Here is a 115,771-nt window from a genome sequence, read left to right as displayed (position 1 = left end):
TGGAGGTGAGAGCAGGAAGAGCATCAAAGGCACAAAAAGATTCAGAGAGAAAAGATTCAGCTGGTGCTCACCTGCCCCCCCCCCCCCCCCCATTGCAGGCTCCAGTGAGGACTGACTGGCCCTGCATTTTCCCTTTTGGACGTTGCTTATGCAGTTGGACCCCTAGAAGGCCTTTCCATCCCCTTTATTCTTGCTCCCCAATCTCTGCTCATGGAATTTCTAACCATTCTTGAGGGCTTAAATACCAGATTGAGTCTTCCTAGATCCCCCAGATGTGTCTCAAATCCCTACTCCTTAATGTCACATCATTGTCTATGGTGCCTGTGCATTTTATTTCTCTCTGGAGCACCAGTGACTAGCAGAATGCCTGACATACAGTGTACAGAATAAAAGAGCGACAGAATGAGAGGTCGGCCACCACTCTATCCCTATGGCCCTTCCCGCCCTGCAGAGCCCAGGAAACCTTTCCTGCCAGGATGCTGCAGGGTGGACTCCGTCTCGGCAGAGGGCATCGCAGACCCCTCACCAGCCCCGGAAGCTGGGCTGCCTGCCATGGGAAGACTACACTTCCCAGCGATCCCAGGGAAAAGTGAAAACCCTTTGGCTTTGACAGCAGCCGCCACAAGTCTTTCCGCCTCCCCAGCCTGCCTGGGAGCTGGGAGCTGGATTATGGTGGCCTGACCAGCAAACGCAGCCGCAGGAGCCCGGAGCCCCAGCCCCTGCCCCCTGCCGATTTGCCGGGAGGATCGGGACACCGGCTGACCTGCCATGCCTGCCCCTCCCAGCCCTGGGGAGGCTCTGAGTCGGCCTCTTCCAGAACGCTGCTGAGGCTGGTCGCTAGCGGCCAGATGTAGCCCGGCTTCGGATTCCTCTCTTCACCTTCTCTCTCTGCGGATTTCTCCTGCCTGCTACCCACAGCCAGAACAGGGGCTGGCCGAGGGGCCTGCAGGCTCTGGAGCCCTGATGCCTCGCAGCTCACTCCCCTGAGAAGCTACCACCAGCACCAGAGTTGGGGGCAGGCAACAGGACGGACGTGGGCCAGAGGGCTTAAAGGCCGGGGCCCACCATGGCCCAAGCACTGCCCTGGCTCCTGCTGTGGATGGGCTCCGGCATGCTGCCTGCCCACTGCACCCAGCCTGGCATCCGACTGCCCCTGCGAAGCGGGCTTGGGGGGGCCCTCCTGGGGCTGCGACTACCCCGGGAGACCGACGAGGAGCAGGAGGAGCCCAGCCGGAGAGGCAGCTTTGTGGAGATGGTGGACAACCTGAGGGGCAAGTCTGGCCAGGGCTACTATGTGGAGATGACCGTGGGCAGCCCCCCACAGACGGTAAGGTCACCAGGCCAGCACTACCCTCCTCGGTGCATGAGCAGGGGGGAGACCTGCTGGGGATGCAGTATGCAGGCCCTTGCTACTGTGGGCTAGATGGGGTGGGTGTGGGAAGAGAGGACTTCCCCACAAACCTTTCCCCTGGGATCATATTGGTGACAGTCAATATGATCCGTTTTCCCTCCTCCCTTCCCCTTTAAATCTTCCCAAAACCTTCCACCCCGCCCCCAGCCTCCCTCCCCTCCTCTCACTCCCACTTTCACAGTTACCCCTCCGTAAGAACTTGGGGCAAAAGAGATACTTCACTGGGGGAGCCCAACCTGGGGAAGGGTCCAAGCCATGGGGCTCTGTGAACAGGTGTCAGCCCTAGGCAAACCTGCGTCTCCCAAAGCCCTCCACACCATCTCGGTCACTCAACCCTCACTCCGTTGATGATCCAGAAATCTGGTATCTGACCATCATTCCCAGCACCTTGAGGGATCCCCCCCAAGCTGGATCAACCCCTTTCCCCACTGTCTGGGCTCCACAGGGACAGCCCAGCCTGGTTTCCCCACAACTCCTGAGCTCTACTCTAGCCAGAAGCCCAGAACAGACTCCTGGCCCCTCCAGGTGCCTCCTCCCCTCCCCCTTGCATTCTGCATGCCGGCCCCTCCCCCACACCATGCTTCCCGCGCTCTGGCCGGGGGGGACTGCCTGGAGGAAAGGAAACCATGAGGGCTAAGGAGACTCCTTCCATGAACTGATAGGTGCTGCTGAGAAGGGGCATATGGCAGCTAAGGAGAAAACAGTACCACTCTCCCCATCCTTCCTAACAGTCCTCCAAGGGACCTCCAAGCTGGCTGGTGGAGTGCACTCTTTGGGCCTCTGGATGGGTGGGAGCATGGGCAAGAGCAGCCTTGGGTGGCTGTGCTGACCTCTGCGTATTTCCTCCTCTGTGGGTGAGCCTGGCACGGTGGCAGGACAGTTCTGTAAGTGTTCGTGTATGTCACCTTGAATCTGAGTCTGCACTTCTGGGAGTCCTCCGCACACCCCCCCAACCATGCCAATGCATATTTGTCTGGGAGGCCTGTCCTTGGGAGGGTCTATGAAGGTGGGAGTGTGTTTATGTGGAGAGGGAACAGTCACACCCAACTTCTCCTTAAGCTATTACACTGGGTCTGGGAGAAACTCAAACCTCCCAACTACCTGACTGAAGCAATCCTGAGATTTGTCGGGCTCAGGCCTCTGTCTGGCTGACCCATGACTCTGCTCTCCCTCCCACTTACTCTTCCTCTTCCTGGTGCACTATAACCTCCCCTGAAACAGTCAGAACTGTGTGTGAGACAGTGTGGCTCCAACCTCCAGCAGCCTATGCCAGCAGAATGCCACATAACCTCAGGGAGCAGGGGGTGTGGATACCTGGGACTTAATGGTTTCTGCTGATGATGTGCACTGCAAGCTGAGCACAGACCCTGTGACAAGGACGAAGAGCAGGGCTGTGGCACCAACAAGGGCTTTGGGGTCAGACAGACCAGGAAGTTTGGCTCTACAGACCGGTTTTTCTTTTTCCCAGCTGTGTGGCATTGGGCAAATTATATAACCTCTCTGAAGCAATTTTCCTGCCTTTAAGATGGGTGAAATGAGGTCTACTTTGGAGGCTAATGGTGAGGAATGAGACTATGTAGGTGAAAAACGTCTGGACACATAATGGGCCTCCAATACATATAAAGTCGCTTTCTCCCAATTTATCTGGCCATTGCTGCCTCTTCTGTGCTATGCAACTGACCACAAAAAATTGGATGCCAGGTCCTCTGTATTCGACACATGTAGAACTAGGGGCCAATTACTGTACTTCTCCAGACCCCTGAGAACTATGTGTACACCCCCCCAGTCCAAAAATTGCAGAGAAACTGCTCAGTAAATGTTAGTCCCTTCCTAGGAGAAGGGGAAAGTGGGTTTAAAATCATTATGACCCAAAGAACCAGAGAACCAGTACCAGGGAGGCCATGTTTATAGTGACCCTGCCAATGGCCCCACAGCTTCCCACCCAAGTGGGCACCAGCCACTCTCAGCTCTGGTGACTTTCTCTCCTGATCATTCTGCAAGAAAGGCCCTCTCTCCCTTCCTGGTAGGGCTGTTGTCAGCACCAAGTGAGAACATAGATAGTAGAGTCCTCTGAATGAATAAAAGTGAAATTTGGGGAGCACTTTATGTGCCAGGCTATCAAATCCTGGCTTTTGGGGGGTGATCCACAAAGAGACAGAAGTAGGTTTTCTGCCCACAAAGACTTAGAAGTGGAAGTATAAGTACTAGTACAAGATAATCCATAGTGGTGGTATCAAAGGGAAGTCTCCAGACCCTTGTCATCAGAGCCTCTTAGACTTGTCAATTCTCTGGCCCTCTCCCAGATCTACTGAGTCAAAATCTCATGAGCTAAGTCCCAGGTTTAAGAAGCACTGATGAGTGAGTGCTATAAAGGAGAAGGTAAAATCAGGGAAGACCTCCAGGAGGAGATGTGCTGTGAGAATGGTACTGAAGGGTGGCTGAGAGGGGAAGCCTACTCCCAGTGGGTGAAATGGCATCTGTCTCACAAAACTGTAATTGCACTTCTTATATGGATGTCCACTCCTTCCCACCCTCTCCCCCTCAGGCTTGGAGAGGCCAGAAAATGAGTTATGTGTGTTGTTGGACTTAAACAGTCTGTTCTGGAGATACCCTAACCATTTCACATTACAGGTTTGGATAAAGGGTCAAATTTCCCAGAGCCATACCTGCCAAACTATAAGGTTTGGACTTTGGCTTGTAGGAATAAGGAGGAAATTTAATTTATTTGTGCAGTGGCAAGACATAAAGAATGCCATCTTTTAGGAAGAGACATCTGAGATTTAGAAAGAAAGGAGCTGAGAGAGACAGGCAGCAGAGGCTGTCACAACAGCCCAAGTGTGAGGCACTATGACAAGGATGGCATGAGGCTGTGATGAGATGGAAAAGGAAGAGGAAAAACAGGATGCAAGGAATAAGGTGACAAGGCAGACAGACAGGACTTGGTGACACTGGTGTGAAGGGTGAAGAAGAACACATCGAAGATGGTTTTGAGATTCTGATTCTGACTTGGGCTGAACTGGGGGCTAACAGGACCATTTGTGGGTATAGGAAAGTTGGGGGGATGGCTTCGTAGTACAATATACAGGCATAAATGTATATTTATCATTGTAGTTTACATATAGCTTGAAAATACATTCTGCATAAATTACTTTGTTCTTTATAGTCATTCTTGCCATACTAAGGTCTTATCGCTTGCAGCTTCTACCAGAACAAATGGGCACTGAAGGTTTAACAACTGGCCAGGTGGCAAGCCAGGAAGCTTAGGGCCCTGTGTCCCTGCTGTGTCTCCTCCACTCCACCTATGCATATCTGGGGGAGAAGAAGAGAGAGTTTATTGTGAATGTCTCTCTTCCATTTTCCCATGGCACCTTTCATATCTCCTCAATACACTTACTGGAACATATAACTTTTTGTGCGTGTTTCTCTCATAAAACTTCAAGCTCTTAAGAACATTATTTTTTAAAATAATATTTTTGTATGTTATTATTTCTCTTTCTATCTAATATCTCTGACAGAGCCAGATTCAGAACATGCACCTAAAAGTATTGAATAAATAAACTGTGAGACTACGTAATGGAACTGTTGCTGGGCAATTGTAAGTGCGGAACTGGAGCTCGTAGAGAAAATATTTCTATTCTTTTCCCTTAAATAAAAGGATGTCACCTCATTATAGTGGTGTAAGCATCACTGTTCAGACACAGGATAAATTCAATTGTTAAGATCGAAATGTGGTGATAGTCAGTTCAATTTAACAAATACTTCATGACCACCTACTATGTGCAGCAGAGAAAAATAACATCATGATCTTAGCCCATATTAGAGAGTACACAATTTGGTGTGAGACAGACACAGCCACACCTAAATAGCCTACAAGACCATGTGTGTTTGGCACAAAGAGAACAGTGAGTCTTGGAAGTGCAGAGAAAGAAATGACTACTTCTGACAGGGTGTTGGGACAGGCTTGTGGAAAAGGTACCATTGAATATGACCTAGAAAGATGAAAAAACTTAGCTACATGGAGAGTGGTGGGGAGAAACATACCTGGAGAGAGGCAGGTGCTATGCTTAGAAGCAGAAAGTTATGGTAGGGATGCTGAGAGCTGAGTGGAGTTTGGGTTTTATTCTGGTGACATGAGAATCCTCGCAAGTGTAATAGTAGAAGTGTAATAATAGAAGAATAGTCTAGTGTAATTTGGGTTCTAGGAAAACAATTTCAGTGTGGAGAATAACTTGGGAAGTCTAGAGCCTAAGACAAGGATCTACGTTAGAATACAAGGGCCTGAAAGAGGCAGGCGGCACTGAGGAGAGAAAGGAGCAGAGATGCCCAAGCACTATCTTCACTTGTGGTTCAACCAGGTGTTCTCTGCCCCCGTGAGGAAGAGGAGACAGGTTCCCCTCCTTTGAACCTCTCTTTGTTCGTGTCAGGAAACAAAGCGAAAGGAGCACATTTTAAAAGCACACTATATACAGTTCACCAAGTTCCATGTTGATTATTCTACCTTATACAAGGGATAGGTATCAGCATGCCCATTTGGGGAAATGAGGAAACTGAGACACAGAGAGATTTAGTGGTGTGCGCAAAGTTTCTCAGATAAAGAACAGAGTTCGGATTCAAGTCCAGGTCTTTGGGGTTCTTTCCAGTGCTCCACAGTCTGAGACATGCTGGTTGACTTTTGAGATGCCAGTGGACCAGTCCTGTGGATATATGTAGCAGTCAGCTCTGAAGGAGGGATCTAGATACCAGGAGAGAAGTTAGGGCTGGACAAGTCAACTGGTGGGTATGGAAGCCCCATTAGCAAACAGACTTGCTCTTTGAGAGAATGTAGAGCAAAGAGGAAGGGCCTCCCTGGTGGCCTAGGGGTATAGTCTCAGCACTATCACCACTACAGCCTGAGTTTGATCTCCAGCCAGGGAGCTGACCCACATATAATGCGGCAGATCTCTCCTGTCTTGCCCACTGCTCCTACCCTAGCAGTGTATTTCAGTAAATCCACTTGCTCTGCTCCCCTGTCACTGTCTCTGGTGAATCTTCTCTCTGCCCCCCCACCCCACACCTCTAGCCTACACCCCAGTCCTTCTATGCAAAAATAAAATCTTTCCAAAAAAAAGAGAAAAAAACAATTAGGGGAAGTATTTTGTGTGTAGATGAGGATCGAGGGAATAAGAGAAAATGATCAAAGAAGTAAATAACTATAAGGGTTCAGAGTCTCAAAAGCCAAGGACCAAGTGCTTTCAAACTATGATGTGGGTCATCCTGTAAAGGAACTTCTACACTGAGGGAAAGTGTTAGGAGAGAGTTAAGCAGACAAGACCCTGGTCCTTCCACCTTTTCCATCACCAAGTCCTCTCAGCTCCACCTGCTCCCACATCTCCTGGCCCTCCCAGAATAGCTCAGCTTTTATTGTTTCCATACAGTGAAATTCAGGGTCTTTAAGAGTTCTGGCATCAAAAATATTGAGGGTGGAATCAAAGAACCACCCTCCTAATTAGGAAAGCTGTGTGAGAAAGGTCCGGGTTCTATATGTTGCCTTCCCAGTCCTAAGGCCACAGCTGCCTGGATTGGGGTTGGGCTTCAGATTGTACCTCAGCCTTTCCTAGAACCCTCATACTGTCATCTCATCCTCCTCTGCCTCCCGGGTCAGTAAAGACAGAGTTCAGCTGGGGGTGGGGGTGGGGAGCTGGTGAGAAAGAGGGTGCCCTCTCATTAAAGTTCTCTTAGGGAAGCCCCTATACCTGACAACTATCTTCACTGTGTTCTGGGAGCCAACTCTCTCCTGGGGTCTGAGCAGTGGAGAGTTCTGGGAAGCAGCCAGACCGTCTTCCTGGTCCTAGAGCTGCACTGAGCTTCCCTGGCAGCATGGACCCAGATGGCTGGGAGTGCTCACTGTTGCCCGTCTGCCACTTCCGTGTGCTGTGTATGGCCAGTGGTTCCTGAGAGGGGGAGGTATATCCTCGGAGAACAAAGAATTAATAGTCCTAGGGGCTGACATGGAGAAGGCACGAGGCCTACCTCTGTTTCCTTAGAGTCTGAGAAAGCCACAGAGCAAACTGGCTTAGCCCCTCCCTGCCTCTCCCACACCAGCCTCTCCTCTTTGAACAGATCTCCTGAACTGTTACCCTGTACCCACTGCCACACGCTGTAGCCCCACCATATCCGGGCAGGATGTCTCCCTGATGGGCCTCTAGGCTCAGTGAACACCACCAGTGAGTCTTTCCCAATAGCTGAGGAGTTTTTCCCAAGTAGTACAGGGAGTGAACCCTGGCATCTCCCAATGACCCTAGCAAACAAGCTGTGTGTGAGCATCACCCAGCTGCCATGGGCATTTTCAACTGAGGACAGACCAGGAGAGGACTGAAGCCACTGTCACCTGTGGGTGGGACAAAGTTAGCCAACAGAAAGGACTCACTGTCTGACAATGAAAAACAGGTAGCTAACAGTGACTGGGTTACGTCCAATAGGTTCCAGGGAGGCTGATGCTGGAGAGATGCCTCTAGAGCCACCACAGGGAAGGCAAAGACAGGATATACTTGGTTTTTTTCCTCTTTGGTACACTGGGTTCCTGCATAAGATTTGAAAAGGGTTCTGTGTGAATACCAGTCTTAGATTTGTTCTTTAAGAACAGACATACGAAATTTTGAGCATTCACACCCATCTCACTTCAATAGGAAGCACTGATAAGTATTCACTGGGCTGGGTTTGAGACTGGGGGGACATGAAGCGCCCGGTCTAAAAGGGGAAGGGTGCGTGAGATAAAGTTTGGAGTGGCCCAATTCCCTTGGGATTAAAATTAAAACAACAGCCCAAGATGGAGTAAGTGGCACCAGGGAGCCTGCCTGCTCCCAGGTATTGAGTACCAGCTTCAGCCTGGAGAGTGGAGTGGAAGGCAGAGGACATGCCCAGGGAAAAGGAGGCCATTTTCATTGAGTCAGCTTTTTTGGTGAAGGTGGGAGAGGTGTGGACAGGCCCCAGTCACTGCATCAGTGTGAGGCAGGCTTGGTACACTCTGTTGGCCTCAGCACCTGCCTGCTGATGATTTTAGGCTCCTCATGTCCTTCTTTACCCCATTCTCTCAGCCTTGGGTAAGCTCAGGTCTGGAAATGTAGGGAAGCTTCTGAAGCTGACTCAGAAGGCTCTGGGACCAAGGAGCCCTGAAGCACTACAACTGTTCTATAGACCAAAGGACCCTGTGGGGTATTTGGTCAATGATGCATGGGGCTGGTAGGCGCCATTGTCACTGTTACCATGTACAACGGCCATGAAAATCGCACCTTCAAGGACCCTCAGACTGAGGAGGAATAGCAAGAGTCTGTAGGGTCACAGAGAACCACAGGAGATGAGGCAAATATTGTCACCTTTTTTTTTTAACAATCACATACCAACTCAGAACTAGATGCAAATTAGATAGTAAAAATACAAACATACTCCGTACACTTATGGACCTCAGTGGGACAAACATTAAATAAGTGATTAAAAGCTTGATGAATGGCATACAAAGCAGCACAGGTGTCATGAGCACCTGCAAGAAGAGGAATTAATCTTGGCTGGGGGTCTCAGGGCAAGACTTTTCAGATGTTTTAACTGTGATTTAAAAGTTGAATAGAAGTTACACAGAAGGAAGAGAATATTTCAGGTAGAGAAAACAGTATATACATAGGTGTAGAGGTGAGAGACTTCACAGAAGCATGGCGAGGAAGAATAGCAACTAGACATTCACTGGCATTGACCAAGGGTTGATTCAATACCGTGAGAGTCAAGGATCCAAGGACTTAATTCAGATAGGTTTGTCATTCGTCTGATGCTATGTAACAAGCTGCTCCAAAACACAGTGGCTGAAAATGAGCCTTTTTGTTTTCTAGGATTCTGTTGGTTGGGTGTGTTCTTCTACAAGCCTTATCTGGACTCACTGTGTGGTTGCAGTTTAAGGGTCAGCTGGAGCGGGGAATAAGCTGAGCCTCAGAGCAGCATTGCATGAGGGCAACCCCCAATGCACTAGCAGTTATCAAGCCTCTGGTTTGCTTAAGTCATATTAGCCAACACAAGTCATATGGCCAACCCCGTGTCAATATCAGAAAGGATCACACAGGGCTTGAAAAAGGTGGGGGCGAATTTACTAGTGTATCAATCTACCAAATACTTCCCCTCCAAAGGAGAAAAGAAAGTCAAGTAGATAAAAGACTAGACTTGGGGTTATTCAGAACCAATGGCTTCTTGTCCTCACTGAGTGGTTTATTATGTAAGATGAATCGCTTACTTACTCTAGGTCTCAGTTTCCTCTTCTGTGAAATGGAAGAAAGGTTTCTACATCGGTGGCTTAATTAAAAGGCATGTTGTACAAGAATATAAGTGCTTTTTGCCCACCAACTCTGAGGCCCACACAGAAACAGACTTCCCCTTTAGTAGGAAGGGTTTGAGGTAAGCCCCCTTCAGGAGACTTGCAAAAGGTTGTAGTAGCTGCCAAGAAAGGTTCTTGCCTTTTATAACGGGAGCTCTTTCAGAATTGGAATGAGCCTCCATCTCTCCAGGCTGATGGATGGATGACCACTGAAGGTTCTTTTCTTCCTGAAGAATCAGAGCTATCTCTGTCTGCTAGTGACAGTTGGGGCAAGACAGGTGGGCTTTAGGAACAAAGAACTTATCCTAAACTCACCAGTTCCATACCAACCTCATTACCTGCTATAAAATGGAAGCTGAAAGCTCTGGTGGAGCTGTCTGCAGAGTGGAACTGGAAGGTGTGGCTTTTCCCTGTGGGGCTTGTTAGCACTTCCCATGAAGCTGCCATCCCTCCAAGGCCACCAGGGGCACATTTGTTTGTTAAGTGATTGGCGCTGACCGAGCCCTGACCCTAGGTTGCCATCCCCTGAGCATCTAAAGGCAATGGCTACAGATACTCCTGAGTCAGCCTGCCACCTGAGAGATGGGGAGGAGGTAAGATGGCGCCAGGTGCCCAGGCTGCCTGAAGACAGAGCCATGCAGTGTCACCCCAGCGGGCCTGGTGAAGGAAAGGCAGGTCTGAGATAGAGCCACCCCACTATCCTGAAAATACCCACAGTTTGGGAGCCACTGCAGAGTCCTTCCCCCCTTCCCTTTCTCTAGCCATTATTAATGAATTAAAGAAATAATTATTACCAGACACTGTGATACCCACTGGGAACACAATAGGGATTTTAAAAAATTATATACACAGGGACGTAAGATTCAACGTGAGATAAGAGAGTGGCAAGTTCTATGGAAGAATTTTTTTTGGTGGGGAGCAGGGATACAATTTTCACATTTTATTCAGCTTACATTGAAGTTTTACAATTAAATTCTGAGCGTAAGTGTATGTTAACCTTATGTCCAGATAACTGAAATGTAGAGACAAAAGAGCAGATAGCTTAAAGGGTAAGGTGTGATATATTAGGTATTATATAGAGAGTATATTAAGCAAATCTAGAAGCTAGGTGGTGATGAAATTCTCTCTCTATATTCTGACATATTTAGTATTATAAGTAAACTCTATAGGGACAGGAGGACATGCAAAACTTCAGGTTGCAATTGGAGAAAAAACCTTTTCAGGACTGAACTGACAGATCCTTGTGGGAGCATTTTAATAAGAGAATATGACCCGGTCTTTCTCCCCTGGGAAGTCCCTTTTGAGCTCAGACTGAAGACTGATAGGGGGTGAGTAGACAAAAATGCAGGTGTTGAGGAGGACTGTCTAGGCAGAGTCACCAATGCAACAGCTTTTGGGGGAGGGACAGGGCTGATCTGAGGACTATAGATGAGGCAGCATGGTTGCTAGGGAGAGGTCTTGAGGGAGAATGGGTTAAGCTAAGCTGGGCGGACCATGAAGGGCCCTTGTCAATCTTAAAGTTTAAGTTTTTATTTTTTACATTGTATAAGGACATGTTTATTAGGAAAAGAAGAAAGAAAAAGAAAGGCACCTGCATAGTTACAGGTAGGCAGGAGAGCTAAGTTTTTATTTTAATAGCAAAGGGAAACTACTGACATTGGAGGGTAACATGGTCAACTTTGCACTCAGAACAGATTACTCTAGACACAGTGTAAAACAGGGTGGGGAGCTCAGAGGTGGATGTGCCAAGACCAGTTGAGAAGCTACTGGGATATTCCAGGATGACATGAGGATAGCTTTGCCTAGGGGTGGGGAAGCAGATGACAAGGAAAGACTAAATCCAAGAGACTTTTAAGAAGGCAAATTGACAGGACTTGATGCCTGGGTTAGAGATGTGAAAAAGAGGAAAGTGCTAGGATGTCTCTGAGTGCTTATGGAACAGATGGATGGCGACACCACTCATTAATATAGGGAACACTGGGGAGAGACAGATGGACAAGACCGTGTGAGATCCACTTTGGACACCCTGATTTGAGATATCACTAAGGCAGCTTGATATGTGCTTCTGGAGCCCCGTGGGGAGAAGGCTGGGCCTACACGCTTAGGAGTCAATGGGATAGAAGTGATGGTGACAGCCACTCTGTGGGTGAGATCTAATGAGAGAGGAGGGGGGCCAAAGGCCAAGCCTTGCAAAGTGAGCCTGCAAAGTAGACAGATAGGGTCTCCTTGGTGGCACAAGGGGTTAAGCACCGCACCATGAAGCAATCCGCAGCCTCTGCAGCATGAGTTCAATCCCCGGCCATCCAGGGAGCTACCCACATGGAGCAGCAGACCTCTCCTGACTCACCCGCTGCTCCTCTCAGTAGCGTATTTCAGTCAATCTGCCTGTTCTATTCCCCACTCTGTCTCTGGTGAATCCTCTCACCCCCCTCATCTCTGGCCTGTACCCCAGCTCTTGTATGCATAAATAAATAAATCTTAAAAAAAAAAAAAAAAGTGGACAGATAGGACCAGAGGTAAGATAGGGTGTCAGGGAAGGGTGTTTCAGGAGGGAGAAGTGTTGACTGCTCCAGAGAAATCAAGTAAGATGAGGACTAATGTGAAAAGTGTCAGTGTATTTGGCAACATGAAATCATTGGTAACAGTAGTAAGAGCTGTTTTATAGTGGAGGGAGGGATAGAAATGAAACTCGGTTTTAGAATGGGTTGAGGGATGAGTGGGAGGTGAAGAAATGAAGACAGCTTGGCTGAGAACCTTGGTTGTGAAGTAGAGAGTGGGTGGCTGGAGGCAGATGTGAGATTAAGATATTTTTTAATGAAGAGACTCAAGAATTTGTAAATACCAGTAGCAAGAATCCAGATTTGTGGGTGGGGGTATGATGGTTGAATTTACCTGAGGAAAGGGGATCATAAATAAGGTAGAGCAGGCCATTAGCTATTAGCTATTCTGATGAATGAAAATTAAGATAGGTTATAGAACCAAGTTATTTTAAAAGATGAAAACAAATGATACATTACAGCATACACATTCTCAAAGGGATAACATTTATCTACAGGTAGAGAAAGATGCAAAAAAAAAAAAAAAATAGGGTCAGTGTACCTAGGAGGGGAGGAAGGAATTGGCTCTCAAGGTGCGGTGGAGTCCACGCCTGACTTGGAGGGACAGCTGACAGGAAGGACTGGCCGGTACAGCCACAGTTGAAATGGCTGGTGGTGGGAGAGGAGCGTGGTCCCACTTGAGAGCTCCCATTTGGTGAAAAAAGAGTTGAGGGCATCTGCTTAGAAGGTTGGGCTGCGTGCACCCCATTCCCACTTTTTTCCCGCTCATGGGCTGCCCTCCACTATCCTGTTTCATAATGAGTACCTGGCTCAGTTTATGACGCCCCCGGCTCCGGTTCTTTCAGGGAACTAGAAGGGGAGAAAGGCCAAACTGATGGCAGTGGTGGGGGGCAAACAGTGAAAGGCAGGAGCAGAAATCACTCCTCCCAGAAACAAGGTCACAGGCAGAGGGCAAACATACAGACATTTGCTCAGAGGGAATCTTAACTACTTATTTTGGTTCCACTCTTTTTCTGTGGTGGGGCAGGGTGGGGAAAGAGAGAGCAGTGGTGGCCAGAATTCCTGGTAGGGGAGTAGAGTGAGGGAGAAGGGAGTGGAGACGTCAAGCTACTTGGACTTTGACCCCCTTTGAGGTAGAAGGGGTAGCCACTTCCTCAAGTGATGAGGGACTGGAATCTGAGGCCTGCAGGCTGGGGAGGGAGTGGCTTGCAGCTGAGGGGCGTGGGGAGACTGGCAGGGGCCTGTTATAGGTGGGCCTGGAGATTCCAGATAAAGCCCCATTTCAGTGTAAAAGTGGTCACGTTTTTCTACAGCAGCCACGCACGCACATCCCTGGTAGTCCTGTGCCAAGCTCTGGCAACCTGTGGTGTGGAGGAAACTCTTCCTTGGGGTCCAGTGATGACGGGGATCCCTGTAAATAAGAAGCCAGGCTGGGGCTGGGAGCAGAGTCCTGGTGCAAGGGGGAGGGTAGGAGGAAGCAGCCTTTTTAATCATTAACCTGGTTGATTGAAACCTGAACTGCTGTGCTCTGGCTCTATTGATTCACTGAAAGCTCAGCATCTGGAGCTGGTGGCTTCTCAGAGACCCTGGAGAGGACCAGGGAAGTAGAGGGAAATAGGAGCCAGGCCAAGAGTTAGGGCTGGGAAGGAGGGCAGAGGCAGGGTCAGAGGGCTGGGGCAGCAGTGGGTAGGCCAGGAGACCAAAGTGGGCCTGGGGCAGGTGCAGTCACAGGGTACTACTAAGCAGAAAGGGCCCCAGGCGGGAAAGAATCTAGCAGAAAGCAGGAAACTGAAGCCCAGAGAAGCAGTGACTGCCGAAGATGATGAGGTCAGAGCCTGCACCAAATCCTGAACCAGCTGACTTCACTGCACTGAAAGAGGCTCTAGAAATGAAGGGTCCTGAGGTCAGGGAGAAGCTGAGGTGGTGGATGTGGTTTTTGCTCACAGATTATCATGAGACGGGGCCTTTCATCATTTAACCTGTGAGGTTATAATCAGCATCCAAAACATGGTGCTGAACTAAGGGAGGGAGGGTCAGCATCAGAAGGGGGATGAAGGACAAGAAGAGATGCTAGAAAGAACGGCATAGCAAGGAGCACCAAGAAGATGCCTGCCCACATTCACTAAGCCAAAGGCCAAGAGCCCAGGACATCATACTGGGCTCCTGGCTCCCCACTATTTCTGGCAGGATTCACAGGCCTGTGTCACCTCTGAGGCAGAAGGGGACCCCTGCTTAGGGAGCCACATTCTGGCAGGCAGGGTCAGAAACATGTGGGCCCCATAGGCTGTCGTGGTCCTCACAGTTCCCCTTGCCAGTGCCAGCTCCAAGAATAGCTCTTCTCTGAGCTGGAGGGGAATGAGCCAGCTGCCTGCTGGGTGATATGCAGCCTAGGAGAAACAGCAGAGGAGGGGAAGGGGCAAGAGCTGAGGTGGAATCAAATAGAAACACAAGTAAGGGCAATCAGATGGTAGAGAGAAATAGGAATGAGCGCACACAGACACACACGCACACACATTCACACACACTCAGATAATGTGGCTGATGGCACAAGAAAACACTGAGATTCTACAGAGAAGACAGCAGACACAGGCTGCTAAGCCTAGTATGGGCTTGCAATAGGACCCCATGCTCTATCTGTGGTCACCGTACTAGCAGGTGTCAGCCTGTCCAATCCTATATCATGGAACCCTAATCCTGGATACTGCAGGCGATGTGGCCGGTGGGGTGAAGGACAATGAGGGTGGGGAGTCCAGAGTCTCCAGGGGATAACGTCTCTCTCCCTTTTCTCTTAACAGCTTAACATCCTGGTGGATACAGGCAGCAGTAATTTTGCAGTGGGGGCTGCGCCCCACCCTTTCCTGCATCGCTACTACCAGCGGCAGCTGTGAGTCCCTTCCCCGAGCACACGGGGCCTAGACGGGCGAGGGGAGGGCTGCAGGAGGACTAGCGCTTCAGATCCTTTCTTCCTGCTGGGGACGGGAAGGGCAAAGCAGGTGACAGTGACAGGAGAGGTGAGTGGAGAGGGGGTCTGAGGAGGTACACTCCGGGGAAAGGTAAGTGGAGGGGAGTGGGCAGAGCTTCAGTGCTGAGCCAGGGCAGCTTCCCGTGGGAGGGAAAGAAGGAAGAGGAACGACACCAAAACTCTGAGCAATCTCGGGGTCTCATTCCCTGAGCGGAGAGGCAAGGGGCATTCATCCCACACCCTCTCAGTGATTCTGCTTTCTGACCACAGCAAGTCTCGGTGAGCAGGCAGCAAGGGCAGCTCCCTGCACGGTGTTCTCACCCAGGGGCTACTGCTGGTGGTTTTGCATAGTTCAAGGAAGTGAAGGAAGAGCCTTATATGAACCCACTACCTGCACCAGTGTCTGGGTTTGAAAGCTAAAATGTCTCCACCCTGTGCCACTCTGGGTTGCAGCAGCTGGATTTCGCTAACTGGTGGAAGGGAGGTTATTTAAGGGAGAAGCAGCAGTGAGGGATAACCTGGGAGCCTCTCAGCATGAAATCAGGCAATGGTGAGAGGGCATCTCATGTCCAAGGCATCTCCATGTGAGAAAACACAAGTAGAGGTTTAAATCCCATTCTTAGACTTGCAGGCATGTGGAAAGCCACCTCCACCCCTCCCATGTTCTTAGTCCTCTTCCTTTCAACTTTCCTATCAGAAGAAAGCAGTCAGGGGGTAAGCTATGGTCAGGGGCAGAGAAAGAGTTTTCATTCCAGGTCCTTGTCCTGGTTCCACCTCTGCCCCCATCTCACAAGCCCTGGTTGGTTCCTGATTAAATACAGGTGGAGTGTGGTGTGTTGATGAGAGTGTTTCACACCATGTGTACCTACCTGCTCTGCTGAGATGCTTGTGCAACTCCCTCTCTGGAAGAACTTGCTGTGGACGTGCCACATTCACTCCGCCTGGCACTTTCATACTGCTCAGACGGTACCACCAGGTACCAAGGCAGCAAAAGTCAATGGTTTCCTTTCTCTGGGAGCTTGATAGAGCCAGGGGGAGGAAGAGATGCCCGCTAGCTGTCCTGTCGGCAGCGGCAGCAGCAGAAACAGGCACAATGCACAAAGCCTAGGCTTGTTCTTTGTAGGGCCTGAGTGAAGATCTAGGAATATGAGCTATGGAGACAGGAGAGCAAACCCCAGCAACGGCTCCCCTTCTCTGTTTGCAAGATCACTTTATATTCTGTTTTGGGTCTAGGGATTTTCTGTCCAGTAACCTGAAAGCCTCTCTTGTAGGATACCCCTGAAATAAGGTCAGGCACTTTTGAGTAGATTTGATGTAGCCCTACACTAGTTGCTGTGGTTGTGCAAACACATCTCTCTTCCTCCTTCCACAGGTCCAGCACCTACCGGGACCTGCGAAAGGGCGTGTATGTGCCCTACACCCAGGGCAAGTGGGAGGGGGAGCTGGGCACCGACCTGGTGAGCATCCCCCATGGTCCCAATGTCACCGTGCGTGCCAACATCGCTGCCATCACTGAATCAGACAAGTTCTTCATCAATGGCTCCAACTGGGAGGGCATCCTGGGGTTGGCCTATGCTGAGATCGCCAGGGTGAGAACAAAGCGTAGCCCCCGAGGTGATATGTGCACACTGCACACTGCATGCTACACAGAGACAAAGCTGGGAGAAAGGGGGGAGGGAAATAAGGGGAAGAAACAAATCAGCTTAAAGCATTATTTAACAGGGGGGCAGGGCTGCAGTCTGAATTTCATCTCTATAGAGAACAGAAATACAGACACTGTTAGAGGTACGGGAATAGGCTGTGGTTTCTATTTACTTTCATGAGAATAAGAGGGGGCCTCATAAATCTGAGTAAGATAGTTGCATGGTGATCAAAGATCTTATAGAGCTCTGGATCCATCAGAACTTTCCTACTTATTGCCAAAGCCACTTGTTAACCTCTCTCCATCAACTCTCTGTACCTTAAGATGGTTTTTCCCAAGGACTATCCCCCAAATTTTTGCTTTTGCCTTCCACTTTAGGCAAGAAGCTGGCCTCCTTCCATTTGGGCCCTCCGTGTGAGTTTTTTTCTCTTTGTCTCTGCCACAGCCTGATGACTCCTTGGAGCCTTTCTTTGACTCCTTGGTAAAGCAGACCCACGTTCCCAACCTCTTCTCCCTGCAGCTCTGTGGTGCTGGCTTTCCCTTCAACCAGTCAGAAGCACTGGCCTCAGTTGGAGGGAGCATGGTGAGTAAGTCCAAGGAGGGGCAATCCTAACATTGATAGAGAGAAGGGAGCCACCTACCTCACCCCCTTAAGCTTATACCATAGTCTTGGGCTCCATATTTAGGATCAAAAGAAAACATCTTCATATTCCCCAACCCCACTTTTTCCATCCTTTTCTTCCTTGCATTGTCCCAGAAAGGACTCCAGGTATCTATGATAAACTTGGAAAGAATCAATGATTAGGAAAATATTCAAAGAAATGAAAATAAGCCCTATCAAATTTAGATTATTTAGTCTGATGATCAGAAGGCCAAGATGTAAGGAGCTTAAAAGTCTATTTATTGATTAATCCGGACAACTGGTGACTGATTCTCCATCACCAAAAAGTGGAGAAAATAAAACTTATGAAACAAATAATCACTCATCCAACATTTATTGTGCCAGTTTAGGTTTAAGTAACTTTATATCACGGGGTGTGACTCTGAAACAAATAATTAAAAATCCCGGAAACTCTCTTCTCCTGAACACATTTCAAAAACTAAATCACTTTGGGGCATCATTTGATGAGAAGCAGAAAGATGAGAAAGGCGCTCTGTAGGGGGCCTTGCCACCCTCAGAAGTTAGCACTGCTTGCTCTTTCTGTGCCCGGACACTGGTACCTGCCTTTTTCTCCCTAGATCATTGGGGGCATCGACCACTCGCTGTACACAGGCAGTCTCTGGTACACACCCATCCGGCGGGAGTGGTATTATGAGGTGATCATTGTGCGGGTGGAGATCAACGGACAGGATCTGAAAATGGACTGCAAGGAGGTAACAGATCAAGGAAGAAGGGGGGATGGCTGGTCTGCGGTAGTGACAAAGTGAGGTCAGCCCCTGGGGTATGAGGTTAGGTGAAGGCAGAGACGTAGGACCTGAGGATAGGGGCCAGAGGCTGGCGAGCACTTTCACAGAGACATGACTTAATGCAATGAAAAAAGCACATCTGGACCCTCGCTGCCTCACTTTATGGCCTTGAGCAAGTGGTTTGTAGGGGGATATGAGAAAGTACAAGAGTCTAGCTTGGAATCAGAAAGACCTGGGCCTCTGCTTCTGCCATTTACTATTATGTGTCCTTGGGCAATTTACTTTTTAGCGTTTCAGTTTCCTCAACTGCAAAACAGAGGTAAAGGTAGTTTTTCCAAAGATTATGGTGAAAACAAAGAAAATGAATAAAATGTTTCTCCCAGTGCCTAACACACAGCAATATGCAATAAATGGCAGCTAAGCCATTATTACTAAGGTAGGTCTTCCTACCTACCTAGATTCTGCATGTATTATTATGTTAAATTAGAATCAAGTACTATGAAAAGTTAAAAGCCTTACACAAGATATTTTTAAGATTCAATCCTTGCACGCCCAAGATAATACAAACTTTTACTGAGTGTTCTCTATGTGCTAGACACCATTCTAAGCACTTCAAACATATTAGCTAATCCTTATAGTAACTCTCTGAGGTAGGTAGTGTTGTTATCCTCATTTTAAAGATGAAGAAACTGAGGCACAGTGGTTAAATAACTTGCCCAAGGAAAACCCCTAAGAAATGGCAAATCCAGAATGTCAGTTCAGGCAGGACCCCAAGCAGTCAGACTCACTCCTCCAATTCTGGTCAAGCCCTGGCATCAAAAATGGTTTTTGACAATTTTAACTGTCTCTTCTCCCTCTTAGTACAACTATGACAAGAGCATTGTGGACAGTGGTACCACCAACCTGCGTCTGCCCAAGAAAGTGTTTGAAGCTGCTGTCAAATCCATCAAGGCAGCCTCCTCGGTCAGTGGGACTAAGGACAGGGGTACAGGAGACAACAGAAGGTCCGAGGAAGTCTCTGAAGTCACATTCCTCAACAAGCACCAAGCGATCTACCCTCAGATCTTTCTGCTCAGATCCCTTAAAAACTGTATCACACAATTCCCCTGCTATAAATTTCTGGCCTCTGTTGTCCGCACTCTTCCTCTATCCCTCGGGTTGCACTTCACCTTTTCCCAGTTTGGATATTCCTCAGAAAAGCAAATAGAGGGTCCAGTAAATGTCTTCTGAAAATGGGAGAGGTGGGGTGATGAAAGAGATTGTTTTCTCATTGTGATCCCTTTCTTCCCAACACAGACGGAGAAGTTTCCAGACGGTTTCTGGCTCGGGGAGCAGCTGGTATGCTGGCAAGCAGGCACCACCCCTTGGAACATTTTCCCAGTCATCTCCCTCTACCTAATGGGTGAAGTCACCAATCAGTCCTTCCGCATCACCATCCTTCCACAGGTATAACTCTAACCTGAGTTGGTGGGATGCCAGGAAGGGAACAAAGTCCATATGGGGAGACAGTGAGCAGGCAAGCCTTTCTAGAAGTTGGAAGACAAAACAGATGAGTGTCCAGTGGTAAAAAGCTCTTAGAAAACCCACTCCTCAGAGCTCAGGATGGCAAAGGGAAGAGTGGTCTAAAAGCATAGAAGGCAGCAATGGGTAAAGGATGGAGTGAGGGAGACATGCTCTCACTCTTCGATTGCTTATCCTTAGCAATACCTTCGGCCAGTGGAAGATGTGGCCACATCCCAAGATGACTGTTACAAATTCGCCATCTCACAGTCCTCCACGGGCACTGTTATGGGAGCTGTTATCATGGAGGGCTTCTACGTGGTCTTTGATCGGGCCCGAAAACGAATTGGCTTTGCCGTCAGCGCTTGCCATGGTGAGAGTACCAGAAATGAGGGTGTGGGGTCAGTCCATGTTCTCCCTGTCCAGCAGTTACCGAGTGGAGGGGGGGGGGTGTCAGTCTGGGGAGTAGTAACAGTTGCCTCAACTCAGTCAACATATTGTGCAAAGCTGGGATCAGCACTTGTGCTTTTTTTGTATTGTCTGAGATGGTGACCCCTGTCTGGACTGCAACCTCTGTTGGAGATCCAGGGCAGCAAGAGCTGCCTTGGCACCTGTGGGAGCTCTATATTCAAGAGCAGGCAGCCAGCTGAGTTTATAGTGACCCTGTCAGCTTCCCTTTGGTTAGGCTGAATGCTACTTCAGAATGGTGACAGGGTCTTGCAGCTGGATTTCAGCAGTAGCAGGTGAGTTTACTTGGGTTTATGGGGCTGGTTTTTTGGTTAACTCAGAGTGACAGGTATCATTTCTGCTGGACAGGTAGACAGGAAAGAGTTGTTGCTCCCAAATAGCCTGGGAGGAGAGCCATGCCTCCATCTAGCAATGGCTAACTGTCCTGCTCCCAGATATCTCCAAGCAAGGAGACTACAGGCTCCACAGGGGCCAATTTCAAGGACTCACTATCAGGAAGTTCTTTCTGTGGTTTAATCCAAACTGCTAGATGACAATGAGAGTTGCCCATTCACATTTGCCCTTTCCCTAGTACACGATGAATTCAGGACGGCAGCAGTGGAAGGTCCTTTTGTCACTCCGGACATGGAAGACTGTGGCTACAACATTCCCCAGACAGATGAATCCACCCTCATGACCATTGCCTATGTCATGGCTGCCATCTGCGCTCTCTTCATGCTGCCACTCTGCCTCATGGTGTGTCAGTGGCGCTGCCTCCGCTGCCTCCGCCATCAACACGATGACTTTGCTGATGACATCTCCCTGCTGAAGTGAGGAGGAACACAGGCAGAAGATCGAGATTCCCCAGACCACATCTGGGTGGTTCACTTTCACTTTGGTCACAAGTAGGAGACACAGGTGGCACCTGTGACCAAAGCACCTCAAGACCCTCACTCACCTGCCAAATGCCTCTGTCTTGACAGAAATGAAGGAAAGCTGGCAAGGTGGGTTGCAGGGATTGCGCCTGTAGCAAACAGTAGAGGGAAGAAAGCAGCACTCTGGTGGCGGGAATACTCTTAGTCAGTTCAAACTTGAGTTTGGAAATTCTGCTGCTTGAAACTTCAGCCCTGAACCTTTGCCCTCCATTCCTTTAGATTCTCCATCCCAAAGTATTCTTCTTTCCTGAGTTCCAGAAGCAGTGGCATCACACCCAGTGTCTGTCTCTGTAACATGCTGGCAGAGGAAGGGGCCAATCTTGTTTCTCTGCTGGCCAAAGTCAGTGGGAGCAGAGGCACAGTTTGCTATTTGCTTTAGAGATAGGGGCTGTACAAACGAGCCTAACATTGGTGCAAAGACTGCCTCTTGAACTGAATAACAAATGATTGGATTGAATATTTGTATAAATGGGGGTGACGGGAAGAGGAGAAGGGGAGGAGGACAGAGACAGGGAACCCCTGGATGAAAGCTAGAAGGGCAGAAAAATGACCACTCGCCAGTCCCAGATTTAGATGGCATCTCCAAGACAGAATCCCATCTCAGAAGACGGGTATTGCTTCCCAATGCTTTCTTTTCTGTGGTGGGCAGCCTAACCAAAATGAGATGGAAAGAAGGGATTATCTAACCAAAAAGGTTTTTTTAGCTCTCTTAAATTGAAAAGTACCCACTAAGAAATTCCATTTAACAGATGAATTTCTACCTTATTAATTCCACTTATTTGTACCCAAGCCGTTCACTCCACATATGACAGGTAGCACTGAAATGCCCCAACCCTCTGAAAGCCCCAGGAGCCCTATGGGAAAGCAAATAAAGCGGGGCTGGGCTTTGTCTTCCTGGTTTGTGTTCACCTCTTCCCCAAGTTCCCACTCCTCTAGAGCTTTGTAGCTGAGGTGCTAAGAGGAATAGTCAGAAGACCTCTCCTACCTAATTCCTGAAAGCAGAATCCTGAAGATTCATTCAGCAGGTACAGGAGTCAGCACCCTATACCTCTACCTGGATTTCTTCCTGTCCGGCTTAAGAACTAATAAGATCTCTGCCTAATACTGAGCAGTGTCATTGCCTTCTCATCCTCCTTATTGTTCCCTCCATTTACTGGGCTAAGACACCCCACAGGGGCACTAGAGTATTATATCAAGAGTGTCGGAAGCACAGGGCTATATGGCTCTAGCATCATCGTCTTCAGTATCAGGGCTGCCCGGAGAAAGGATAGCAGCTTCAGGCCTTCTTTGTTTCTTTCACCACTAGAGCTGCTCACCGGAGGCCGTCCTTTCTCGCTATCCTGTTCTCCCCACTCCTAAAAGTACTTGGGTACCCAGGCTGGTTCTTGGGCTAGATAGTGGGGGCCAAGGTTATTTCCTCCCTATCGGTTCCAGCAGTCAACTCTGACACCAGTGTTAGTAGGAAGAGCTGAATTTTCCTAGTATACCCACCGGATCCTATTCCTATCTGGTCAACACACTGCTTCCAGGCACGGGGCCTGCGGAGTGTCGAACCACCTGATGAGGGAGAGGGAAACACAAGGAGGGCCTCTGGAGATCCTGGCCTCAGCCAGCTGCCCACAAGCCATAAACCAATAAACAAGAATTTTGAGTCACAGTTTTTAATCTGGGTTCTCTTCATTCCCACTGCACTCGGTGCTGCTTTGGCTGACTGGGAACACCCCCTAAACCACAGACTGACAGGAAGAATGGAGACTGTTCACTTCCAGCTCGGAACTGACTGTGTAAATAAACTTCCAGAATTGCTACCGTGAAATGAAAATGCCACATTCTGCTTTATAATTTTACTCATTAGGGAAAACTGGCTTTTCCTAGCTCTTTCCAGAGCATAAAATTTGACCCTTTCATTAGAACATCCCATTGTCTTATTTTTCAAAGAGAAAACTTGTAATTATTTTTCCTTTTACAGTTATTTACTTTCTTTCTGCCCTGAAACTATGAACTCTAAATATAAAAAAGAAAATCTTGACAACAGATTCTTGCTTGTAAAAATATGTATCATATATCTCTATTTTTAAATTCTACTTCATAAAATTGACTGTCCCATCTCTGCTCACTGCATGCAGAGCCTTTCCCATTGGCCTGCCTGGCTTTTACTTACATGGCAGTGGACAAAGTTGGAAAAGGGAGAACAAGGGTGGCCAAAACTGAAGTGTTACTTTGTGACTGATGCTGAACAAGAAAAAGAGCAAAGAGAGGCCCCTGCTCCCATGAACATCTCTTCTAAACACTTGTCCTTCTGCTGTAGTTGGCTTTCCCCCGCTTCTCCTAGGAAGCAGTGAAGCCCCCTTACTTCATCCTCCCTCTCTCTACTCCTTTAGTTGCAAAGATTTTGTGGGGGAGGAGGGAGAACCCAGAATACACTTTATACCCATTTCTAATTTCTAAGTTTTCAGGGGACACTGAAAAATTACTGCAAGTAGCCCAAAGGCTGTTGCAAAATTCAGGGGAGAGAAAATCTTAAGATTAAAGGATAAAAAAATGAATACCCCACCCCAAGGAAAAGAACAAAGGAACTGGTCTTCCACTTTGCCATATTTCCTGTTCAAGACAGCTACCAAACTGGAGATTTTATTTCATTAACCAAAGAAAGCAGACCACGTGACCTCTACAGAAGGGAGGACTCCAGCCATTTCAATTGCCCACCAAGATGCCAAGGAGGGCCAGGAAGTCCAGCTCCTATAACTTACGCTAGTCAATAACCCGCACAAGTGAGGCAAGAGAAGAGAAAAGAATACATCCTGAGCTGGTAGGCAAGGATGAAAAGACAAAGAAGGAAAATAGTAACAAAACAAAACAAACTGGATCTGAAAGGAAAAGTCTTTCCTATCCTGGTAAGTACTGCAGTATTGCTAATACCGGTAAGCATTTTGGGAATGCTCCCAGGTCGGGAAAAGTTCAATTATTAGTAATATGAGTTGTCCTTCCCCTGAAGCTAATTTTTTTTTTTAATTAACACTTAGTTTTCACTTGTTTGATTCCAAAGGAGAAGGGAGTTGAAGCCATTTGCTGCAGGAGTTAGGTAGAATAGAATAGATGCAAAACACTAAAAGAATCACAGCTTTCCCGGATATAAACCCAAAAGCCTGAAGTGCTCAAGACGCCGAGGTGGAAAATTATCCAACCTCCAGACAGCTATCTATATAAAACAAAATGACTTACAAACTTGAACTCCAACCTCCCCGCTTCCTATCACTATGGTCTCCATTTTTCCCAGGACAGGATACATGTCCCCCAGTTTTCTTGTTTCAAACATTAAAACCCAACATCCCAAGGTCATTCTGAAAGTAACTTTGCACAGACATCTCTTCACCCCAGTGCCTGCCTGGAGCTCACCCAAGGTCACCAAACAACTTGGTTGTGAACCAACTGCCTTAACCTTCAGGGGGGAGGGGGGTTAGCTAGACTAGGAGACTAGACGTAAAGAAGAGGTGAGGATTTCACAGGGTGGTCTGTCACAGCTTGATCAGAAGCCAAGTCAGTGATGGCAAGGGATGGCTTGGCCCAGGAAAGACCTCAGGTTGTGCTAGGTTCTAAAGAGATGACTATCCAGGATGTAGAGTAGACAGAAGTTTGTGGGGGGTGTGAGGGAAGTGGGACCTGGTTATGTTGTTATTCTTGGACTGAATTTTGCCGATGTAAAACAGAATATTCTGTAAACCTAATGTCTATGTACAAACAATGAGTGTTAACACAGTAAAATATTCAATGAAAGTCAAACTGTTAGGGCTACATTTTTTCCCCTCAATCAACCTTATTTTATCCATTTGGAGCACAGTGGCTAAAACAACACTGAGGCTTCTGGAAGCTTTCAGTAAGCAAGGCATCTGGTTTGACAGCAGGTGAGCACCAGGGTTCAAATCTGCATACATGAGCCTTAAGAAAATGGACTAGAGGCTGAGCCAAATCAAAGCATGATGGCTTAAGAGCAACAGCAGCTTCCTAGATGGTTTTTATATTGTATTTAAAAACAGCCCGAGGCAAGAATATCATAACTTCAAGGGCAAACTAAACATCTTACCTACAATCTGTATCCCCCAAAGGAATTGCAAGATGAGGGGGACAGACCATTTCTGCATTATATACATACTTTCATTTACCAACATTTGAATACAGACTTTCTATACACACATTACCTATATAATAGAAATGTACATGGCATGAGTATATGTCACTGTATAAATATAAAGTTTTAGAAATCTTGAACCCGCGCTTCCTGTTCACATCAGTTTCTCCTCTTCCTCCCCAGTCAGGTCCGTCATTTAAGAGTTGGACAAAAAGGACAAGCGTCATTTGTGTTGGTCTGGGCCCAGAATTTGATACACTAGAAAGAAAGAAAGATACATCTCAGGGTTAGCTGGAATGCTGGAGGGGAGAGAGTGTCACGAAGCATTCAATAGGTTTAAGTGTAGACTAAGTCAGGATAGCTCTTACCATGGGCGATTAGAAAGGTTATTTCATTGGCTCTTCAGAGCAGGTAAACCTGTTCCTTTGTATAGGCAACATTAACAACTGGCTAATCAAGACTGTGATGCTTTCTGTTGAGTATCCAGTGCAGCTTGAGTTTCCATTTTTGAATACCCATCACCCTCAAATCTCATTTAGGATTTTCCCTCACCAAGAATTTACATGTAAATTCAGTTCTTACCTCTTGGAAGAACAAAATGAACATAACAAAGACTAAAGAAGAAACCATGCCTGCTGCTAAGTCTTAACTCTGCCTGGTAACATAATAAGACAAATAGGAGTAACCTGGCAGTTGGTGAAAATAATTTCTAATAGGCAGATCTTTAAGCTGTTTTGTTAATGGAGTTACTTATCTCATATTCAGGTTCCCTATTCTCATCTAAGCAAAGTCTCTTGATAATGCTGTATTTGAAACAACGGATATATACATCTTATGGTTTATTTTCCAAGAAAGTGACCTATCAGTGTTCTAGTATGTAATGTGTATGTTGCGCCCTACAGGAAATGAGATAAAAGGAAGCTGGGAGATCTCAGCTGCCAGTATTCTGAATTCTGCTGATGTTTTAGCCACAATTTACAGAAGGCCTTCCTTGTTTAGATTTTAATGATGAGCTTCAACACAGTAAAGCAGCTCAACAAAATTAAATTATCTCAGCTGTAAGAAAAGAGAGTAGAAAATTAGGAAGCTATGTAGCACCAACCTCCTTGTGTAACACATGGGTACATGTCATTGGATGGAGCTCACTGGGTTGGACAAGTTTCTGGCACATTAGACACAGCTTACAGGTGGCTGGAGCCTGCAGAGCAAAGGAAGAAAAGTCAAATGAGTAAGGAACCTGTGTCCCCTTGCTTTTCATGCCCATGATTGCATCCACTCATTCCATGTAGCAAAAAGATTTTACACCAAAAGAAATAAAGTTCAAATATAGATCCTTGCCAAAAGTACTTGCATTTTCCCATTTAGGGCTGTCAAGAACCCAGCTGATGAGATGAAAGTTTCTTCCTGCACCACTTATCAACCCACTCCCTCCTCACCCCCCAGACTCAACGAACATGCCAGTTTTCAAAGAAAAGAAGTCTTACATGTGAAGACCGTCCAGGATATGAAACTTGGGCAGAAGGCAAGAACATTGGAGTGTTGATTTGGGCCAATGGAGCAGGGAACAAGGCCCGGATCCGACCAAGTGGCTGTAGGCAGAAAGACTGTCAGAATAAGGGAAGAGCCAGCATAACAGAATATGTAATACAACGAAATCAATTGTTTCCCAGTCCAGCAAAGGAAAAAAGAGAATAGGCACCTAGACACCCATGACTGCAATGCTGCTTCCCAGCCCGAATTCTTCTGAAATCTGCCTTTCCCGACATCTCAGCAGGTCTAAGCACCTCCCCCCATACTAAACTCCCCCCACACCTTTTTTTACCTGAGTACTTGCTGCCATCCGCTCATGTTCTGCCAATCGTGCAGCTACCAACTGGATCAGCTCCTCCATGGTTAGGCCTGCCATGGTGGTTCGTGCTGTCTTGATTTGCTGAAGAATATTGGTCATTTGTGCCCTAAGAAAGAAAAATGTTGAGAAAGACTCTGTGCTATACTCATGGGGAATATCCATGGAACCACCCATTTTTAACCCGTATACATTTCAAATGAATATTTTTTTAAATGGATCTTAAAAAATACTTACTTATTGCATTGTGGGAACCGTGTCAGCAGCTTCTCCAGGATCTTCTCCAGTTTGTCTACTGGTTGGGGCCGGGGAGTTTCAGTAGAAGCCTTAACACCGCCCAAGCCTGGGGGAGGCGGGATGGAGGCGGCAGGGGGCACGTGTGGACCATGGGGGCCAACAAGGGAACCCAAGCCAGGGCTATTTCTCCCATGGGTGCCAGGAAGGGGTGGGGAAGGTTGGTTGGGCTGGGAAAGGGAAGGGTTCAGGATTGGGAAAGACAAGGAACGGGGATCTGCACTGGGCATAACCATGGGCATTGTGACCTGCCCAATGGAGAAGGGCATCCGAGGAGCCAGAGAGGGGCTGGGCTGAAACACCTGAAGCATGAAGTCTGTCTGCAGAAGAGAAGAGATGGTGGGCACGAGAAAGGAAGAAAAATCTAAGTTTAGGAAATTGGAGCAGGAATCAATGAGCAACTCTTGCACCAAGTATCCAATATCATTATATAAAGAAGTGAAAGACTCTAGGCTCTTGCCACCACCACAGAAAGGAGTCTCCCCAAAGGTGCCACCTACCTCTGATGGGGGTGGAGGCAAAGTGGGAGTAGGGATTTGAGGAAGACTGCTCAACTTGGCTCCATTCCTTACTAGCTGAATATGACTATTAAATTGGTCCTGAAAAACAGTGAAAGGAAAGGAATACTATTTACTGCTAAGTTGAATGAGCCGCTCTATAAAGGGAGCACCATCTAGTATCAGGAAACAAGGGAAATAGAAGGACAGGCCCTAAGTGGAAATGTAATAAATTCCTCCTGTCACCACAACTGTTTAAGCACAGATCAACTCTGACTCAATGATTGCCTAGTACCACACTTACCCGAACATTCTTTTTCATTATCCGAACTCCGTTCAGTCTTGTCTCCCACTCCTGTTTTGAACGAACAGTCTCTAGCGTTGGGGGAGTTGACCTTTTAAGAAATGAACAGTAATTGATAGAATTAAAGAAAGCCTAATTTCTAACTCTCTGAGGTAGGATAACAGTGGTTGGCTAATGGGTCTGGAAAGAAGAGTTGAGAGCAGGTTCAGAAGGCCAAGGTTCTAAGCTTTGCCTCATTTTAATTCCACCATTTTTTAAGTCAAATACTGGAGAAAAAGGACCAATCACAGAGAGAGAGCGCGTTCTTGCCTGCCGGAAAATGCCATAGGAGTCCTCCAGATACATGGTAGAAAAAGGTAAAAAACAAATCTCCTAAGATATTTGTTATGCTTTGATACATAAAAGATACTGTTTATACAAATAAGTAGAAAACAATAAACTGTAAAGGGGAAGAGTTAGAGTGAGGAAGTTTAGAATTCAGGAAGAGAAATCACTGAACAATTACTACTGCACAGAGATGGCCCTGAAATTTCTGTGAAGATAAAGTGCCAGACTAGCTAGCCTAGAGTTTCAAAAACCTAAACTAAAACAAACAAAAACCCCACAAAACTGCAAGACCATAAAAAATCTAGAATGGAAATGTACTTACTTAAGGTAAGTAAGGTGCAGTTCTGCCTCTTTTTCTGCTTCTTCTAATTTCAATACCAGCAATTCTTTCCGACTCTCTAGTGATAAGATCTAAAGAAACCACATACATATGCAAATACTTTATTAATTTTACACACATGGAGTTACCCACAGATAAATGTTCTATGGCTATTTGGTATATTTGTATGGCTTAGCTGTATATGAAACCAAAAGTATGTATCATTTGGAAGCCCTAAATCAAGGCCTTCAACATATCAGCTCTTCTCACCTCTGCCTTCCAGGCCCGCTCTGTCTCTTCCATAATGTTCCTATTAATTTCACCATCCTGATTCTTGAGTCTATCCAGTTCCATTTCCCACACTTCTCTGTAAGATAAGAAACCAAGAACAAATCTAAGCGGAGAAAGGAGTTTGCTAAGGGACACCAAGACAAAAGTAAAGCCCAAAATTGGCCTGCCAGTGTGTAATGGGACGTCATAGTCTAAGTGTTCACTTTAGATAGAGACATAATGTTGAAAATCATCAGTAATTACATAAAGACCAATATTTTAAAAATAAAAATATTTACATCTCCACTTGTTAAAATAAAGTCACCTAGAACAGGAACCAAAACCTACTAAAGGCAAAATGTTCTTTCTGTGTTGAAGGACAGTTCAGAATCATTACAGTATTCCATTTATTTCCCAACTTGTCTTTTAGTATGGGTATTGAAGAATGCAGGATCAAACATGGAAGTCCATTTAATACTTATCTCTAAAGTAGCTGTCACCAATTCACTACTAAGCACATAGTTTATGGGTTTACAGATTTTCACATTTCCTCAGCTGTAGTAAACAATCTTCAAAAGGAAAAAGTATTCTCTTCACACCTCAGGACTTCTCATTCTCATCAGTTTTCTCCATTCTTATGCCCCACCCTGGTCCTATCCTTAGACTGTAATATACACACACTCAAGATTGGGGTGACCAATTGTCCCAGCTTGCCCGGTACTAGGGGATTCCCCAGGATGTGGGCCAGTCACCTACCTAAGGATTAAAGATGTCAATAAAGGAACAGAACCAGCAAAAGAATTTTCTTGTATTACACTTGATAATAGCAAGTTACCTGGCTGAAAGCAGCATGATTAACCCCAGATCAGTGAGCAGAAGAGTATGAAAGTATTTAAATTCTTTTCACTAGATTTAAAAAAAAAGATTTATTTATTTATGCATATAAGAACTGGGGTGTAGACCACAGATGCAAGGGGTGAGAGGTTTCACCAGAGAGTGGGGAGCAGAACAGGCAGACTGAATGGAATACACTGCTGACGGGAGCAGCATACAAGAGAGATCTGCTGCGCCATGTGGGCTAGCTCCCTGGCCAGGTGGGGATCGAACTTGGTGCTGCAGTGGCAGGCGACAGCTTGATAGCACTGTGTCTTTAATCCCTGCATCACTGGGGAGGCCCTCTTTTCATTCGATTTTTAAAAGCAAAAATAAGAAGAAAAGGTTGGGAAGAGGCCTCTCCGGTGGCACGGGAGTTAAAGTCTTAGTGCTATCAAGCTATTGCCAGCCACTGTGGCATGAGTCTGATCCCCAGCCAGGGAACTAACACACATGGTGCAGCAGCCCTCTCTTGTCTCACCTGCTGCTCCCCTCAGCAGTGTATTTCAGTAGATCTGCCTGTTCTGCCCTCCCTCCTTGTCTCTGGTGAATCCTCTCAACCCTCGCACTTCTGGCCTACACTCTAGTTCTTGTATGCATAAATAAATCTTTAAAAAAAAGGTTGGGAAGATTTGTATCTTAAAATAAATGTTCCCACTTTTCTTCAGTGAAAGAAACATTATTGTTTTCTCTCAGTAACTTTACACATATCTGAAAGGGAATGATTCACTTAACAGGGCCTTCTTTCATTTGATCCATTTATCCATACATTGCTGTTCTCTAGTTCACAAAGTATAGGTGTGTATGCATGTGACACACACATTCGGTGATTCACTAACATTAGTGTTCTCTATTGACAAGGTCTATTTGAGTAACAGAAATGATGAGATGAGCAGGAAGAGCACAAGGGACTATGGTGATGGTGCACAGGTAAATTGGTAGTGGAAATTCTATGGGGACTACACCTGAGAAAAGAAAGCAAACACTGTAAAAAAAAAAAAATGAACAATGATAAATGTAAAATGTGAAATAAATGTAAATGCAATAAAGTAAAATGTAAAAAATATATAAATAATTTTAAAAAATGATGAGGTAGGCATTTCTTCATTAATCTGTATGTGTTGTCTTCCCAAATTAATTTCCTCCCAGAGGAAGAAGTCTCAAGTAGCTTTTAGACAAAAGTTTTATAGGTAACTGTGTTTTCCTGCTACAACACTGAAAGTGTGTAGAGAGAATTACTGAGTCCCTAAATTAGCTATTGCAAAACAGCTAATTTAAAAAGGAGTCAGAATCCTCTTACCATGAGAATATACTGGATAGCCGTATGGGCTTAATTAATAATCCGTTTAGCCAATGAAGTCAATTTTGACACTGGAATAATTATGAGAAAACATAACAGCTGTCTTCTGTTATCAATGTTATTCCTGAAGACTGTGTATGCTCACTATCTCTAACTTTCTGAAATATAGTTGTCAACTATAGATACACTCTTTTTTTTTTTTTAAAGATTTATTTATACAAGCACTGGGTACAGTCAGAAGCACGGAGGGTAAGAGAATTCACCAGAGCCAGAGGGGGGAGCAAAGCAGGCAGAAGGACCGAAGTACACTGCTGAGGGGAGCAGCGGGCGGCAGGAGAGGTCTGTGCACCATGCAGGACCCTCCTGCAGTGGCCGGGGAGCAGCCGGGGATCGAACCGGTGCCTCATAGGCTGCGGGCAGCTTCGCAACCCAGCGCTCAACCGCTGAGCCACCGGGGAGGCCCTATAGATATACTCTTATACTAGAAAAAGTCTCTCTCCATGCCCATAGGGGACAGTCTATACATTTTCACACAAAGAAATCTTTTCATTTGAGCATTTAATCATATTTATCTCACTGGCATATAACAAAACTCATGGAACTACTTGCAACCACAACAAAAATGGATAAGGAATTCTTAATCATAAAAATGCTAGGCCTTATCATATGCTAATTAACCTGTAACATATATATCATATTTCACTTCATTAAAGAGTAATAGCTGCAATCCATGCTGGAGGAAAAAAGTCAGTTCTCCATAGTAAATGGTCAAAAAAAAAAAATCCTTGACAAACTAGAAAACACTCAATATATTTTAACATTTTCAAATGCTTGGTTTAGTGTCTTTCAAGTCCCATACTTCCGCTGTTTTGCAATAGCTAATTTAGGGACTCAATAATTCAAATTAATAAATCCTATCAGATTGTATCAGTCTGATTTGTTGTAGGTCCCAATATGCTTGCTTAATTTAACATTTTAATTTTGTTTTTGATTATGTAAATATAAATCATAAAAAGTTTAGGAGAAATAAACCAAAAAGTGTTAAATATACAGATGCTAGTTCTTCTACTTAGTGTTTATATTGACCCTAGACAAGTTACTTAATTTTTCTAGGCTTCAGTTTCTTCACTTGAAAAGTGAGTAGGACCCACATCATGGAGCTGATGGGAAAGTTTACCAAGAAAATACACATATGGAATTTAATATAGTACCTAGACCAGAGGAGGCATCCAAAATTTTTAAGTGTTTCTTAAATTTGATTTCCTATAGTTGCACTACTCAAAAAGAATCAGTATTAACTTCTAGACTTTTAAAATAAATGTGTGTATATTTATGAATGTATAAGTAACACCCAAACCCACTATATATGCTTTTGAACAAAAACTGGTTTTCTCCTTACTTTTTCAATGTAATGTATTTTCCAGATCATTAAGTAGTCTTCAAAAGGGTGACTTTTATTTATTTATTTTTAAGAGCTTATTAGCCTTATTCAACTATTCATGAATCAAGCAGTATCCATTTTAGCAGTCAGAAAAGAGATGTACAAAATGAAAGATCCTTGATGAGATGCACTAAGTAGGAATAAGGGAGTCAAACTAAGCAAAATACTGGTTATTTACAGTCACTTTCCTTTCGCGGATGGCAGCTTTTATTAAGACAATTACCTAACTAGTGCTGAACCCTGATTCCAGATGGTTTAAGAAGCCATTTCTGGGAGAGCTGAAACTCTATAAGTTGTCTCCGTTTGGTGCTAATGACCTTAGCATAAGGAACTCCATTTGGGGCCTGTTTCTTGTTTTTAACAATAATATAAATCATATTTGAAACCATCACAAAATTTATAAAGAAAAAATTCATAATCTTACGTCACCCCTTCAAATTCATGTTTAAACGTTAGAAAAAAATATTAATAGTTTGCTGTAAAATGTGATTTAAAAATAACTATCCATTGTACATATATGCCATTATTTAAGTTTCTCTGAAATTATTTTCAATTTCATGATTACAAATCACACTACAATGAGCATCCGTGCATATGTACAAAACATAAGTTGATGATAAAAGTAATGTATATTTGAGAGGAAGCTACTTACAGTAGTTAAGAGAACAGCCTCTGGAGCCAAGCTAAGCTCTGATTTCAAATCCAGACTCTTACTCTACGTAACCTTTGGCAAGTTACTTAACCTTTCTGCGCCTTGTTTTCCTAAAGTAAAATGGGGATAATAAAAGAAGCTACCTCACAGAGCCATTATGCACATTAAATGAGTTATTATCAGTAACACTTAGAATACTCTGGTATATACCAAGAACTTAATAATAAAGTTAGTTATCATATAGATGTTAGAACATTTTCTCTCACAGAAACTAAAATATATGAATACACTTTTTCACCACAAGTGGTGGTGGAAATCAGGTGATATTTAACGGAGAGAAGCAGATGCTACGTGTCTTGTGAAATACACTCAACAGTAAAAAACAAACTAAAAGTTATGCTATAGAGTTTTCAGTCAACATATCTTCCTTTTAGAATATATTATATTCTAGGCTGGGCAAAAGAAAATAAACCAAACAAGCCAAAAACTATTGCATGAATTTATAGGAGCTTTCTGTCCTGAATTTGGGGTTGGTTATAAAATCTTTTTTCCCTGAACTGAAGAAAATACAAACCAATGTAGACTGAATGAGATCAGACATAAACAGAAAAAATTTACCCTCGGACAAACTGCAAACTTATTATGAGTCTAGAATTCTTCTTTGACTCAATTCAATTCAACAAAATCTGTGGGCTAGGCACCCTGCAGATATAAAGATATCTAGTTCCTACACAAGAAGCTCTAGTAGTTTACCAGGTGAACAAAATGTACAAAGAAATTCTGGGCAGATCAAATAACATGTGCACCAAGTTAAGGAAGTGGTCTGGGTAGGAGAGCAGGCAATGGATGTAAAAGTCAAAAAAAGTCTAACACTTGATAGTGTTGTCAGATGAGAGTACCACAGCATAGAAAAAAAAACTCGAGGCATGGAAGAAGTAATCTAAAACAGCAGTTTACAAAACACAGTCCACTGTCCCCAAATACCTTTGAGGGCCTGCACTATGAGGCAAAAATGAATTTCATATTAACACTAAAATTATTTGCCAAAATCCACTCTCATTCTTTCATGAATCTACAATGGACTTTTCCTAAGGCTACATGACATGTGATAATATCATCACTCTGATGGCTAATGGAATACAACAAGTCTTGACTCAGTGTCATCCATAAGTTCTTGGAAATTGCAGCTTTAAGTAAAATGAACTATATTGAAATCAGGTCCTCAAGTAATGTCATTTTGTTCAAAGTCAACTAGGATTTTTTTTTTTCCTGTCAACATTGTAATGAGACCTTATTCTGGGATCTCCTAAATATGCTTTAGTATTCTTATGCTTTCTAGCATTTTCTCAGGTAGGGTATGGGTTATGCTCTTAATGACCTTCCCTCTTGGCACTTGTCCTGTGCACTTGCTAGCTACCTTTACTTATCCTAGTGATAATTTCTATAAACCCATTATTGTCCCATAAACTATTACTGCAAAATTTCAATCTAGGTAAAAACAGGTACTTTTGTTATTTAGTTTTGCAATAAAACTTTTTAAGTTTTTCTCAATTTTTAAGATAAATCTAAAATTAGTTTTTGGGGTTTTTTTTTATGATTCAGAAAGATATGGGGTTTATTTGGAATAAAAACATACTAGAAAAAATATTTCTCTGATTTCTCTGACTCCAAATTCCCAAACCACCACCAATTTTATATGGATTTGCTATGCAGGAGAAAATCAAAGGTAAGGCATTAAGAGTATCACAGATGCTTGCTGGTAGAGCACAGTGACTAATCAAATTTGACATTAAATTATCCAAGAAATTTTATTATCCACTTTGTATATATCTGTCTCCTATAGATGAGCATCATTTTAATCTGATATGGTATGCACAGTGCAGAATTGTATTTTGTATTTATAATTTAAGAAACTATATTTAAAAATTAAGACTTATATTTATATGACTGATTATAAGGAAAATTAGAAACCAAACAGATGGTTATTTATATATTTAAAAAAAACTGTTATTCTGGGAAGGATTTAAAGTTACAAGCCCTTTCCATCTCCTTTGAAAAGCAGGAACATAGAATTACTTTAAGAATAATTCTATTTTTTCCCAATTGCACTCCAGATTATGTCAAAAGAAAAACATTCAGAAATCTTAAGACTTTTACCTCCTCAAATTTTAGATGGATTGTTTTTCAGAATTTTTCTAATCTACATTATATGAACTCTTTTAGCTGATAAAGCATCCTTCTCAAGAGTTGAGTAATACAGATCGTATTTTAGTATGTACCACACTGAACAGAAAAGGAATAATTAATTTTCATATACCATACACCATATTTATGATATCCATATACCATACAAATATGCATTAAAACACCGGCAGTATTGTAGATTCCATGTTATAATTAAGTCCAAGAACACAAATTTCTGCCTCTTCAGTGAAAGGTGCATTCTTCAGTTGTAACAACATCCTCAATGAGTTTTCAGTTTATCTTTATCTTGTTCCTTTTGACTGCAAAGTGCAAAAGATTCCTGAACAAATTGCCTGCACATTGGGCACTGCTGAAAATACTTAACACAGGCATCACACAAGCACGTGTGTCTACATGGCAAGAGTACCCAGTTCACAGTTTCATTTTGGCAAACAACACAGTCCTTGGTGTTCTCCTCAGGAGGCTCTACCTCACTTTCAGATAGTCCAGCTTTTTCTAACAAACTCTGGTCTATGTTTCTTTCTTCTTGTGAGGAATTGTTGGAGGGAGTGGAATTATTATTTGCAGACAGGAAAAGTTGCTTAAGGTCATGAAATTGACCTTGAGCCAGGAGTAAATATTGATATAATATTCTGCAGGAAAGTTTGTAAGTCTTATCAGGAATATGAATTACTGACACCATGGAAATAATATCAAATTTCTTGGTCATCCTCATCTGCTAAGGTCAACAGAGCTACCTACCAATGGATAGCGTGATCTGGGCACTGTACCAAAGTCTTCAATTTTAGTATCTCTTGGTAAGTGGCAATATATTTCTTCTTTGCTGTCCTTTTTAATAAAATACTGTTCTTGATAGAGATATTAGCTATATAGCGCATCTTCCAATGCTTGTGGAGTGCTTATTTGGAAGCAATAAAAGTGCTTCTGTAGAGCTTCATATAATTTTTGAACACTGCATCCCCAGTAGGATGTCAGGAAGCTATCTTCAAGGCAATCTGTTGTCAAAGTTATGCCAGTTGTAAGTGAAGCTGAAGATGGATTAGTGATCTCTAAGCAGAAAGGATTCTTGACTTGTCTCATTTGCTTTTTGAAAACTCTTGTATTGAACTAGATCTCGTCTGAATTTCTCAGAATTACTGGAACATCCCAACCAAATCATCCCAAGACCAGGCCAGTGGTCAGGACAAAGCAAGTAAAGATCATTGCGATGCAGAAAAGCGGCAAATACTCATAGAGCGTTACTAGAAACACTGCATCCATCAGGGACTCCCAGGCTGAGCTGGGATCAGCAGCCCAGCTCAACCTAAGCCTTAAAATAATTTTTTTTTCTATAAAAATTTTCTTATAATTTTCTCTTATACTTAAGAATGAATTATTGGCTGAAAAAAGGGGGAGATTAGAAGACTCATTTTCTCAACCCAAAGCTGCAATGTATATATATCTAAAGGTACTAAAAAAGATGCAACTGACCTAGAGCTATCTGACCTAGAGCTAAATTATTCATGGAAATAATTTAATCCAAAGAAACTGGGTAAAACTGTAAACAAGAAATCAAAGTATGACAAGAGCCACTTTCTCTTGACTTTATAGATGTTAATAATTTAACTGTCTCTTAAGCAGAGAGTATTTTCTAATTATATTGTGACAGTTAAAATCAGTGTGAAATTCTGAGACAACCATTTGGAATTTTTTAAAAAAGGAAGTGAATATTTTAAATGGAGATGTAATAAATTCTTAAAACTTGTTAAAGCCTTTCAAACTAGAAAGGTGAAAGGCAGGGTAAGTTACTATACTACATTAACTTGAGAAACAACCTCATACAGCTGACATAGCCACATGCCCACCGGATGAAAAGTGTGTAAAATAAATCATGACAGTGCAAATTTCTAATCATATAGTAATTTATCAAGTTAAATATGCTGCAAATCTGAAGACTCAGTTAAGATCTCATCTGTGGAATGATGACTTTACAAATAGATGAATATGTAGAAATGGCTAAACCAGCTATTTTGTATATATTCACCTCTGACACCAACTAAACATCAAAGATGATGCAAAGTGAAATGTTAGCAAAAAAACAAGAAACATTCATATAATCCAAGTTGAATCCCATGGTTTATTGCATAACAACTGTGTTGACATTTATACTGTGCTTATAGCATGAAAACTATAATGGGCAAAAATAATGGCACCAAATCTTAAGATCGTTAAACACGTATATTTTTAATATTCTTTTTGATGAAATGCACATGCCAAAGTACAATGGCTGTCTAAAGGAAAAGCACCTGTGAGAGTGTTTGAGTTGTGAACTGAACTAGTCTCCTTTTGCATGTAACATTTTTACTTAAAGAATAACTAAGAAACTATGGTTATTTGAACTTAAGTATTTAGCAAACACATTCTTAGAATGAATGAGTACTATTATATTAAAAAAAAAAGACATGATTTATTGCCAACATAAGACTCAAGCTTTCAAGCAAAAATTAGAATTGAAAATATTTATTGGCCACTGGGAAATTAAAGGCTTCCCATTATTGTAACACTATTTTAATGAGATCAATAGTGATGTGAACAAATAATACTTTTAAATATTATATAATAAAACATCAACATTTGGAAGATTCACATAACTCTAAAGTTGTAGTTTCCAAATTATTAATGCATTGTGTCACCAAATCAACTGTGGGAACCATTTGGAACCCCTGAGTTGGTCTAGAGATTTTTTTTTATTTAAATATTTTATTTTATATAATTCTTCCATCTTTTTTCATCTTTGCACAATGTATGCATTTTCATTTTGGTTATATTCCCCATACAATTGCATCCCCTTATTTTGACTCTAGTCCTTTCTTTCCCCACCCCCCAACCCCCCTCTCCGCTGGTCTAGAGATTATTTTAAGCTTCAGACATTTAGACTCAACAGATGAGGGGAAAAGCCTGCTCAGAGTTTCCCTTAACTACAGCAGCAACTTCTGGGAATAAAGGACATCACAAATTCCTTTGCAGGGCAAATATACTCCCAGAAGAGAGAATTCAATTAAAACCTAACCTAAATCCTTTCTCCAGGAGAGTTTTATGGGCTTGAAAGAGAAAAAAAAAGTCATTCAAACCTATACAGATATTTTCACAAACTTTTAATCTCCTTTTTGTTCTCCTGAAAACCCATTTATTTTTAAGAGCCCCATAAGTGCACTTTCTCCTTCCTTCTAAGAAGTCATTTGCTTTTTCCTAAGTATTTTTCTCCCCCTCTCCTCTACCTATTTAGATAGAAGTCCAAATTTTAACCACTCCTTTGAGTTACTCATCATTGAATTTGTCCACATAAAAGCACATTATAAATGTAAACTTTGTTTTCCCCTCCAGTTAATCTTACTTTTGTCAGTTTAATTCATAGTTGTAAGACACTGAAACTAATATGGGAAGCAAATATTGTTTAAAAATGAACAATGATGTAAAAAAATTTTTAAAAGTTCATATGGGGCCTCCCCGGTGGCACAGCGGTTGAGCGCTGGGTTGCGAAGCTGCCCGCAGCCTCTGCAGCGCTGGTTTGATCCCCGACTGCCAGGCGAGGGTCCCACATGGCACACAGATCTCTCCTGCCGCCTGCTGCTCCCCTCAGCAGTGTACTTCATCGGTCTCCCTGTTCTGCTCTCCACTCTGGCTCTGGTGAATTCTCTCACCCTCCTGCGCTTCTGACTGTACCCAGTGCTTATATAAATAAATTAATTAATTTTAAAAAATAAATATTAAAAAAAAAGATCCATTCATGGTGGTGAATATTTGAGGAGGTATGAACCAATCATACAAAATATTGTAAATCACATTATTTCAATAAAAATTTAAAAATCCATTCAAAGTGAAAGATAAGCCCATGGATTTTATTTTACTATTTTTTTAAAGATTTATTTTATATGTGCAAGCAAAGACTGGGGTGTAGGCCAGAGGTGTGGGGGTGACAGGATTCACCAGAGACAGAGTAGGGAGCAGAACAGGTAGATCTACTGAAATACACGGCTTAGGGGAGCAGCAGGTAAGACAAGAGAGGTCTGCTGTGCCATGTGGATTAGCTCCCTGGCTGGTGATCAAACTCATGCAGCTGTGGCTGGCAATAGCTGATAGTGCTGAGACTTTAACCCCTGTGCCACCAGAAAGGCCTATGCCAAAGGATTTTAATGTAACAATTCACTGAAGTGATTTCAAAACCATATTGCAACTAACGTTGAAGAAACTATCATTTGTGAAATTTTAGAGATTTATTAAAAAATATCCACAATTATCTAAAAGGGCTATTAAAATACCCCTTAATTTTTCCAACTACATATTTATATATGTAGTTTTCGGATTTTCCTCACATGTTAATCAAAACAACATACTGCAATAGATTAAATAGAGAAGTAGACAAAATTATGTTTCTTTCATTAAAGAGACTTACAAAAATGTAGAGGGTATCATTTTTCTAATTGATTTTTGCTTTGGATTAGGCAAAGATTTCTTGGGACCCAAAATACTTATAAAGAACACAAGAAAAAATACAAACTGGACTTCATCAAAATTTAAACTTTTGCATTTCAAAAGATACTGTTAGAAAATGCAACAGCAAGTTACAGACTGGGAGAAAATATCTGTAAAACATTTATCTGATAAAATAACTTCCACTGAAAATATTCAATAAGAAAACAACATCCCTTTTAAAAATGGATGAAATATTCAAAGAGCTATGTCACCAGAAAAGATGCTCAACATTACTAGTCATTAAGGAAATGCAATTGAAAACCACCATATTAAAACCATTCTATTAAGTGTTCAGGTATTACTAAACACTTACTAAATTGGCTAAATCTACAAAGACTGATAATACAGAGTATTGGTGAAGATATGGAGTCATATTACTCAGTAATTAAGAGAAATAAGCTATTGACACAACATGAATCAATCATAAAAAGCTTACCCTACATAAGGAAAAGACCTAAAAGGCTATACATTGAGTGACTCTGTGTACATTAAGTTCTGGAAAAGGCAAATGTTGAGTGAGAGAAAACAGACAAGTAGTTGCCAGTGGCTAAGGTGGAAAAGGGAATGGACTCCAGAGTCATGAAGGTACTTCCTGGAGTAATAGGAATATTTTATGATTATGTTGGTGATCAAACAATCATATACGTGTGACAAAACACATCACTTAAAATGGGTGAATTTTATCATACACAGTCATCCCTTGGTCTCTATGGGGGATTGGTTTCAGGACACAACTCCCCATTCCCCTATTGATACCAATATCCTAGGATGCTCAAGTCTCTTATATATGTGTATAGGGGCCTCCCTAGTGGTGCAAGGGGTCAAGTCGCAGCACTTGAAGTAATCCACAGCCATTGCAGCCCAAGTTTGATCCCTGGGGAGGGAGGTGACCCACATGGAGCAGCACAGCTGTCCTGTCTCGCCCGCAGCTCCCCTCAGCAGTATATTTCATCAGTCTGCCTGTTCTGTTCTCCGCTCTGTCTCAGGTGAATCCTCTCACCCTCCTGCGAATCTGGCCTGTACCCTGGTTCTTGTATAAATAAATAAATAAATCTTTTTAAAAATTAAAAATCAAAAAAATTTTAAAAAATGTGTAGTACCTATATAACCTATACATTTCTTCCCATATACTTTATTTTTTTTAAAAGATTTATTTATTTTATTTATACAAGCACTGCATACAGTCAGAAGCGTGGGAGGGTGAGAGAATTTACCAGAGCCAGAGCGGGGAACAGAACAGGCAGACTGACAAAATACCTTGCTAAGGGGAGCAGCGGGCACAGCAGGAGAGGTCTGTGCACCATGTGAGACCCTCGCCGGTGGCTGGGGATCGAACCGGCACTGCAGAGGCTGCAGGCAGCTTCACAGCCCAGCGCTCAACCACTGCACCAACAGGGGAGGCCCTCCTCCCATATACTTTAAATCACCTTTAGATTATACCATAGATTATACCATAATGCAATGTAAACATTATATAAATAGTTGTTACACTGTACTATATAGGGACTAATGACAAGAAAAAAAGTCTTATATGTTCACTATAGATACAACCATTGTAAGTCTAACTACATAGTACATATTTTTTCACAGTGATTAGTTGAACATGCAGATACACAACCATGGACATAAAGGACTGACTATGTAAAGTATACCTCCATAAGAGTTAGCATAAGAAAAGAATTTACAACTTGCACCCCCAAAGCCATAAACCTGCTCTAGTTTCATTATTCTCCATCTCTACCATTCCAAATATCTCTATCCTTACTCTTCTCTTTATAACAGTCCACAAATCTCATTATTCCTGCCTCAGAATACCTCTCATTTCGGTTCCTTTGCCACATAAATCATGCCCTCATTTTATCTTGCTGAAACTATGTCTTACTGACATCAGTTTAGGTTGTAAATTCCATCTAACTGACCCTTTAGCCCAACTTAATGCAGTCAGCATTATCCTTCTAAATGTTAAAATTCTACTTCCACTAAGGGCAGAGTGACTCCTAACAGATCAAAAACTATAAATTGTAAACACAATGTTAAAAAAAAGAGTGCCTGTTTGAACACTAGAGAACAAACAAGCACCAGACATAAACTGAAAAACCGACAATTGGCAAAAGTGAATATTACTGTTGTTTCCTGTTTTTTTTTATGGTTATTAATCTAATGGCAAACGCCAGCCAGCTCTGTGCTGATGGCTAAAACCTAGAGAGAAACATTGCAGCCTTACTAGTCTAAAATCTAAAGGACAAAATTGGGAGCTACCATAACAGCTGGAAAATGAGAAGGAAATCCCCAAAGGGAAAGTGTCACTGATGGGGAACTCCAAACTGCATATAAATCTGCCTAAATCCTTGGATGATCCATGAACCATTTGTGCACAGAAACAACTCTAAGGAGTCCAGCTACAGTTAAATGAAATGAACACAGATGACAGAAGCCACCACCAAACAAGAGAATGATTTTTAAGGCCACCCAGGAAAACTGCCTGATAAAGCAATTAAAAAAAAAAATCAAGGGGCCTCCCTGGTGGTGCAAGGGGTTAAGCAACGCACAATGAAGCAATCCGCAGCCTCTGCAGCATGAGTTTGATTCCTGGCTGGCCAGGGAGAAACCCACATGGCGAGGAAGACCTCTCCTATCTCACCCGCTGCTCCCCTTAGCAGTGTATTTCAGTCAGTCTGCCTGTTCTGTTCCCCACTGTCTCTGGTGAATCTTTTCACTCCCCGCATCTCTGGTCTGTACCCCAACTCTTGTATGCATAAATAAATAAATCTTTAAAAAAATCAAGACTTTTTGGAGGAATATAACATATAATCTACAATGTATTAATCACAATACTCAGGATTAAGCCCCAAATTACCAACTATGAAGAACATGTTCCATATTGAAGAGGAAGGATTAGCAAACTACAGACTGTGGTTCAAGTTCAGGCAGCCACCTAGTTCTATAAATAAAGTTTTTAAGGAACAAAACCACAATCATTTTGTTTACATAATGTCTATGGCTGCTTCCATTCTACAACAACAGAGTTGAGTTGCTGTGACAGAGACTGTATAATTTGCAGGCCTAAAATATTTACTAGTTGTCAGTCAATCCCTTCCCCCTCCACCCTGAGCCACTGGCAACCACTAATTTGTTTTCTCTCACTATAATTTTGGCTTTTCTAGAATTTCATGTAGATAAAAACATGAAATTTTCTACAATGGTTTAACAGCTGAATGGAAATGATACAAGAAAGAGTGAGTGAATTTGAAGATATGTCAATGAAATTATCCAATATAAAGAAGAGTTTAAAAGGTTGGAAAGGGTGAACAGTCTCCAATAAGCTATAGGAAATTATCAAAAAAGTTAAACAGGTGAAAATAGAGTCCCAGAGGAAGAAAAATCTTTTTGAAAATTAAGTTAGAAAATTTCACATTATTGGTGAAAGACATAACTACAGATTAAGAAGCTCAAGAAACCCTAAATAGGGTTTCTTCAAAACCACAGTTGAGTAAATCAAAGTCAAACTGCTGAAAAGCAAAGATAGAGAAAATCTGGAAAGAAGCCATAGGAAAAAAAAATTACACGCTATAAAGCATGAAACAACAATGTCAACTATCACCAATTTCTTATCAGAAACAACAGGAGTCAGTTTATGTTAGTACAACATCTTCATCTGTGTAAACAAATTGTGAAATATTCATATAATGGACTACTACTCATGATCATGAAGGAATGAATTTCTATATCTATTAAAGAAATTTAATCAGTAAGTAATAATAGCCCAAAATAGAACTCAGAGGTCCAAAATGGGTATGATACAAGACACAATTTCTTTGGTAAATTCTACCAAACATTTTTTTTTTTTTTTTTTTTATTTATTTATTTTTTTTTTAAATATTAAATTTTATTTTTATATTCCCCATACAATTGCAAACGCCCCATTCTGACCCCAATCCTTCCCCTCCCGCCCCCCACCCCCCAAAAAGTGTCTCTGGTTCATAGTTTTTTGTTGATTTTGATTTTCACTTTCTTATATTCATTTTCCTACCAAACATTTAAGGAAGAAATTATACCAACTCTCTTTAAATACTTTCAGAAGACAGAAGCAGAACAGAAACAGGCTAATTCAGTACATGAGTCCAATGTTACCCTAATACCTTAACCAGATAAAGAAAATAGAAGAGGCCTCCCTGGTGGTGCAAGAGGTTAAGACGCAACCTATGAAGCAATCCGCAGCCTCTGTAGCACGAGTTTGATCCCGGCCAGGGAGCAACCTACATGGCGCAACAGACCTCTCCTGACTCGCCCCCTGCTCTCCTCAGCAGTGTATTTCAGTAGATCTGCCTGTTCTGCTCCCCACGCTGTCTCTGGTGAATCCTCTCACCCTCCCCATCTCTGGCCTGCACCCAGCTCTTGTATGCATACAAATAAAATAAATCTTAAAAAAAAATATATAGAAGAAAACTACAGACCACTATTATGAAGAGATACAAAAATCCTCACAAAATATTAGTAAATCAAATCCAAATAATTAGAAAAAGATTTACATAATGACCAAGTGAGATTATCCTAGAAATGCTAGGCTAGTTCAGTACTCAAGAAATTAATTAATATAATCCAGGACATCAAGACACTAAAAAGAAAAATCACACAATCATATTAATAGAAGCAGAAAAGGCACTTGACAAAATCCAACATCCATTCATGATAAAAACTTTCAGATAACTAGAAATGGATCAGAACTTTCTCAACTTGATAAAAATCAACTGCAAAAAAGCGCTTAAGGCATCATATTGAATGGTAAAAACCTCAAAGCTTTCACAGCAGGTTTAAGACAAGGAGGTCCCTTCTCACCATTCCTTTTTAACATCATACTGGAAGTCCTTGTTAACGCAGTAAGGCAAAGAAAGGAAATATAAGGTATAAAGATTGGAAAGGAAGATATACCACTGTCTGTTTGCAGATGACATGGTTATATATGTAGAAAATAGGAAAAACAGAGAAAAAGAGTCCTTAAGTAGTAAGAAATTATAGCTAGGATGAAGGATACAAGGCTAAAATATAAAAGTCTACTGCTTTCCTTTTTGTAATTTTTGAAATTAAAAACAAAATACTATTTGCATTAGCACTCAAAAAACGAAACCTGTAGCTACAAATCTAACAAAATATGTACAAGATCTTTATGAGAAAACTTCACAACTCTGCTGAACAAAGAACAACTAAATGAATAGGTATTTCCTGCTCATGGACAGGAAGACTCAATACAGTCAAGATGTCAGTTCTTCCCAACATGATCTACACATTCAATGCAATCCCAATTCCAGCAAGTTAATTTACAGATATTAACAACTAATGATCCTAAAGTTTATATGAAAGGCAAAGGACCCAGAACAGCCATCACAATACTGAGGAAAAAAATTGGAGTATTAATGCTACCTGAGTTCAAGACTTACTGTAGAGCTACAGTAATCAAGACAGTGTGGCACTGACAAACAGATCAATAAGAATGGAACAGAGGCCAGAAACAGACCTACATAAATATAGCTAGCTGAATTCTGACAAAGTAGTGAAGGCAATAAAATGGAGCAGAGTCTCTTCAACAAATGGTGCTGGAACAATTGAATATACACATTAAAAAAAAAAATCTAAATACAGAGCTTCTATTTTTCACAAAAAACTAGCTCAAAATGGATCACAGACCTAAATACAAAATGCAAAAAATCCTAGAAGATAACAGGCAAAAACTTAGTTGAACCTGGGTATGGTTATGCCCAAAGACATGATTTATGAAAGTGATTACTGAAAGTCAGACTTCATTAAAATTAAAAATGTCTGCTCTTTGAAAGGCAGTATCAACAGAATTAAAAGACAAGCAAACCACATAGTGGGATAAAATATTTGTAAAAGACATCTGAGGGAGAACTGTCATCCAAAATATATAAAGAATTCTTAAAACTCAACAGTAACAACCTGATTAATAATGGGTCAAAGACTTTAAAAGACACACCTCACCAAAGAAGATATTATGGCATATGAAAATACGGTCTACATCATTTGTCATAAGGAAAATTCAAATTAAGACAACAATGAGCTACCACTACATACCTATTAGTACAGCCGAAATCCAGAACACTGGTAACACCAAAGGTTGGTGATAATAACTGGTACATTGCTGGTGGGAATGCAAAGCAGTACAGCCACTTTGGAAGATAGTTTGGTGGTATCTTACAAAACTACACATACTCTTACCGTGCAGTTCAACAACTACACTCTTTGGCATTTATTCGAAGGAATTTAAAACTTAGGTCCACACAACACCAAGACATGGATGTTTATAGCAGTTTTACTCATAATTGCCAAAACTTGGAAGTAGCCAATATGTCCTTCAGTAGATAAATGGATTAAAAAAACTGTGGTACATCTAAACCATAGGGTATTTATTTAGCACTAAAAAGAAATGAGCTATCAAGTCATGAAAAGATATGGAAAGAGCCTCCCGGGTGGCAGAAAGGGTTAAACACAGCACTTATGGAACAATCTGCAGCCTCTGCAGCACGAGTTGGATCCCCAGCCAGCCAGGGAGGACCACATATGGTGCAGCAGACTCTCCTGTCTCACCCGCTGCTCCCCTCAGCAATGTATTTCAGTCAGCCTGCCTGTTCTGTTCCCCACTCTGTCTCTGGTGAATCCTCTAACCAACCCCCCCCCCACCTCTGGCCTGTACCCCAGCTCTTGTATGCATAAATAAATAAATCTTAAAAAAAAAAAAGATATGGAGAAAACTCAAATGTATATTTCTCTTTTTTTAAAGATTTATTTATTTATACACACAAAAACTGGGGTACAGGCCAGAGGTGGGGGGGTGGAAAGGATTCACCAGAGACAGAGTGGGGAGCAGAACAGGCAGACAGACTGAAATACACTGCTGAGGGAAGCAGCGGGTGAGACAGGAGAGGCCTGCTGCGCCATGTGGGTCACCTCCTTGGCCTGGGATTGAACTCGTGCTGCAGTAGCTGTGGACGGCTTCATAGTGCTGACGCTTAACCCCTTGCGCGAGTCACAGTTCTTGCACTTTTTTTTCACATTTAAGTTAACTTTCTCTCTGAACCATCTGAAAGTTACAGACATCATAACACTTCTAAAATATATCTCAAACACAAAAATAACCTTCTACCTATCACACAATATCATAATCACACCCAAAATATTTAACAGTAATACAGTATGACCTTCCAATTATTCTAAAACATTCTTTATAATTTAATTCAGGATCATACACTGTATTGGGTGGTCATGTTCTCCTCTGAGATCCCTCTCTAATTCCCCCTACCCGATCTGGGTTATATGCCTCTTCTATGTTGTTTCATATCAAAACTATCAATGTATCATTATGGTATTTTGTACTTATCTTTTTAATTATCTATTTCCCTATTAAATATAAGTTCCTTAAGGAAGTTTTGTTCTCCAGGCTCATATTGTCTGGCTCAAAGTAGGTAATAAATGTTGGCTGAATGAATGAATGAAAGAGCTATGAACATGAAATATGATCATTAAAGACTGGACTATGTCCCCACAAAATTTCATATGTTGAAGCCCTAACCTGCAATGTCACTACATGTGGCAATAAGGCCCTTAAAGTTTAAGGTCATAAGGACAGGGCTTTACTTCAATAGGACTGGTGTCCTTACAGGAAGAGGAGACACACCGTGAGTGCACACTCACAGAGGATAGGCCATGTGAAGACACAGCAAGAAGGCAGCCAAGAGAGGCCTATTAGAAACTGAACCCACCACGGTCTGGATCTTAGACATTCCCTAGAGCTGTGAGAAAATGAATATCTGTTGTACAAGTCACCCAGTCTGTGGTGCACTACTATGGCTAACTGAACATACTGATGCAATGCCCAACATCTTTGTGCCCACGGTTCCTATGGATGATGAAAGGTGAAACAAAAACAAAATACAAAAAAAAACAAAAAATACACACAGAAAACATCTTTTCCCCTGCTTCTGGAAAAAATGAAACCTATGTCTAAGAGAAAGTCAGAAAGCCTACTTCTGACACTCACGACAAACCAAAAGAAAAAACAAATTGAGTCTTTAAGACTAAGCAGCAAAATGTTAGTATCAATCACCATTTGTATATCCAATCAAATGGTAAGGAAAATAGAATTAAGAGTGTAAAGAGCACACATCAAAAAGAAATCTTTCATGGAGCTTAGAATAAAATTCCAGACTCACTTTCCCAATGTCTGCTCATCTGCTCTTTAAGATATCTGCTGCCAAGATGCTTACATGTACACATCTATGCTTCATCTTCCCCACATAGACGCTGAAGATAATGGCAGAGGACATGCTGCTGGGAGGTGGTGGGAGCCATTTTGACGGCTAACAATACCTGGTAGAGTATTTTACTCCCAGTGGACTCTATAGTTACTAGAGTATTGTAGTCAATTGACACACCTTCTAATCATTATCAATAGATTCTCAACAGAACAACTGATGAGAACAACTGTCTCAAACATTCTTTCACGAGTTGACCTTTCAGCCCTCAGAAAATGATTCAGCAAATGAATTTGCTACTTTTTCTTTAGCTCTCTGAAACATTTGCAAGCCAAGATTTTCTTGATAAATAAAAATGCATTTTAGAATTTAAATAAAATCATCCAAACAGCACACATTGAGAAACTTGGAAAACTTAAAAATCTGACCAGATTCTATGCCTTTCATGCTTTTGCTGCAGTACCCAGAGAGAAAGAGATTCACTGAATATTTCTTCTAAAGAGCTTATATCATTAGTATTTAGAATTTGCTCTTGGTGCTAAATAACAGAAATATAGTGAAAGTATTCTTATAATCCATACTTAACAAAAATTCAGTTAAAAGCAAACAAGAGAGGTGCTTGATGCATATCAAAATCTTGATCACACTTGAGACTCAACAATAAGTTTCTAGGGCCTCCCCGGTGGCGCAGCGGTAGAGCGCTGGGTTGCGAACCTGCCCGCGGCCTCTGCGGCGCCGGTTCAATCCCGGCTGCTCCCCGGCCACCGGAGGAGGGTCCCACATGGCGCGCAGACTCTCCTGTCGCCCGCGCTGCTCCCTCAGCAGTGTACTTCGGTCCTTCTGCCTGCTCTGCTCCCCGCTCTGGCTTGGTGAATTCTCTCACCCTCCCGCGCTTCTGACTGTACTCAGTGCATGTATAAACAAAACAAACAAACAAGCAAACAAATAATAAAGAAAAACATGCCTTCTATTAAAAAAAAAAAAAAAAAAATAAGTTTCTATTATTTCAAGGTAGTAATGAATCTCTGAATTTTTTTTTAAATTAAATCTCACAATGGATGGTGAAAAAACTAAAATCATTAAAGGATATTTATTTGTGCACTTGGTTTTCAAATGAAAATTAGATCTAAAGAAATCATAAACACAGTTAAGGCGGCTGGCCCTTTTGCACAAACATACATATACACAGGTGGTTTTATTTTTAATAGAATCATTTACCTTCTGCCCTTCTCACAAAGCTTCTCGATTTCGGCTTTCAAATCTTGCTCCTTCTGCAAAAACTCCTTCTTTTCTTTCTCTATCTTCTTCTTTGTTTCTTCTCTCTTTATTGTTACATCCTGGATAGCCTTTAATATTTCCTGAATCCCACACAATTACAATCACACACACAAAAAAAGGAAATTAATTAGTTCTTGTGGTCCAAAGGTTATTTTCCACTATCACAAATTAACATATTGACTTGAGTAAATTAAATTGAATTGAAGGAATCTGGTTGATGAGTAGCTCCAGAAATCAGTATTTAGATACAAGGGAGAAAGTTACAATAAAGCAGATTTTAATTCAATAGGACAAAGAAGTCCTAACAATCACAATGTTCAGAAATGGACCCAACGGCCTTGGGAAGCAAGAAGCTCTCCATTACTGTGTTCCACAGGAAGGACACCTGTCGAGAATGCTGAGAAAGGCATTCTTGCACAGGGTGGGAGTTTCTGCTTCCAACAAATATGGTCTTGTTTTGTTTTGCTATGGTACTAATTTATTATTGGTGAGGTTATTTTTTGCTCTACTTTTTACCTCTCACATATATTTGATATATAAATACATATACATATATTTATACTATGAAGTAAAATAATAAAAAATGATAAAGTTAAGTCAACCCCAATTCACACTATCGCCACCCATCAAGGAATCAATGTGTTAACTGTTTTGTACCATCTTTCGCCAACCTCAAACAATATAAATTCACACATGTATTTCTTTGGTTTTTCTAAATGAGATCATTTTAGACACATTATTCTGCATTCTGTTTTTTTCACGTGACATCAACATACTGTCAGCAAATACAGCTCTTACTCAAAAATAGCTGCATAACATGATATATTATGAATATAAACAATTTATCCAACTATTCTCTATTAAAAGTCCATCAAGTTGATTCCAGTTTTTTTGTAACTATAAACAATATTACAATAAACACTCTTTATTTCTACACTTTCATACAAAAACTTTTATTTCTGTACAAGACACTTATGAATAAGATTGTTAGGTCATGACATACATATATTTTACATTTTAACTGACAATTCCTAATAACTTTGCCCAAAGTGATGTAATAGTTCATAACCCTACCAATCTATGAAAAGAGCTCATTTGTCCTCACTCTTGACAACTTATTTCACGTTTGTCAGACTCATAGAGGAGGAAGAGCAACTAATAATTTTAATGAGCTTTCCCCTCAATCCCATTCTTTACTGTTTTTACTGCCTGGCTCCTCCAACAAGAATGAGCATTCAGTGACAGCAGAGACTATGTTTTATTTGCCACTAAATCTTCAGAGTGCAGACAGAAACTCAAAAAAATATTTGCTGAATGAATGAATACTATGAGGCTGACTTCTTTTCATATATATATTTCCCATTTGCTTTTCCTCTTCTGTGAATTACTATTTTCAATTGTTGTTGATAAAATAATAGTCCCTTCCCCCTAAATTTATCCATTATCTTAACCCCTGGAACCTTCCCATGGAAAAAGGTACTTTGCAGATGCGATGAAAGTAAAGACCTAGAGATGGGGAGATAATCTAGGATTTTCTGAGTGGGTCAAATCCAATTCAATCACACAACACAGGTCTTTAAAAGTGGAGACCCGGGGCCTCCCTGGTGGTGCAAGGGGTTAAACACCGCACTATGAAGCAAGCTGCAGCCTCTGCAGCATGAGTTCGATCCCCGGCCTCGATCCCTGGCCTTCCAGGGAGCAACCCACATGACGCAGAAGACCTCTCCTGACTCACCCACTGCTCCCCTCAGCAGTGTATTTCAGTCAGTCTGCCTGTTCTGTTCCCCACTCTGTCTCTGGTGGATCCTCTCACCACCACCACACCACCCGCATCTCTGACCTGTATGTACCCCAGCTCTTGTATGCATAAATATATAAATCTTTAAAAAACAAAATAAAAAAAGTGGAGACCCTGTAGGGTAAAGAAAATGTCAGGCTTTTCTGCCCTTCCGCCATCAGGATAGATGATGGATCCTTGTCCTGAATGCATGCCTGATGGCGGGCACCTGGAATAGGGTGTGGGCATAGGTAGATGGGATTCAGCTGAGCTAAGACTGTGCTTTTTAAGGGTGGCGTCATGGGGACACCAGGAGCAGCAGTAGAAGCCGAAAGAGAAGCTGAAAGAGAAGCCGAGAAGCAGCAGAACGAACGCTAGAGAGTCCAGATACAGTGAAGACTTGCTGGGGGCTGGGAGGCCTCCCAGCCCCCCAGCCAGCACCCCTGCCTGCCATATGCCTGGTGAACCCCAATAAAAAACCTGCAAAACCACTGAGGACTCTGACTCCTCCTTTACCCGGTCTGCATGGGATCAGAGAACCTGCACTGTGGCCATTCCTGCCTTTACAGACCCTTTCCCAGTTATGCTTAGAGAAGGACAACATTAGAGAAGAATAACCAGAGATGCAATGTTGCTGACTCTGAAAATGGAGAAGGGGGCCACAAGGCAAGCGCTTAGAAGCTGGAAATGCAGATACACATTTTCTTTCCAAAAGTCCCAGAAAGGAATGCAACTCTGCCAATACCCTGATTTTAGACATTCATGTTGAACTTCTGACCTACAGAACTGTAAGATAGTAAATTTGTGTTAAGTCGCTAAATCCACAGTAACTTGTTAAGGTAGCAACAGAAAACTATCACCTTTCCTGGGTTTTCTCCAGTCTGTTTGCTTTTGACATGAATTTGTAGGAATCTCAGTATGGCATGGCTGTTCAATCCTTCGTCAAATGTGCTACAAATACTCTCTCTCGGTTAACACTTTTGACACTTTTGTGTTATTTGCCATATCAAAAGTTAAATCATGTGCCATATCAAAAATTGCTAAAAATGACCTCTTGCAACTTGAGGTTTTATAAATATTCTTCTAACTTAAAATTTATTTGTAGTTTTTATATGTAGGTTTTTAATCTACCTGAAGTGTGCTATAAAATATAATGTTGAGATAAATCTCATTAACCAGGTAGTTAATTAAGTCAACAAAATATAATCATTTTTCTCTCTGAACTAAAATAGAAGTGAGGGCTTTGAAAAGATGCCCTCAAAGGTTATTTTTATCCTTAAAATACTATGATAACCATTAAAAAGAGTAAAACTACTTTTTTTGTTTCTACTTCTGTTATTTTTAAAACATATATGTTTGGTCCTCACAGCTCCCAAAATCTTGGCATTTCCTAAGCACTGAGCTTGGTAAAGGTGTTTCGTGTTAAGCTAATGTACCTTTGGAAAAACAACACAAATAGAAGGCTCCTGGCTCCCAGGAGAGAGGCTGGGATTTAAACTCGATTGCCAATGGGCAATTATTTAATCAGTTATATCTGTATAAAGAAGCCTCCAGGGCCTCCCCGGTGGCGCAGCGGTTGAGCGCTGGGTTGAGAAGCTGCCCACAGCCTCTGCAGAGCCGGTTCCATGCCGGGCTGCTCCCCGGCCACCGGAGGAGGGTCCCACATGGTGCGCAGACCTCTCCTGCCACCCGCTGCTCCCCTCAGCAGTGTACTTCAGTCCTTCTGCCTGCTCTGCTCCCCGCTCTGGCTCAGTGAATTCTCTCACCCTCCCGCGCTTCTGACTGTACTCAGTGATTGTATAAATAAATAAATAAATCTAAAAAAAAAAAGTCTCCATAAAAGCCCCCAAAAGGAAGGCTTTCAGAGCGCTTCCAGATAGGTGAATATGGGAGATCTGAGGGGTGTGGCAAGCCTGGAGAGGGCACTGGAGCTCTGCTCCCTTTCCCCATAACTTGCCCTATGCACCTCTACCACCTGGCTAGCATTATCTGAGTTATATCCCTCGTAATAAATCTAGAGAGTAAACAGGTTGCCTAAGTTCTATGAGCGGCTGTAGTAAAAATAGCTGAACTTGAGGAGGGGTCCCGGGAACCTCTGATATCCAGCCAGTTGGTCAGAAGCACACATATTAACCTGGGCTTGCACTGGCAACTGAAGTCAAAGGAGAGGAGGTTGTGGGGACATCTGATTTGTACTCTTGGTCATATGCAAAGGCAACAGCTTGGGCTTGTGGCTGGCATCTGAGTAAAAGGCGGTTCTTGGGAGACTGAGTACTTAATCCATGAAATCAGCTATCTCTGGGCATATAGCGCCAGAATTGAGCTGAATTAAGTTGAATCCCCAGACACCCTGCTGGGTGTCTAAGAATTGCTTGTTGGTGTGTGAAAGCCTTCATACATCCACTTTGGAAACTGGGTCCAGGAACACTATACATTTTCTATTAATTTGGAAACAAAATTAAAGTGTGATTACAGATTACAGCTTGACTTATTGACTATTTTAATATAAGCAGAGCACCTGGTGATTCTTCATTTCTTCCTCTCTCTCCTTGCTGAAGTTGCTTTAATTGCACTTGGAGCTGATTCTCCACTTGCCTCTGCTTGTCCAGGACCTCCTGGTAACGCTCTTTCAACAAGGTTCTCTCTGTCATCATTTTATCCTATTGATAACAAAAGAAAAGTTTTAATTCATCAATTTAATTACAAGAAATATTCACAAGTGTCTGTTCAAGGTCTTGTGCATAGCTCTATGACTGCAAGGTATAAGATTGTAGCTACTAAAAAAAAAAAAAAAAAAAAAAGATTGTAGCTACTAGCCAAAAGTGGCTATGTAAATTTAAATTAATTAAAATAAGAAAATTTTAAAATCTGACCTCTCAGCCACCTCGTTACATTGCAAGTGCTCGTAGCCACATGTGGCTACGAGCCACACCAGTGGCTACCATACTAGATAACACAGATAACATTTCAATCATTACAGAAAATTCTACTGTACAATACTGCCCAAAGGCAGGAGTTGATAACATTCAGCCTATGGGCCAAATCCAGTTATCAGCTGTTTTTATAAATAAAAGTTCTATAGGAACACAGCCACATCCAATGATTTACACAGGCTGTTTTCACATTACAGTGAGACAGTGGAGTGGTTACTTAGAGCCACAAGGCCTAAGATATTTACTATCTGACCCTTTACAGAAAAAAATGCCAATCTCCACTCTAGAGAATGAGAGGACAGAGGCATTTTATTATCCATCCAAGAGAAAAAGAAAAGAATGGGCAAAAATAAAGAACAGATCACCTACTCACAATGCGTCCAGAAGCTGGAATTCTTAGCTGGTCATTAGTGAAACCTGCCAAATCCACTAAGAAGGTCTGGGAATTTGGTATTCAGATTTTGAACAATTTGGCAAGTTCTTATACAAAGTAGGAAGTAGAAAGCTTTTTTTTTTAAAAGAACTTTATTTTTTATTTTTTTAAAGATTTGTTTAGTGATGCCAGAAGTGTGGGGGGGCAAGAGGATTCATCAGAGACAGAGTGGGGAACAGAACAGGCAAATGTACTGAAATACACTGCTGAGGGAGCAGCGGGCGAGTCAGGAGAGGTCTGTACGCCATATGGGTCACCCTCCTGGCCAGGGATCAAACTCGTGCTGCAGTGGCTGTGGATAGCTTCATAAGTTGCATCTTAACCCCTTGCGCCACTAGGGAGGCCCCCAGAAGTAGAAAGCTTTTGAGGACTTAACAAGTTAAATTTGGCCTCCTCCATATCAGTAAATCAAGAAAAGCAATGGCTACCTTTCAAAAGGATACTAGCATGTTGAAGATCAATTCAAAACACATCTGATGTGTGGTACATATACACCATGGAATATTACTCAGCATTCAAAAAAGATAAACACATGCAATTTGCAGCAACATGGATGGCGCTGGAAGGGATCATGCTCAGCGAAATAAGCCAGAAAGAAAAAGAAAAATACCGGATGGTCTCACTCATAGCAGGAATCTAGAAAACTTAAATAAGGGACCAGGAAAATGAATAACTATAAGAAAGTGAAAATCAAAATCAACAAACAACTATGAACCAGAGACACTCTATGGGGGTGGGGGGGTGGGGAAAGGAGGGATTGGGGTCAAAATAAGGAGGTTGTAATTGTATGGGGAATATAAAAATAAAATTTAAATTAAAAAAATAAAAAATAAATAAAACACATCTGATGTAAAGCAGCCAGGAAAATTTACACAGAGAGCATTAAACTAAGTTTGTTCATTAAAAGATAACTATTTTCAAAGCAAACAAAGGTTTGAGAAATAAATGGGGAATATTTATCACATTATGATTGAAAAAAAAAAAAAGCTCTCAAGAAGGACCTTTAGTTTTAGGATATCCAGTGTCAGTTCATGTACTGCAATATGACTAAGGTTCCCTAAATCAACTCCTGAGCACAACATTTTACAGGGATTCTGAACCTGGGGTCTACCAATGGGTCTCAGGGATCTCTGAAGTTTTTTTTTTTTAATTTTATTTATTTATGTATACAGGAGCTGTGGTGCAGGTCAGAGGTGCAGGGGGTGAGAGGATCCACCAGAGACTGAGTGGAAGCAAAACAGGTGGATCCACTGAAACACACTGCTGAGGGGAGCAGCGGGCAAGACAGGAAAGGTCTGCTGAGCCCTGTGGGTCAGCTCCCAGGCTGGGAATCAAACTCTGCTGCAGTGGCTGCGGATAGCTTCATAGGTTGTCTTAACCCTTGCGCCACCAGGGAGACCCACCTTTTGAAGTTTCTTAAATTGGTATGTGTGCAAATATTTTTGAGAATCAGTTTCAAAAGATTCTGAAAGAGGACCTTAACTCAAGAAAAGTTAGATCGCTATGAACCAATAGATGAAATTAGATTAGCAGATTCTTTCTTTGTAACCACAGCTTGTCTTTACTTCCCTATGGAACCTTCTCTGTGATACATCTTTAGAAAAACATAGGATGGGTGGAGAAAAAATCCAGTCTCATAGAGAGCATCTCCAGATACATTCTAGCAGTACCAAGATGAATTTAAAGATACACAGTAAGTCGCTTTATTCAAGTGATCCCATCTTAACAAGTCAAAGAGTTGTTACACATTGTTACCTTGTTTCTTCAGAGGCTAACTGGTCCAGAGAGTCAGGAGTCATAGTTTCAAATGTGGGCAGTGGGAAATTACAGTACATTCACAAGAACCATGACAATTAAAACAGGAACCAAGTTTCATATATTGCCACCAAGTTTAACACCTGGCTAGCTCACTGCTTTCTTTTAAGAATTATTTATTTATTTATTTATTTTATTTAAGATTTATTTATTTTTTCATACAAGCACTGGATACAGTCAGAAGCGCGGGAGGGTGAGAGAATTCACCTGAGCCAGCGCGGCAGAGTGACGAAGTACACTGCTGAGGGGCGCAGAGGGTGGCAGGAGAGGTTTGCGCACCATGTGGGACCCTCACCAGGCGGCCTGGGATCTAATCGGTGCTGCTGAGGCTGTGCGCAGCTTTTCAGTCCAGCGCTGAACTGCTGTGCCACCAGGGGAGGCCCAAGCTCACTGCTTTTTAAAAGCAAGTGGGCCACATGCCCCTCAAAAGAATACAGCCAAACAAAAAATCCAACCTGGGCTGTTTTTGACCCACTGGATTACCACTGGAGCTTCCTCTAACTTTTTAGTTGGTCCCTTCAACTAGAAAAATGTCATCTTAACCTCACCTTACAACTGTGGGAACAAAATAAAAACTCCGTGTAAAATGCTTAGAGTAAGTGCCCAAGAAAAGTGACCTCGCCTTCTGTCCTTGGAGAGTCAACAAGCCTGGTTTTCACCCAGCACAGGTCTCTCGTCTCTCCACAGGTCTCTCGTCTCTAGGATCATCTTACCTGTCTATCAGTTCTACCTGTCCTGAATTTCATTGGCTTCATCTGGTCAATGTGTCCAATGACTTACTTCTTTTGACTGTAAGTTGCACCATTTACCTACTTTCTAATCTGGCTGCTACAGGCTTTTCCCACCCACTCAATTAGTGTATCTTACCCTAAACACCTCTTCCTGATCCTGGAGTAGCTTTCCAGCACGCCCATCCTTCCTCTAGAGCAATATATATTTCAGTATCCACACGCTTAAAGGCTGGAAGTTTTTGCCACAAAATGCCAGGAATAGTTTCAGGAGACCATTTTAATAAAAACAAATGTGATGTTCTTCATATAAGTTTTAAAAGTCAATTACATAGGAATAAAATAGATAGTTGAATAACACATGAGGTCAATTGTATTGTGAATTGATTATAATGCATCTGTATTATAATAAGTGCTCAGGATCACATTTTGAAAGAAATATTGATAAAATGGCACATGTCTAGGTGAAAAAGTAACCAGGATAATGAAAGGGTTGAAAATGATAAGGGTTGAAGGGTTCAAGAAAAGTAGTAAAACACCTGTGGCTTTTTTACCTGGAAAAGGTTCTGACTTAAGGGGGGAACAGGAAGTATCATTTAAAAACTTGAAGTAGGGCCTCCCCGGTGGCGCAGCGGTTGAGCGCTGGTTGCGAAGCTGCCCGCGGCCTCTGCGGCGCCGGTTCGATCCCCGGCTGCTCCCGGCCACCGGAGGAGGTCCCAATGGCGTGCAGACTTCTCCTGCCGCCCGCTGCTCCCTCAGCAGTGTACTTCGGTCCTTCTGCCTGCTCTGCTCCCCGCTCTGGCTCTGGTGAATTCTCTCACCCTCCCGCGCTTCTGACTGTACCCAGTGCATGTATAAACAAACAAACAAACCAGCAACAAATAAATAAAGCATGCCTCTATAAAAAAAAAAAAAAAAAAAAAAAATAAAAACTTGAAGTAGATGTAGGGCTCACAAAAGTATTTGGATTTACACTCCATAGCTCAAAAGAAAACTAAAGTTTTTGAGGTTCTGTTCTTTTTTAAAAAAAAAATTTATTTATTTATGCATATGAGAACTGGGGCACAGGCCAGAGGCGCGTGGGCAGGAGGTGTGTGTGTGAAAGAATTCACCAGAGACAGAGTGGGGAACAGAACAGGCGAATCTACTGAAATAAACTGCGGAGGGGAGCCTTGGACAACTCAGGTCTGCTGTGCCATGTGGGTCAGCTCTCTGGCCAGCCAGAGATCGAACTCATGCAGTGCTGCAGTGGCTGTAGATAGCTTCATAGTGCTGTGACTTAACCCCTTGTACCACCAAGGAGGCCAAGATTCTGTTCTTAACTCCGAATAAGCTCTAACAATAAACTATCTGTGAATAAATGTCTCATGTTTACAAGTGATCAAACAGAAGTTAGCTGACCACCAGCCACAAATTTTATAGAGATGCCGGTGTCTTTTCAGCTGAGATGATGTCACTGTAGACCTTCTGCAATAATGGTTCTATGTATCAACGAGCATAAGTACTTACCAGATTCTTTTCAATATCTTGATCTGTGTTTACCTCTGAATCAGCCGTCTTAAAGTCAGTCTATAAAGAAAGAAACAATAACATTCAGAATTGCTCACAGACATTTTAAAAGGTAGACTTACTCTAATACTTTCACCTAGAAATCTGCCACAAGTAACTAGGAAGCTAACTTTTGACTCTCTCCCTTATCAGCTTCATAGTCATGGTGATTCTGGCAAATGACCGGCACCCATACTGCACTAAGCATTTACCCCACAAGATAACCTGAACAAGACCCAACACTGACAGTCTTGAGTCCAAGATAAGAATTTTGCCCCCTACAACCTATTGTGCGCATCCTTGCTCCCACAACAAAGCACATTCGTTGCTAGAAGGCAGGATACACTGTACTTCTTAAGATGTAGGTCAGAGACTTAACAAGTATTACTCCTGCAAGAACACAGATGGGAAGGATGAATACGAATGACCTACACACATCAATTACTCAGCGAAAGAGAGTACATGTAAATCATAAAGTAAGGCATATAGCTCCTAGTCCCTGCATTTAGACAGGGACTACTCCCTGCGTTTAGGCTCCTGGCTTTATTATTTATTGAACCCAAGAATGAAGTCATTGCATAGCGCGGTATGAAAAGTGTATGAGAGTTGCCAGTGAAAAATAGAGACTGAGTAATTCTCCACCAAGTGTGGAGAAATCTCGCACACCCTCGAAATAAATAAATAAAAAGCCCCAATTCCATTTTAGTAGTAGAAACTTGATACTTGACCTGTACGGTGTTCTGAGAAAGCTTCAGGGAAGAGCTATCCTGATCATCATCCTGATCCACTCTGACTCCTTCAACCCCATTTGCTGGAGGTACTACAGGTCGGAAATCCAAGCCTGTGTCCCTGCTACCTTCCTTTAGGATGGAGGCTTGTGGGGATTTCTCTTCAGAACAATTCCCGGAGGCCAGCTGCTTTGTGTGGCAACCTGCCTTAAGAGTGACTGGATGGAGGCTCTCCCGCAGGCGCGTGTCCCCCTCCTCTCCTGCTTTGTTGGCCACGTCCTTCAAATCAGACTGAGACCCACCGCCAGAAAGACCAAGGGCTGTGGCTATCAAGTTTTCTCCTAAAACGCCCGGTGCGTTGCTGAAGTGTCACCTGCTGATGAACCAGGATTCTGCTCTGGGTGTTCCAAATGGGCATTTCTGTTATTCTCCTTGGTTATCGTTTGGCTACTTACACTCGACAGAGGAGAGTTCTTGTGCTTCTGTGCAGGGTCTTTGGGGCTATCAAAAACATAAAATAAAAAGTTTCTCTCTTCACCCAATCTTAAAGTGTATGAAATGTATGACTTAACACTTTAAACTTAACCACTAGAAAAACAGAAAAACGCTAGACTATAAAAGCCCTCCAAATTAGCAAAATGAAAAGGAACTGTGTGGTGATTAAGAACCAGAGTACTGGGTCTCCAGAACTTTATAGTAAATGACAAAATACAAATGTTTCTAAAGAGCAAAAGTACTTTTGAGGGCCAATTTGAAAAAATGAGAATGAAACAGCCTAATGTTAGAATATTTAATTTAATTACACATATTAACTTAGTTACACATATTTCAACAAGTAAAAAACTACTTTAGACATTTTGTTTTTAATTCTTTCACATTTTACAAAATCTTTCTTCATTGAAACTCATTATATAAATCTTTGACCAAAACCACTTTTTAAATACAGCAAGTTTTCCAGAGCGTAACACCTTCACTTCAGTTGTCTAAAGTACAAACAGTTTGAATCCAAAATTAAAACTGTCAGTAGAACTTTTATCCCAGACAACAAATGTAACATGTATAACATTGGGATAGTTACATATATATATATTTTTTTTTTTTTTGCCATTAACTTACTGCTTTCTAAAGAAATATTTAAAACCTATTTGCATCAACATCCAATCTTTACATCTATAAATCTTTCACCAGGAATAATGACTAAATCTATGTTAATTTTTTTTGCCCTTTAAACTAACTCTGTCAAGTAATACCCTTACGTAATGCCCCAAATTAGCACTGACTGGGCTTCAGACCAATGTGTCTTTTCCCCTCAACTGTACTTGTTCGAAATAAAACAATTAAGAGAGCATCCTGTGACAAGAGTATTACTGATTCCTTGCTGGGGTTAAATGAGGTGGAAGGGGTATTTAATTATAAATTTGGACATACACAGTGCTTCGGTGGGAATCCTGAGTACCTTTTACTAGTGGTTTAACTCTGGGCACTTAATTCGCTTCACTTGTAAAAGAGAGGTAATATTACCCACATAATAGGATTGCTGTGAAGACTGTGTAAGATAATGCAATGAAGTAGACTGTAATGGTATAAACACTCGAAAAAACTCACTGCCATTATTACTACTAGTTGTATATGGCTGATTCTATTTATAAAATGAAGACCCAAGTTTATAGTTAGACTAACTTTAACATTTTCCCCATTACCCATTCACTAACCAACCTCCCTTCAATTAAACAAATATTTAGTAAGTACTGTGAAGTCTGACAAGCCAGTTTAAACCCTGATTCTAAGATAGCTTGGCAACCATGGGCAAGTTACTAACCTCTCTGTGTCTCAGTTTCCTCACCTGTAAATGGGAATGATAATATTAGCACCTAACTCCGTGGACTGTTGTAATGGTTAAATGTATGAATATATACAAAGCTGTTAGTACAACATTATGTATTGTATTAAGGCGTAGATACTCTAGAAAAAGAGTTGAAGTAGAATATATAATCTCAATTTAGTACAGCATTGTATATAACAATGTGTTCACCACTGTAAAATGCAGGTTTGGACAATTATAATTCCTACCCTCAAGAGTTTAGGTAGAAAGTATCCAGTAAATCATAATATCAAAGATATATTTATTTATCTGTGGATATAGATATATAAATACACAAACGTGTGTAGATGCATCTATATACATATATCTATATAATATAGTACAATACATATACACACAAACACACAGAGGTATGATACATAAACATGTAATTAAATGAACATAAGTCCATGTAGGATAGCGTGGGGAAATATTTGCATTTTGGGATGTCTGACCTCCTGTTTTCTCATCTATTTATCCAACAAACATTCAGCATGCCTGCTAAGTGTCAGGGCTGTTTTGGATGCCAGAAATACAACTACAGATCAGATGGTCCCTACCTTTAAAGCTTTATCTAGTGCAGTGCCACTAGAGCCCCAAACAGGAAGGACCAGCTACCCTTCCATTAACCCATCTCGAAAGCCCTTTACCCACATGAAATATACCCAATCAAGAATTCACACATTACCTTAGACCATCTGGGAGACTGTCATCTGATTTGGAAGCACATAAACTAGAAGTGGATTCCGGAGGATTGGGGGCATTAGCCACAACACCAGCTACCTCAGATGCTGCCATCATGCTCTGTACATTCAGAAAGAAATTGCAGGTTACAGGTTTCAAATTTTTTTAACAAATGTATCTTGCCCCCCTCAGCATGTCCTTACAACAGAGTTGTTGCAGGAAAGAAACAGAGAAAAAGTTGGGCTCCAGAAGAAAATACTTGAGCATCCTTTAGAAGGGTATTAGTAAGAGGCATTGCATGCAATAGGTCCCAGTACATGAAATCCTAGGAGTCACCACAAATAGATAAACATGCAGAAGTAGGTACAAAAGTTTTGGTGTCCACTTTTGGCAGAAATGCAGTCATTTAAAACAGACTATAGTCTGTAAGAGTCTTCCAAATGGTTAACAGACCTAGTCTACTATAAAGCTTGTATGGTGGGGCATATCAGTAATATGTTGTTTCATGTTACATTAAAAGCAATCTCTCCATTAATTTAAGTCAAGTTTTTTGGAGGTGTTTGCATGTGAGAAAAAGCAATACTCTATTGAACCATCCCAGTTATCTTTTCCTCCATCACAGGGTTCCCCACAAATGGGAAAAGTTTGATAAACCACCAAGTGAGGTAAGTAGACTTTTCAGAGTCACTACAGGGGCGCAAGAGTATGAAAATAAGCTGAAAAACAGGGTAACTCAAGGAAGGGAAGCAAGACAATACTTTTCTTAGATCAAAGAATCATCCTTTATATTGCAGGAAAAATTCAAGGCCCTCTATGGTGCAGAGATAAAGGGGGCAAAGGATAGTTTGGGCAGTGGTGGGGCAGTAACAGTGAATTCACTTTAAATTCATTTTTATTTTAACAGCATCACAGTTCAACCCCAGAACCTTGAAGCACACATAGCACAGGCATAGAGACCAGGCTATGTCAACACTCCAGTCACAGGCCAAAGACCCTCTGTGCCTCAGTTTCCCCTACTACACAAAGCTGGTGAGAAAACGGGCCCCCAATCGTCATTCCTGCTGCCTCAGGTGCACACTTCCTGGCCCAAATGAGCCCCGGCTCGGGGGTCCTGGCGCCCAGTAAAGGACACCCAGGGTGCGAGTCACGCAACTCCGCGGCTGCACTGCCCAAGGTGGAGCAGGACAGGTACATCTGGCCGGAGGCTGCAGTGTGGGGTGCAGAGTGGGCTACACCCCGGGATCCCCGCGCCGCAGGCCGGCGGCGACCACCAGCCAGGTGCCCAGAGCGACGGGTCCTCGGGGGAGCAGGGGCGACAGTGGCCAAGGGGACAATGGGGGGAAGCAGCGCGGGGTGTCCGCGGCCACCCTCCACAGGGGGTGTCTCCACGGACCGCTTCCTGGGCCGGAGCCCTGCACCCGCCGCCCCCGCCCCGCCCGCGGACAGCCCCGGGGCCACCCCTAGCCGGGACCCCCGCCCCGTCCTCGCAGCACCCTCCACGCCCCAACCTCACCCCCTCCCCCGCCCTCGCCCCCGCCCCTCGCGCCGCAGCCCCCTCCCCGCGCGCCGCCCCGCACACACCTCCCGCGCCGCGCCCCCGGGAGGGAAGTGGGGGGAGGGACGGGACGCACCTGAGCGGGAGGAGCGGGGGGAGGGGGCGGCCGGGCCTCGGGGGGAGGGGTCGAGCGCCTGCCCGCGCGCGACACCTCCCACTTCCGGCGGCGCGAGCGGAGGGGCGGGGCTCGGCCGGGAGAGGAGAGGCCGCGGGTGGCGCCGCGCCGCCCCCGACGGCGCCCTCTGGCGGCGAGAGCCGGCATCGTCGCGCGGGCGCCGGCGCGGCCGCGGCCCCCTGAGATACACGTGGGCTCTCCGGGGCGCCCGGAGGAACCGCGACGCGAGCGCGAGAAGGAGGAAAGCCCGAGGGAAGGAAGGAAGGAGCCCCCGGGAGGGGAGCACGGACTGTCGGGGCCGTGGCTGGCCGCGGGCAAGGAGGAGCGAGGGGGTTTTAAAGATCGTAACCGAGAGGCCCCTTTCAGAGGACGCCATGCAGGAGGAGACGGTCCCGGCGGGGAGGACCCCTCTGGAAGATGCCGAGCACGCGGGGCCGCGGGGCCGCGGGGGAGCCCGCCGCCGCCGCACGCCCTCTCCGGCCGGGAGCCCCGGGAGGCGGCCCCCTGGCGCCGCGGCTGCGGGCCGGGCGGCCCGGCCGAGGGCGCGCGCTGATTGGCTGCGCCGCCGGGCGGAAGTGACGCGCCTGTCACCGGCTCCTGGGGCTCCCGGGAAGCCGCGAGTTTCCGCAGGGGGGCGGCGGCAGCAGCTGCGGCCCGGCTGGTGAGTTGGGAAGTCGGCGGGGACGGGGCTTTGGAAGTCGGGTGGCCTGAAACGGGGGGAGCCGGTGTCTGAGGATGAGGAAGCTGCACAGAGGGCGCCTCCAGCCCGGGCCCGGGGAGCCCAGGGACCCGAGCACCGGTTCTGAGAGTCCGGGGCGGTGTGGGTCCCTGCAGGGAGAGGGGCGCGTTGCATGCGGCTGTTTGACCCGAGAGGGGGAAATCGAGGACACCGACCCTGTAGGCAGCCTGGGTTGTAGGAACAGGGTGCAGAGGCTGCGAGGGGGACAGGCTCTTTGGGAGCAGAATCTCCAGAGCCTGGACTGCCCATCTGATTCCTCCTTCCTTGGCACCTAAAAATGCCTGCCAGTTGGGATGAGATGGAAATCTGCTCTCTGAGGGCATTTGAAGTTCCTGTCCCCAATCCTGGGAGGTTGGGGTGGGAGTCTGGTGCTGTTCTTGCCAGGGGGGGAAGGAGGAAGCGGTGATCTGGTTTCACTCCTCTTCTGGAAATCCCTGGGTTCTACTGAGAGGGAAGAAGCCTGCTTAGGTGCTTCACTATCTGGCAATCTTACAAGATTTTGTTTTAGTTAGAAAGGTGTGCAGACTGGCAAAGATCGAGGGTCAGAGTGGGACCATTGAGGATGCTGGAGGGTAGGAGGAATTTGAGAGAGAATATGCCTGGGAATATGCCTGAGAACCTAAGAGAAAAAGAAAGGAGGAGGTGTGGAATGCATTTTAGAAGGAAATGTTAGACGGAGTAAAGTTCCCTTCTTCCTTTCCAAAGAGACGTGGGTCAAATACCCATTTTCTGTAATGTTTTGAGTCAAATCCAATTGGATATGTGTGGGGGGATTACTTTAGAAGCAGGTGCCCCTGGAGGAACCCAGCCACCAATGAACATGCAGTATATACATGTTCTGCCTCCCGTTCACCTGTCCCTGTGCCCATGGCTGCCTGCTATTTCTAACATGGCACTTCTGTCAAATCATGGGTGGCAGTCCCAAATTTGGAATCTGATTCCTCATGTGCAAGCCACCCAGATGAGCCAATGCTAAGGCACCCTCTGCTGCTGAAGTCAGTCATTTCTTCCCTTCCACTGGCCCTCGTGTCCTTGAGACTTGTTCCCTTTCTCTTGCGTTCTGGGACTTTCCCTGTTTCCCCTGTCTTCTGTCTGCTCTTGCTTCCCCCTGCAGCCTGCAGCTATACACAAACCAGAAGTTAGCTCCCACTGGACTTCTCTTTTCTCAAGAGAAGTCTTGGGTCACAGTTGAAGCCCCTTCCAGGTGTCTCAGAGGAAAAGAAAGGAGCGTGGTATCAGTGTCAGGACAAGTAGGGTTTCTGGGTTTTGTCCTGATTTGACCTTTCTGTGCCAGTCTGTGATCTATTTGAGGTCCTTGGAAATGATACTTGATCGTTGGCTACTGTCTTTGGTCCCAGGCCCTGGGGTTCATGGTTAGCCTTGGCTTGTTCCGCTGGGCTTAGGAGGACACCATTTCTTCTCTCCTCGGAGCCCACAGGTCTGCCGTCAGTGCTCAGAGTCAACCCTGCTGACAGTGCAAGTGATGCCTTTTCTCCACTGGCACAAAATGAGTGTGAGGTGGTTAGCCAGACCAGGAGCTCAACCTCACGGCGAGTCCAGGTGGGAATGGGGTCCCCACAGGGGGAGAGAGCCCTAAGGACCCCTGAACTGAGAAGTCAACTTGGAAAGATTTGTGTACCCTCTCAACTAAGGGATGGATGGTTTCTCCTATAGAACAGTCGTAATTCTGCCAGTAGTTTGCGGGAGTGATGAAACTTTAAAGCTTTTCAGTAGAAATGGCCAGAAAGAGCAGCCTGGTACCTTAGCCACTGGACATTCTATTGAGAGGGGGAATGGCCCAGCACGCTGTGGAGCTGTCCACTGGGGTTAGTGCTGGTCCACACTGTCTAGGGGCTTATCCTTGTCAGTCAGTGATAAAAGTGAATTAAAAGAGAGGCTCAAATGTTTAATAATTAAAAGGAATGGTTTGGGTTTTCCAGGTGCAATACACCCATGGCTCAGTAGCCTCTGATTCCCACAGTTTGCAGCTCTTTTATCTCTGATGTCTTTTTTCCTTTTGTCTGCAGCCTGCTGCTCTGATGCCGAGGGGGAGGCAAAAAGTGCCACACTCGGATGCCCCCCTGGGCCTGCCCATCTGCCTCTGGCTGGAGTTCTTACTGGTTCCCTGGGTCATGGGCTTGGCAGGGACTGGTGGGCCTGGGGACCAAGGGCCAGGGGGGCTAAGCTGGGCTGTACATCTGGACAGCCCAGAAAGCGAGGGGCAGGAAGAGACTCTGGAGCAGCAAGCAGATGCCTTGGCCCAGGCAGTAGGGCTGGTGAACTCCGGACGCATTGGGGAGCTCCAGGGACACTACCTCTTCATCCAGCCTGCTGGGCATAGGAAGGACCAGCAGGTGGAGGCCATCCGGAAGCAGGCAGAGGCTGTGTTTACCCGGCACGAAGCTGTGCGCTGGCACTCGGAGCAGAGGCTGCTGAAGCGGACCAAGCGCAGCCTCCACTTTAACGACCCTAAGTACCCGCAACAGTGGCACCTGGTGAGTCCAGGCTGCAATCTGAGCTTCAGAGGGAGACGTTTGGGATATCCTGTTCTTAGTGGGCTTTTCACTGTTTCATCTTCAGTGACCCCTATCTGTGCACAAGGAGATATTTCTATGGGTTCCAGCTTCCCAGTGCTCACTTCTAGAGAGCCAGGGGGCTGCAGTGTTTAGGACGTGGATGCCTGGACTCCAGTCCAGCTCTGCTGCTTATACTACCACGTGCCCTTGGGCAACCTGCTTGACCACTCTGTGCCTCAGTTTTCCTATCTGTAAGATGAGACTCTAATAGTACCTACCTTGTAGAGTTATGGTTAGGAAAAATGAGTTAATATGTCTGAAGTACTTAGAACAGTGCCCAGTGTATGATAAACTCTTTGTTATGTTAACTATATTAAAAAGCAAAATTCACAATTTAAATAGCTGATTGACTAGATGAAATGGGCAGCATCCTCATCTACCTATTGCAAGGACTTCCATAAAATGGAGAGTATTTAGGGACAGAGAGTGAGACAAGGTATTAACAAAAGAAAAGATAATTTCAGGGAAGGGGGTTACTTTATGCACATGACCTCACTGGTGCTGATTAAAAAATTCTAGATTGATGGGTTTAGAATGACACTTTTAGAAGAGGTTGAAATTGCCATGGAAGTTAAGGTGGGAGCTCCAGGATGAAGTTCTCCATTTTGGAACCTTTTTGCTGTTTGCTCTCCATTTTGGAATTGTTTTCTCTATTTATAAATGTTATTACAAAACATTAATGCAGGTCCTCCCTGGCTCTGCAGGGGGTTAAGTCTCAGCACTGTGAAGCTACGAATAGCCACTGCAGCACAAATTCAAGCCCTGGCCAGGGAGCTAACCCACATGTCACAGCAGACCTCTCCTGTCTCCCCATCTATTTCCTCAATGGTGTATTTCAGTGGATCCCCCTATTCTGCTCCCCACTCCGTCTCTGGTGAATCCTCCCACCCCCCAGCCACACCACCTTGTATGCATAAATAAATAAATCTTTTAAAAAAAGGACCATTAATACAGCATGCATATATAGATACATATATATATGTATATATATATATACACACATACACACACACACATTATACATGGCACAGCAATTATCCATCCCTTTGCCCTAGTCACCATGATCCATTATCAACATGAATGATACCAAACCTTCCTAGAGACATAGGCAGGGACAAGACTCACTTGTGCCCCCTGACTCTGTCCTCACCTGCACTTCTTGGTCTACAACCGCAGTCTGGCTCTTCAACAGTGGCCAAGAGGGAGAGGGCTGCCAGCTCTAACCTTGTCTCTCTGGAGGTTGTGCCTTGTATCTCTGGATTCCCAGGCTTGACAACAGTTCCTCACCCTGTCTCTCCTGCAGAATAACAGACGGAGTCCTGGCAGGGACATCAACGTGACAGGTGTATGGGAGCGCAATGTTACTGGACGAGGTGTGACTGTGGTGGTGGTGGATGACGGTGTGGAGCACACCATCCAGGACATCGCCCCCAACTATGTGAGTGGCCCTGGACTGACCCTCCTACCCCCATATCTTACCTCCTTTTTTGGTATGGCCTTAGGCTTGATCCCTTGGGGTCTATTGGGTCAATCCCCGTCTGGAGGTCATTGGGTCAATCCCCGGGCACCTGGAAGGTACCCAGCCTGTCATCCTTTTCCCCTAGTCAGCATTCCAGGCTGGCAGTTCAAGTACAGGGAGTGGCCCCCATCTGGCAAGAGAGAGGATCTTCCTGGTTCCAGGCCTACTTTCTGGTTCCAGCCTTTGCTCTCTGCCCTCAGGAGTATGAAGTGATTCCTGTAGGCAACTCCCCTCCCCCCACAGGTTTTAGTACTTTCCTCTTTTCAAAGCCTGGCCTTTAAGTAGCCCTAAATCTATCCCCAGTTTTTCAAGCCGTGGAGCAATTTCCATGTCTAAAATGGACAAGAAAGAAGTTGCTGGGAGCTGAGGCACTTCTGAGCTTTGCCCATAGCGCCACCCCCACCCCCACCCCGCCGGTCATATCTAGTAGCCCATACAGGGAGAGGTAGATCTGCCACCCTGGCCAGAGACCTAAATGTCCAGTTCCCGCTCTCCTGGACCCTAAGACCTGAACCCTTTGAACCATGAGTGACCATGTGGTGCCTTCCCCAATGTTTCAGTGCCCTGAGGGCAGCTATGACCTCAACTCGAATGACCCGGACCCTATGCCCCACCCGGACGTGGAGAATGGCAATCACCACGGGACACGCTGCGCGGGAGAGATCGCTGCTGTGCCCAACAACAGCTTCTGTGCTGTGGGAGTGGCGTTCGGGAGCCGCATCGCAGGTGCCCTACCATCTGTCCCTCTCCCCCCACCCCTGACCTCTCAGGCAGCTCAGCGCCCAGAGTAGCTTCCGGTCAGTATCTATAGTGCAAGTTACATCGTCGACGGTTCCCAGTGTAGTGGTTTGCAAACATGTTTTTATCAACAGTGCCCACCATATAAAACAGATGAAAGTAGAGATGCTCTCAGTGTGGAGTGAGTGACCCAACTTGTAATGACGACGCCTTTTACATTTCTGTTATGCTTGTGTTTTCATCAAGCATCGAGTGCCTTCCCATCTGCCCTTCCACCAGTCCCCATTATGTCAGTGGTGGTGCCTCCCCCGGCTCCTAGCACTCCAGCTCCCAGGCCTTCTGATGGTCTGACAGTTGCCATCTGTTCTCCATCCTTTCAAGACTCCTAAGCAGCCCTGCCCCTGCCCTAGGTTTGTTTTATTGTTCCTTTGCTTATCGGCCTGGTGAAGGGCATGAATAGGGACATTCTCCCCATGATTCTCTGTAAGTCCTTAGAGCCTTTATGCTGAATAGATTGGCTGTAATTCCTCTTACCCTCCAGCAGAGGGCAGTCGCCCTCTCTATGAGGCTAGAGAGGGAGCCAGAAACTTTCAGGGCCTAAGTCCCTTCTGCAAGCCCCCTTTGTCCTTATGTGGTCATCAGGATGGGACCCTCTCTGTTTTGGAGGACAAAATTGGGCATCTACGGTACTAGTAGTGATAATGAGTACCTTTTGTTGACACCTTCTGTGGGTCAAGCACTGTGCAGGTGTTCTAGAGATGCAGATAAGAAGGACCTTGGCTTCCTACATTCTAGCCTATGCCTCTTCCCACCAGACCCTGTGAGCCTGAGAGTCAGATATTTAGCACATTTCTAGATAGGTATGTCCACGTGGTATATAAATTCAAAGGGTGCAAGAAAACTTAGAGAGAAAAATGAGTCCTCATGAGGCTCCCCACCACCCAGTTCCCCATCTGGGGGACCAGCATTATTTAGGAGCTGGTATGACTTTACTGTCTAGGTATCCGGGTGCTGGACGGACCCCTCACCGACAGCATGGAGGCTGTGGCCTTCAATAAGCACTATCAGATCAATGACATCTACAGCTGCAGGTGAGTAGACCCCGGGTAAGGGGGAGGGACAGAGGTGGGAGAATCTGGGCTGAATCTTCCACTGAAGGAACAGAAAAATGGGCTCATTCGGGCACATCCAGGCAGGGCACTCCTCACTAGGGTGAGGCCCCGGGGCATTGCCCTCATTTCTCCTGACCCCCAGTCACTGGGTGCTCAGCCTTAAGATCAGGTCACCCAGTAATCAGTTTGCCTTGTGAGGAGTCTCCATCCTGCCCTCTGCTTATTTGTTTAATAAACTCATAAGGCCTCTGGGAGAAAGGAGGCTTTCCTCTCTAACCATAGCTAAGTTGAACACTCAGTGCCAACCCCTGCATCCTACACATGTAAATACACCTATGGCTTCAGGCTATCATGTGATGGCAGAGGTGGGGGTGGGTATAAGGAGAAACTGCCCTCATGGCATTGATGGTACCTGTTCTTCCCCTTATCTATACTCCCCCAAATCCATAATATTGTTATGCATGGTGTTTGCTTTTTCTTAGAGAAAGAATAGAGAACTCAGCCTAAGACCCAAGACCCCACACAGATCGAGTACTTATGGGAGCTCGTGGGTCCTCTGCCATCAGCCTAGTATCAGATCCCTAGATTAGGAGAGAGATGGCCCCCACCCCTCTCTACCACCTTGTCTGGTCTCCTGCTCCCTGGGACCTGAGAAAGGATCTGAGGGGCGAGTTAAAGTAGTCCTAGCCTGGAAATATTTCCGAGGAAGAGGCGCCTTAGCCCACAGTTCTGTTTTCCACTTCGGGGTGAGGTCTGGACCTTGGGACCCTCTATCCTTCAATCATGGGACCCTCTGGGGTAGAGTAAGAGCCAAGGCAGAGAGGTGGCCAGCTGAGACCAGGAGGCTGGGCGGGGAGGAGAGCAGCACGGGGATAACAGGCAGCCACATCCTGGCTCCAGCTCTTCCATCTGGGTCTTTCTCAACAGCTGGGGACCAGATGATGATGGAAAGACAGTGGATGGCCCCCATCAGCTTGGAAAGGTAACTGAAGACTTAATTTCGTTCTATAAGAACTACTACAAATTGATCCCTCTGACTCCCCACCCCTATTGGCAGTGCCAGCCCTATGCCAGCTCACCCCGCCGGCTCACCTGGAGGTGGTGACTTGTAGGGGATGAAATGGAACAATACTTTGAGATTGTTTTCCTTTGATTTTCATGTTCAGCTTCCCATTCTTAGCCCCCGCCAGTGTGATAAGCAGAGCACAGCTTTCAAGCAGTCTCTCAGCTAACAGCTTCTTTCCTTCTTGTGTCCATATTTAAATCTCTTCTGTCCATGCCCAGTGCCCTTTGAGTTTTTTACCCTTTTCCTTCTGGAGGGGAAGAGAGGACAATTGATGTAGAAGGTAGAGGTCTTTCTAGGAGTTTCAGCTGATCCCCAGATGTTTTTCTCCTCAGGCTGCCTTGCAACATGGGGTAATCGCCGGCCGCCAGGGCTTTGGAAGCATCTTCGTGGTCGCCAGTGGCAACGGAGGCCAGCACAACGACAACTGCAACTATGACGGCTACGCCAACTCCATCTACACCGTCACCATAGGTAGCGCCTGCTGGTTCTGTGTGTGTGCCTTAGTGGTGAGGGGACTGGGTGTCTGGGGTGCCCCATCTTCCATGTGTCTCTCTGCACATGTGAGCACATGTGTTTCTTCAGGAGGGATGAGCTCCGCTCTCCAGAGATTACAGGGCTTCCTCAGATCCCAGCATGCCATGGGAATTCACCCCAACCTCTGGACATTGCCCACCCCACCTCTACCTCCACCACCACTGCTTAGGCCTCTGCCCAGCCTCTCTTCCCATGGGCCGCTTGTCTCCTGCTCGAAGCCTTCCTGATCCCCGCCTCCCCTAGGGCTGGGACCTGTGCTCCAGTCCACAACATTTGCCAGCCAGTTGCACATATTAGCAACCCACCTTCCTCCCGGAGATGAGATCAGGACCAGCCTCCTCCATCTGGCCCCCATGGTCGCAGAGCGTGACTTACTAACTCTTACATGTGGAGAACGATGACTGTGTGAAGAGCACATGAGTAGGTGTGGCAGGGGAGACGATGCTCAGGCCATCCCCTCATCTCGGCTCCCCTTTCCCCTGCTCCGTCCCCAGGTGCTGTGGATGAGGAGGGGCGGATGCCTTTCTATGCAGAGGAGTGCGCCTCCATGCTGGCGGTCACCTTCAGTGGGGGGGACAAGATGCTCCGGAGCATTGTAAGTGCTGCCCAAGCCCCTCCCGGCCTTTCCCCACAGGACTTCTCTCGGGCATCACAACTGGGTTTCTGTTTGTACCCTGTCTCCTGTCCTGCCCGTCAGCCTCCTCTTCCCTAACTGAGCTGGACCGCGTAAGGTCTGCCCCTGCTGGAAGACCAGAACTGGGGACACCAATTAAATTTGTGTCCATAGTTTTTGCCTTAAAATTTTTAGCTTGCCCATATTCTCATTGTTATAGGAACTACTAAGCATCCCATCGATTAAATGACTTCTTTGAAACTGTCTTCCTTTGGTAGAACTTGAGCTTTGGCTACGTTTTGGCTTTAAAAAAGTCATCCCTCCATTGCTCTTCAGCCCTTGTGTAAACCCCTTGAGTTCTGGTCATACTGCTCCTCAGAAGTGAAGCAGGTGTGTGCTTTTATGGGGTGGGTAAGGAAAGGAGTCAGGAAAATGTCTGCCTGAGAGACACCTCTTTCCTTGGAGCTGGAATTGGAGCCATAGCTGACCAGATTGGAGCGAGGGAGTGAGCTTTTCTAGCTCTGGGAGTCTATCAAAGAATTTAGGGTCGAGTGCCTGCACCCACTGGCTTAGCTCCATCCCGGCAGGTTCAAGCCAGGACTGTGGACCATCATCATCATCCCTCAGAGAACCGCCTGCTGCTCGTGACCAGTAATGTGGGGACAAGAGGCTCCAGATTGGGGGGGTGGTGAGCCAGGTGATGTCAGAGTTCACATTTCTCCAGTGGCCCTGATGGGTCCAAGAGGGCTCTAGAGTCATTGGCAATTAGGCTTCTTGTCTTCCTGTGGGGTCAGATTCATTTTCCAAAACTGAAATTTTGTTTTGCCAATAACTGACTTCTTGTCAACGCAGTGTTCCAAGGCTCTGTGCCAGCTAACCCCAACCTAACCCTGCACCCCAGGGAGAAGAAAAAGAGGGACTGGACTAAAGGAAAAAGGCAAGAGAGGCTTTGCTCAGCAGGCTGGGGTATGGCACAGAAGGTACCCCACCCCAGGTCAGGTTGTTGAGGAGGAAGAGTAGGAACGTACTATGCTCTCCAGGCCCAGGCAGAACTCAGCAGGAACCCGCTCCCCTCACCCAGCCCAGCCCTGGGAAGGCTCCTCAGCATAATCGTCAAGGTTGCCCTGTGGTGCTGGCTTTTCTCCTCACTCCACTCCTTAACGCCGCCCCACCTTCCATCTGAAGTGTAAGTGGCCCAGAAAGAGTTTGCTTAGCCAAGGTCCCATTTTTGGGATGCCCTTGCCTTGGAAGCCCCTTGGACAGGCAGCTCAGTGGATCAGACTTCCTGTGGGCAGGGCATGCTGGTGATACTGCCCACCCCTTGGCGACCTGGGGCAGCTCCCTGTCTTAGCAGTGGCTGCCCGGGGCTCCTGCCTCCCCAGGCAAGTTCACAGGCCTCCCAGCTGAGTACTAGACTGTCCCTGTGAGGCTGTTTCCTTAACAGGAAGAAAGCAATCTGCTCCCTGGCACAGGCCAGGCTGCCCTCTCATTGAGGCTACAACCCCCTTTCTTCTGGGAGTGCAGAGTGTCCGAGTGACAGTTATATCAGCTGCTATAACAGCTGGGAGAGCTGGGAGGGAGGCTGTGAGAACAATGAAGAAAGGCAGTTCTTGGCAGAAATTAGCACCTTGGTGTCCGACCCAGACAGAAGCGAGGAAAAAACAATTCTGTGATCTTAACATTGGCACCATGTGCTAAGGATCCAAAAAGTCACATCGGAGAGAAGATTTAGGCAGGGCCCTCAGCTAATGTGGCTCCAGAGGATGCCAGACAGACTCTATCCCCCCTACTAGGTGACTCTCACCTCCCGCCTCAGAACCACAGGTAGAAAAGGGGGACTTTTGGAAACCACACTGAGGTGATGGCCCAGAACAAGGAGGCAGTTTGTCCTGCTGATGCCAAAGGCCAGGCCAGGCAGGCAGTGTAGACACTGAGCCGGTGGCAAGCCATGGGTTGGACAAGCAGCTGGTTCCCCTTTCCTGGGAACACACTCCCTTTGTTCTCACTGATGTCTCTCCAGCCCCTGGCGCCGAGCTGCCAAGTTGGACTTCCTTGAATGGTGCCGTCACTGTTGTCCCAGTTCCAGCCAGGGGCCCGGAGCTCCTGACCACTGCCTCTGGGTGCGGGGGCTGGAAGGTTGGAGCGGGGCCTGGGGTGGAGGACTGGGGAATGGTTATCGGAGGATCAGAGTCGGGATCCTGTCCTCTGCAGTCAGGCCTCTCACCATCTCCTTCCCCCATTGCCAGACCCTCATAAGTAACTCTTTAATGGTTATTATTCTGTTGTCAGCACTCCAGGGACTGTCTTGTGAAGCCTAGAAGGATTCAGGATCCCCTCTGTCCTGACCTGTCTGTGGACCTCCCTCTGGTCAAAGATTCAACTCTCACAGGAAGGCCCACCTGAGAACCTGGGTCTGAGGCTGCTCCCCTCCCCCCACTCCACAGTATCCAACCCTGCCCTCCATTCCACCTCCCAGGTGACCACTGACTGGGACCTTCAGAAGGGCACAGGCTGCACTGAGGGCCACACGGGGACCTCAGCAGCTGCCCCCCTGGCGGCTGGCATGATAGCCCTCATGCTGCAGGTGCGGCCCTGCCTCACATGGCGTGACGTCCAGAACATCATTGTCTTCACGGCCACCCAGGTGAGGAGGACTCTGGCTGGGCCCTTCACTCTGGAGCCCATGATCCCCTCTGTTCCCGCTCTAGAAGCAAGCTGTTCTAGTGGTGACATCATGGGGCTTTGCCCTTTTGTCCCAGCTTCCCTTGGGGAGCCCATTCCTACTGCCCTTCGTGGGAGTCTGGGCTGGATTGGGCTGGGTGAGCAGGAAAAAACAGCAAGGGTGTTGGGATGACAGTGGAAAGGCAAGAAGCTAGCCAGGACTTCTGTCCTTTCAGTATGAGGATCGCCGCGCAGACTGGGTCACCAACGAGGCCGGCTTCAGCCACAGCCACCAGCATGGATTCGGCCTGCTCAACGCTTGGAGACTCGTGAATGCCGCCAAGGTGACCGGCACTGGCAGGGCAGCGAGTCCTGTAGGGAGAAACCAAGGGAGGGAACTAAATCCCTAAAACATTGCCTGGCACCTCGCCAGTGCTTAATAAGTGGTCACTCGTTCATTACAGTTATTTAACCGTTTCATTAATTTTACCCTTATCCGGGCTGAATGAAGACACAGGCTCAACGCTATAATTGAAGTTGCCAGGCTATTTGTAGAGAGTACACAGGGCCCGAGTATAACTTGGGACTCTCTGGGAAGGGCTGGGGCGAGGGGGGAGGGTTCAGGTCCTGGTTCCCATCATGCCACCCGGATATAGCCATTTCCTGTGGTTCCTCAATCTGGTGCCCAGGGAGCATTCCAGGTTGTCAGCTGGAGCCCCTGGAGTGAAAGAAGGTGATGAGGAGGAGAGAGAAAAATAAAAACGAGCTCTGGGCCCTAAAGATCATAGTAGTGAGGGAGTGTGTGTGACATCAGTTATGTTTATTCACTCACACACACCCCACCCCCGCCTCGTCCTTTACTAGGTCTGGACATCTGTCCCTTACTTGGCTTCCTATGTCAGCCCTGTGTTAAAAGAGAACAAGGCTATTCCGCTGTCCCCCCGTTCCCTGGAGGTCCTGTGGAATGGTAAGTAGTCAGCAAAAGGGGGTTAATCTTGGGCCTGAGGTTTGGGGCGGGGTGATGGGGAAGTTAGACTCATCCTCCTGCCGGGTTCTACCCCTTCCTTAGGAGCTGAGCGCCAGCCAAACCTGTGGAGTTTTCTTTGACCATTTTAGGACATGTTGCTGCTTCTGAGTTGGCTGGCCCCCTGGCTGCTTAAACAAGACCTTTCTCCTGAGTTACTAGTAGTGGAAAAGGCTGCTGAGCAACCGATTAGGAAGGCTGGCGGGAGTAGTAGAACTGGGACTTGGGGCGACGAGGCAAGAGTTGAAAGAAGTTCCTTTCATTTCCATGCTAAGAACTTGCCAGACAGTCCCTTCAGCCCAGTGGCCTTTGGGTGAAGTAAAGGAGATGGGCTTGTCTGATACAGAGTCACTGGGGGCCTTTTGGGGATGGGAGCCAGACAGGAAGGTAGAGGTTTCCCCAGACAGCGGTCACATGTCCTCTGCCCCCGCCTCCATCATGCCCAGGGGACTGGCCTTATCTGGAGGTCTGTAAGTTGGAGACATGGTTTCCTGTTGTGTGCGGAGGTTGAACCCCATCCCAGAGTGATGGCAGCTGGCTCGGGGTACTGGCGCCAGAGGAGCCCGTCTGCAGTTCACACAGCTCCCCTGGAGAGTTCGCCCACCTCCAGCTCCTTGGAGACTTTTTTTTCCCTTGTGAGATTCTGACAAAGTTACTGACTTTTTGTGTGTGTGTGAAGCATGTCATGCTTTGACCCAAGTTGGAAATCCTTGTCACTTTTCCCATCCTCCTAGGAAGTGATCAAACCAGAGCAGTGATGAGAGGAATGGCCAGAGGGGAGCTCAGAGGGAGGGGCAGTGGCAGCATCCCTGGGGTGGAGGTTCCCCAGAGGAGTTCTGTCCTCTCTCTCTCCCCCTGGCCAGCTCTGGCCCAGCTTCCCTCTACATGGAAGAACATCCACAGGCCCAGTTCATGGATTTTCCGTAAAAGGAATGCTATCTCGGAAAGGGCACGAAACATCAGCCGAGGCCGAGAAGTGCAGGAACCTTCCCAGGAATGCAGTTCCATCGGAACCCCGGGCTCTGTGCTCACACGTCTTGGAGACAGTGTGCCTTTTAGTGCTTACCCCCCAAGCCAGGCCTGACTCAGTCACATCCCTCAGATGAGAGGATTAACTTAGAAGAGAGTTAGGAGACTTTCCAGCATTGTCATCCTCTGCTTCCCACTAACCAGGGAGTGCTCCCCTTACCCCCCATGTCTGACAGGCTTCCCCAGGGATAGAGCATGTGACAACTAACTGCGCAGTTTGTCACTGGGAAAACGAGAAAGAAGGACAGGTGTCATGGGCAGCAGAGATTGGGAGGTGGGATAGTGGAGACAGACGCATGATGAGAAGGGAGGCAGAGATATCAGACGTTTTGCAAATGGGGCTTATCATCAGTTTGGAGGCAGCAAGCAGAATTGCTGCTAATTTCTGTCCATTTACCCTCAAGCAGGCAGAACAGAAGGCACAAGCTGGTGGGCATGCTGGGAGGTTGAAGGAAGTGGCCAGTTATAATAGAGTTGAATAAGGAAGGTCCAGACAGTCAAGAAACCTCTTCCCCGGAGACAAACTAGTCTTTTTCCACCCAGGCCTGGGTGTCCGAGAACTGGCAAGTGAACTTTTGTGTAAGGTTGAGGGAGTTGCACATCTCTGAAATAGAAGAGGGGGTGAAATACCCTAAGATTCCAGAGCAGTGGGGGCTAATAGAACTTCCTATAATGATGAAAAATGTTTACTGTCTGTGCTGCTCCATTCACTGTGGTATGAGGCTGTTGAACATTTAAAATGGGGCTGGTGTGACTGAGGAGCTAAGTTATTATAACTGAGTATAAATTGCCGCATGTGACTGACGGCTGTCACACTGGGCTCCAGAGAAAGACAGGTGTTTGGTTTGGTTATTGGTTTTTGTCATGACAGGTTTTCATTTCTCCCCTTTGGCAGGAAGGGGGTTATGGCAGGGAAGGTTCCTTGAGATCTGTCTCTGGGTCTGAAGTCTCTACCAGAGGATAGGAAGGAGAGTGGGGTTGGAGGGGAGAGTCTGAAACACACGAGAGTCTGTGGTGTTCACCAAAGATTCCCAAACATCTCCAGCACTGAGCACTGTTGGATATTCCACCAACATATTACATTTGACCTGTATAAAATTTCAGATTTCATTATCGCTTCTCAAAAACCATCTTGCTTTCCAAGGTTCTCCCATTTCTATCAATGTCATTACCAACCCCTAGGCCCCAAACTTGAAACTGGAATTTTCAATCCCTCTCTGTCCTTTGCTTCTCCTTACTTCCTCCCTTCTCCTTTCCCCTCTAGTTAGTTTCCCACTTGTTCCCTGAAATGTCTCTTGATTTCTTCAGGAGGCAGGAGAGGAGCCGAGGAAGGGGACAGTGAGGCCACGGGGTGACATGTGCAAAGTCAACAAGCTCTCAGGGAGCCGTAGTTCACGCAGGGTGGCGGGAGCACAAGGAAGACCTACAGAGCAGGCCGCAGGCCAGATAGAACTCTGTGTGCCCCGTCAGGAGCCTGTACTTTAGCTTGACCTCTGGGGAGCATTTCAGAGAAATTCTTACCCACTGATGCTGGCAGTGAGGGGAAAAGAGAACACAAGAGATTCCGAAGGCTTCATCCTTTAGAGAGACATACTGAAACCTACTGATAACTGATACGCTTGGGGATTCTGATACGCTTGGGGATTCTGTCCAAGGAATCTGGGAAGGGGAAGAAATGGGGAGCATAAAAGGAACAAGATGGGCCATTTAGTGGTAACTATTGAATTTAGGTGTTAAGAATATTTTCTTGCTATTGGTTTTTTTTTTTTTAAGATTTATTTATTTATGCATATAAGAACTGGGATACAGGCCAGAGGTGGGGGGGGGGGGAAAGGATTCACCAGAGACAGAGTGGGGAACAGAACAGGCAGACTGACTAAAATACACTGCTGAGGGGAACAGCAGGCGAGTCAGGAGAGGTCTGTTGCACCATGTGGGTAGCTCCCTGGCTGGGAATCGAATTCATGCTGCAGTGGCTGCAGATAGCTTCATAGGTTGTGCCTTAATCCCTTGCACCACCAGGTAGGCCCCTGTTCTTGCTGTTTTTATACGTGTCTGAAATTTTCTGTAATAAAAATATGTACATGTAGATTCTGTACTATAGGTACACTTATTATATATAAAGTGCTATGAATATATACTCATGAGATAGATAGATAGATAGATAGATAGATAGATAGATAGATAGATAGATAGATAGATAGATAGATAGGCAGGCAGACATAAAGATTTCCAGATTTTTGCCTTGGGCAGGTGATTAGATGGTGACTCAATCAAATGAAATTATGAACCAGGAGGAAGAACAAATTTGGTGAAGGGCTCCAGACTATGAAGAACTGAGGAGGAGCATTTTGGCCATATTATGTCACAGGCTTCTGTGAAATAGCTAAAAGTTTTAACTAGAAAGCAGCTGAATAAATAATTTATAATGGTTTGGGAGTCATCAGTATACAAATGGAAGGAATGGGTCTGGATAAGAATGAGAGCACCAGGGCTGGTGAGGAAACAGGATAAAAGTGGATGCAGAACAGAGCCTGATTTTGAGGGAGTGGATAGAGGAACGGAATCTCTAGAGAAAAATGAGAAGAGAGGGCCAGAGAGGTAGGAGAAAATTCAGGAGGTTGGTATCAGGAATCTAGGACAGTTTTGATGAGAGAGGGCAGGTAGACAAGGACTGAAGGGCATCCCAAGGTTTATCAAAGAGGCCGCTGGTGACCTTGAGAAGAATTGCTTCAGTGTACTCACAGGGGCCAAAGCTAGATTGCAGTTGCTTGAATAATTAATAGGGACAGAAAAGATTTCTGGTTAAAGATGACAAATTGAACACAGGCTTTTATCTCTGCTTTCTCTCTAAACATCATCAAAGTAAGAATAAAAATGGTCTAAGCACCAGAACAAAGAGAAGGAGAGAAGGGACCACAGCAAATGAGAGATTTCATCACATTTTTGCAAGAGTGAGCAGGGCTAGGAGAATTGCTTACCAAATACCTGCAAGGGAAATGCTAAGAAATAAGCCCATTCAAAGTACAGAATCCCACATGGCTCAAGAGTTGGAGGCCTCAGAAGACAGAGAGGAGGTATGAGACTGGTCCCTTCCTTATGCTGCTGGGAGTTGGAATTTTATTCTCCAGAAACAGGGCATGTAGTGTGGTGGGGAGACCATTCCCTAGCAAGCCAGCTGCTCAGATACCCAGGCACTGGCAGCCAGGAGGTAGGAAGACTCCTCTGGAGAAGTAGAACAACTCCTCATCAAAAGACTGAGAGATACTGATGTGTAGGGCTGCGCAAGGAAACAGTCAGGTCTGGGTGCAATTAAACTTTAGGGAAGCCCACCAGTTGTAAAGCCCCACCCATGTTAGAGCTTCCTTCAGGCTTCTGAAGATACTAGGGACCACCTGCCATTTGAAAAAAATCCTCCAAATACCTTCTGAAGAAAATTACTTTTAATTGATCAAACCCAGCCTAATTAATATTCATATAGAAAGGTAGAATTAGGTTGTGGAGAGAGGGGAAGGAAAAGGCCAGTAATAGGTAAAGGAAGGTTCCAATGGAATGGGACAGAAAGTTCCAGAAACAGACTCTCCAGGGGCCAGATGTCATTGAGAGAGCCCTGACTTGTTTGATCATTAGAAAAAATAGCATTTGGGCCTCACTGATGGTACAAGGGGGTAAATCTCAGCACTATGAAGCTATCAGCAGCCACTTCAGCAGCATAAGTTCGATCCCTGGCCAGGGAGATGATCCACATGGCACAGCAGACCTCTCCTATCTCCCTGCTTCCCCCTCAGCAGTGTGTTTCAGTTGATCTGCCTGTTCTGTTCCCCACTCTGTCTCTAGCGAATCCTCTCACCCCCCACCCCTCCACCTCTGTCCTATACCCCAGTTCTTGGATGCATAAATAAAATGTATCTTTTTTTAAAAAAAGAAAAAATAGCATTTACAGAGGTGATGTGGTTCTTTTTGTGCAATTTGGGAAGACTTTGATGATGGAGACGTGAATTTAAAGGGTGGGAAACAGCAGTTTGTTCAGGGAATGAAATACAGTCACTGTACATTACTTGACCAAATTCCACAGAACTTATGAGGTCATTGTAAAGTAAACAAAATATTGCTTATTATTTAGAAACATGGAGGTAGATGCCAGAGAAAACAACTAAAAGCAAAGTGCATCTAGGAGTGGGTTACACAGGTGGTGGAAATAGAATAAAGAATTGTTCTTTTACATGATAAGCACTGAGAACCAATTTGCTTTGCAAACCATGTGCTCTATACTGTTTTGATCAGGAAAAAAAAAATGTTGTGAATGGGAAGCTAAGGAGAGAAGTTAACAGTAAAGAAAAAAATAATATCTAGTACTTATATAGTCTTAATGTTTGCAAAACACTGCGAAACATTTTATTACAATGTATAATAGTATATGATACTTTATTATATTATGATATACATAGTATTATAAGATGTCATAATACATTAACTAAGTCCTCCTGGCAACCCTATGAAGTTTAGGTGCTGTTGCTGTAATCCCTATTGTATAGTTATGGAAACTAGTCGAGTTCTCACAGTTAGTAAATGGCAGAGCTGGGGTTTGAACTCAGACTGAATGGCTCCAGGACCCCACGTGCTCTTAACACTGGTAGGCCAAAGGAAGTGAAGAGTTGACACTGGCTTTGTTTGTTTTTGCTTTTCATTGGTAGTAGGAAAGAAGAGCTAGGCAGGAAGATGGATACTTGGGCTGACCCACTGTTGTTAGACTCCTGCCAGATAGTTACTGTGAAAGGCAAGGAAAACAAAGGGGGCTTGCGAGTGTAAACAGGAGAGCGCCAGAGAGCCAAGCTGTCAGGGACAGAGAGGAGCTTAACTGGCTGAAGAAAATGAAGGGGCCAAGAAGGGAGTGGGGCAAGTAAAAGGACACAGGTTGTTTTCAGAAAAACTAGGGCATTGTCTTTGAAGAGTTGACCCATGGAATTAAAATGTGCACATTCAGGGCCTCCCTGGTGGTGCAAGGGGTTAATACGCAATCTATGAAGCAATCTGCAGCCTCTGCAGCATGAGTTCAATCCCCAGCTGGCCAGGGAGCAACCCACATGGTGCAGCAGACCTCTCCTGTCTCTCCCGCTGCTCCCCTCAGCAGTGTATTTCAGTCAGTCTGCATGTTCTGCTCCCCACTGTCTCTGGGTGAATCCTCTCACCACCACCCCCACACCTCTGGCCTATACCCCAGCTCTTGTATGTATAAATTAACTAATTAATTAATTAAGTGTTTTCAGGCCTTCCTATCCAGGCCCCCTGCCCTCTACTTTCAGCGCCTCTCTGAGCTTCATCTGTAGAATGAAGTCACTTGCCTGTTAGAATGAATTCTCGGAAGAAAGGGTGCTTTGGAAAGTATTTCTCATTGCAACCTCATTTCTTAATATTCCCTAACTGAGTCTCCTACTTTAGTAGCTTGGGTTTTTTTTTTTTTTTTTTTTTTTTTTTTTTTTTTTTTTATGGAAATGCATTGCTTTTATTTTTTATTTATTTTTTATTTATTTTTTTTTTTTTAATAGAGGCATGTTTTATTTATTTATTTATTTGTTTGTTCATTTGTTTTGTTTATACATGCACTGGGCACAGTCAGAAGCGCGGGAGGGTGAGAGAATTCACCAGAGCCAGAGCGGGGAGCAGAACAGGCAGAAGGACCGAAGTACACTGCTGAGGGGAGCAGCGGGTGGCAGGAGAGGTCTGCGCACCATGTGGGACCCTCCTCCGGTGGCCGGGGAGCAGCCGGGAATCGAACCGGCGCCGCAGAGGCTGCGGGCAGCTTCGCAACCCAGCGCTCTACCGCTGCGCCACCGGGGAGGCCCAGTAGCTTGGGTTTTAAACCTTATTTTGAAATAATTGTCAATTCATAAGAGGTGGCAAAGAAATGTTCAGGGAAGTCCTGCACACCCGTCTCCTGATGTTAATGTGTTAAACAATTACAGTACCATATCAAGTCACAAAAATGACAATGGTACAATCCAGAGAGATTATTCGGATTCGCCACACTAGACTGTGTGTGTGTGTGTGTGTGTGCGCGCGCACATACACATGCACGCTTATGCAAGCACTATTGCGATCTCACCACCTGTGTGGCCCTGCGTAACCACCACAACAAAGGTCCAGAGGTGTACCCCAAAAGGCTCCATGCCCCCCTTTCTGGTCATTCCCATCTCCTCTGCCTCTCCCTAACACTGGCAATTACTAATCTTTGTTCTCGATCTCTACTGGTCTTTTATTCATGAATATTACATAAATGTTATCCTGCCCCTTATATTCTTTTGATATTGACAGGTTTGTTCAGTAGTTTTCTTGAAATTTATTGGCTTTAGTCATTGTTTTAAAATTTCCATTTACCTTCAGTGTGAAACTTATTCATTTCCATCCCTGCCTTTGGACATGGCATTTCCCCTTCTAGAATTCCCCATCACCCCACTCTATCACTCCGTATCATTTTCTTCTTCGGAGCCTATCACGACTGTGCCTAAACCCACCTGACTCATCTCTGCCTAGTAGCACTTATTATACCTCATTCTCTCGTTTTCTACCTGCAGGTAGAAGGCAAAGGCCCTGTCCAACTTACCTTTGCATCGCAGCCTCTAGGCAGGGCCTGAAATGTCGGAGGTGCTCAGTCACTTCTTTGGGGGATTAATGAGTGATTCAAGTTGTTATTTTGGTTCATATATGTGTCTCGGATACATATTATCTTCTCAACTAGCAGGCATTGCTCCCTGCAGTTCCAGATCTATCCTGGATTGGAAACTCCTTGAAAGCAGCAGTTATATTCGACTTACTAGTGTCCCCTGGGGCCCAGAGAAAGTTGCTGTTGTCCCGGCAACTGTGTGTCTTTGTGTATGTGGGATGAAGTGAGGGCACAGTGTTTATGCGGCTGGTTTCCCAGCTGCCCAGCCTGACTTCCCACAGTCAGCAGGACGGACCTGGAGATGTCGGGGCTGAAGACCCTGGAACATGTGGCAGTGACGGTTTCCATCACCCATCCACGGCGCGGCAGCTTGGAATTGAAGCTCTTCTGCCCCAGTGGCATGATGTCCCTTATCGGCGCCCCCCGCAGCATGGACTCGTACGTATACCTGCCTGTACCTTCTGAGCTCCCTTGCAGCCAGGGCCGTTTGCAGGGAAAGAGTCGATACTGTTGTCCTAAGCTGCTGCGGCGCTGGCTGCCCTGGGCAGCTGGAAGCCCTTTAGTATGTGCTTTGTTCAAGTGCCTACTCAGCACTGCACTTTGCCCCACCTTCGTTAACACTCCTTAAAGCCAGGCAGAGTAGACTTTGTAACCTCCATTTACGTATGAAGAAGCATCACTGAGCTAGTCAGTGCCTGAGAAATTAAGAATGAACCTGCATCTATAGGACTCCCAAGCCTGTGCTTTCTCCACATTGGCTTTTGTCACCACACCACAGCAGCAGCAGCCCTTGGGGGCACCCTCCCAAGTAGATGAGGCTCAGACAACTGCTCCTTTTTCATGACTATTACAGTAAGAAAGGAAACTTCTGGGTAAAGCCTTCAAATCCTTGCTTCCTGCTTTATCCTTCTTGTCCCTAGGGATCCCAGCGGTTTCCATGACTGGACCTTCTCCACCGTGCGATGCTGGGGGGAGAGAGCGAAAGGCACTTATAGACTCGTGATCAGGGATGTAGGTAAGTGCGCCTGCCCTTCCGTCAGGGCCCTGCCTGTTGTCACCTGGCCCCTCTGGATCACAGGGTCCCCACGGAAATTGTCCCACGCGGCATGTGGAACACACAGGGCTGCTACTGGCCAAGAAGGTCGGTGCCAGGACCCATACCCCAAGCCAAACATGGCGTCAATGTCTAACAGTGTCATATATCCTGCCTCTTGTGTTCCGTGGAGAAGTGACTGATCCATTTTTCCTCAGGATAGCAACACACAATTCCTTGTTGAAACCACATTTCAAGTCCTTTCACATATAATCATCCTTCGGCCAGCCCTGGTAGGCAGGTAAGGGCAGGACTAATTTTCACCATTTCTTTGGAAAAACTGAGACCCACCCAGAGGTTTGATGTAATTTGCATCAGGTCACACAGTATTCAGTGAGGAGACTGGAAATGGAACCCAACCCTCCCAACTTCCTGTCAAGTTAGGTATTCACTGGTCTGGTGGCTTCCAAAACCTTTCTAGGGTGACACCCTGCGCAGGTTCCAAAACCTTTCTGTAATTTAGTAGAAAGACATCTTTTTTCTCCCAAATATGAGAGAGATAAAGGGAAAACTTCTCTACTTTGGAGTACCGCCTTTCAGCCTCCCCTCTCCATCCCTCCGGGCACCCCATGAGGCACATCTGCAGAAACCTGTGGTCTGTGGGGTGCAGACCTTGTGGTTGAGTCCCTTGGGTGGCAGGCAGCAGTGCCTCTGCTGTTGGCATGGCTCATGGATGGCCCCACTTGCTGCCCTAGGGGATGAGACGAGCCAGGCTGGCATCCTCCAGCAATGGCAGCTGAAGCTCTATGGCTCTGTGTGGAGTCCCGTGGACATCCGAGACAGACAAAGGTAAGATGGCCGCATGTGTAAAGAAGGAAGACAACTCACAGTCGGGGCCTGGGGGTGGCGGCATGAGAGGCCACTTTGGGAGGCCACTTTAGGAGGCCTCCCAACTCCAGACTCAAGCCCACAGTGCGCCCTCTCCTTTTTGCTGTGGTGCTTCCCTCCCTTCAGTTGCAAAGGGGCGGGCAGGTGGGAAAAAAGCCAAGTTCAGCAGAGCTTCCTGGACTTCTCCACAGGCTGTTGGAAAGTGCCATGAGCGGAAAGTACCTGCATGATGGCTTCACCCTGCCTTGCCCTCCTGGGCTGAAGATCCCAGAAGAAGATGGTTACACCATCACCCCTAACACCCTTAAGGTACTAGGGCCAAGACTCAAGCCACAGGAAGGCAGGAGTGGGGGGGTATGGTCCTTGGTGGGATTGTCCAGGTGACTTGGGGAAGCAGGGTTGGGAACAGGTGGGTGTTTCTTGCGAACACTTAGAAGGCATTCCCGGGGCCAGACTGGGGTAGGGAGTGGCCTGGGGTGGGAGAAGCAGTCCTAGAAGGGGAGCCTGAGCACGTTGTCCTGGGCTGAACAGACGGCAGGCTTTGGAAACGTCCCTAACAGAGCTGTTTGACTTTTCCCAGACCCTGGTGCTAGTAGGCTGTTTTACCATCTTCTGGACGGTTTACTACATGCTGGAAGTGTACCTGAGCCAGAGGAGTGTGGCCTCCCTCTCAGTTTGTAGGAGTGGATCCTGCCACTGGTCCCAACGAAGCCGGAAAGCCAGGGAAGAAGGCACAGAACTGGAATCAGTGCCACTCTGTGACAGCAAGGATCCAGATGGAGTGGAGACAGAGAGTGAGAGCCCCTGCCCCACCACCAGTCTCCTTGCCCCAGATCTGCTGGGTCGTGGGGACTGGAGCCTGTCCCAGAGTAGAAGTGCCCTGAACTGCCCTCGCCAGCAGCTGGCCCCAGACCTGTTGCAGGGGAAGGAGGAACAGATTTGCTGACCTAGGGCCTGAGAAACTGGTAATGGACAGGCCATTCCTTCCCCAAACCGGGGAAGCTTGGGAAGCTGCTCTGAACTCCCAGAAGCTCTGGGGAGAAGTCAGTCCTGAGGCTTACATCTGGAATCCAGAGGCTAACGAGCACCCTCTGACTACACTCAGGGAGGGTGTGGACCCTCTTCAGACATGAGTTGCAGAGGAAGGAGGCCATTGTCAGAAGACAGTATGCCGGCAGCCACAGGATCTTCCCCCCACCAGCAGTTCTTGGTGGGAAGACCTCAGACAGGAGTTTGGCCATCCTCTGGATGTGGAAGTGCCATCTCCGTTTCTCCTGGGCAGGCCAGTGGTGTGGGTCATAGGGCCTTCACCCAGGCTTGGAGAGAAGGCCCCTGACATAGCCAGAGGAGCATCTCAGCAGGGCATTACATTGCTAGGTCACTTGCCAAGAGGGCTTACAGGCGGAGGCAGAGAAGAGCCCCGCATGTGCTTCTCTTAATGACCCAGAATCAGCAGACTTCCTCTCACCTACCTGCCTGTGCCTTGGACCTGGGACATACTGGTCTGGCACTCAGCCCACGGCCTAGCACATATGCCCTGAAGGCAGCTGCCTCTGTCGTCCCTGATCAGAAGCCAGCCTTGAACACAGCCCTGACTCCTTCACCATCACCCCCACCCTTCATCCTGACGGATCGGTACGATGCTCCTGGCAAAGGCGATGGGCTGGCTCCCCGGGACCTGTGCTACTTCATTAGGGGAGTCTGCGGCAGGTGTCAGCTGCTGCCACCCCAGCCCTGAGACCACCCTGTCTTCCTCAGCAAAGTGCTCAGGGAAATGGCCTCGCCCACTGGAGCCAGCTGTCTGCCTGAAGGGCTGTGATGCCTTCTCCCACTTGGGGCCTCCTCCCGCTGCTGAGCTACTTGGTTGATTTGGTTGTTTTTTAATGCTTAAGATTTGGTTTTCACAGCAACATTTTGTTGAATTTTTTCTGCACAGCTTTTCCAAAATAAAACCTTCCACACAATCCGGTTTCCTTTTCTCTGCTTCCCCAAAGTGAATGAGAGTGCCAAGGGGTTTCTCTTTCCTGCCAGCCCTCTTCTTCCACTGCTGGGTTCCTCTGAAAATCTGCCCCCACCCGCCTCTGCCCCAGAATCCTGGAATGGGAGGGGTCTTGTGGAGGACAGCAACCAGGAGCACCCATACACCTAGATGCCTGCCTGTTCTTGCTGCTGGAACCATTACAGAAGTGCTCAGGGTAAATCAAACGCTGCCAGCCAGGCCTGAGAAAAAAACTGATGTCTATATTTTTTTCCTTTCTGAATTTCAACCCCCAAAATATTCCAGCAAAAAAAGAGGGGGAGGTGGGGCTGGGTCTCCTTCAATGGACATTTGCTTCCAGAGACAATGGACTTGCCCCACACCAGGCTGCCCCCAGCCCCCGTGCCCCCTGCTCAGCCCACAGTGGGGAGACAGCAGAGGTGGGGGGTAGCTGGGTGGAGTGGGGGGGAATGGCACTCTGGGATAAGAAGTTGGGCTGAGGGGTGGGGGAAGCTGTCCAAGAGCAGTCACCTTTGCTCAGTGACGGGGCTGGAGGCTTGGCTGGGCTGAAGGAACTGTGCAGTGTGGGTGAGCGGGCAGGGAGGCGGCAATGGTTGAGGCCAGGGAGCTGGGGAGTGCTGTGGCTCGGGCAGGGCCCCCTCTAACTGATGATCTGCCGAGGTCGTCCGTAGCCTGTCATGCCGGCCTGGGAGGCCCCTCTATTGCTGCCCATCTGTAGGCCAATAACGTGCTTCCCCTCCTGCAGTTGGCTCTCTGTGAATTCCCTCTTATGCTCCTGGGCTTTCCTAGAAGAGGAGAACCAGGATAAAGACCATGTTTTCCAGTGATTTCTTCTATTACTTCCCGGCCCCACCCCATTCCCTTCTTGTCTCACGTCTCTTACTTCCTTCACCTAGCTTGCCCCGCAGGCGAGGGAGGCTGGTTGAGCACAGGCAGGTAGAAAGGGAAGCATCAAGAAGTATTAGAAACCCATCTTCCCCACCCATCCTGGACCTTCTCTTCCTACTTTCTGGGCTCTCTGCTTCCCCAAATTATGGGCCCTCGCTGGTTAGACCAGGCCACCTCCCTCAGGCAGACACCCAAGCTTAAGGTTCAGGGGCTCCCTGGTGGCCACGTACTTCATAAACCAGTTGGGATCTCCACGGTAGTGCCCATCATTCTTGGTCACTGCCAGGCTGCCCAGAGCCATCAGGGTCCTCTGCACTGCAGCCATATCTTTGCCTATGAGAAGAAAGAGAGAAAAGGGGAGCGAACCTCAGGACTCTAACAGGAGGCCAAGGCAGGACCTGCCCTCACCTCCCAGAAAAATGGCCAACCCAGGGGGGCAAAGCTTGTTCCAGATTTCACAGAGGCTTCAGTGGATGCTACAGTATGCCCTTGAGAGTGGGTATGACATTCCCTCGGCAGAGCCCATTCCTGCTATACCTCAGCCTCCCGTCCTCCACCTGCTTCCTCCACCCCTTTCCTCTATACCTTCAAAGAGGTCAACTGTCTGGAACATGTCAGTCTTGGTGACCCCATAGTCCTCAGCTGCCTTCAGGAACTGAGCCACCTGCTCCATCTGCTTGAAGACCATGGAGGGTGGGTTCTCAGGCACCTTCACCGGCTTGGAACCGTCAGGATACAGGCTGTTCACCAACTTGCTCAGAATCTGCCGGACACAGAACACAGCTTGGCACTTGCCCACAGTACCCGCTGCAGCTCTGCAGCGACTCAAGCAGATTGGCACAGCCCCTGGCCCTCCCCAGGGTACCACTCACCACGCCATTCTTCAGCCAGACCTGGAAGCCCAGGCGCCCACGGTCTGGACGACCCACATCTGGGCCACACTGCACTATGATCCACTCCACCAGCCGCTCCTCCAGCTCCTCGTCATACTTCTTCTCAATTTTGGATTGCACTTCGCGGCTCATGCCATAGGAAGGACCTTTGTTGGCCATGTCGGGGGAGAGCTAAAGCAGCACAGGCCAGAAGGAACAGGGTCAGAGGATCAGAGAACCGCTGTCTCACCAGCTGGTCTCGCTGTCCAGGGGCACCTGACATTCCAAACTGTATCCCCCTCTGCCTCCACTGCTGGGTTCCTCTGAAAATCTGCCCCCCACCCGCCTCCACCCCAGAATCCTGGAATGGGAGGGGTCTTGTGGAGGACAGCAACCAGGAGCACCCATACACCTAGATGCCTGCCTGTTCTTGCTGCTGGAACCATTACAGAAGTGCTCAGGGTAAATCAAACGCTGCCAGCCAGTCCTGAGAAAAAAATTGATGTCTATATTTTTTTCCTTTCTGAATTTCAACCCCCAAAATATTCCAGCAAAAAAAGAGGGGGAGGTGGGGCTGGGTCTCCTTCAATGGCACTGCCCCCTGGGCCAGTCTCATCCCCTTAGTCCAAGGAGTGAGCCTCTCTGTACTTGGAGACCAGATCTTTGACAGCCTAGGGCAGATGTCGGCAAACGCATTTTGTACATGATGAGACAGTAAGTATTTTGGACTTTGCAGGCCATGTTGTCCTTGCTGTAGTAGCAGGAAAGCAGCCTTAGATGATACATCAACAAAATGAGTGTGGCTTTGTGCCAATAAAGGTTTATTTACAAAACAAGCAACAAGCTGCATTTAGTGCTGGGCCAGTTCAACAATCCCTGGTCTAGAGCATTTTTTCCTTTGCCAAGATTGTCCACTGAGGCACTGGAACGACCTTCCAGAAGAGGCCACATTATCCTCCAAAATAAAGCTAGCAGGTGTCTTTGTCCTGGGAGGTGTGGGGTGGTTTCCCAGTTGTGCCTCAAGTTACAGAATTACTTCCCACTTTGCCTTCTCCCCCAACAATTTTATCCTCTCACCCAGAAACTAGAACTCCAAAACACTAGTTCTTTGCCAAGTCAACTCAGCCTCTGGCCTGCAGCTAAAGAAGCTTAAATGTACCCACGCTGACAAGTTCTAGGAAGCCCCCAAGAGTTTTCATTCCAGTAGCTGTATTTCCTCAGGGGAGCCATATGAGAGAGAGCAAACTGGTAACCCCTGGACTTTCCCTCATGCCCTCAGGCTTTCCCCGCTGTAGTTGCTTGAGTAACGAAGAAGCCAGAGTCCTCCAGGGACAGCCCAGAGCCAAGAATCTGCCAGCTAGGGCATGGGAAGCCCCGCCCAGTCCAGACCAGCAGCCTGGAGCTGGCAGTACTATGAGAACCTGCTAATGAGGATGAGGGCCAGAAGTGAATGTGGCTGGTCAAGAGAACTGACCTGGTCACTAGGGACACTCCAGGGTGGTAGACCTTCTGCCCAGAGTTCTACCCTGAAGAGCCCTTGGAAATAGGTATCAAATGAGGTCAAACTCATCCCCTGGCCTTAGAGAGGTCAGAGGTGTGGAGGGAGAGAATGGTCTGGAGAGGGAGGTAGTTGGCATGTTCCCCCAACTCCCTGTCTGGTCAGAGCTGAGGGCCTCTCCCCCTCTGCCCTCGGAGGGAAGCAGGTTCCCATGGCATCACAGGGTCCCAGGTCAGTCACCCAGCTCCACTTGCCTTGCCCTTCCTTTCCCCATGCTGACTTTTTTTGAGCCAAGTCCCCATCCGCATGGTGAGGACAATGTTCTCCACCTCAGAGTCTGTGAACATTCCATGAGACAATGCTTGTGACGTCCTAGCAAACTGAGGCTCCCCTTAGCTGAGCTCCTCAAAATGGCAGTCCTTTGCCCCCCCAGCACAGTCACCTGGGAGCCCCAAGTGTGAGTGAAAAACACTAAGTGATATTCCACACCAGCCTCCACCCCTTTGCAACATCATTCCCTGAGGGGAACACAAGGTTTGAGAAAAAGAACACTAGATGGACTCGTCGAAATTCCAGCCACGGGGCAACTCTCTTCTCTGAGTTGTTCTCCTTATTTGTGTATTTGTGACTTGAGGCCTGGCTACTTCCGGGGAGCAGGTTCTCTCAGCACCAACACCCCCTCCCAGTCAGGGATGCCAGTGAACCCAGAGTGCTCTGCTCTGTTCACTACAGACAGAGGGAGAGAGCCAAGTACCTCCCTTCCCCACCCACTTTGTACCTCACCCCACTTCTCCATCACCCAAGGACTCTTAGATAGAGACTGCACCATAGCCTGCAAGTCAACTCGGGCCAGGGGATTGCAGCCCACCCTCATCTTGGCCACCACACCCATGAAGCAGGCAGCACACCGTCCTGGGGGCCCACCACACCACCTTCCATCCCCACCCTCCTCGTCGCCCCCAGCCCACACCTGCCCCAATCATGAGAGTTTCGGAAACACAAAGGAACGGGGTGGAAACGTGCCCCTCACACACCCAGTTCTCCGTCTTGGGAGATTCATCAGGGTATCTGTGACAGGGCAAGAAAATTCTGCAGCCCCTCGATCTGGAAACGATATTTGGATTTGGGTCAGAACAAGAAGGAAGGGGGATGAAATGCACCTCATTCCACCCTCGCCCTTCCCTCGCATGGAAATGGTCTGAAAGTGAAGCGTCCCAAGAAGTCCCACAAACTCCTCTGAGAAAGACCTCTGCAGTGCCATGTAGGAGCTCTGGGAAGAGGAGACAGGGCAGAGAGGACTGGTGGGCGGCCCAGGGGGCCTTTCTAGACCAGGCTCCAGGACAGGGTGGACATGCCAGCCCGAGATCTGCTTTGGCCCTGCCAGCCTCCCCTCTAGTCACTGAGGCTTGGCAGTGGAGAAAAACAAAGGGGGGGGGGTTCCTTCCAGCAACAAATGCAGAACCAGCAGTGTCCCCAGGACTGCTTACCCGTCTTCAAAACAAAACACACAAAATAGAGCCAGCACAGGTGGATCTTTGAGGTGGCAGGGGCGGGGCGGGGGGGGGGGTCATCCGAATCCCGAGGAGAGAAGCCCTCCTCACTGCTGCCCTCTGAATAGAGCCACTAAGGGGAACCTTTGGAAAGGGCCCAGGGCAGCAGGTCTGCTCACTCCTGAGCCATCACTCCAAAGCTCCTCCTGGCAGTGCCCACCTGCCACTTCTAGGGGGTGAGTGCCCACTCTCAGACTGTTAGGGTTGTGCCCCAAAATGTGACTGCTCAGGCCTGAGGACACTGCTCTCCTGCTTTAGTGGATTCATGGCCCTCCTCGCCTCCTTGAAGCCCTCCTAGGTGGGCAGCAGGCAACAAAGCCTCTGGTCTAGCCCAACAACACACCCCATGGGTGTGGCTGGCTGAAATTTGGGAGCCTCCCTCTCATCCCAGTCCCTAGGTTTCCACTGTTAATCCCACAGCACCAGCCAAGTCGTCTGGCCATTTCAAGGAGCTCAGGGCGACTCGGTTTGAGACAAGTAGGACTCCAGCAAGCCCATCCCACCCACGACGCTGGGACCAAGTCTCCATCTGGAGATTAGGAATGCTCGCTGATGGAGAGGGTGGGCACCCCCAGCCAGAGAGCTGGGGACCAGGACCTCCTGAGAGGCCTGCCTGCAGTAGAGCCCCCTGCCCAGCTTCTCTCCACCCCTGGGACGGATGCACTTACAGGGCTTCCTCGAGGGCGCGCTGGAAGGAGTGAGCTCTGTGTCTGGAAGGGGCAGACAGGATGGGGTGCAGGCGGGGTGAGGGGTTTAAAGGGCTGCCGCTGTGGTGATGTCACCCTCCCCCGCTGGCTCACCCCTCAGACCCCTCCCTGCTGGAGGAAACCGGCTCCGTTCTCCACCCCCAGGCCCCCTAGTGACTCCACACAGGCTCCATATTTGGGGAAAGACACCAAGTTGGAGCAGTCTGCCCAGGGCTGCCCGAGACATTCTCCGCGTGCTTTGGAGATGGAGCGGGCGGGGGCGGGGCTGCGCTGGCGGCGGGGAACCGGCGGGAAAAGCCTTTTATGGACAGGACCCTGAAGGCTTTCCCTGCTGTCTGGACTTAGGCCGCTCCTTCTTCCCTGTTTCCCTGCCCCTGAGCTTGAGGGGTGGGGGACATTCAGGAGGATCTGGCCAAAGAGGAAAGGACTGGGGCGATGCATCTCCGCGCTTAGGGGTGGACAAAGCAAACACCCTCTCCTTCTGGGATTTTCGCTCTAGAAGGCGGAAACTAACCTTTTCTGAGGCCCTACTACATGCCAGGCACTTTCTGAATGTTCTTTATGTGCGCAGCTACGCTCTGAGACCATAATTACCTCATTGTTCAGATGAGGAAACTGAGGTTTAGAATGCAGCCTTGGGTAAGAACCCAAGGCTACCCCACAAGTCACAAGTGACAGCCTGGCATCCCTTCAGACCCTGCGTGGGAGCTGAGGGGCTGCTGACCCACTCTTCTGTGGCACCACTCACCTGCTCAGGTTGAGAACTTTCATTTGTTGGGGGGAGGGGAAGCATACTTCCTTTCATGCTTTAGTTGGGGGTGGGTGGGATTTGACGATTCAGCAGCAGCTCACTCAACCCTGACCCCCGCCCACAGGGTATCTAAGGCCTGGCAGGAGACTCAGAGGCTGCTAGTAGTCATCTCTTTAGGAACAGTCTCTACCTGTCCTGGAAAACAGACCAGGAAGGAGCTCCACCAAGATCGCGCTTGTTCCTGGCTTCAGGGGTCTCAGGAAAGGGCAGGAGGTGAAGAAAGGAAGGACTCTGCGCTGCCTGTTGAGGCAGCAGGGAGGACACTCTTGCCCCATCCTAGGGCAGCTGGGCTGGGAGGACCTACCAGTTTCTACCACTCACTCATCACACACAGTCACAGGGCCACCAGAAGAGAAGGGGCCCCGCCAGCAGTAAGGGGAGGTGCCACCCACCACAGTGGTGCATAGAACTAGTGCACCCCCCAGTGGTGCCTGCGGGGAAGAGCAGGGAGACCAGCTGGGGAGTGACCCATACCCAGAAATATCCTGGAGTCACCACCTTCCTCACACCCAACACACCCCCCCCCCCACCATTGAAACCCAAATCGACCTTCCAGGGTCATTTCAAAACCCCTTTCCATGCCCCCACCTGCCATCAGGTGAGATGGCAGGCTAAGGCTTTTCTCTCCACCTCGCAGAGCTAGCTCCTGAGAAATGCTTACTGAGTTGATGCTGTTGCTCAAATGAGAGAGAATAAGGGGTGAATCAAGGAGCTGTGTTCCCAATGGAACTGGAAGGAGAAAGTCACAGTAGAAGAACTGGAAAATGGAGGCCCCACCCTGCCCCCCATCCTCAAAATCTCTGTCCAGAAAGGGGGAGTGAATAAGGGGTCCAAGAAGTATGTCTGGTTGTTTCTTTAATTGAATGCAGACTCATTCATAGAAAACAGAAATGCAACCATAGCATGGAAACAGACATTAAACGGAGTTCTGAAAAATCCAGACCCATCTCCTCTCCCCAGCCTCAGAGAGGGCTAAAAAAACAAGTGGGGGAGAAGAAAACACATTCCCATCTCCAAGGCAGAGGCCCGACCTGACCTCCCCCAGTCTTGGCATCTGGAATGGACCAGGTAGGATGAAGGGGATCCAAGGACTAGAGCAGCCAGAGGCCCAGAGCCGGGGCAACTCAGTGTAAACTCCATATGTATGTGTGATGGACACAGAACTTGGCTGAAGGCTGGAAGGAAACAAGACCCAGCCCTGGACGGAAATAAGAGCCACTCCTAGAGTGAGGCTGGGACTGGGGACTGACAGCAAATGCCACGTCCCTTCCTCAAGCCCCTTTCTCAGGTAGGCACTGGGGCTCGGGCAGCCACATAGGGGGCAGGGCGGGCTGGGCTCTATGTATCCTCCTCCTTTGCCCTGGAACATTCTTGGGCAGTGTCAATGGCACTGAAAGGCCCCCATCGGGGGCTTGGCAGGACTAAGAGCCTGGAGGAAGGAAGGAAGAAATGGGGTAGGGGTTGCTTTTTCCCTCCAATCCTGGTGCCAGCATCAGTCTGGGGGCTGAAGGGATGGAAGGTGACCTCAGAAGTCAGGCCCTCAACTGTGGGCTAATTCTCACTGCCAAAGAGCCAGCCCTGAGCGTAGGTCAGAGGGGCAGGCCCAGGGCCCCTTGCAGGCCTTAGCACCATGAGGCTGGCAGAAACCTATATTCCACCCACCCCAGATGACTGAGTGGGCAGTGGCGGCAGCCAGGTACAACCCCACAGAGAAGTAGGGCCCGGCTGCAGAGCAGAGTATCAGGTCCCGGACCATTGCTCTGGAGTCTGAGAGGAAAAAAGGGCTTTGGGTCCAGGTTGCGGGGGAAGGGAAGAATGAATGGACAGACTGCAAGGCATGAGATGGGCAGGGCAACACTTTCCTCCTTCATCCTTTAGAGGAACAAAGGAGAACCAACAGAGGGGGACTGTGGAGGTCCCAACACTGAGAATAAAGCAGCAATTTTGGCCAAAGCCTAGGATTTCAGAGGAGCAGGCCTCCTCCCCAGCAGGGGGCATCTGCAAGGCTCGAGGCCACCCCCAAGACTGTCCCCGCGCCTGGTCTGGACTAGTTCTGCTGTCCCGCTGCCACCCAGCTCTGGGCAGCGGGGCCGGGACTCACACCCCAGTGCTAGTGAGGCTCTGGGCAGCAGGCTGGGGCTCGGGGCCCCGCGAGTGAAGCAAGGGGCCCGGCTCCCCTAGAAGACGTAGATCTTGTCCCGCTGTACAGTATCCAGGTCGTCGTCCAGCGTGAGCAACACCTGGGGGTGGACACGGGTCAGGCACAGGCAGAGGGCGCTGCTGCTGCCCTGACCCACCCTCCCGCTCAGGGGAGAAGCTCACATACCAGGAATGACCCAAACATGGCAATGGAGGACAGGAAGTGCCAGATGTCGTGGTCATCAAAGAAGTCCAGCAAGATGCAGTCCCGGTTGTGCTCCCGTGACTCTGCAGGGGTTTTCTGGGGAGGACAGGGCCAGCTGCCAGTTCACACTCCCCAGTCCCGCCACCCCTTGTTTCCCCATAGGCGCCCTGACTGCCCTTTGCCAACTGAACATCTAAGAATTGGCTTTTTGTTATAAATTTCTTCCCTGGGGCTCGGGACCCTGCCCTTTGCTTTCTCTCTTGCCCTCCTCCCCCTAGATTCTTCATAGCTCTAATAGCAGGGGCTGAGACTACCTTGAGATTCTAGAGCTCCCCCACCCCCAACCCCATCATGGCCTCTGCCTCCACTCTAAACACTGCCCCCCCAGGCTCATTTTTTTCCCTCCAAAGCACTATTGTCCAGTCACATACCCCTGCCCAGAACAACAGAGGCTGTGGTCTGTGGGTCTAACATCTTCTACCCAAAACCTCTACCCAACAAACACTGGCAGGACATCACTGGGGGAGAGGAGGGGAGCGATTTGTGCTGCACACTGAGGCCACAGAGATGACCAAGAAATACGTGCCCGGCCCTCACCTACACCCAAATCTGCCTCACCTTTGTCTGCCTCACCTTTGTCTGCCTCAGTAGCATTTCTTGGGTCACAACACTTCTGGGTCACAGGACCCTTCCTGTTCCTCAGGTTTTTAAGACCTAGAGCAAGGCCTGCTTCCTCCAGGAAGCTTTCCTGCACCTCCTATCTCATAGAGGCCTCTCAGTCTTCTGCCTGTCTTGCCTACACACTTCATCTCATGCCTCATACTGTAAATAGTAAGCCAGGAATAAATCTCTGTCAGGCTTAGGGCTAATCACAGGACTGAAGGTTTAACTTTAACCACAGGAGGTGCCCATGAGGCTGAGGAGAGAGCCTGACCCCTCCCTCAGGCTTCAAACCGCAGCTGTGCCACTCATGGGCTGGGGGACCCTGGGCGGGTCATTTAACCTCCCTAAACCTCAACCGCCTCCTAAGTAAAATGGGACTAGCTGCATGATGGCCTGTTGACTGCTAGGAAGATTAAATGAGGACGCCACTGTGAAAGAGCATGGCTCAGAAAGAGAACTGGTGAGTTGCTGGCTCACAGCGAGTCTGTGGGGACCCTTCTCTCACCCCTCCCCCACTCCCCACCCAAACCCTGCAGGATGACCACTCACCTGCCAGGTGCTGAGTCCCTGGAAGAAGAAAAAGAGTGCAAAGCCCCAGACCACTGAGGTGCAGATGATGCAGAGCAGGGGGATGAGCTTGATCCTCTCCCCGCTCCGAAGCTGGCAAGGAGAGGGCAGAGAATGAATGAGGGCCTTGCCCCACCCCATCTCCCAGCCTGCTCTGAGGCTGCTCTCCTGGGTTCCTGCCCAGGTTTCAGGAGGGATCCGTAAGGAAGTTCTGGGGTTCATGCCATCACCTTGCATAGCCACAGAGCTCAATTTATGCCCATATTAGCAGTCTGGTATCCTCACCTCTGATCCACTCTGGCTGGGCCCAAGGCCCTGTGCTGGCAAGGGTCCTCGCACACCAGATGGTGTGAGGGTTTCTTGGGAGGCACCTGGCACTCAGAGACCCAAGCCCACCACAGGCTCAGTGAGTCCCACCTGAGAGTCTCAGTCCTGCACTGAATGGGACCTGACCTGCTTCCAGTTTTAGGGGACATTCCTAAATATGGGAGCGGTTCTGAAAATGACGCCCAGAGGGTACATGCCAAAGATTTTAGCCTCTCTCCTCCTCAAACCTCACTGGCACAGGCAAGTGGACAGAAAAATTCTCACTGCCTCCTGGGCTGCCCCAGGAAGGCTGTGCCCATCTCCTTCCCCCGAAAGCAGAGCAGCTGGCAGAGACTCAGCTGTCCCCACTCACCTTCATAATAATGTAAAAGGCAAAGTAAAGAAGCAGGTTGCAGATGCCAATGGCCAACAAGTAGGAGGCAAAATCATTGGGGCGCATGATGAGCCCATAGGCAGCCCTGGAAGGTGGAGGAAGGAGGCCTGATGAAGTGGGGAGGGCTGAGATCAAGAAAAGGGCCCCCTCTTGCCCCTACCCCATGTTTGATTATGATGCGGGCCGGGTTCAGAGGCCCACAGACAATTTTAGGACCCAGATGCCACCACTTCTCTTTGAAGCCCCCACTTCTCATGCCCAAAGCTCTGAATTTGTCCGTGGTCCCCAGCGCAGCCAGTGGCCAGCCAAGTCCCCAGCTGTCCGCCCAGCCAGGCTACCCCAGACAATGGCTAGACTCACAGCGACCAGTTGATAATGTTGCCCATGACCAGCAGCACCATGCGGTCCTGGAGGGAAGCAGAGACACGGGGACTGAGAGGGGGAAAGAGACAGGGAGAGAAGTGGAAGAAGGCCCAAATCAGCTGGTCCCCCCACTATCCTGGGCTCTCAGCTAACTGCCCCCCATTCACAAACACACACAACCCAAGGGAAGAGAGCAGATGGCGGCAGAGGGGCAGGGTTGCTGGCAGGTACCACATAGAGGGGCCCGCTGCACTGTCGGATGCAGTCCGTATAGAGCACATGGAGGATGCGTCGGCAGATCCCCGAGTCTGCAAGAAAGGAGGGTACTGAAATGTACAGGCCCTGCCTTTCCCAACCCCCTGTTCTGCACAGCTGAGAGGTGCCCAGGGCTTCTGAGGTCACAGCTATCTAGGAGCTCACCCAGTGATTCCTCCCCTGGAGAAGTTCTCCCCCAATGACAGGGCAGAACCCATGAAAGTCTCCTGTGAGTCCAGGTCCCCACGGTCACCAACCCCCTCATTCCATGGGGACCAGCATGCCCCTTCCATACGCCCTGCCCTGGGCATGCCCTTACCCAGCTTCCACCGGCCCATGTAGTAGAGCTGAGTGCTGAGGAGCAGCGTGGAGATGATGTGAATCACTGAGAAGACGATCCAGAAAGCAGTGTTCCCTTTGCCAAAGACCTATGGGGGCCACCGAGGGCAGAAGTTAAGGAGGGGCCGAGGAAAGCTGCTCCCACAGCCTGCCCTTCCTCCAGAGTTGGGGCTCACTACTCAGCTGGGCTGGGATTCTCGGGGGCCCAAGGCCCCTTTGGGAAGGATACCAGGGTCTCTTCCGAGGGAGATCAGAAGAGGGCATGCATGTGTCTACACACGAATGCACCTTTCCTATGGGATGAGCAGGACAGGTCAAGGTCTCACCACGCCCAGCACAGAGAAGAAGATGACGATGGCCAAGCAGGCATAGGCGCTGTAGGCGCTGGCGTTGATGTCCGGGTGCCGCTTCTGGTAGAGCTTCAACATGCAGAGCCCGGCAATCATGTACATGAACGATGTGTCTGCACGGGGGAAACACCCACCCCGCCTTGGCATGGAGCTCCAGGTCAGCCCCTCAGCATGGGAGAGAGCCCCCGCATCTCCTCCCACTCACAGATCTGGTACTTCAGCTCTAGTCCCTCGACTGTCCCTACCAGACCACACTGCCACCCATGGGCTGTCACCCAGTCTGACTTCCCCCGACAAGGGCAACTTAGTGTGAGTATCCTGATACCAGGGGCCATGTCTTATCATGCTCATTTTCTCAGCACTGGCACATGCCTTTCCATTGGACACACAGCCGATGAAAGAAATGGCATCTAGGTGCCTATTTTCTATACGCTGGGATGTGTGCACATGAGCACCTCAGCCCTGGAGTCTCCTACAGTGGAGTCTTAGGATCCTTGCAGGTAGGTGACTTGGAGATGGTGGAGGATTCAGGCAGTCGCTGCTCTAGTTTCAGATGGGGAAGAGGGAGGCCCCACTCACCAAACTGGAAATTAGTGTAGTTGGGGCAGACATGATAGCAAGCGCTGAGCAGCCCCTCCATCATCAGAGCTGTGCCCATGGCATAGAACAAGCCAAAGTGTTTTGGAATCCCACATTCCTATTGGGAGAAAGAGATGGAAGGGAGCGTGAAGGTAGGTAAGAAGGAAAAACAGAAGGAGCAAAAGGAGGGAGGGAGGGAGAAAAGGAGGGAGATAGGGAAGAAGGGACCCCAAAGAAGGAGCCTGTGAGAGAGGAGTGGAGAGTGTGGGTGAACTGGGCAGGTGGGCAGGGCTGGGGCATGCCTGCTGCAAAGGGCCTGGAGGTAAGGCCTCAGTGGGTGAACAGGTGGGTGCTCACCAGGGCATAGAGGTCATTGCGCACCAGGGCCCGGTTGTGGTTGATCTCCCGCTGCAGGATGATGAGCAGGAAGAGCAGCCCCAGCAGGATGTACCCCAGGTTGCTGAGGATGTTGTTGAAGGCGCTAGAAGAGGAACACAGGATGCAGAGCCTCTTCTCATGCCCTGGTCTTTTCCCTACCTGAGGGGGGCATTGCAGAACCCCTCCTCCCCATGACCTCATTCACCATTTGTTGGGGAAGGATCCCCACAAAGAGCCCCCACCTGAGGTTGCCCAGTGGGTGGGCACAGAGGAAGTTGTAGTAGCAGATGTCCTGATTCCCTGTGACATTCACCACCTGCAGCAAGGAGCAAGAAAGGGAGCAGGGGGTTGCTGAGAGCGCCCGACTGATCCACTGCCCAGTGGGGGGAGCAGCTGGCACAAACCTCACCACCCAGTCCCATACTGCCACTCCGGCCAGTGGTGAGAGCACATGTGCACCCTGCCCCCACCATCACATGTGACTGAAAACCCTGGGTCAAGACCATGACGAGGTTCTTGCCCCACAGTAGAGGAAAAGGAAGAGAAACCAAGATTTAAGAGAGCCTCAGGACTTTCATTTCATAAATCCCCACCACATCCCGGGCGGTTGTGGTTGACCCCATTTTGCAGATGAAGAAACTGATGCTCCGGGAGGGTGACTGGCTTGTGGTCATTCACCTGTAGAGCACAGCTGGGATTGAACCCAGGTCTCATGACCTAAGACCTGTCCTTGTTCGAGAGCCCTGGGCTGGGAGGCTCTGCCCTTGGGGGCGGTGTGTCCCAGACTGTGGGAAAGGCGAGCCTGCACTGGGGGAGCGCCCGCCCACAGTTCTCTCACCGTCTGATAGGTGATCACCAGCTGCACCACAGGAAGGGCGTAGAAGACAGCAATGGTGGCGATGTTCCTGAGAAGCAGGATGACCAGTGAGGGGCAAGGCCTGGGAAGCAGCTATACTGCCCTGCCGGGAACACCCACCCTGCTCCGCCCACTCACCAGAAGTAGATCTGGTACTTTTTCCGCAAAACACGCTTGTCCTTACGGGCCAGGTCGGCGACATAGAGGTATTGCTGGAGAGACGCTGGAGTGAGCCCGCTTACCCAGGGCCTGGGAGCGGCCCATCTCACCCACGTTAGGGGAAGAGAAGAGGCCCTCCCTCACACAGGCCAGAACTCTGTGGGCGGGATTCGAGGCCATCCCGTTGCCACTGACCAGTCAGTCTGGAAGGGCTGTGAGCTGAGCTAGTTTCCGCTAGAACCTAGCATGCCCCAGCTGGGCTCTTTCCCTTTGCTTCCCCAACAAGCGACCCCCAGAGGGAGATACTCAGGGGCCTGAACCAGACTCTCCCCTCCTGGGGAACCCCCTGGCCAGGGCAGATGGTGTGGTGCCAGACCTTGGTGCGGATGACATTCTTATCCGAATCGATGTCAGTCAGTGTGTCATAGTCATCCTCCTCCACAGAGCTCATGGAGTCCAGTCGTGGCCGAGTACCCACCGGGTCAAGGGAACGTTCTGGGGAGGCAGGGAGGAAGGGTTGTCTGGTGGACACAGAACCCAAGGTCTGCGCCCACCCACCTGCGGCAATTGTTACAATTACTAGGCAGTGGGAAAAGGCAGATTGTGGGCTGGGACTTAGTATAGGGGTGGAGGTGGGCTCAGGCCCAGGGAGGAGTATTAGGAGCTCCTAAGTCCTTGAGGGGAAGAGCAAGAGTGGGCTCTGAAAGTCCCCCAAACAGGGATCCCCAGTCTTGCTCCCATCTCTGCCCCCTCACTGAACTAGGGCTTCCAGGCCGGGACACTGAGCAGACCCCAGGCCCCAGACACAAGCAACAGGAATAAATTCAGTGTAAGTCATGCTGATTAGGTGCCCAGTCTTGTGGGTTCTGAGAAGACACTGCCTTGAGACCCACTAGGTTGAAGACCCAGTGGGCCCTGGGGTGTAGGCAAGGGTGAGAGGCTGCCTCTAGGAAGAGCACTTTTTCTTGTGCCTTCAGAAGCTTCCTCCTGTGACCTTGCCTGACCAGTCCCCAAGGGGCAGGACATGACACCCCCTACCCCAGCAGGCCAGGGAGTGAAGATGCCGGCAAACACAACAGCAAACCAGAACACCTGGCCTGGGGGTAGCTAGGGTGCCAGCCAACCAACCTCATGGGCCAGTGCCTGCTTATCTCAGAAGACACAAGAGCTGGCAATTACTGGCATTTGATGGGGAAGCCATGCACAAAGCATCTTTCTGGCCCCAGAGCCTGCCGGCTCCAGTCAACTGCCCGGGCAGAAGCTGATTGGCAGAGCAGTCCACACCCCCTCCCTACATCTACCCATGGCAATGCACAGCTGCCGCATCTGGCCAAAGGGGAGGCGCCGCTTGAACTGGTCGTGCCCTTTAAAGGAAAGGGAAAGTTACCAGGGAAGGGGGACCACAGAGGATAAGGGAGGAGAGGGGCGTGGAGACAGCAGGCCCTTCAGGGTTTCAGCATCTCGCAGAAGAGGCAATACCTGCCATCACAGCTCACCCAGCCAGCACCGGCCCTGCTTCAGAGGACTCTGCAGCCCTGGCCACTCACCCTGGTAAGTGTAGGAGAGGTCCCCACTGCCCGTGCTGTCAATCAGTCGGTCAGTAGATCCCGAACAGGAACAGTTCTCTGCAGGGAAGGCTAAGTGTTGAGGCAGGTAGGAGGGGCCTCAGGAGAAGGGACATTGAGCCCATCCCCAAAGGGCTGAGCAGCTGCAGAGGGCATGGGTATCAGCAGTGGGTAAGCACAACCTCCTGCTCTGACACGTACCAAAGGAGCCATAGTTGTAACCCTCGTAAGGGGGGGTGCCAGGGAAGGAATTGGCCAAGATCCGTGGGTGCCCTGCAACAAGAAGCCAAGATCCCCTTAGCCCTGGAAGTAAACAGGAGAGAGAGAGAGAGGGGAAGGGTCCAGAAAGGAGAGACACAGAAGGGCCATGCCAGCAGCAAAGAGTGAGCACCTATACCAGCAACACAGCTCATTCCCACCACCTGCCCACCCCCATGCACATCCCCAGTGGAAACACTTGCCACTCTTTGTCCTCCCTAGAGGGAGAGAAAAGTCAGGGAACAGATGCATCTAGGTTACGAGCAGCAGGCACAGGGCCGCATGGCCTGCCCAGGTCCCTCCCAGACACCGCTGTGCTTCCCTCCCTCTCCCACTCTGGGTTCCAGCTCCTTGCCCACAGCACCTGGAGCTTACCAAGAAGAGAAGCTGAGAGAGAAGGTCCCAAGCAGGAGGGAGGAGAGAAAGAGAGGGAAGCGTGGGAGAAAGGGAGAGAGAATGAAAGGTTAATAATCCCAGAGACTGAGCCACATCGTCTGCGGTGGACAGACGGCGTAGCTAGGCCCAGCGATCAAATCAAGCAGCAGCCTTTAGGACGGGCATGTTAGGGAGGTGCGGGCATGATACCCCAGACCCGTGTCCAAATGGAGAGGGTTACTCCCAACTGGATATCCAAGGCCCCAGCTAGTCCTTCCTCCTCTAACCCCTGAGAAAACCAGCCAAACGCATCCCCCCCAAAATATATAGCAAACTGCCCTCCCCACCCAGGTCTTCTGGAAATACCGCTTTCTGGGCAGGCTCGGTCCATAGCCACTAGGAGGGTCTTCTTCCTCTGCCTGCAGGGACAGAATCCAGAGGCACACCAGGGGATGACGGGATGAGGATCCTTCTACATGAGGCTGGTCTGCCTTCCACCCTCTCCACCCCATAACCCTGACCCCATCCATGATTCCAAGGTTCCTCCCAGGCTGGGAAGCAATGTGGGGTCTCCCTGCTTATGTTAAGGGGGGAGGCTAGTTTCCATAGGAAGAGACCACAGACCTTAACAGAGACCTGCCTTCCTTCACCCCTGGATGGTATGCACCATTACTTGCCAGGCCATCTCCCCACATCCCCAGCCCAAGTCACCCTGCAATGGAAAGTAATTCCACTATACCTCCAGTTCTCCCAACAGGCCAAAAGGATGGTCAGCAGGTAGAAGGAGAGAAATATGCCCAGGCAAAAGAGCATACCAGCAACGTAGGCCTCGGCTGTGGAGGTGGAAACAGGTAGGTGAACACCGACATCTTCCAAGACTGCCCACCCTGGTGCACAAAGGCCTCTGGACCAGCATTCTCTGCCCAGTCCAATCTCACCTCTCCCCTCAAATGGCATGGCCCAGCCAGTGTGAACAAAAGGGAGTTCCCCAAATATGCCAGACTCTGAGATTGTTCCACTTTTGCTCATGCTGCTCCCTCTACTAGAACTTTTTCCTTTACTTCTTTCTTGAAAACTCCATCTTGACTTAACCTTCAAAACACAGCTCGGGAGCTATGTCCTCTAGGAAGCCTTCTATGTCCCACGCTCCCAGCCTTTGCTCAGCACCCTGCAGGGCTGCAGCCTCCTGCCCCTCCGGACAGGAGCTCCCTAAGAATGACAGCCGAAGCACAGCTCCTCGCAGGCAGAAAGTGCTCAATAAATATTTGCTGAATAAATACTTCGTATAGGGGAGGCAGCTTCTTTCCCCTTCCATTACAATCCTTTATTTTTATCTCACACTTTGCAGTTTACAAAGGGCTCCACTCAATTACTCAGTAAATATTTATTAAGTACAACTAAGGGGCCTAGTACTTTCGTATTCATTTTGTGCTTAACCTCAACTTAGCAGGACTAGTGAGACAGATTCTATTGCCACGTCACAGAGTGGAGAAAATAGACTCAGCAAGATTTCACTGCTCATATATGGCGGAGAGGGAACCAGACCTCAGCACTTCCACATACTGCACTGTACTGGAACTCACCCCATCGGGCTTTGTCACGGTGGCCAAGGAAGGAGGTCCCACAGTGAAGCTCGCCAAGAACACTCCCCATTTCTGCCCCAGCAGCTGGGAGTGGGTCCTCATCCCCCTTTCCATTCAGAGAACACACCCCACCCCAGGAGAGAAAGAGCCAGAGGCTAGCTCATACCCCCTCAGCCACCCACACTCACATGTGACTGCTTGAGATACCAGCACTGACAGGGTTTTCTGGCGGTGCCCTTGATCAACCGGTTCATCTGGAAGTAAAATGTCAAATTGACAAAGAAATGGCTGCCTAGAGTTTGGCTATAGTGGTGGGAGCAGACCTGGGAGAATCTGGAGCCAGAAACCCATAGCCCATTAAACCCAGCCATCAGTTTCATGGGCTCTTGTACCTCCCAGGTCACCAAGCCCTTTCCATCCCTAGGCAGGCCCAAGGGCACACAACCTACCTTCTACAAAGGGATAGTAAGGCAAGGAACCCCCACAGGCCTGGTCTTCAGTCTTCACTACCACCACCACGTAAAAGCTGTTGCTGGGGAAGTCTTTGCGCTGCAGGATAACCATGAGGACAATTATCATCATTATCATCCCCAATCATCACATCATCATCCTTGTCTGCAAACCTACTTTGGACCAGACATTATGCTAGACTCTTTTTTCCATTTTCTTTTGATTGAAGTAACAATGGTTTACAACACTGTAGAAGTTTCAGGGGTACAGTTTCTCACCTCAACAACTGTATTTATCACCCCACGCCCACCACCAAATGTCCAGTCACCACCACAAACCAATTAACCTCACCCACCCACCCCCTCCTGCCCTCTCTGGTAACCACCATTCTCGGGTCAAAGCCTAAGGGTTGTTTTTGTTTTGTTAAATTGCTTTTTTTCCCTTGCTTTGTATTTCACAAATCACTGAGTCATTTTTTTATTCCTTTTTCTCCTTTTGACTTGTTTCATTTAGGTCCCCTCAAGGCCCACCTGTGCTGTCAATGTTAAATTCCTTTTATCTATCTATTATTTTACACGGTCCTATTATTTTACAAAGCCCTCTCAGAACTCAGTACTGTCATTACCCCTGTTGGCAGGCTTAGGTTCACCCTGCCAGAAAGTGGTAGAGGCAGGCAGGATCATCCAATCTAGAGTCCAAGCCCCCAGGCTCACCTCAGTCAGGTGAGCACAAGTATGTGTGTGCCCATTATGGAACTCACGGGCATCCTACTATTAAGCGAAGGTTTGGAAAGCTAATCACCTGGCCACATCCCCCACCAGGTCATGTGAGCTTCCTACCTGCACAGTGATGGCCGCCTTCTTGGTCATAGTCTGGTACATGCCTATGAAGGCTACGTTGTTGTCCAGGTCATAGACAGGGCACTAGAGAGGAGGAGCGGAGTGGCAGGGAGTGGGGCAGGGACTAGGCCCTGTCCCCTCTTTTTTAGCAGACCTGCAACCCACTGGTGGAGAGTAGAGGGCAGGTAACTTACCAGGACATCCTGGATGGAGATGACAGAGCAGGGGAAGGCCTTCTTAGAGGTCACCTTGACAATCACTGAGTCCACTCCCTCTGGAAACTCATACTTGAAGTACTGAGGTCACACGAAGGGTGGAGAGAACCCCATTTTATGAAGATGCTCTTTGCCCTTCCAAAAGGGAACACTGTGGATCCCCTTAGGACTGGGCAATGGAGGCTCTCTGGGAAGCAAGGCCTTGGCCATTGGTAGAGGCAGGCAGGATCATCCAATCCAGAGCCCAAGCCCCCAGGCTCACCTCAGTCAGGTGAGCACAAGTATGTAAGCAAGGCCAACCCCACTCCTCAACCTCAGCTGGGCACTCAGTGCCCAAGAGGCAAGTAGGGAAGAAAGCTGCTTCTGTATTGTCTTATGCCAGCTTTCCCTTACTCCCTTTGGGCCAGAGCTCCTGTTTCCAGAGAGTCCCTCCATGAAGAGCTGAGTCAGCAGCAAAACTGCTGATGCTCCCACTCCCATGTTCAAGTTCCCCATTATTCTCCTCGAGGTGCTGCTCACAGGGAGCACTTACCTGTGGCTGTGCTGCTGTAGTATTGAAGCTAAACTGCTCTCCAGTCCTGTAGGGCAGAGAGGAGCACCCCAAGGTCACTCCCAGAGCTTGGGAAAGAATCTAGTTCCCTCGATTCCCTTGAGCTCCCCTGCAGACCTGAGGAGGAAGTCATCCATTCGGCTGACTCTGAGTTGGTACGAAGTGTTGACCGGTGATAGGGTAGACACATCCACATAGAAGAACTGGACCTCGGACTCATTCTTGGTGGGGGGCTGACACAGTGTTCGTTCCACCTTTTGGTAGAGGTACTTGCGCTGATACCTATGATTGAAAGCAGAGTCAGAAACTGACCACTATCCCAGCCAGCCTGTCACTCTAGGGGAGCAACATCTCGATTCCTCCATTCTGGTCTCACCCACCTCCCTACCCTTATTAGGCTGGCAAGTTCCAGGCTGGCTGGTTTGTCCTCATGCCATTAACCAGTCTCCTGGTTCAGGGAATAGGGATGAGAACCAGAGCTCCCTAGAGGTTTGAGGCCAAGACAAGGCCCTGGGTGAGGCTCTGGGCAAGGCCTGGCCTTGGCCTACCCCCCTCCCTGACCCCCAGGTCCTACTCACAGCCCTCGCAGGATTAGGGGCACCTGGAAGGACACCACAGCCTCCTTCTGGCGGACCACGAACAGCAAAGGAGCCCCCTTTTCCTTGTTCAGCACGTTCACAGACACACGCACTCCCTCAGTCTATAGAATGATAGAGAAATGCCACTCAGTTGTGCTTGCAGTGATGCTACCTGTCACCCGGGACACATGACTCCAGAGACTGGGCGCTCTGCCCACCCTCAGGCCAACTTCTTTGTTTGTCCCCCATCCTGGGGCAGGCTAGAGAGCTAGCTTTGCCCCTTCTATGCGAGGGCAGTCCCCAGTCTCCAGGATGGACCTGTGCTGAGTTAGAGGGGAGACAGAAGAGACTGGCACCAGGATGCCAGGTATGTGCAGAGCAACAGGACCCCAGCAACTTGCTTCCCAGCAGGAAACACAATGGAGACCACAGGTATTGCCAGGACACCCCATTCCTATCCATGGTCATGGGATGCCTGCACACATATGCAAGTGCATGTACACACACAAGCGCACGCACAGAGAAGAGCAAGAAGTGCTCTTCAGTCTTCTTCCTTGTGAGCCAGGAAGCTCCTGTTCAACTCATCTGGGGTCAGAGGTGGGGGTGGGGTGACAGGGATTGTTGAAAACCAAAAGAGCCAAGTTCTAGCCTTAGCTCTGACCATGGGATGGGGCTGAGGAAGAGGTCACTGCACATCACTGAGCCTCTGTGTCTCCTGTATAAAACAGGGACCCTCTCACCCCTGGTGCTGTGCAGGAAAGTAGGTAGGACAGTGAGAGCTTAATAAATAAATCAACAAATCACAGGAATGCTTGTTATGGGCTACCAAAACCCAAGCTTACAGCTCTCAGAGTGACCCCAGATAAGCAGAAACTCAAACTTCACCAACCCAGGCAAAACTTGGCCTGCCACAGAGTCACTCCCCAGCCTGAGAAAAAAGCAGATTTCTCCATTCTCATCTCCTTGTTTCTTAATAAGACCAGTCATTGAGAGAACTGAGAAACAAGAATTTTTCACATCTCAGCTCTGCCTTGGGTCTGGACTTCCCCTCTAGCTATGCCATATCCAATTGGGGCCTGGGGAAGAAGTAAAGATGCGTTGGATTCTCCACAGTAGACAAACTCCCTTTCTCCTCCCACTCAACTTGGAGTTGGCCTTATCTCTACCTTCAGCTTACAAGGCCAGCTGGTTTTCTAGGGCAGGAGCAGGACTAGGAAGGTCCCAACAGTTACAGCAGCCTGCAAGTCCAGCAATCACCCCAGATCACCTCCCTGGGATATCGGGGCTGTAACTTGCTAGGGCAGAGGCTTTCAGTTGGGGCCTGCCCCATGCCTCTGGGGAGTTTCTGGGACAAGCCCTGTAGCAAGACTCTTCTCTTTGCACCCAGACCAGAGTTGTCAATTCTGGGTGTTGTGTAGGCAGCCGCCAATCCTGCTCAGACCACAGCTGCTGTAAAGGAAGGGTCCAGGCGAAGATGGGAATGAGACAACTTCAGAAACTGTCCAGTGGGGGCTTCAGAGAAACACCGCAAAGGGGGGTCTAACCGAGCGGTCCCAAGGTAGTTCTGGGAAACGAAACCCATTGGGGCGGCAGTTCCTGAGGCCCCGGAGAGGCCAGGGGGGTGCAAGGACCACCTGGCCCGGCCTCCACCCGCTCCCCGCCTGCCCCATCCCTCACCCGGTTTCGGGTCACGGTGTGGTTGAAGGTGTAGATGTTGACCAGCTCGCTGTTGACCTTGTCGTCGTAGGTGCGCTCGAACTCGGCGTCTTTCTGCGAGACGTTCTTGGGCCCCAGCACCCCCAGATGGCTGTCCACAGAGGCCACCAGGAGCGCCAAGCAGGACAAGCCCAGCGCGAACATGGCCCCGGCCGGGCGGCAGCAGCGGTGGGGACGGCGGCGGCGACGGGCGACAGGACACCTCCGGGGCGGGCTGCGGCTCCGGCGGCGGCTTCCAGCATCTCACCCGGACCAGAACTTTAACCCCGGCCCGAGATTAGGAAACGTCCCCTCCCAGGAGCGGCGGAGACGCTCCCCGGGGGCCGCGAGGGGCGAGGGCGGCGGGGAAGGGGTGGGGAGGGAGGGAGCGGGCGGGGGGCGAGGGACGGGGCCGGCTCCGGGGGGCTGAGCGCGGCCCCGAGACCCAGCTGCGGCCGGCCCGGGCCCCGAGAGCGAGGGGCGGCTGGTTGCCGGGAGCTCGGAGACGCCGGGAATGGGAGGGGGGAGGGAGGGAGGAGGAGGGCGCGGGGCGGGGGCGGGCGCGAGGAGGAGTGTCCGAGGGTGGGGGCGTGATAGGTGGTGGCCGCCGTCCTCCGCGCCGCGCGGCTTTTCGGGGGAGCGAGCCCTTTAAGGGCTGGCGGACGCGTCGGCTTCGGCGCCCCGGTCTCCCGCGGGCGTGCGGCGCCGGGGGGCGGTAAACAGCAGGGCCGCCGGCCCGCCCGCTGACGTCACGGGAAACCGACACCGATTTAAAGGGCCAGGCTCCGGATCGGGTCTTAAAGGAACCGGAGGGGAGAGACGCGCCGCCGTCCCCAACTCTCATGGCTATTCTTTCTTTCTAAAAGATTTATTTATGCGTAGGAGAACCGAGGCGTAAGCCAGAGATGGGAGAGGGGGGCTTGCTGGTGAGAGGATTCACCAGCGGGTTAGCTCCCTTTGGGGATCGAACTCGGGCTGTCGCGGTAAGAGCGCTGAGACTTAGCCCCTAGGCCACCTGCGAGGCCTCCGCCAGCGCCTCTTTCATTATCCAGCCAGTCTGTAAATTCACGTTGGAATGGACGGCTGTTCTGTGAAGGATCGACACATGTGGTATTCTTTTTTTTTTTTTAAGATTTATTCATTTATACATACAAGAGCTGGGGTACAGATGCGGGGCCGTGGGGGTGGGGGTAGGTGAGAGGATCCACCAGAGATAGAGCCGGGGAACAGAACAGGCAGATTGACTGAAGTACACTGCTGAGGGGAGCAGCAAGTGAGACAGGAGAGGTCTGCTGTGCCATGTGGGCTGCCCCCTGGCAGGCTGGGGATCAAACTCATGCTGCAGAGGCTGCGGGCTGCTTCATAGTGTGGTGCTCAAGCCCCTGAGCCACCAGGGAGGCCCCACATGTTGTATTCTTGTTGACAAATTTTTTTTTTTAAGATTTATTTATTTATGCATACAAGAGCTGGGGTACAGGCCAGAGATGCGTGGAGTGAGAGGATTCACCAGAGACAGAGTGGGGAACAGAACAGGCAGATTGATGAAATACACTGCTGAGGGGAGCAGTGGGCAAGTGAAGAGAGGTCTGCTGTGCCATGTGGGTAGCTCCCTGGCCTGCTGGGGATCAAACTCATGCTGCAGAGGTGCAGATTGCGTCATAGTATGGTGCTTAACCCCTCGTGCCAACAAGGAGGCCTGACAAATTATTTTCTTTGCTCAAACGTCGGGATCTCCTATCCCTACTCCACCCAGGTCCATTTCCCCCCCCTCACCCCCACCCCAAGACCTTAAGAAAGGAAGCACCACAAAGAATTAGGACACTGGACGGCCTCCCTACTGGTGGAGGGGAAACTGAGGCAGAACAGCTCGATGTGCTCTCGCTTCCCACTGCAGCCTATATGCAGCTTCAGGGAATCCTTCAAGCTTGTGTGGCTATTTCTTTTCTCTATAGAGGCATCTATAGAAAGATTGGTGACTCGGTTCTAGTGAAAACTTTTCTACAAAAAATTTGGCACTGTTTCAGGAAGCTATAAAGAGTTTTATATTATTTGACCCAATAATTCCACTTCTGGGACTTCATCCTAAAGAAATAGGAAATACAGATAAAAATGTGTGGGGAACTATGCTGATCATCATGATATTTACAATATAAAGCATAGAAGAATCAGCTTAAATGTCCATGATGAAGGAGTGGTTAAATGCACAAGCATCATGAGGTAATAAAAAATTATGCTTAACACTTTATGGATGTAAGCAGAGAATTCACAAGATGACACTATACAAACAATATGTTTTTCAAATATTTAGACATGCATAAAAAGCTTTGAAAAATGCATAAAATTTAGCAATGATTATCTTCCTAATCACAAGTGGTTTTTAAATAGCATGTACCTTATTTTCCTCTAATTCTATAAGTACATAGAGAAAAATTGCTAGTTTGTGGATGTTTTTTTTTTTTTTGTTTTTATATCCTTTAAATATTTACAATTTTTTTTACAGTGTATATGAATTTCTTTTTAAGACAAATTAGGTATGTTTAAAGAGCGGGAACATAAAAGGCCACATCCTGATAGATTCCCCCTGACTTACTTACTACCCAGGCACTGGTCCAGTAAGGATTATTTTACCTTATTGACCAGTTATATTTATTCATTCCTGCAATAAATAATTAATGGGAACTTAACTATGTGTCAGGTACTGTTCTAGTTGTACTGGGCAAATGGTGAGTGGGAGAGTTATTTCTGGCCCCTGTCAAAGCATCCATACTTGAGGATAAAGACCTGAAGCAAGTTGCAGGGGCTGGGGAACAGCAGGAAGTCAAGCTGAAGAGAATCTTAGTAGTGGTGGTTTGGGGGGAAGCTGTCTTTTTATAGATAGGTAGAGTGAACCCCGTGTGCTCACTTGTGGAGTCTAGCAGCCAAGGAACAAAGCTATCTAAACAGGCTTACAGTCAGAGCAGTCTTATTCCTGCTCTGTGAAGCAGCCATGCAGATATCTATTGCCTGTGGTGGGGAAACCAACTTTTCACTCTCCACTAATGACCAAGTAGCCCCTAAAGATTTAAATGATAGGTACATTTGTGTCTTCATAGCATTCTTGAGAAGTCATGAAAATGATTAAACCCCAGCATTTGCCCCTGTCTGCACACAGAAAATATCAGTTTCTTTAGGTGAAGAAGAAAGAAGGGCCTCCCTGGTGGTTAAGTCTCAGCACTATGAAGCTATCCACAGCCACTGCAACATGATCCCCTGCCAGGGAACTAACCCACATGTCCCAGCAGACCTCTCCTGTCTTGCCTGCTGCTCCCCTCAGCAGTATATTTCAGTCAATCTGCCTGTTCTGCTCCCCACTCTGTCTCTGGTGAATCCTCTCACCCCTCCACACCTCTGGCCTGTACCCCAGTTCTTGTATGCATAAACAGTCAAAAAAAAAAAAAAGGAAAGTGAAAGATCCAAACCTATAAGACACAAATAATTCTTGACATCCGTGATTCATTGTTCCTCTCATGCATATATAAGCAACTCTGAGATGAGGCAAATAAACTGAACTCACACTTGTGATTGTCAGAGTAGTTCTCAGAGTAAATCTGTTGAACTGTTTCCCAGTTTTGAATCCTCACTTTGATTATCTAACAAACTCTCTAAGTATTCTAAGACTCTTATTTCAGTCCTCACTGAATTGAAGGATCCTCAAGGTATCAAGAGGTATCTTCATAAATGGGCCCTCCATGCAGGCAGTGGCCCAGCTTGGAAAGTCAATGTAGGACTTCCACATTCCAATCTGCTTTCACTTTCTCTCATAGTGACCCCCTTCCTCATCTTGCCAGTAAAGCTGGAACTCTAGTACTCCTACCCTGAGCTAGAGCCCGATATAACTTAACAGGTCTATTAGGGGCCAGAGCTTTCCTGGGTGCTTTAAGAACATCAAGTTGCGAATCTTAGAGGCTCTGCTACAGGCTGGTTGGTATTGTGACAATTACTGAAAAAGCTCAGGCTGGGGGTGGGAACTCCCAGAACTCCAAGTCTGCCTCTTCGGCTTTCAGGCAAAATATGACCCTAAGCCTGTTTAAAATGCACATACTTCCAGTCACCGAATTAGCCTCTAGAGGTGGAGCCCAGTAAACTGCATTTTAATAAGAACTCCAAAAGCTTCTCTGAGAATCACTGTTCTGGGGCCTATCAATATTTCTGTTAGCTCCCTTTCTCTTGGCAATATCTTAGGAGAAATCTACTCAAATAAACCCAGAAGGTATCCTTTCCTTTTGCAAGATCTCAGGGGCTTTATCTTTGACTCTTCAGCAATCAGTGTTCAGACAAGAGGACAGCTTCAGACTTTTTTGCAGTTCTCAGGTCTGAAAAGGTCCTCAGCCCTTTTACCCCACCCCCTACAGAGGGAACAGCATAGCCAGTTATGAATAGGCTCTTTCTGAGATCTGGCAGCTCTGCAAGGAGAGAAGGTCTTTTTGTTGGCTGTGGCATAAAAGATGGGCAGGGCCAGGTCTCACAGTCAGACTTGTGAGCACTAAAAGGAGATGTAAAGAACTCAGGGCAGCCTTCTGTACAGGTCCAGCAACTGAATGTGCTGCCATGTTATGTGAAAAGCCCAAGCCCAGTCCTGGCAGTGAGGAGGCAGGGTGGGATCACAAGGCTCAGAGGACTTCCTCCTTTCCGTAGGCCATCCTTCCCAGTCTGAGTGCAGAAAGGACCTAGGATATAGGGCCACTCCCTAGGCAGCAGACAAGGCCCTCAGTTTTCCTTGGGTCCGGCTCCATTTAAGTCATGAGATTTTTGAGGTTTGGAGCAATATGACTGGAAGCTTCAGCTGGCTCAGGGATATTTCTTAAATTGAACTTAAGACTGCACCCAGTGTTGGACACTGTAAGAAACACAGAAACTGATGGATTAGCAGACTCCAATCAAATTATTTAGTAACCTAAGAGGTAGGGTCTTTGGGAAGTGGTAGAATTAAGAGAGACTTTAGAATAAAGGAATGATATACTTTTAAGAAAAAAGGGTTACAAAACCAACCCCTCTGAAGTAAACGAACTTGCTTGAAGTTCCTTGTTTTCACTGTGACCATCAAAAGGGCTAGTAGATACAGGAGAGCAAATTAAACTGGGTCTTCAGGAGCTGTGTCTCATCTCCATTGTCTTTCTAAACGCCACACAGTGGAGCTGGGCTGGGCTGCATTCAACATCCTGAACTACTGTCTAAAGTGGAGGAGGGGAAGCAGCTTTGACTGAGTGGCCAGGGCTTTCTGCCAGAGATAGATGGCCACATCAGCCAATACAAGTTGGCTCCTTTTTTTTTTTTTTTTAATACAAGAGCTGGGGTACAGGCCAGGCCATAGTTGCGGGAGGGTGAGAGGATTCAACAGAGACAGAGTGGGGAACAGAACAGGCAGACTGATGAACTACACTGCTGAGGGGAGCAGTGGGTGAGAAGGAGAGGTCTGCCATGCCATGTGGGCTTCTACCTGGCTGTCCAGGAATTGAACCGGCACAGCGGAGGCTGCAGACAGCTTCACAGCGCTGCGCTCAACCCGCTGCGCCCTACCTGCTGTGCCACCGGGGAGGCCCAGCTCCTATTTTAAAGTTTCATTTCCTAAACCTGGGCTTTCACCATTCAGACCCCGGCAAGTGTGCAACATGCGCAGACCCTGCATCTGGTTCCCTGTGGCCATGTAATGGAACCAGCTTCAGAGCTTTCCAGG

The 115,771-nt window shown here is 47.2% G+C and overlaps 5 protein-coding genes and 1 pseudogene across 8 annotated transcripts; 2 read left to right on the top strand and 4 right to left on the bottom strand.

Moving 5' to 3' along the window:
- The first annotated feature begins 604 nt into the window (after positions 1-604).
- Positions 605-22,848, top strand: BACE1 (beta-secretase 1). 2 transcript variants are annotated; one of them, XM_037505344.2, is made up of 9 exons: positions 605-1,327; positions 15,097-15,185; positions 16,636-16,852; positions 17,426-17,488; positions 18,145-18,279; positions 19,174-19,275; positions 19,609-19,758; positions 20,014-20,185; positions 20,852-22,848. In XM_037505344.2, the coding sequence occupies exons 1-9, from the start codon at positions 1,067-1,069 to the stop codon at positions 21,091-21,093; spliced, it is 1,431 nt and encodes a 476-aa protein (XP_037361241.1). In that variant the 5' UTR covers positions 605-1,066; the 3' UTR covers positions 21,094-22,848. The 2 variants fall into 2 exon arrangements, with proteins under 2 accessions (XP_037361241.1, XP_037361239.1); XM_037505342.2 differs by having other exon boundaries at positions 17,351-17,488.
- On the bottom strand, positions 17,741-63,822 carry RNF214 (ring finger protein 214). The gene is given in 16 exon segments (XM_054693130.1): positions 17,741-25,578; positions 26,423-26,518; positions 26,805-26,909; positions 27,143-27,275; positions 27,404-27,780; positions 27,961-28,059; positions 28,262-28,352; positions 28,911-28,999; positions 29,178-29,274; positions 49,643-49,782; positions 53,998-54,027; positions 54,029-54,139; positions 58,898-58,957; positions 60,120-60,165; positions 62,214-62,329; positions 63,791-63,822. Coding segments are annotated over 15 exon segments (1,653 nt in total). The 5' UTR covers positions 62,327-62,329; positions 63,791-63,822; the 3' UTR covers positions 17,741-25,512.
- Positions 35,546-36,950, bottom strand: LOC119240712 (cell growth regulator with RING finger domain protein 1-like; annotated as a pseudogene).
- Positions 63,823-64,469: 647 nt separating the features above from the next.
- On the top strand, positions 64,470-88,060 carry PCSK7 (proprotein convertase subtilisin/kexin type 7). Of its 3 annotated transcripts, none has more exons than XM_037505339.2 (17): positions 64,470-64,540; positions 66,057-66,178; positions 66,646-67,113; positions 68,498-68,632; positions 69,274-69,439; positions 70,452-70,542; positions 71,491-71,545; positions 71,962-72,100; positions 72,658-72,758; positions 75,253-75,420; positions 75,674-75,781; positions 76,302-76,404; positions 84,433-84,589; positions 85,072-85,166; positions 85,940-86,033; positions 86,264-86,381; positions 86,653-88,060. In XM_037505339.2, the coding sequence occupies exons 3-17, from the start codon at positions 66,658-66,660 to the stop codon at positions 87,016-87,018; spliced, it is 2,352 nt and encodes a 783-aa protein (XP_037361236.1). In that variant the 5' UTR covers positions 64,470-64,540; positions 66,057-66,178; positions 66,646-66,657; the 3' UTR covers positions 87,019-88,060. The 3 variants fall into 3 exon arrangements, 2 of the variants coding, with proteins under 2 accessions (XP_037361236.1, XP_037361237.1); XM_037505340.2 differs by having other exon boundaries at positions 64,501-64,540; positions 66,050-66,178; XR_008551047.1 differs by lacking the exons at positions 86,264-86,381; positions 86,653-88,060 and adding an exon at positions 85,403-85,485 and having other exon boundaries at positions 64,501-64,540; positions 85,940-85,977.
- A 219-nt stretch (positions 88,061-88,279) lies between these two features.
- TAGLN (transgelin) lies at positions 88,280-93,651 on the bottom strand. Its single transcript, XM_037505338.1, has 5 exons — positions 93,548-93,651; positions 89,832-90,023; positions 89,545-89,722; positions 89,190-89,292; positions 88,280-88,856 (listed from the first exon to the last, which is right to left on the bottom strand). Exons 2-5 carry the CDS (start codon positions 90,009-90,011, stop codon positions 88,712-88,714), a joined length of 606 nt encoding a protein of 201 aa, XP_037361235.1. The 5' UTR covers positions 90,012-90,023; positions 93,548-93,651; the 3' UTR covers positions 88,280-88,711.
- A 1,558-nt stretch (positions 93,652-95,209) lies between these two features.
- SIDT2 (SID1 transmembrane family member 2) lies at positions 95,210-110,728 on the bottom strand. The gene is made up of 26 exons (XM_037505337.2): positions 110,041-110,728; positions 108,364-108,485; positions 107,903-108,067; positions 107,768-107,813; positions 107,215-107,316; positions 107,021-107,104; positions 106,181-106,280; positions 105,920-105,985; positions 104,888-104,981; positions 104,515-104,567; positions 103,717-103,788; positions 103,498-103,575; positions 102,327-102,445; positions 101,930-102,003; positions 101,774-101,840; positions 101,178-101,251; positions 100,915-101,038; positions 100,558-100,675; positions 99,955-100,091; positions 99,609-99,717; positions 99,266-99,342; positions 99,032-99,078; positions 98,651-98,756; positions 97,954-98,064; positions 96,724-96,837; positions 95,210-96,637 (listed from the first exon to the last, which is right to left on the bottom strand). The coding sequence occupies exons 1-26, from the start codon at positions 110,221-110,223 to the stop codon at positions 96,575-96,577; spliced, it is 2,505 nt and encodes an 834-aa protein (XP_037361234.1). The 5' UTR covers positions 110,224-110,728; the 3' UTR covers positions 95,210-96,574.
- Between the last annotated feature and the right edge of the window lie 5,043 nt (positions 110,729-115,771).

The sequence above is a fragment of the Talpa occidentalis genome, unplaced genomic scaffold (genome assembly GCF_014898055.3).
Source record: "Talpa occidentalis isolate TD23 unplaced genomic scaffold, MPIMG_talOcc4v2.1 talOcc4.12, whole genome shotgun sequence".
Classification (NCBI taxonomy): Eukaryota; Metazoa; Chordata; class Mammalia; order Eulipotyphla; family Talpidae; genus Talpa; species Talpa occidentalis.
The sequence above is the reverse complement of the archived record's forward strand: the minus strand, read 5'-3'. Positions and strand labels throughout refer to the sequence as shown.

Coding starts and splice junctions, on each gene's coding strand:
- BACE1 (XM_037505342.2), top strand. CDS start 1,067: ATGGCCCAAGCACTGCCCTGGCTCCTGCTGTGGATGGGCTCCGGCATG. Junction 1,328..15,096: donor TGGGCAGCCCCCCACAGACG/GTAAGGTCACCA, acceptor TTCTCTTAACAG/CTTAACATCCTGGTGGATAC. Junction 20,186..20,851: donor TGCCGTCAGCGCTTGCCATG/GTGAGAGTACCA, acceptor CCCTTTCCCTAG/TACACGATGAATTCAGGACG.
- PCSK7 (XM_037505339.2), top strand. CDS start 66,658: ATGCCGAGGGGGAGGCAAAAAGTGCCACACTCGGATGCCCCCCTGGGC. Junction 75,782..76,301: donor GACTCGTGAATGCCGCCAAG/GTGACCGGCACT, acceptor GTCCTTTACTAG/GTCTGGACATCTGTCCCTTA. Junction 85,167..85,939: donor ACTCGTGATCAGGGATGTAG/GTAAGTGCGCCT, acceptor TTGCTGCCCTAG/GGGATGAGACGAGCCAGGCT.
- TAGLN (XM_037505338.1), bottom strand. CDS start 90,011: ATGGCCAACAAAGGTCCTTCCTATGGCATGAGCCGCGAAGTGCAATCC. Junction 89,293..89,544: donor GACAGTTGACCTCTTTGAAG/GTATAGAGGAAA, acceptor TTCTTCTCATAG/GCAAAGATATGGCTGCAGTG. Junction 88,857..89,189: donor GATCCCAACTGGTTTATGAA/GTACGTGGCCAC, acceptor CTCCTCTTCTAG/GAAAGCCCAGGAGCATAAGA.
- SIDT2 (XM_037505337.2), bottom strand. CDS start 110,223: ATGTTCGCGCTGGGCTTGTCCTGCTTGGCGCTCCTGGTGGCCTCTGTG. Junction 102,446..103,497: donor CCTCTCCTACACTTACCAGG/GTGAGTGGCCAG, acceptor CTGCCTCCCCAG/AACGTTCCCTTGACCCGGTG. Junction 102,004..102,326: donor AGAATGTCATCCGCACCAAG/GTCTGGCACCAC, acceptor GCGTCTCTCCAG/CAATACCTCTATGTCGCCGA.